The sequence below is a fragment of the Electrophorus electricus genome, chromosome 6 (genome assembly GCF_013358815.1).
Source record: "Electrophorus electricus isolate fEleEle1 chromosome 6, fEleEle1.pri, whole genome shotgun sequence".
Taxonomy (NCBI): Eukaryota; Metazoa; Chordata; class Actinopteri; order Gymnotiformes; family Gymnotidae; genus Electrophorus; species Electrophorus electricus.
The window spans coordinates 23,428,301-23,538,848 of record NC_049540.1 but is presented as its reverse complement, the minus strand read 5'-3'; the positions used below and the strand labels follow the sequence as shown (position 1 = coordinate 23,538,848).

Genomic DNA, 110,548 nt, shown 5'->3' with positions numbered 1-110,548 from the left:
GTAAATAAGCATAATGTATTCTTAACCTGTTTCAAATGATTAATTTTTAAATACAACCTTTGTTGGTTTTAATGCAAGACTACTTGAAAAATATGGAAAGACCCCTGTGTGATGATTTATAAGAACTATTCCATGGACAATGTTGCCCCCTTGTGCGAGATATTGGTGGTAGTCTAAATTAATTAAATTCAAATGTGCTTTAGGCTGGTTCAAGTGTGCATTGGTTCAAATGCACATTAGGCTGGTTTTATGTAATCTGTGAGTATCCATATTTTTCTCCATATTAAAATTCTATCAATATTGACCCTCACTGCATTATATATATATGTGTGTGTGTGTGTGTGTGTGTGTGTGTGTGTGTGTGTATATATATATATATATATATGTGTATATATATATATATATATATATATATATATATATATATATATATATATATATATATATATATATATATATATTCCCAAGCCACTTTATTAGGTACAGCTTGCTAGTACAGGGTTGGAGCATCTTTTTTTCTTTTTGCTTTCAGAACTAACTTAATTAGTCATGGAATAAAATGCCATGAGATTTTGGTCCATATTAACAGGACAGCATCATGCAATTGCTGCAGATTTGTCGGCTGTACCTCATGTTCCAATACCTCCCAAACGTGCTATATTGGATTGAGATCTGGTGACTGTAGAGGCCATTTGAATACAGCAAACTCATTGTCATTTTCAAGTAACTAGTTTGAGATTATTTGGGTTTTGTGACATGGCATGTTGTCCATATCATAAAGCAGTTCTCTGCTGGAATTAGCCATCAGAAGATGTGTACACTGTGGACATAAAGGGATGGACATGGTCAGCAACAATACTCAGGTAGGCTGTGGCATTTAAATTATACTCAGTTGGTATTAAGGGGCCCAAAGTATGCCAAGAAAATATCCCCCATACCATTACACCACCAGCAGTATCCTAAATCATTGATATAAGACAGGATGGATCAATGCTTTCATATTGTTTATGACACATTCTGACCCTACCATCTGAATCTCACAGCAAAAATCAAGACTCATCAGACCAGGCAATGTTCCAACATTCTATTGTCCAATATCGGTGAGCATTTGTGATTTGCAGCCTCAGTTGCCTGTTATTAGCTGACAGGTGTGACAGCTGGTGTGATCTTCTGCTGTTGTTGCCCATCTTCTTCAACGATCATGTTGTACATTCAGAGATGCTCTTCTCTATGCCTCGGTTGTAACAAGGGATTGTAACAACTGAGTAACTGTTACCTTTCTATCAGCTCAAACCAGTCTGGACATTCTCCTCTGACCTCTGGCATCAACAAGGCATTTTTGGCCAGCAAACTGTTGTTCTTATATTTACCCTTTTTCAGACCATTCTCTGCAAACCGTAAAGATGAGTTGCGTGTGAAAATTCCAGTAGATTAGCAAGCTGTTTCTGAAATATTAGCGCCAATATTCAGTCTAGCACCAAAAGCCATGCCCCCCCCCCCAAAGTCACTTAATCATCTTTCTTCCCCATTTGAACTTCAGCAGGTTGTCTTCACATCTACGTGGCTAAATGCATTGAATCGCTGTGATTTAACAGATGGACCTAATAAAGTTACTGGTGAGTGTGTGTACGTACTTAAATATCATGTATATGTCATCTATTTATGACTAGGTTCCCCATTGTTCCTGCCCCTTTTTATTGCTCGCTTTAGAATGTAACTGCCACTCTCTACGCCAGAGTGACATATTCAGAAATGTTACTTTTAGTCATTGTCATTAGACAAAGGAACAAGTGTTAAAAAAAAAAAAAACTTCCAATATATTTGACTTTTATTACACTGACCTTTGAAATGATTTTAAAAAGCACCCCTTTCACACAGTGCAAATAATTCAATTCAACATAAGAGTCTGTTCACTAAAATGTTCCTATACTGATCTAAAAAGAGAGAAACAGAGGAGAGGGAGCCCATAAAAACAGAAGCAGTTACATCATGGATTAAGCCATGCAATTGATTATATTTTTTTATCATTATTAAAAATCTCTTAAGCAGAATATACAGCAAGTGTTCCATTAATGCATATTGAAGCCTTGAAGATGTTCAGTATTTATCACAGTTGAGTGCAGGTTAAGAACAAAGACCACCACAGATTTCACTGAAATCTGAAAAAAAAGATGAACACTTAGCATAGAAAAGCATAGATATTCACTTACATTAGGTACCTGCATTGCATTGAAATGAACTGAGTGATATTCTGACAACCTTTCATTAGATTTTAAAACAAAGAGCAAAAAAACAAAAACAAAAGAAGAATAAGTCACCATGCAAACCCTGTGACTGTCCAAAGATTGAAAGGGTCTAGAGAAAGAAAAATCCACATAAGCACATAAGGGTAAATGTGTACACATGGGGTAACAAGTTCTCAGTTGTCAGTTCTCTCATTTGTGAAATCTCAGCAGTTAAATTGCAAAACAAAGCAAAGTAAGTGAAGATAGCAACACAGAATACTAGTGTTGTAGTCCGAAGATCATTACTGAACAAACAACAAAGACCCAAGTTCTATGCAAAATGAAAAGAAAATGCTGTCCCAAACTTAACTTATTGCTTTGTTAACTAAAGAGCAAAATAATAATAATAACAACATTCAATGATTTTACATCAACACCAAAATACATTATTCAAAACAATCATGAATTGATGACATTCACAAAATGCTCACATATTTATAACAATTTTGGCAAGTAAATATATTCATAAGCTATACATCTTGACAACAAGAAAATGTTTTCTGGTTAATATATGACAGAAGATGTCAAAATTACATATGATGATGACTTGAGTGATTAAATGCACTAAAATTACATTTATATTCCACGTTACCTAAATAGATAGGTTCAGTTCTTATATCACACATCATATTACTTCTGCAAATGTTCTATGTCCTTGAAATACCATTGCTACAGTATATGCACATAAAAAGACCAATTGGCTCTAAATACATTTGATATAAATGCAAGCAGTTCCTGTGGGCTGTGTAAATACCACTTGGCCTAATATACATGAACTAACCGCTCCACCTACTGGTAGATAGGGAGCACTGTCACATGAGTGATACTAAATGTCCTAAATTTGAGTCACTTTAAAACCATGCTGATTATAACCAGTAAACATTACAGTCAGTGTCAGTGGCTTACCAATGCAGAAAAATAGAGTGACTCAAACGTAAGGTGGTGCAGTGGTATCATGCACTCTTACAGTCACCATTATCTTCAGTGATGCTGGTGATCTGAGCTTACTACAAATCTGGTCAGGTGTGCGAGAGGGGGGCTGTTTAGGCATGAATACATGTGTGAGTGTATGATTGGCAAGGTCGGCAGAGATGAGAAAAACAAAAGACGGAAGCTTACGGAAGGTGACATAAGGTGTCACGGTTTAGGGGTCAGATAAGCAGCCACAGGTTGACAGGGTCAAGCTCCAGGGGTCAGAATAGGAGCTACAGGTTAACTAGGTGAAGGTCAGAGGCAGTGAAATGAGGACACAGAGCCATATCGAGATTCTTCAGCTGCTTCAGCACTCGCTTGTGGAACTTGTTGCGCACACGATTAAACTCCATGATATCACATGGATCTTCCTCAACCCAGAACCTGTGGAACTCCTGCATCAGATAACCTACCAAAAAAAAAAAAAGAGCACCTAAATTACACATTACAAATGAAGCCAATATTATAAAAGACATTATGGAATTACAAATGGAAAATGGTACCTAAACTAATTTTAAATTAATCTGGGCATGCATCACAAAAAAAAAAAAGAAACTAAAGCAAAACCCCCAGCACAGTTTCTGTTCAGAGAAACTGTGCAGAGTGAATGTTCACGCGTACAGAAGGTCTGCTGAAAATGCACCAGGCTGGGCATTTCTGGCGCTACGTTGTACAGGTGAGTCTTCAGAGCGCCGCTCACCAGCAGAGAGTAGGCCAGGTCCGTAATGTTGATGCCAACGATGGCGAACGAGTACCTGCATCGAAAACAACCTGGGATCAGTGTCACTTGACATAGTGCAGAATGAAGACCACTATATTCTCTTTACTAGTGCTCTGAGCTGTGTGTTTCAGATGCAGGTAAATATATAACTAAACTGGACACATAGTGAGTGACTACATAAGCACAAGCCACGTTGCTTCCATTTGTCCATTTGTGTGCTGTATTCTGTTTATGAGTGAAGCTGCTGTGTGCATGCAGGTGCATGTGTCTGCTGATCTGTGTTTGTGTGCTTATCTGTGTGTGTGTGTGTGTGTGTGTGTGTGTGTGTGTGTGTGTGTGTGTGTGTGTGTGCAAGCAGGTCTCTTTATGGATGTTTCCTGTAGAGCCTCCATGGTGCACATCAGAGATAATACATGCCGAAAGCCAATGACAGGCTTAGCTGGTAGTGCCCTGTTTTAAATCACCCACACAAAATCCTGGAGTCTGAAGACAGACTACTCTCCAGACAGGCTTCCACCAACCACACAGCCATTAATGGCCACTGTGCAGATGGCAAGATTTCCAGCAAACTAGGACTGTAACACAGGAATGCCTTGTGAGACTGTTATTGCACTAACAGGGAAGGAAATTATGTCCATTTTTTATAGAGCCTCAACACTCACCCAATAGCTTTGTCAAATTTCTTCTTTTCCCACTCAGCTTTGCTCATCTTACTGTGAGCAAACAAAAAGGTTAATGTTTAAATGTAACATACTGCCATATCCTTTGAGAGCTTTTTAAACACTGAACAGAATTCATTTAAATCAATGAATGAAATTATGTGACAGACAGCACAAGAGTGAAGCAGAAAGGAGAAAGCATTCACAGTTACTAACCAACGTTACAATGGTGCATAATGCCTTATGATTAGGGTTTGAGGTGAGATTGAAGATTAAGAGATAAGCGGGGGGAAGAAATACAACAATTAGATTAATACAAAATTATAAAATGGAGCTCTTACTGGGAGAGAAAAGATGGAGTACCTGGCTTCCTCTTTGGAAATGTTCCTGCCCATGACAAATTAATGACAGAAAATAAACAACAAAGAAAAAAGAAAAAGGAATGTGTCGGTGTGTGGTGAGAGAGCATGCTAAATGTGTGAAAGGCATCAGATCTCAGCCACAGACAAACACTGCTGTAAAAACAGTGCAACATGTACAGACAATAGCGGAAACAAAAACAGGTGAGAGACTTGGACACAGATTCTGCCTGAAGGAAAAGGTCATATTTGGACATGTAGCATGCTAAAAGACCTTAATTCAGATTTTGAATATTTTGCTGCATATCTACAAACTGAACAGCTATTTGCTTGGTTGTGGATATAAAATATTTTATGATTTTCATATGAGATTCACTGGCTTTTTTGAACTGTTAAACAGCATCCAAGTAAGTTGAGATAAGACTGTGTTATAAAAAGAACAAGTAATAAACTAAGACCAAAGAAGTACGTGTGTGTGTGTGTGTGTGTAGTAGTAGCTGAAGAAGGCTTTGTTTGTTTGTTTGAGTGGAGAGCATCTGACCTGAGTTTGGTCTGCAGAGAGTCATGGAGCATTTGGAGAGCAGTGGCTTTGTCATGCTCTGAAAAATACCTATCACAAAGAAAAGAGAAACCAATCACAGTCTCTGATTAACCAGCTCTATAAATGTCAAAAATGAAAAAAATAATTAAATCATGGCGCCAAAACAGTTAATTATTACAGCAATATTTCCACATATGTTGACATTTAAAGACATCCTTCATCCAATGTACCTCATTCAACTAATTGCTTTTTCTCCCAACCATTAATTATATAGAATAAAAATAAAATAATTAGCTGTACAGGTTTTTTATTGAAAGGTAATCAGCGGCATCAACCTACAGCCTGACAGTGCCAGTACTGCCTGCTGAGCTACAACTAGCCTACATTTTACAAAAGATCTTGGATTTTCATTTGAGGCTCTTGTGCATTGGTTTCATTAATTATATTAAAACATCGTACGTGGAGGAAATGATGCAAAGAAGAAAAATAACAATTAACTATCAAATCATGATATGCAATGGAGATTATTGGAATAAGTATTGTTATTAAACCTCTTTGAAGTTGCACAAACTGAAATTTTATTTGCCTCATTTTGAGTCAGCCAGTGCTTTAAAAATGAAAAGAACACACTCTGTGATAATTTATCTTTTACACCAAATGGTTTGCCCCTTCTCCAATTATTTCCTTCCCAACAGTCTGATACTTATACTCACAGCAAGTTGTGCAAACCCAGCAAACCCATGCCCCTAAAGTCAGTTTTGGGATCACTGCCTTGGAAACCAATCTCACACCACTGCTTAGAGATGCGCCCAGTAAGGGGAGATTCAGGACGCAGTGCCTTCCATAGCTAGACAAGAGAAAGGAGGAGAACACCCATGCACACTTACACTCAGAACAATCTAGAGCGGGGAAAACTGCATGGGCTTTTGCTCCAATATTCTCTCAATATTTTGTTTTGTCAGGTTTTGTAGTGTAAAGTAAGACGATAACCTGCAAGTGGGAATACCTGCATAAGCATGTCCTCGTGCTCTGGATTCTCACAGTCATACGGCTCCCTCCGCAACTTCTCCACCTCCAGCACCAGGTTCCGATAGCCCACGATCTGGAAAAGGCAAGCCTGGAGCGAGATGCCAAGCCTGGAGAGAACCAAGTTACGTTGGGGAGGTAGGGTGTCAATTCGGGGATGTTATTTCAGACAATGGGAAATCATGCAAGAGCTGATACGAGCTGATACGATTATGGTTATCTGAATGGTTATCTAAAGATGTTCTTGCCATAAATGACTTTTTGCCTCGTGCTCTTTTGTGATCTTACTGTGGATTTGTGTCCGGGTGTATTTTTTTTAGCACCATGATGTCATCTATGGTCTTTTCAACAGCATCTGGATGGACACTGACTGCAGACTGCAGAAGCTATTGAAGAAGAGGTGATCAAGAGAAGAATTTAATATACTGATAAATATTGCAAATCCATGGTGAACAAATGGTTATGATTTGAAAGAAGACCCAATTGTACATAAATTGTATTATTATATTAATGCATGTTCCTTGAAAGTGATACTTTCATAAAATTTAAGCCATCAGAACCCTTCTTCACTCACCTCACTTTTAGAACATTTGAGAGATGATTCTGCAAGAAAGTTTGCCAATGTTAGAATGTTTTACAATCAGCCTTTACATACCTATAGTTACAGTCAGTTTAACATGGAGACTATTGCTATAGTTATTAATTTATTTTCTACCGATCTTTAGGGTCCGGCGAGCACCAGGCTTGTTGTTGTAACAGATCCGTTGCAGCTCACATCGTCCTGTCACCTTCCTCACGACAAACTTCAGGCCTTGCCACAAACACTTACAGTACAGGAACACCAGGAACTGGGTCAACACCCTGGGAGAGTTAGAAAGAGAACTACGAAAATCCCACTCAGAGGAAAAGGGAGAGACTAACAGGTTAAGTCCAGTTGAGTATTCTTTCCTGGAACAGAGGGAAGTCATATTTGAACAAATTAGTGCTCTTTTGAACCCTTTATATTTTCTGAATAGTAACTGAACAACACCATTATCAGCATTGTGTGCTCTGGTAGCACTACCAGGGTTGTTTCAGGATAAGCACAAGATGAAACAAGGATTTTTCTCCTCCTCCTTTCTTCTAGGGAAAGGTTCTCAACACAAAAGAATAAAGAAGTCCATCTGGGACCCAGAGGTAAGTGGGCCATGGGCTGGCCAAACCAATTATGACATTTTGTGATAACTCTCAGAAGTGCCACCAAAAATGGGTCACTGCAATGAAAAGCAATTTGCATTAAGATGCAGCACGCTAGATCATCAATGTATTACATTTCTTAAGGTATTTGTTTATAGTCCATCCATCCACCTATCTATCTGTCTGTCTGAAAATATACCAGTCACTGTTCTAAAAGTCACTATTCTAGACTGAAACCCATTTTGAGTCCAAATGCTGAGGGGAGTTATGATGAGAATCATGGCTCATAGAGCTGCTACACCTCAACATTGGCAGACAACAGTCCTGAATACAATGAAGAAAGAGTGACTGGAGAAAGAGTGATATGATCGTCTTAAAATACTTTGCATTGTTGTAGTTCAAACAGGATTCTGAAGGTGAAGAAGCAGACAGCAGATATTCCACAAACACCTTGAGGGTGGTTGCTTTAGTCTGGCTTTTTATACATGCAATAATTTAAACTTATTGCTTATATTTACCCACTTTCACTGGAAGGCAGGGGAACAAACACTAAGAACTTCACTTTTTTTAAAAAACAATTATGGGTGATTACAGTTTAATGTTGCTGGCATGTTTTATATTAACCTGTGTGCCGATGGATGGATAGATCTTGTAATAAAAATGTATGAAAATGCTTTTGATGAAACCTATGTCTCATGTCTCACCTTAGAAAATGCTTCATCGCGGTTGCTTATTGTCCCAGATTCACTTGCATTCGCTATTGGTCCGTCACCTGTGCAACAGATCAGATCTCTCTAATTCAGTCTATAACGCTATATCGGTTCAAATTTGCCTTGTTATTTAACACCCTGAAAACGCGTCACGAATATACCACAATAAGCAGCCCTGTGAGTGACTGGCTAGCCGGATTAAGATGTTCTCCTTCGCAATCATTGTTTATCGATTCATTCGAGATGTTTTGACATGCCCCTTGTAAATATTTAGTAGCTTACATTATATTTCATTCGTCGTTTATGTTACGTAGCATATGTCATGCAGGACTATCACACTGGTTATGGACTACTCAACAGAATTACTACCGACGACGTTCACTATCGCGCAGTCTCATCAATATCCATTGTTTTTACACAACCAAGACCACATAAAAAAGGGCCTACAAACACCAACTAATTGGGCAAAGAAAATGCAATACAGGAAATACATACGGTTTACGATGTCGCTGCGATTGAAAATCTGCTGCTATTCTCCGTCTCTAGATGGCAGGTACCTGTTCTTCCTCCATGATGTGCAGGTCGATGAGGCAGGGGGAGGGTACTTCACTAGTATCGCAATGCAGCGCTGCTGTGCCGCACGGTGGTCAACAAATGCATTACCATGGTCTTCGAGACCTCTCGCATCCGCACGAGCCTTCTGCGAGGCTTTACTGAAAGAATGGTTCACCTCATGAATTCTTGTCAATTCTCTGCTTGGACAGACGCAGTTATACCTTTGGTCAGAAGCATCACCTGTAAAGAAAAACCTGATGCTTTTCCCGAAATGAGCTCGAAGAAAAATTAAACATCATGCAAGTTACCTATATTACATACCCTGTTTAATGATCATTAATACACCCTGGGCCACCCTGATTAATGGCTTGTAATGGGGCTTTGGTATCCGTTTGCTTTCTGCGGTGACTCATTAAACTTGAATATTACATTTGTCATGGAATGAAGGATATGATCCATATTAAAAATTATACCTAAGAAATGCATCAGCAAAGATCATACAAAATAAAGATGACAATCTAAATACAAAATTTTATTCAATTATCAATCAGCATTTGAAATGTGCTTGCTCTCACATGTATGCAACTGCTTTAAGCAGTGTAATTTAAGATCAGAATAATGAGTCAAGTCTCTTGTTTTTCCTCTGTATTTCTAGTGCATGCTCATGACTAAAGCTCAAATTGACTCAATTCTTGAGGCAAAGCTCAAACAAAGACTATGAAAAAATCTTAGGGTATAAAAATCATTAACAGGTCTGTTACAGTAATAGTCAGGTTGACTAAGAGTTTGAAAAAGTAGTAACTCCTAGTAGCTCTTATATTAATATCAGTTTCAGCACTGCTTTTTTTGTATGTGGTGCCAATCTTCTAAGGCTTAAAAATCAACAGTAACAACTGACCACTGCTGTAATAAAACCATGTGACCAAAAATAAAGTTTTTTTTTTCCAATGGGGGGGGGGGGGGGGGAGACAACAACTTAAAAGAAGTAAACAAGTGACCTTGTAACAGCACGAGCAGCAGTATAAATAAAATCTACATCAACATCTAATGTGCTGCCAAGATAATCACATTATTCTCAGCATAACTTCACTGATACCATTTTACAGTTCTCATCTGTTCCAGTTCAGCACAAACACTCCCAACCAAAACAAATACTATTTATAATTTAAAACACTGCCCTCAAAAATTAGGTACAACTAGCACTTGGCTCTGCAATGCAGAGGGCAAATGTTCTACTCCATGTACTTCAACATACAAAATGCAGTGCATGGTTCTCTGGACACACAGGACACCTGGGCGCACTTCTCCTGTTCTTCAGCATGCTGCCAGTCCAGGGCGGTTCCTCCCTCTCCCTGGCTGACCTCGGCAGAGTCAACGCTCTGATAAGTGCCCTCGCTGGGACCATGCAGGGCTGGCGTGTAGGTCGGCACGACATTAAACATGACAAAGCCGAAGGTGATCACCACAAACGACACAACGTACAGCCCCGAAAACTACAAAGAACCGTAGATGAGTCAGTATCAGCTTAATGAACAAACGTATAGTAAATGCAGTCACTGACATGGTAATAAGGTTAACATTTACAACAGTACTAGCTTCACAGAAAGAAGAACTTACACTGTAGTGGAAGAGAAAGATGCCACAGAACAGGCTAAAGAGATCAGCAGTCAGCAGGGAGAGGTTGACTGCAGTGGCACTGGTCATCTTCACCACCACAGGCATAAAACTGTATAGCCCATACATGCACAGCATGTAGGCAATAAAGAGCAGGCCTGGGGAGAAGTGCTCAGCTGGTTATCAATACCCTCATATGGAAAAAAGCATGCAACATTATGCGCACTCAATTGACACACTCTTGTGCCAGGTGATATAATATACCTGCATTTTTACAAAAAAAAAAAAAAAAAGAGATAGTAAATATGCTTACATATTTTCCAGTCCAAATTGATATTGGCTATAGCTCTGATTTCAAGTACAGCCCTTAAGGAAAACAGGACATGTGGTTAAATAAAACATTACAAATACAATAAACACTCTTCTAAAATACATTACAGTGATGTGACCTACATTTGTACACCGCTGATGAGGGTACCAAATAGACCAATCATGCCTAAGAACTCGACCCTGCTCAAGTTCTTTACTGTGTACTCCTGACACACATTAGACACAGCATACAGAGCAGCACTGATCAGCACCAGACCATCTCCCAGCAAAACATTTATGTCTTCAGGAAAATAGAAAAAAATAAGTTGCAGTTACAGTTCACATCACCCAAATTTCAAGATGTACATCTAAGACATGTAAAAAAAATAATAAAAACAATTATCCTTTGAATTCTGTTTCAAGTCATAAAAAACAAACACAAAGGCACAAAGAAAAGAATGAATGAATGAAGCAGCACAGTGAGGGTATAATGGCTGACTACTCACGTGAGCCTTGGTCTCTTCCAGCAAGCAGATCAGCTCCCACCATTGCCCCAACCCCAAGCAAGCACACAACCACAGCAACAAAATGCAGCAGCTTGTAGCGGGTCTTGAGAAAGAACCATGATAGCACCATCAGCACTGGGATCACAAAGCAGTCCAGCAGCTACAACACACAACAGCAGACCCTCATCAGATCACAAAGGGTGGAGACATGCATTTACAAACTACTGCCAGAGAAACAGAGAAATGAGAAATACCTGAATGCTCGTAAGCGTAGTAAATTGGTATGCCTTCACAACTGTGTAGTTTGCCTCAACATCTGTGAGTGCCATTAGTAAATACTTCCACCACTTTGACTTCAAAATCTGAAAAATACTCCCATCACCTAGGTAAGAGGGAACAGGTTTTAAACATAAAACTACATATTTCTCTAAAAAGCCTGAAAGTGTGTTTATAAAGCATATGTTTTAGAATTTTTAAAAAATGTTATGCCTTTTCATGACTTTGGATTCACCATCAAACATATTCTATGTGCAACTTTAGCATGGTAAAACAGCATTTAGTAAACCTTACATTGCATAAAACTTGTCCCCAATTGACCCAGACTCCTACCTTTTCTGAAAGCCAGTGCTAAGGTATAGGTCAGAAGCAGCAGGGTGTAGTTGAGGAAGCTCTGCAGCATTGGAGTCTCCACCTGCGCCTCTGCGAGATACTGACTCGTCACTGCTGTGCCACATATCAGCATGGACAGAACCTGACCCAATGCAACAGTCTTCAAGAGATGCCTGCAGTAGAGCATTTGTTTCATGCAAAGATCAGAGGAGTTACATGCTGAACCTTTATTGGTTTGCATGTATAAAATAACCAATTTCAAATAAACATCAAGAAAACCAACAATCGATGATGACCTCAAAATATTATCTACAAGCAGTTTAAAGGGCAGAATTGTGTAATTATAAAACAATATACACAAGAGATTTAAATTCAAATAGCTTCTTACAGTGACCACAAAAATTCTTACCATGTGAAGATATTTTTCAGTTTAAGGTTCTGCTGTTCACAAAAGAATGAGTCCCAGCAGCTAGCAGCTCCATACCACTCATGGTAGTGGGCAGCCCCTCCTGTCTCTCCTGCCATTTCTTTCCCAGTGCTTAGAAGTTCACAAAAGGCCACATTAAAAGCCAGGATCTAGAATTTATTGAGTCTGCATCCAAGAATTACACAGGCCAGGACACAGTAATCTCAAAGAATTTTGCTTCATTATTTCACTGGAACTTACAAGTAACCTTTCTCTGAGGAAAATGAGACAAGTCATGCAACAGCTCATGTACTTATTCACTACTTTTTTTTTTTGATGCACATTTTTTCAAATCTTTGCCAGAGAAACAGACGGAGATGTGTATGCTATTTTCTAAGGGCTATATCATGCTGGGTGCAAACCCCCAAACTGCAATGTCAGAGCAGTTTGAAAAACAAAGACACACAGTGTCATTGATATGAAGCACCACTGTGACACAACAACTTGTGATTTTCCTGGGTTACAGTCCAGTTCCATGAAGTGCGTCGCATATAACAAGCAAGTTTTATAAAAATATGCTGATGCTTGTTACAAATTAACATCATCTCCACGTGATTGAAAGCTGAAATGTATGGAGGTAACATTAATGACATTTTAATCCACTGAGGTTTAAACCTCTATCATTGTTGATGCAGTGCTTCCAAATTTCCTTAATAGGTTCGGACACGTATTTTCATATGTTGAACCCGCTGCAGTCAAAATTCTATTTGCACTAATACAATTAATGTAGACAGTTTAATCTGATCAAAAAGTAATTATGTGGTAGTAATTATCCGCAATTCCATAAGGCGCCTAGCAGAGACTTGGCTCTAAAACAGTTCTACATCATATCAGTTTTGCCATTCATCCTTCAGCGCAGACGCCTATGCACAGCTAATCAATGGACCTACCTGGCTGCTACAATTACACCGAACCAAGTAGCCAGACGCACCTCATTTAGATCAGCGGTGGACAACCATCACAATTTGGTTAATTTTCCCGGTCAGATATTTCCCGATCTGTCAACAGGTTCGACCACCACAATGTGCACGTGGTCGGAAATCCGCCAAATAATTTTCTAGTTAGCTAACCATCTCATTTACCTCGTATACCATAATTATATGACTAACCTGACAGTCATATTCATATTATAGTTAGAACTTTATAGACGGCTAATCAATAAACTTGTTCAACTGACTGAAAATAGGGAACTAACTAGCTAGGTTAGCTGAATCAATAAGCTAGTAACCCAATCAACATAGGTTACGTTAGCTAGCTAAACTAGCTAATTCGACAAGCTGAATTCATAGTTAGCGTCAGCTAGCTAACAAATTCAGTGTGCGTCGTGATAGGCTATAACAAAACAGTGACCCAGTTAACTTTAATTGCATTAAGTTATGGAAATAACAAATAATTAGTTCCCTACATGTTCAGTCAGTGCACCTTGCTATTGTGCAATGAGCCACCTGGGTAGAAACGCTTTGAGTTCCGCAAGCGTTGTATTGTATCTCTTGAAATTAATCGTCCTTACTGGTTTGTTTCCCCGTCACTCATTATATAAGGCCCGCCTACATTTTTAAAGGGCCAATAGGATTTAAAACGCTTGACTGCGGGAAATCCTAAATCAATTGTACAGTTTACTGTTTACCAAACTGTATTTATATAGATTGTGTAGACTTTTATATCTTATAGTTCAGTGGTTAAAAAACAGAAATAAAATTTATTTTACTTGGAAAACATTAGCAAATATTAATTGATTCACTTATTCATATATTAATATTATACCTAACTAAAAATAAATAGGTGTTTTATAGGTTAAATGGAACTATATACACGTAACAAACAAACAAATAAATACTTTTGTTAAATTACCATCAAAAATATATGATGTTGATTTGTGACCTGAGGGTTAGTTGTTTATTTTTATTTTGTATCTACAGTAGGGCGCTGAGTTGTATTTAGAAGCCTATTTATTCTTTATTAATCCTTTCTATATACAATTTTTAAAACATCAAGAATTTATTAGACTCGTCATCGCAAATGATCTCATTTGATCCGTTAAATCTTTTTTTCAAACATTTTCAAAGATATGCATGTACAACTAATAAAGCATTAGTACACAACTTTAGTTAGAACAGCAAAATCAAACTGAATAATTAGCACAATAAATAAAATAATAATAATAATAATAATAATAATAATAATAATAATAATAATAATAATAAATACAATAAACAGATCTAATATAGTGGTCATATATAGGTGTCATATTAAATTATAAAAATTATATAAATTGAGCAATTTCAGTGTATGTCTGATCCAATAAATCTGCAAGCGGTGAAACAAAATGCTGCATGGGAGCATCGGGATCTTTGCAAACCACGCGAGATTGAGCAATGGCGAAGTCAAATTTGCGGAAGGTAGGAGGCACTTATATTTAAAGATATATGGTATAACGGAACTAATGGATACATCTGGTAGCGTGACTCTTTTGAGGTTGCATGTATGTTTACGTCTTGCCATTTATTAATTGGCTATAGCTAAACTGTGCACCTTTCACATGAGCAGTGCAATAACAAACTTGACCGCACTTGGTCAAACTGCTGACGTGTTATTACAGTGGATATTTTAAGGGAGAAATGTCCAAAGCTTGAGCCATAATGCGCATGTGAATAACAATGGCAAGCTCAACGAAATAACTAATATTCCTCTTATACATAAAGTGCAAAGCAATGGATTTTATTTTACTTACAACAGAAAAAAAAAATGTCTTCACTGTTATTCCTACTCTTAAATTTTGCAAGTCCATTTTTAAGACTGAATGTGAATAGGATGTAGGTAGATGGGTAGCCTGTGTAGTCAGTGAGACGATAATACATTTTCTGAGTATAATCAAACGTTTCTGTTCAAGAAGAAGACATTCTAGCAACCTCTAGCGGGAAAATTACGAATCGATTACGATTGCTGGCAAAAGAGTTTCGTCTGTTTTAAAATGTTTTCACGTGAGTTGACAAATCCTGGGGTCCCGCAGGGCAGGGCGCCCTACAGGCTGAAAACCCCAGGATGATACAACACCCGTACCCTAAGTGCGAAAGTAACATGATTATGATTATTAGTTCTTGACAGAATATTATATATAATGAGGAACAGAGTACATCCAGACAACAACAAAATACACAGATATATAGTTATAAGTACATTCCAGTAGGTTGATCCATTAAATGATAATGCAGTGAATAGCAGTAGCTAATGACGCCAATAATGGAAACAAAACAGTTAATGGCATGTCACAGAGGAAATGATGTGCTTCTCATTACATGCCATTGTGGGTGCCATTGTGTTAGTTTTTAGTCACTCTATAAGCAGATACTGTTAAACTAGATATTCGTAATACAGTACATGTTATCTTCTGTATAAGAATAAGAGCTCCCTTCAATTTGAGGACAAATGGGATATAAAGTGGCCCATCATGTTTTAATTTCTTTGCGAGGAGTCTGTTATTAAACAGCAATGATTTGACTTCTTTTCCTGTTCACCAAGGCTGAAAATTGGCTTCTCTGTAAAATGTCTATATGAGTGTACATCAATATATCATTGTGACTGGGTTATTTTTTTCCATAGAAGTGATGTTCTTCATCATGACTGGGACTGAAAACTACAGACATTAGAGACAAACAGAAATGAGAAATACCTGAATGCTCGTAAGTGTAGTAAATTGGTATGCCTTCACAACTGTGTAGTTTGCCTCAACATCTGTGAGTGCCATTAGTAAATACTTCCACCACTTTGACTTCAAAATCTGAAAAATACTCCCATCACCTAGGTAAGAGGGAACAGGTTTTAAACATAAAACTACATATTTCTCTAAAAAGCCTGAAAGTGTGTTTATAAAGCATATGTTTTAGAATTTTTAAAAAATGTTATGTCTTTTCATCACTTGCCTTCCCAATGACTTTGGATTCACCATCAAACATGTTCTATGTGCAACTTTAGCATGGTAAAACAGCATATAGTAAACCTTACATTGCATAAAACCTGTCCCCAATTGACCCAGACTCCTACCTTTTCTGAAAGCCAGTGCTAAGGTATAGGTCAGAAGCAGCAGTGTGTAGTTGAGGAAGCTCTGCAGCATTGGAGTCTCCACCTGCTCCTCTGTGAGATACTGACTCGTCACTGCTGTGCCACATATCGGCATGGACAGAACCTGACCCAATGCAACAGTCTTCAAGAGACATCTGCAGTAGAGCATTTGTTTCATGCAAAGATCGGAGGAGTTACATGCTGAACCTTTATTGGTTTGCATGTATAAAAGAACCAATTTCAAATAAACATCAAGAACACCAACAATCGATGATGACCTCATAAAATATTATCTACAAGCAGTTTAAAGGGCAGAATTGTGTAATTATAAAACAGTATACATACATAAGAGATTTCAATTTAAATAGTTTCTTACAGTGCCCACAAAAATTATCTTACCATGTGAAGATATTTTTCAGTTTAAGGTTCTGCTCTTCACAAAAGAATGAGTCCCAGCAGCTAGCAGCTCCATATCACTCTCCTGCCATCTTCTTGCCCATTAGAGATTTTATATATATATATATATATATATATATATATATATATATATATATATATATATATATATATATATATATATATATATATATATATATAATTAGTATGTGGGTAAGCTGTTATTTTTTATAGTAAGCCATAGTTTTTCTGATCCTTTGATTTTGGTAAATTGGATTTCTGTAAGGTTAATATGATTGCTCCTCCTTTAGAGATTGCTCCTACTTCCATGCAGTATGTCTATGGGATGATAAAGACCCATCTTCAGTAGGTTTTAAAAGAAGATAGCCTTGATTTTATCAAGCGAGCACAGGCTATAAGTTGGTTATTTCTTCAAAAGGTTTGCTGGGTAATAGGGCAATCCACAAGAAATTGCTATGTGATCTTCTGGAATAACATGGAAAGGTCATACTGTTCTCACAGCTTTGTAATGTGTTCCAGAGAGTGCTGAGTCATCAGGATGACATAGTCCAGCTTAAAGATTACATTGTGGAGTGGAGGAAGTTCTTCATGCAGTGCCTTTCTGCACGTGGATTACCCTGATGGGTAATCAAGACAGCAATAAGAAGTCCAGTGTAGAAGTAACATTGTTAAGAAAATAGGCCATATGAGGCATATATTCTGTTGTTGTTATTAATTATTGACTTTGAAAATTACTATTACTAACTCCTAGCTGTCAGATAACATTCACTGGGAGGTATTGATTAAGACCTGAATTGTAATGAGACTCCATTTTGCAGTCTGATCCCTTTACATCTTTTGAGTTGCGGCTCATGCTTGATTTGTGGAATGGATCCATATTCTGCAATATAAAGAATCACAGGACAGCAGAAAGGCTGGGTGAGGCCTTCGACTTGTAGCTCATGATCAGTGTGCAAAAGTTGTACAGTGATAAAACCAGCTTCACATCCATCAGAGGCTCACAGAGCTATGATGATGCTTTGGGTGACTCTTGTCTCTTGGTCTCCATCCTACACTAAATGTTTTCAGACATATACCAGCCAACAGCAAAAATACACTACCACTAAGCCTTCACTTCGCATGTGATCTTTGTGAGAATAACTTAATGGGAGATGAACAGTGTGCAGATCACTCTCCAGTATGTTTCGATGTTTTCAATGTTCAGTGTTTTCTGGATTAATAAGACTTCATCATTTTTATGGTTTAAGATCTCTTGTCTTGTCATATTTCTCATATCAGTTGATCTTCATAGTTAATCATGTAATTATTGGGGGGGGGGGGTTGTTATCAAGTTTAATATTTGCCATACTCCATGTGTTTGTGTGTTTGTATCTGTATGTGTGTAACAGGCAGATGCCAAGCTCAGAGAGGCAAAGAAACAAGCCCTTGGGCATTTAAAGGCGAGTTGTCAATGTAACTAAGTCCAGACGGTGAGTAGCGTCCCAAGCTGCCATCTAGTGTAGCGTGTGCATTGCTCCTCACAGCGCTTCACTGCAAAGCCCTGTACTGCACTTGTGATCATTTGTGGTTTTGCCTCTGCTCATTTAATATAGTATAAATATAAATGCTCATTTAATATAAAGTGAATGCACTAGTACTGTTTTTCAAAGAGACCAGCCAGGTTGTGTATGCTGGCATGATGAAATCCAATGAGATAGAGCGAGAGTACAGCAGGAGCACAAGTGCCAAAGGCTACATGAGCTCAGGCTGGCAGAGGAGCATGGTAAGCAGCCATGTCTGTGTCAACCTCCAGCTGTCCATCTGTGTCTCTGTGTCAGATCCTCACTTAGTGCATCTGTCCGTTGCAAATGTGAAGTCTATTATTAACAGTGTAAATGATTTGCACATGTGAGGTGTTCAGAGTGCCACTGTGTGTTGACTATTACATCTGTTCTGATTGTTTCTATCCAAATTCTTTTTGCTTTGGAAGATTTTTGATTAAGTAGAACAAATTTGCATCTTTGAGATTGTGTTCTGGGTTTACTACATGAAGACCATCCCGAGTGTGTGCTTTACAGAGTTGTGCCTTATGTTTTCACTTATGACCAAAGTGTCCAGTGGCATTGGCTCAATGCTGAAGGACCTGGAGGACCACAGCATGATTGCTGTCATGGCAGATAGGCTGGCTTCTGCAGAGAGCTGCACCACTGTGAGTATTGAAGACATCGAGTAAAGACTATCCCTGGCTATTCCTGCTCTTTACAATTGGCCACATAATTCTCTGTGTAAAACTTACAGTAGGTGGTGCTCTAGGATAGGTAACATTTTCTTAATGTATTGTTGGTATGAAATGTTATTTTGCACATTTCATCTGGATTCAGAAGAATATGTGGAGCAGCTCCACATTTTTTGCTAGTAAGTTAGTAAAGAAGCCATCCAAGATGACCCTGGATTTCTTACAGAGAGAATGACAGTTCATTGGCTTTTGGATATATCAATTCACACCTATGAGGTTTTTTCATTTTGTCATTATTTTGTAAATAATTTCTCCTGTACCCATGTAAATCAGTAAATGATGTCACCATATTTAAACTGGCGCTCCCTCTAAAGGTAAGAACACTAAATGCATTCTCCCAGTGTATGTTAAATTAAGCATTTTAGTAGTCCATACAAGTTGTGGTTGGTTGTTTGTTTGTTTTTTTGGTCTCAGGGTGCCACAGAAAACACCTGTAACATGCTTCTCAGGAAGACAATGCTGAGCAAGAAACTCATCTCAGATGACATACAGGATGTGGTAGTAAATCTGTTGGATCTATATAGTTATATTCTACATAAAGGCACTTTTATGTTCTTTAATTGGTGTCATTGGTAGACTCTTTTTTTGTAGCTTTTCTAAATAAACTTATTTTTATTGCTAGTCTCTTGCATTATTAAAATTATTCCATATGGTTCCAGTTATCAGTGGTGTTCAGAACAAAAACATTTTCATGAGGTACCACAAAGCACACTTGACCCTTAAGATGATTCTGGACATCCCTGCTGACAGTAACATAGAGGAGGTCATGGTTGAATCTCTGAGGGTATGAGGCTTAGGGGTGTCAATCATCCACTTTCATATATCTGCTCTAGTTGGTCTGAATCTTTCATCTGTGTTTTCTGTTACATTTGCACAGGAGGTCAGCATGCCTGCTGATTACAATAGCAAGCTGGCTAGGATGCGGTCTTTGAAAAATGTACACAAAAACATTACCTGGTAAGAATTCACCATATAGAGCCCTTTACAGCAAAACTCTTGAACAACCTCACATGTGTTTGAATAATCACCCATGATTTGTCCACACAGAAGCCAATTCAGTCAAAATAATGATCCTGAATGCAGGAGCATGGTCCCAGAGCTCAGAGAAGGTCTTTGTGTCTGTACGAAATGAGCTGGAAGATTTCATCTCAGAAATGGTGGATTTCTCCACAGTGGAAGAACCACTGTGGCAGGAAACTACAAGGGCATCACCTCATCTCCAATGACATAGTGGGTAGCACACTTTAGATGTAGGGAAAAATGCCCTCTGTTAAATAAGACCAACTCAGTCCTTAATCTCGTTCCTCTTTGCATTCGGCAATGTCACAGGTAAAGAATACTTGAGAGGTTACTGAAGCGCACAGAAAATCTCCAGGGTAAAACTCAAGCTAATTGCCCACACATTCATTTCTACTGAGGAGGAAATGATCCCTGCTGTGACTTGTCTTCCAGCTTCAACACGTGCAGTGCTCTGCTGTCTTCTCTTTATCTAGAATTCTTATCTGTCTTTAGCTATTTCAGTTTTCCAATATCTGGGTTTGACATGTCGTTGGCAAAGCCTGGCAGAGTACTTTAGAAATTACTAGATTCAAATTAGCCATGGTGTTAGCCTGGAATCAAGGACCCAGAGAGAGGACCATTTTGGAGAAGCTGAAACTTGCCCCAGAGCTGCCAAACACAGAGTTATGGTGGACACTCTGCCCTGGACCTCACGCTGACCAAAGACATTCAATATGAGTCACTTATTAAGTACATATGTTTTTAGCCATGCATGTGCTTGTTGAGTACATATGTTTATAGCCATGTGTGTGCTTTTGAGTACATATGTTTATGGCCATGTGTGTGCTTTTGAGTACAAATCTTTATGACCGTGTGTGTGCTTTTAAGTACAGATGTCCATGGATATGTATGTGCTTGTTTTTTAGTCCCTTGTAGCCTTTCTTAAGCTGAAGCGTTAGGTAATCCTGAGTCGTGGCTGGGTTCTCCTAAAGACTTTACAGAGGGAACACTTTTTTATGTCAACCAGGAGTTCTTATTAATGTGATGCATAACAGCTTGCCTCACATTTTATTATAATTGATTTTGACATTTTTATTTATTATTAGCTATCTGATTTCTATATTTACTAAGAGTGGACATCAGTAGGTGAATCAACTTCATTCTTCTGCAGTAATGTATTAAGTGCTTACAGTCACCCCATGAACTGACATAAAATATCAATCAGATTCCTATGGACTTTGCAGTTATTTTCTTCAAACAGTAAAAACCGAAAGGTCAAACAAAGAGGGGAGATCAACCTGATTGGCCACCTAAAATTCACTATGAGGAAGGAAAAGAATGATGCCATCATCCAGTACTGGATACTAATCACACAGCAAAAAACATCTGAACACATATATTCCAATGATTTACCCATGACTTTGTTCACGGGAGGTCATTATTCAGATCAAGAAGATGAGGAAGAGGATTACAAATGCCCAATTGCAGAGAGAGCTGGTGGAGATCCTGGAGAATATGTTTCCTCCCCAGATGAAGATGATCAAGGAGCAGAGGGAGTGGCTGATGGAACACAAATACATCAAGTGAAGTAAGACAGACATTAACACATTAATGTACATGGCATAGCTGTGTGCAGGGGGAGGCACGTCCAGCCTGGCGGGATGGTTTTAGACTCTAGATCTGTAAGACTCCATATCTGAACATGATTCAGTGCACATGAAAGTGGCCAATGGTAAATTGACCTGCTTTTTCCTCTGACATGCCAGTTAGAATAACCACTAATACCTACCTTATGCTACAGAGCTATAAGATTATTAAAATAAACATTTGGAGTAAATCTATCATAAAATAAATGAGTTGATATTGACATTGGACTCTCTGGATGTGTTTGTCAAAATGTATGCTAAGCTTTTTGGGTTTGGATAGAAACATTCACTCTATTACTGTTGCCATAATGGGTATGTTACTGTTCTTCCACTTGTCTAAAATTCTACTTCTTGCTCACAGCATTTAATTGATGATACTCTAAATTAAGCTGGTCAGGGTGTAGGGCCATGTGATCACTGTATTTCCCTCAAGAGTTAGCTCAAGCATTCCTCATGATCATGTGAGCGTGTCTCTTAAGATTAATATCTTTCAAATGCACTTGATCAGACCAGCCCACAAGATACTGCTTCTGTCATCCATGGAACTGATTCCTTTTGAAGAGTGATGTAGTTCTTGAGTTAAAGAAATCCAGTACAGGATTGTGATGAAGACTGCACCTAATCTAAAATCCATGTCTTTCAAGGAGTGTACATAGTGTGCTCTGACCACTGGACCAAAGAGCCAGCTTTCTGGTAAAGAAGCCAAGACACATATTTACCTTCTTGAGTGATGGTCTCCATCACACTACCCTCTCCTTCAGGAGACCATGTGTGGTTGCTGACCTCAGCCTTCTCCACAAGGGGTGAGTATGATTTATCATGAGATGTTTTCCCTTCAGCTCGAGGACATCTTTCTGTTCAAGGTTTTGTAGTGGTAGGACAGGGAACTGTGAACTGTGACTTTCAGGATAGGAGCTGTCCAGGGTTCTGCTTGTCTGGTGCTGCAGTACACTTCACACTGAGTCTTTAGCACTGTAGTAACATGTTCAACTTATGTCGTCAAATTGCTCAGCTGGAAATATTTTGATGGAACTCCATTGAATTTGGCAATAATTGTTGAAGTGTACAGTCTGCTATCAGGTTTTAACACCAGTGTGATGTAATTACAAACATCAAGTAAACAAACTTCAACACTTCACAGTAACCAAGCCCACTAAAAGTAATCCATACAGGGGCTGTTTATATTTGGGCCTTTTGACCTTTGTCCAAAGTGAATTTTGGATCATGTGAAGTCATGGGCCTCGAGGGTCATAAAGAATTTTTTACATTTTTTTATTTTTGTACTACTACTGCTACTACTACTACTACTACTACTAGTAGTAGTAGTAGTAGTAGTAGTAGTAGTAGTAGTAATAATAATAATAATAATAATAATATGGTGGAGTGTTAATAGTGCTGACTAATAGTCTATCTGATAATTATATTTTTGAGTAGCACTCCCCCTTTGTGTGTGTGTGTGTGTGTGTGTGTGTGTGTGTGTGTGTGTTGAGCACCTGAGCAAGACCCTTAACCCTCGATTGCTCAAGTTGTATTCAGTCAATATTGTAAGTCGCTTTGGATAAACCGTCAACGAAATGCCATAAATGTATGTATATATATATATATATATATATATATATATATATATATATATATATATGTGTGTGTGGGGTGGGGGGGGGGGGGTGTTAGACCGCGCGCGCGCGAGCGAGTCAATCTCTGCTGCACATGCTCGGATGAAATGGCTCCCCCTGCTCGTAAGCCCCTCCCTGACGCGCTGGAGTGGTTGTCTGCAAGCGAATACAGCGAGCAGTGCGTTGCAGAGAGAGCGTAGGTTGGCACCGCGGGACCGAAAGAACGCCGCTGGATCCTCGTAGGACCAGAGAGAAGACGCCACCGAGGGACTGGAGCTGTGCGCAGGTATAGGCTGGGTGATAAGTCACGTAGCGCAGTCACGGTCACAATGGTTTGAACAGGGCACGATGTTAGACTGCTTTTAAATATTTCGTTTTAAAATATCTCATTAAAATCTGGCATTCTTAGAATAGACCTGCTAGAGACCTGATCCTGTTTACTCTTTATTTATATTTATCATCAAGCATTCTGAGCACCAGTTCCTCAGCAGATAAATTTGCTGAATGCTGAATATGCGCTCGTCTTTTATGCTAAACTTACAGGTGACAAGGATCTTGTAATCCAAATACGATTTATCTAGGAGCTGCGCCTAAGGACATACGGCATTCCTTATTAAATACATAGTCGCGTCACGACACATAACTAAACGGAAATAGTACTGTGTTGAGCTACTAAGAGACTTCCCATAGTAAATTACAAATCAGATGCTTAAAGAGATATTATGGCCAACACTCACGAGCCTCCAGCTTTGTAATAAGTTTGGTCACCGGTTCATTGAATCGCATGGACAAAGCCCTTGCAGCCTATGTATGCAAACTACTGAATTCAGAACAGTACAATATCCCATGTCCAAGGATTTTTAATTGACCCATTAAGGAATCGCTACAATGGTGTGCCCCTGCATATTATTTTTGGTCATTATAAAAAGTAAAGATTACGTGGCAAAATCTGTATTATGTAACAGTTAACATGTTGTCATATGAGTTAAGAAGTAATTAAGAGCCTGCTCTGTATGACCATGCGATCCAATGAATCTATATGAGGCTGAGGAGACTGAGGAACTGGGCATGATCCACGCATGGATGGCAGATGACACTGTACACCATATGCATTCAGGCAGTGGCTGCAGTACCATGGCTGGGATACCCTGAGAGTGTGGGGGAGGGGAGAGGAGCGAAGGGGGTTCTACCAAGCCAGCCAGCCAGTGTATCGCTCTCTCTCTCTTTCTATCACTATCTCTATATCTTTCCTCTAGTGCTCTTGCTCTATGTCTGTTTCTTCTCTCTCTCTCACTCTCCCTCACCCCCCCTCTCTCTCGCTCTCTCTATTTATTCCTCCTGTTTCTCCCTCTCTCAGTATTTTCAGTGTGCTGCTGTTACAATCTTTCTGTCTTGTGGGATGATTATACTTCAAGAGAGAGCTCACAGGATCCATTTGGATGTGGAGAGTAATTTGCCACCTCAACTGCCACTTTATCCCCTTCTTTAAACAGCCATGATCTTAAACTACCATAATTTACCAGTCTTGTAAAATTTCAGGTTGCTTTCTATAAATTGGCAATGCGGGTGTGTCAGTTAAAGAAGTGGGTAGCTGGCATGTTATTTCCATTTGAAAACATATTTATGTCAGTATGGTATTTCCAGTGCGCTAACAGTGTCTGACCAACTTCAGTCATGTATGTGTACATATGAGGCAGTGTGATGAGGCATGCTGCTCACCCTTTTCGGGTTTGGTTGTAAGCCACCTGAGTCTATTCTCCACCCATAAGATTCAGTGTTTCCTACCTGCTGCCTTGATGAGAGAGGGGGAAGAGATAGAAGAGAGAAATACATATAAAAGACAGAGAGAGTATCTGTTTGCATGTATGTGTAGAGTGGTCTCACTGATGTCCCGAGTAAGTCACAAGATGAGGCCCAGCACCATCTGCCATGCTGGCTCCTGAATGCAGTGTTTTCTTTTCTCCAGGTGCTCCAGTCAAGAGTGTAATCGAGTGATCACTGAAATACTGACCCAGTGATGCTCACACAAACCCACCTTAAACAAGCGATTAATAATCTTCTGTCAAAAGGCAGGAGCTTTGAGGCTATAAAAAGTAATGTCACTTTATTTTGTTTAGGAGAATACGTGCATTTAGTTTGAAAAGATGTTTGATAGCAAATAAGACCAAAGGCATTCAAATGTTCATTTATTGTGCAGAATACATTGTCTTGTGCACTCCACTGTGTATGCCTGATAAAATGGCTCATAAGGAGTATTTGCAGCTGCAGCTGACATCCGTCAATGATTTTGTCATTACTGAAAAACAGTAGTTGTAGAGCTGAAGTCATAATTAATCAGAATAGCAGTCCAGAGGTAGAGAGAAATCATTTACTGCAACTCCACCACTCTTGCATCCTCCTTCCCCCAAAGAGCTAGAACTGACAGACTCCCCATACATTTCGCACACCTCCTCCAAAACACGTGGAGGGGAGCATATCTGCAATTCATTAGACCTTTCTGTAATGTATCTCATCCTATATCTCATCCATCTCATCCGATGTGGAACTTTGAACACAGTTTAAACACAGACACACATGCACATATATACATACATACACATACATACATACATACATGTGTGTGTCTTTGTGTATGTGTGATGTCACACTTCATCCTGAGCTATGCTAGGGGAGTGTATGAATTGGGAGCACACCATGGCCAGCACAGGGAGAATCCAGCACCACGTAACACTGGCCGTGTTCGGGTTGTTGGTCAGGAGCACTCGCCACCACACAGACTGTGTGTGCCACAGCCCTCCAGTAAGAGCGTCCTCCTAAGACTAACAAGATTAGAGGGCTGTATTGCTTTATCCTACGAATGTCTCCCTGGCAACTGGAATCTGTTGCTAACCACATATGCCGCTGAAAAAGTCCCTTCTTGTCTCTTTCTTTCTGAAGGTAATGATCGGGTCGATGTGTGCAGGCACTGAAAACTGCACCAATGAAATTTTAGACCGCTGCAGGACCCTGCTGCAGCCAATCTGAAAGTGGCAAGGAGGAAGCACGGGTGTGTGAGGCATTCTCTGTCTGTGTGTGTGTGTGTGTGTGTGTGTGTGTGTGTGTGTGTGTGTGTGTGTGTGTGTGTGTGTGAGCATTTTTTATTTCTTTTTCTTGCAAGCTGGAATTCACCTTTTTTCAAGTAGTGTTTTCTTCCTTGTTATGTGTCAATGGCCTGGTATGCTTTGTAATTTTTGTTTTCATTGACAGGGTGACGACATATTTTCAGTTAGAGTAGTACCAAGGAAATATTTAGAATCCTCACCATACTGACAGCAGGTATATAGATAGGAAGAGAGTGTGTAATGGTGCTATGATTAAAATCATACACAAGCAATTCATCACCTGGTAGTGCCTCAGGGTACACAGTATAAAGAGGTGATAATTCACCCTCAAGTCACTTAAATGTCAAAGGAGAGGTGAAATCTTTATTAGCACGAATATGCATTATTTAATCACAATCATAGCATTGCTTCCATATGTGAAGGTCTCATGATAAGCTCTCATAGGACGAATATCAAGAATCTGTGTTTCTCTGTTGGGAGAAAGTTTGATATATTAATTTTTCCATATATTTTTTGTTATTATTCGAACTGTTAATAGTATCTTATGGTGTGATATGGCATGATATATTTTTATGTCCAATTTTCAAGTGTCCAAATCTGAAAGTAAACCACCAGGTGGGCAGCATCCTCTGTGTTCTGTGAAGGTACAGTTTTTGGGCCAGTGTATCCAGTCATGTCTTTCCTGCTTCTAATTGGGTGACAGCATGTGTCTCTTCACTCCTCTCCCGCAGTGGCATCTTGAAGGATGTTCTCGTCGGCCAAGGCCTTCGAGGGCCAGCAGTACTCCACTCTGAAGAAGCAGTGTCTACAGAGTGGCAGCCTGTTTGAGGACCCACTCTTCCCTGCTGCTGACCACTCACTCTTCTACCAGGGCAACCGCATTGGGCGTGTGCACTGGAAGCGGCCACAGGTAAGTACTCTCTGTCAGGCCCCAGCCACCCACATACATGCAAACCAAGGCTGGCACCCACTGAGCAGCCAGCTTTGCTCAAACGTTTGCCTCCTCAGCTTCAGAGCATGCTGTGCAGGTTAAACCATCTTGGGCAATGTGCAAGGTATGTGGGCCCTGTTAATTTACTCTCCTCTCATGGGGTCTAATAATTTAGGAAGGCAGAAAAGGACAAAGGGGTGCAGAACAAGGAGGAAGGGCTGTCTGTCATTCATCACCAGGGACTGGAAAGCTCTTTGACCAAAACATTTTACATTCCATATTGTTTGCATTATGTACCTTTATACTTACACTTTTATTAATACTTTGCACTGGCCTAGATGTTATTACTCCTGTTAAGATTGCAGGTAAAGTAGTCAGTCTAAATACTAATACCAGGGCAACATACTAGACAATATATAGTATTTTTGTATTTATAATCGTGCAGATAATAAAGAAAAAACACTGCATACTGTACCCAGTGTCAGGCTATGTGTCAGGGTTGTCTAGGTCAATCATTCCTCACTCATTTCACATGCTCATTCTCTTGGAGCATTGACTAGCCACACACACACACACACACACACACACACACACACACACACACACACACACACGGCTGTAAATGCACACTGCAACATCCACATTCACCTCTCAGCAGCCCTGCACACGGGTAACCACTAAAACACTGTCAGACCTGCTACAAACAGTAGTGGCATAAGAAAGAGTGTTTATATGGCAGTGGAAGCAAAGAATGGACTGACTGAATAATCACTCATGGTCTTTTGCTCTATAAATGATTACTATGTCTTTGTAATTATGGCGTGTTTTATGAAGAGTAGGACTACAGAGTTGGATTGGGTTTGCACAATTAAAATTTTGCGTCCTTTTAACACTACTCCACCTTTGTCTCTAGTAATCTCTCTTGCCTGTGTGCCTCACCCATGGGACTCTCTCTCTTTTTCTACTCTCTCTCTGATTGCCCCACCCCACTTAACCCCCCTCTCCCCCTTTGCAGCTTTGAATCAATGAGGGCTGTCTCTGAGGTGTAAAATGAAATGCCTCTGGCAGTATCCTTTCTGGGCGTTTGACTGTAAGATGTGTCCACAAATCAGGCTTAGCACTATTTCAGTGCGTCATGAAAAATCCCCCCCCCCCTTTCCTTACATTTTATTTGTTCTCCTGACCACCACTCCCCACTACACCATATTCCCATCCTGCGGTCTGTGCCTGGCTCGCCTTTGTGGACCCAATTGTGATGGTTAGTAATTGTGGTTTTTCAACCCCCTCTACTCTAAGATGAATGAGACTGAGAGCCAGTGACATGAGCTTGGTTTCTCCAACCCTGTGAACCTGGCATTGGCTACTGAAGGCAATACTGCATAGATCTTTGATTGGTCTAGCAGTCTGTCATTACTCAGAGAAAAGACCTAGCAACAGCTTCTGAAACACACCACTACATCAACTAATACAAATCAGAAAATAGGAAGGGTCTGGAAAGGCGGTTGTGTGTACATTCATCTGTGTGGGTATTTATGTATGTATATGTGAATGTGTGTGTTTCTTGGTGAGTTGAGATGGGGCTTTATTTCCTATGCTTTTGAGTACAAGGTATTTGCTGGCACTCTGTTTTTGTTGAAGAATTTGTAACCACACATACGCATGCACCTTAGTCTTTAAACTGTCTAGATCCAGGACAAGGTTGCCCCTTGAATGCTGTTTTGGGCTGTAATTATAAATGTATGTGTTCCTGAGGTGGTTGTTCCACTGAGCTGGTACATGACCAACTTTGAGTCTGCTCAGAGTCAGTTCCCTCAGCTCCTTCCCAGAACTGCTTCACTTTCCCACACACATGCACAACCTTGGACCTCTTTACCTAAATCTAAAGCCTCAGGTCCTTGACATACACATCAAGTTAAACATTCTGCATTCTGTCAGAATGTCTTTAATATAGCATACAGAGGAACTAAGGCTGAGGCTAGGACTGCCACACTCCTAGCACCAGGCTTAGTTCTTACATTACAGGCACAAAACATTGGAATTATATCAGAAGTGGAGGGCTGCATTTATTGTTGGAGCCTTGGAGAAAGTTCATTGCATTGAAAAGCTCTGTGTGTCTGTCCCACACATTCCACACATTCTCACATTCTCTCTCTCTCTCTCTCTTCTTTCTTTATCTATCACTTTGTCACTCTCCCCCCATTCATACTTATTCCACCCTCAAATGGTATCCGAAATGCAAGTAAACTATTGATCACTAATAGACTGTGAAACCATGTCAAGTTATCTGATCTGCTTTTATTACATTGTGGCTTTCAGATCACATATTAGAAGTCTAAAACAGAAGTACTCATAATTACTCAGGTTTTGCACTATCATACATTAGCTGCAGTCAATAAGTCTGAAATTGTCTGAAATTTGTCCTGGAGATGAACTTGACTAGTGTTTGTCATCGACTGCTGGCAGTGTTTGTTGAGTCATAACACTAAAGAGCTTATTTCTATTCCTATTTCACCATGAAGATGGACTCAACATCTCTGTGCACATACTGACAGAGCAGCACTATCACATCCACACAGGGGTCGGGTAGATGGAAGATCAGTCGTGCAGTGTGAACATATTGTGATATGAATGTGTGAACGGTTATAATAGATGGACCGTGCACAGAAACGTTTCGGTGTCATGTCATCTGGGGTTGTGAAAAAATAAAGAGGTGTGTGTGTGCTTTTTCATGTGCGCATGATATCATCACACTTCATATTTCCATGCTGCAGCAGTGTGTGGTGGAATATGTCCTGCCTGTTGGGTGATATGAGTTGTTGAGAGCAGGTGGGAAGTACACAGTGTAAATCCTCTACACCCCACCTACTGAGATCTGGGAAGCATTTCATATAACAGTGTGTTTGTGTAGCTTTGTGTATGTGTTTCACTTGACTGCGCATGCTTAATTTCTAGACACTCTTTTAAGAACATGAAGTTCACACAAGAAGCATTGTCCTTTTGAAATTTTGTTAGTATAATGTAGTTCTGCTGGTGCATTCTGAAACAGGCTCTGCAGGGAGGTTTGCAGAGGTTCTGCAGGGAATTTGGTGAGGGTAAATCAGCCTGTGAAACACACACACACACACACACACACAGTCACATAGCATCTTTCTACATCTTCACTTTCTTACACTTGTATTCTCTCAGCATCTCTGCTCCTCTGCACCCAGCTTGAGAGCATCCCCACCCAGCCAGGGGGTGCGGTGTGCAGTCTGAGATGGGGAGAGTTTGGGAGGTAGGATCTTACTGGGGCTGATTGTGTCACGCTGCCTCCTTCAAATTCAAAAACACTGAATTGATCTGTGTCTCTGTACGAAACACTCTTAGCAAATACTCACGGCCTTCTGCACATTGTCTCACTCTCTAGATTTTTTCTGTTTTTTCACTTTCTTTTAATGTGATATATAGCTTGTTATGCATGTAAATGGTCTGTATTTGTGTACAAGGGAGGAAGGGGCAAATTAGAAGGCACATAGCTTTAGCAAGGCTAAATGGTCATAAATGCCTATTGGATTTAGCTCTGGACTCTAGCCCCCAGTCACTGTTAATTTTACATTTCCTTTCTCTGCTTGCTCCTCCAGTGGAAAGATTATTATGGTCTCCATCTCACATAGTCATTTTATATTCCTTTCCTTCCTTTATAGTCTTTTTAATCTACAGCAACGATACCTGTCTTGTTTTGTTTTTTTTACCTCTTTCCTATATTCACTTACCTGTGTCCTGTTCACATGTTTGTTCTCTTGCTCCTTCTAAGACCTGTTGCTTTCTCTTTCTCTTTACCAGGAGCTATGTGATGATCCTCATTTGTTTGTGGATGGGATCAGTGCCCATGACCTGCACCAAGGGCAGCTGGGAAACTGCTGGTTCGTGGCAGCATGCTCCAGCCTGGCTTCTCGCGAGTCTCTGTGGCAGAAAGTATGTAGTGTCTGTATGTTTTGGGTGTGGCCCTTTTTTATGACAATGAATTCTTATATGTCAGCAAATGCTGCTTCAGTAAATATTTCCTTTTGCTGGATTTGCATTGTGTGACTACATAAATATGTATTTATTTTGTCCTTGAGAGTCTATTTGGGTGTTAGAGAGTGCATTACTCTGCACTAGGTTTTTCATGCAGAGCTCAGGAGCTCTCTGAGACCTCCATTAGAGATTGTTTGCAGCAAAGGGACTTGGGAGGACCAACCTCTATTAGGACCTGCTAACTGATGCTCGGTTCACTTGTGGCTTCATTACCCAGCCTTCACACTTACTTGCTGATACATGCAACTACCAAACCTTCCTAGAGCAGCTGTCAATCAAGCTTTCTGTTGCCATGGAAGCCAACAAGAATAGAAGGAGTAAATTATGTAGTTCTGTGTATTTTAGTTGTGAGAACTACAGTGTTTGAACTGTGAGAATGTACATTGTGATTTAGTTCGACCTGCCAAGCTGAGAGTTTGTCCTGTCTCAGATAGTAGCAGTCTACTGTTGTTGTTGTTGCTGCTTTACCCTGGCTGTGCTGCATTTCCTCACCCTTACAACTGCATAGGCCCAGATGGGCATTCTCTTGCTCTCTCTCAGGGATTTCCCCACATATTCACTGCTCTCCTCCTCCTGCAGTTTGTTTTCCTGACAGGGCCAGGTATTGATGAATGGAGGATAGTGCGCTTCTGTCCATGACCCTAAATCTCTGCCCTACTGCTTTGAGTTTCCTGCACACACATGAACACACATATACACCCAAACTTGCACTTTGAGACATTAAATCATTTGGGCCATTAAATCATGCACACGGTGTTCTGAACCACACATCCACATCCATTTTAATGAGATAATGTATCTGCAGCATGTAGCCATGGTCAAGCTCATTCAGAGCACGTGTGTGCACCCAGGCCATGGTACAGCTCTCTTTGACCTCCTCACTCAAAAGCCTTTGAGCTATGTGGAAGACACCATGGCTCCCGCAAAACCATGGTCTCCCTCAAAGGCAAACAGAACATCAGGCATATCATGCACTTTGTCCAACTCGGCTGTCCAGACTCCTGGGCCTCAGCACAATGGCCCTGTAACAGTGTGTCTGGGCCATCATCAGCATTCCTCTCTGCTTTCACCATGCTTCTGATGGAGGCTTTTTTGCTGTCATGTCCCTTCTCCTCTTCTTCAGACTGAGCTTGGGTTTCTCGTGGCTCCCTCAGCTGTTGCTCTCGCATGTTGTGTGTGTCTCACCAATGTCTCTCTCTGCCTGTCTCATGCACCTGCCTCTTTGGAGCCTTCAGTGAATACAGAGAATACTGCTGTTCGCTCACACACAACAAAGCAAATTATTTCACAGTAAGGTTTTTTGCTCAAGGCAACCATAGTTCTGTGATGTTTGGAGCTGTAAAGCAGGGACCCTCAGGAAATATGGGACAACTGGATTTGCTACATATGTGTTTGTTCTCCATATGCCTGATGCATAGATGGCGTAACTCTGGAAGGCACAAATAATTCAAGGTGAACAAGCTGAAGGTGTAGTAACATAGCATTTAGAAGAAAGGTTCATAGCATGAAAGGTCTTTGCATCTTTGCAGACAGATCATCACCTGAGGTCATTAACAGAGCATAGCCTGCAGCAGAGGTGATAGGCTTGCTGTTCTCAGAACAATAACCACTAAACTGTTTCAAATCCAATCTCTGTGCTGTCTCGCAGTGCCCCCATAGTGATGAAAGTAGCTCTGCTCCCCTTCATGCCCTCTAAATCGCTCCAGTGCCCCTCCAGCAGAAGTTGTTATCGTTCTGTTAACAGCTGCCTGTCCTCCTGGGATGAGAGCTTCTGTGTTGTAACTACAGCCTCCCAGAAACATGAAGTGCTCATGAGAACAGAGCAGACTGGAAAGCATGATTGGCAAGATGCCTCCCTACAGGAAGCTGGTTGCAGCCCACTTGCCCTTGAGGAACTGCTAAAACTGCTTAATCACATGGCAGGCAATTGTTAAACCACTAATGCTGGTGGAGAGCTTAAAATTGCTGGTTCCAATTTTTTGTAAGGGAAACTGAGACAAAATACTTGTAGTTCAGTTCCCTTGGTTTGGACTAAACAAGAAAATGATTGTTAAATCGTTACATTTTAGTCCTGGTTTGCTTAGCATTCACACTCACAAATTTACAATCCAACCAGAATAACTTTTAAAAAAAAGTGAAATATGATGCACATATGGGCTTAATGCACTTATTGGGGTACCTATTTTTTCCCATATGGAAACACAGCAAGAGGTCATAAAATTAATAAAGGAGTTAAAACAGCACCAGAAATTCCTCGCTGTACATACCAAATAAGGTACACTGCAAAAGAAGACGACGTATGTGTCCAATGCCTGTACTGAAGTGTGATGGAAAACTTTTTTTTTTTGCTTGTTTCCTGTCAAATCTGTTGTCATCACAACCTGTGTTTGGTTCATTTAGATTCCTCTGGTTATTATTGTGTTCATACTTCAAACAAACCACACCAGAATTCATTTAGAAACGGATAAAGACCCACATGCTCAGGCGGTCTTGGTCCGTTTATTTGGTGTGAACCAGAGTTTCAAAGGAAGTGTTCACACTTCACACCAGGGTTCATTTTAATCGATCCAAAGTTACCAAGTCTGAACACACCCTTATTAGACTTCTAGGATTCATACACTAAACAGATATTAAATTCATGGTGATAAATTAGGTTGTTCTTTTGTTCAAGATGGGAGCTATTAGGCTTTATAAGGGGGTATTTATAAACTGTGGTATTTATATGCTATGTATGCCGTCTCTCACCTCCTCCTCCTCATCATAATCATCCCTCTGTCCAGGTTATCCCAGACTGGAGGGAGCAGGAATGGGATCCAGAGAAACCAGACTCTTATGCAGGAATCTTCCACTTCCGCTTCTGGCGCTTTGGGGAATGGGTGGATGTGGTAATCGATGACCGCCTGCCCACTGTGGAGAACCAGCTAGTGTACTGCCACTCAAATGACAGCAACGAGTTTTGGAGTGCCCTGGTGGAGAAGGCTTATGCCAAGTAAGCAACCATATGAAGAAAGTGAATTTTATTCATATCTGTTTGTACTGCATTACATTAGCATGAGGAAGTGAAAACACATCTCAGGAAGCATTATAATAAAGAAGAAATTAAGGAGTTAGTTTTTAAAATAATTTAGGTAAGCACCTCTGCCAAGGAGGGTGAGAAAATTTGTATAAGGCAAATGCATCAATGCACACAGCATTGCTGGAAGGTCATTAAAGTAACCAAATTGTAGCAGCTCAGACACTTTGACTCTGCAGAGTGTACGGCTGCTACGAAGCCCTGGATGGTGGCAACACAGCTGATGCTTTGGTGGACTTCACCGGTGGCGTGTCTGAGCCTGTGGACCTGCTGGAGGGCCAGTTTGCCCAGGATGAAGTAGCCAGGAATCAGCTTTTTGAGAGAGTTCTCAAGGTCCACAACAGGGATGGCCTCATAAGCTGCTCCATCAGGGTGGGAAGAACAAGATTCTACTTAACTTAAAGTAACCTCATCATAAACTAACAGTTCATTCTGTGCTTCAGTATATTTAAGGAATATTGTACTTTTTTTCTGGGTGAGTTCATGAATGTTTTGTGGAGTAACTCTGCTTGTGTGGTCTCAGTGACTGTCTAGTTGCCTATCATGATAACCTGCATTTGTTGCTGTTCTACGTATCCATTAGCTTCTTCCAGAATTTCATTTTCTTGTAGCAATTTGTGAATGGCTGTGTTCCCTGTTTAACAATAAGTGTCTTACATACACAATGACACAATATTACTGTGAACATATTGACATCCAAGAGCATTGTCAGGGCAGTGAAAAATCAATTCAAATAAACACATGAATCATTGGGCTCTTAGAGATGCAAGATAATCTAGAGTACAAAAGAGAGCAAGCCTATTCGCGTCACACAGCTTTGGGGCTTGGGCCCTTTTATTGCTTTTTTGTTTAGGAGGCACAGTTTGCATTTATTTTGAAGAATGCTATTTTTGGAACACAACAAAAACCATTTAACATCCCTGTCCATGCCTCTTCCACACTTTGTCTAATTGCTTTTTTTTTTTAATCATTCTCTCCTCCCTGTATTCTGGAGACACAAAGCCAATCTGAGAACATTTATGTTGACAAATAATGGGTGTCACAGGGAGGTTACAAGTCTTGTCATATACTGAGAGCTCCATTTTCTCTTGAGGCGGTAGTTCAGTCTCGTACGGTGTGATGTACATCAGTTACTTGTTTCATCATTGATGTTTTACTCTGTATTGCTTTTAATAGCACAGACATTTCCACTGTCATTTAATTTACATGTCAAAGGAAATGCCACTGTTCTTCAGACTATATCTTCTATATAGTTTCTATATCTTAATTTTGGCTAGTGAAATAGTAATCTGCTGTTTGTTCATATTGGGTTTTTTGTTTATTTGTTTGCACTTTTGTTTTGTGTTAATTGAAATGGAATTTGTCGATTGTCATGTTGCCCAGGCGACTACAATGGAGGACATGGAGGCTCGGCTGGACTGCGGCTTGGTTAAAGGCCACGCCTACGCCGTGACGGATGTGCGGAAGGTGCGCTTGGGCCACGGCCTGCTGGCTTTCTTCAAATCTGAGAAACTCCACATGATCCGCATGAGAAACCCCTGGGGGGAAAAGGAGTGGAGTGGGCCCTGGAGCGACAGGTGAGAATGCCCCCTACTGGACTGGAGGTCTAGTGTTGACTCTACTTAGCAAACAAAAAACAACTTTGACCAAAAAAAAGACTAAAAATGTTTTTTCTGTGAAGACTTCCACCTTATGGCAGACACTGTGTGAAATTATTAGCCAAGTTGTATTTTTGAGGATTCATTTTATTATTGGAACAACTACAGTGCTCTTGGTTAATCCAAAAAGTTAATAAAGCTGAATATTTAAGAAAGTAAAAGTAATGTTTTGGCTTTCTTAGGAGAATATCTATGTGTGCATAATTTTTGGGCAACTATTAATGTGCAGAATCATTATGCAACTAAATGAAAAACAAATTTTCCCATCTGACTTGTTTATTTTTTATCTGTTAAAGTAAGAATAATAAACTGACTACTCAAAATTTACAAATTATTTCTGACATTAAAAAAAAAAGTGACCAATATAGCCAAACTTCTTTTCAACAGTCACAAGACTTCCATTCATGGAGTCTGTCAGTTTCTTAATCTGCTGATCAACTTTTTGTGCAGCAGCAACCACAGCCTCCAAAACACTGTTTAGAGAGCTGTACTGTTTTTCTTCACCGAAAATCTCCCATTTAAGAAGGGCCCACAAGTTCTCAATAGGGTTTAGGTCAGGTGAGGAAGGGGACCATGTCATTATTCTTTCATTTTTAAGGCCTTTACTGGCTATCCACGTAGTGGAGTACTTCGATGCATGTGATGGAGCGTTGTCCTGCATAAAAGTCATGATCTTCTTGTAAGATGCAGACTTTTTCATGTACCACTGCTTCTAAAAACTGGCAGGAGTTTAGATTTAGGAGTTGATTTTGAGTCCGTCTTCAACCTGAAAAAGGTCCAACTAGCTCATCTTTAATAACACCAACCCATAGCAGTACCCCACCTCCACCTTACTGGTCCAGCCACGGGCCCATCAAGAGTCACTCTCATCTCATAAAACCTTTGAAAAATCTGTATTCATATATTTCTTGGCCCAGTCTTGATGTTTCACCTTATGTGTCTTGTTCAGTGGTTGACGGGTTTCAGCCTTCCTTACCTTGGTCATATCTCTGAGTACTGAACACCTTGTACTTCTGTGCACTGGAGGATAATGGGTTCCTGGTCACGTCACATTTGATTCTTCTCAAATCTTTGGCAGTTAGGTTTTTGCAACCCTGTTGACTACAACAACAAAACCTTTGATGATCATGCCCCAATATCTTAGCAATTATAAGAGTGCTGCAGCCGTCTGAAAGACATTTTACAATTTTTGACTTTTCAGAGTCAGTTAAATCTCTTTTTTTTGTCTATTTTGCCTGAGGAAAAGAATCTGCCTAATAATTAAATAATTGCACACCTTGATATATGGTGTTGGTCTCCTTAGGCCACACACTTACTCATTACACAAATACACATCACCTGATATTCTTCAAATAAGCATTCAAGTCTATACAGCTTGGAGCTGGAAAATATGCATTAAAATGATGATATGGTGAAAATACTCTCTTGCCAATAATTGTGCACACAGTGTACATTAGTGCATTACTTCACTAAATATTAATTCACATTAAAATGTAACATTTATTTATCATTGTCTTTAAATCTATTACTATTCATCTTATCACAGGCACACAAATACTGCTACTTTTACCTCTTATAGCACTGTAGTAGTGAATGTCCATAGAGATTAGAGAAAACCATCTCTGTCCCGTCCCATGAGACAGGTTAAATCTAAATAACACACAGACACTGCTAAAATGTCTATTCTTATCTCTAGCCAGCATGAAATTGAAATATCAAGCCAGGTGGGTGTAAAATTGGAAGTCTCTGGGGTGGAAGGGGGAGGTTCTTGGGTGTTTAGGTGTCCATATTTACATGTTTAAATAACTGGAGTCTTGTTTTATCAGAGCCAACCAAAATTTCCTATACAACAGCAGGCTGTGAAATTGAGATGCAGTTGTAATTGAACAAGAAAAAACTGTTCTTTTTTTCCTTTTTGCATCCAACATCAAAGCTTTAAGCTCTGCCTCTGAATTATTTACCAACCATTCAGACAGATATTACTGAGGGGAAGGCTGTATTTCTTCATATGTTGGCCAGATGTAATATTATTTGAGGATTTGATGAGACGTACTGTGTTGTGCTCCAGAAATCCTCAGAAAACAGAGCCACAGGAGCTGCCTGAAGCAGCATGTGTACTTACTTCAGTCTCTCAGTCTGATGAACAGCACTCTGGTGTGTGTGTGTGTGTGTGTGTGTGTGTGTGTGTGTGTGTGTGTGTGTGTGTGTGTGATGTGTTCTATAGCTCTGAGGAGTGGAAGAAGGTGAGCAAGAGTGAGAGGGAAAGGCTAGGCGTCACAGTTCAAGATGATGGAGAGTTCTGGTGAGATTTTTACATTAAATCTGCCCCTCAGCCTCCAGCCTGGGTCTAAACCCAGTACAATGAAGCATCTATTGAAGTGTCTCTTCTAAACTGCACTCTGGCCAGTATATGGTGAAGCTGATTTTATGGGTTAGTTAACATTGGGTTCAAGTTAAAGTAGCACATTACCAAAGTAGCCACAGAAATGAGCTGTGCATATTTACTTTGGATTCAAATTAAGACCATAAAAATATTGCTCACCAATGATTTCAGCTTCATAGTGTACCATCATATGCATTTGGTGAAAACTATTTGTCAACTCTTAATTTACTAGTATAGTGACTTCATTCCCCATTGACTCTAACTATGCCCTTAGGATGAACTTTGAGGATTTCTCTCACTACTTCACTGACCTGATTCTGTGCCGGCTGATAAACACATCCTACTTAAGCATTCATAAGACCTGGGAGGAGGAGGTGATGAGGGGCTCCTGGATGTACCGGGATGACCCTCTCCGCAATCGCTCCGGAGGCTGCATCAACCACAAGGCCACTTTCCTGCAGAACCCCCAGGTAAGTGTATATGCATGCCTGTGTGTGGGGGGGTGTGTGTATGCATTAGGAATTGAGAGACTTAGAAAGTATTTTTGTTGGTATTATTGTTTTCCTTTTGTAGTATGTGTTTGACGTGAGAAAGGTGGAGGATGAGGTTTTGATCTGCCTGCAGCAGAAAGAGAGAAGGGCAACTCCCAAGGAAGGCAAAGGCGAGAACCTGGCAATTGGATTTGACATCCATCGGGTACTGGAATGTACATTTATCAAATGCGAATACACAGCAAGCATACCTAATTGTTTTGAGACATTAAAATGTCATCAGGATATTTATTATGACATGGTTGAATCTAAAGAGAGCTGTCTAAAACCCTTGAGAAATACTTACATGATTGGTTAATTGTCACAGTTAATACCAACCAATGTGTTCATGTCCTGAGAAAAGCCTCATTAGTTGCAGTGTACCTCCCTTCCACCAGGTGGAGCTAAATAGAAAGTACCGCATGCACTCAGCTCAACAGAAGGTTGCTGGCTCAATCTACATCAATTCTCGGTGCGTCTTCCTGAGGAAAGAGCTAAAAGAGGGCCGTTATGTCATAATTCCCACAACCTTTGACCCTGGCCAGCAGGGTGACTTCTTACTCCGGGTTTTCACTGATGTGCCTTCAGACTGCAAGTAAACCATGCTGCTATTACTTCCTTCACTGTTTTTCCTTCTCATATTAGTTATAACTCCTATAATATCTCTCTGTAATCTTCAATTGTATTCAAATGCTTCAATGAGAGGTTCCACATTCATAAGCGTTTTGTGCCTGAAAGGTCATTAGTGCTCAGGATATTCTGATTCCCTGCTGTCACCACTGTGTCATTTCAGAGAGCTGACTCTGGATGAGCCTCCTCAGACATGCTGGACAGGCATGTGTGGATATCCTCAGCTGGTCACCCAGGTGCATGTGCTGAGTGCTGAAGGACTGCAGGGACAAGACTCTAATGGAGGTAAACCTTTGCTAACAGCGAGCAGCCGTGCAGGTTACGGCCCTATATACCCTCCTTTTTAATGCTTTCAAAGCCTAAGTTCCCCATCCCATCATTCTATTTAGGATGTACTCCTTCTAAATCCATTCAAATAGTTCTCCTTATCTTAAACTTACAGGCAACTCTTCTGGTTACATAGAGAACTGCAGTGCCTGGTTCCCTAAAAAATGTAGTATCAACAGCTGAGATATTGAGTCTTGGCAATGAGGATAAATACCCTCCACCATGGAGACACACAAAACATCGAGTTCCAGGGTGCCACTGCTATTAATCAGCCCAATAACTCAAATGTGACCATTTCTTTGCACAGTACCTGATTTATTCTGGTTTACTGCAGTTTGTCAAACAAATGGCAGTTACTTGTAAATATGTGTCCCTTATATTTCAGAATCAAAATTTCTTTAAAGTACCTCTTTGGAGCAATGTAATTTATTTATATTATTGCATTGTCATCCATCTCCATAAACTAGCTTAATTGTACTATTTGTAATAATAAAATTCCCTTGCATTTTTCTTTTAACTGGATTTCCATACAGTACCATGTTCCTTTTTCTAGATGTCAAAATTGGTTTGTTTAAAAATAGAAAGTATTTTTCCCGTCTCCTATTTTACATGTAGATTCAGCTGTATCTCTGTTATATTGTATAGCTGCAGTGTTGCCTTAGGTGTCAGATATAGCATGAAAGTGTGCACGGTTTGAATGCATGACCGATGTCTTGTTCCAGCCTCAGATCCATATGTGATCATCACCTGTGAAGGAGAGAAGGTTCGATCTCCTGTGCATAAGGACACACGTTGCCCCAACTTTGACGTTAAGGGGGTGTTCTACCGCAAGAAGCCAAAAGAGGGCATTCATGTTGAGGTAAGTGTGCAGCTTTCTTCTTCTGCTCTAATTAGCAGTGCTGATCTCTCTATTTCTCTGTTTTCTCACACATTTCCCTTTAATGCTCCTTGCATCACCTTTCTCTCCTGATTGGCCCATTCATAATGGTAGATCTACAATAAGAACGTGATTGTTGACACCTTCCTGGGTCAGGTGACCCTCTTCAGTGATCCTAATGACCGGCAGGAGCAGCACACAGTTCACCTGAGAGACAAGGCCAGTCGCCAAGACAACGACCTCCCAGGCACGCTGACAGTGCGATTGATCACCTGCACTAATTTAACCAACATCTGACCACTCAGTGACCACGACCTTATCTGTACCCTTTCTTTATCATTCTCCCTTTATCTTTCTAGATCCCTCTTTTCTCTCTGTCTCTGTTTCCTTCATCAGTTTTTTTATCATGTTTTCATTAACCTTCAGTTAAAGAGTTATCCTGCTCTGCCATATGATTTTATAGTGCTCATTTTACCCTGCTCTGATAGTATGCATAAGGGCTATGCATTAATCTTGCGTGAGCAGCTGAGGCTGCCATGGTAACGGGAACGTCTTCGTCACACGATCAGCTGCAGGTTTGCACTGCCAGCTTACCTCAGCAGAAATCCTCTCTCTTCATCTCTCCTCCCCTCCCTCCCTACAGTCAGGCGCCCCCCACCTGTTCAGGTTCACATTAGCAGTTCACGCTCCTCCAAGATGATCAGCCTGAAGAAGAGATCATTTACGGAGATCAAGGACTAACTGGCCTGTGGTGTGCTTCCCCTCTCCCCCAAGCTGTCATTAACAGAAAAAAAAACCCCAATGTAATCAAAAAACACTAAAAAACAAACAAACAAACCTAGTTTTCTCCACACACTGTTGTAAAGAGTGTGGCACCTGGCAGTTGTGTGGACTCCTGCACTGGGCTTTCACTGGATGCTCCTTGGATGCGCAGCAGCATGCTTGAAGTAGCTTAACAACAGGAGTGAGAAGAGGAGGACGTGGGAACATGGAGAGGGCTTCCTGCTCCAGCCAGCCATCTCCGGGGACCAAAGGCCTTCCCAGCCTCTCTGCCATGTCATGTCCATGGTAACGCCACTGCCTGAGGACAAATAAAAAATGACTGTTTAGCTTTTGCATGTGCGTGTGCATGTGTGCGTGTGCATGTGCGCGTGAGTGGGTGGGTGTGTGTGTGTGTGTCTGTATGTATGTATACCTCTTCTTAATAAGTCCCTCAGACATACTTAAAGGACAATTAAGTCATGCATGTGTAAGCAGAGGGTGGATTCCATCAATTCCAGTAGTGCTTTAGAGTGAAGGGTAGTTCTATGGACACATAAGCGCGCACACACACACACGTAAACAGACTCTGCATGTATACCTCACTCTGGCACTGAGGATGGGACTATGTGAGGATATGTGTGTGTTCTATAGCTGGGTTCTCTTCAGCTACTGCCAAACAGAATGTGCCATGATGTGGGTCTTATAAAAACTGTTCTTCCACTCCACTAGGGGGCACTGCACTTGTACATTAGGATTATCTCCCTTGAATCACTTATAGACACTTGCTGGATATTATTACCAGATCTGTGTCATCTCTAATGGCTAGTGTGCTGTTTCACTAGGAATTGCTACAAATCTATTTATACACTACCATTATCAGTTTAAGTGTTGCAACGAGTTCATTTGCTTTGGACTTAATGGGCTTAGCACAGACGAATGAAGCCCATAATATAAATTATTTTAATATAGTTTCATGTGATACAGTTTTTGGTGTTCTCTTATAATGGGTAATTCTGCAAGATGTTTTTGAATGTCAGCTATAGTGTAGAATAGCTGAGCAGTTTATTTATAAAGTCACATGTTTGAACAAGTTCAGCCACTCTTTATTGCATTACCTGAAAGAGGGCATTTTCCTGTCATTTTTTTCTATCATTTAAGATGTTTCACACTGTCTTAAGGTATTTATCTTTCATTTACAGAAAATAATCAAGAGTTACAAGTTTTATAGTCACTGTGTTTACAGTTTTGCTCGTTAAACAAAACAATAGATTAACTCTAAGATTGAATAGTCATCATGACCTCCTGTGAACAGAGAAGTTATCACCTTCCTGAATGAGCACCAAATTTCTCTTTTGGTCTGAAGGTTCATGACCCATGACGGAGAGGGTTTGTGTTTGGGGAGGGGAATGTCACTTTACTGGTTTGAATATGCAGTGCCAAGAATATTAAGTGTTGGATGTCAAAAGCAGAAGAGAGTTCATGTCAAACAGACTCGCCCAAAGTATACTGGGAAACAGGAGACACAGAGCCAGAGACAACGTGACTTCATTCAGGAAAGAGTTTTCCTTTTGCACACCTTTGGTTTTAAATAACCTAGACTGAACAACCTAAGCCAACTAAAGTCACCAATGTTTCAGTCTCTATGTATAATTTACTCAATATTCCCAATTAGGAGATAAAAAGGAAAGTTCTTACAGACTTTGCAGGGATCGTGAGTGTTCTCACCACATCAACATAGTCATTGCCTCTGATGGCAGCCAAGCATGACAGAGTATGTTTTTTTCATAAACAGATTAGTAGAATCAATGAAATACTAGTCAGAAAGAAATTGTTATCCATCCAGTTAATATTGCTTGGGCCTTGTTCAAGAGAACTTTACTGAAAGTATCAAGATGTTACACCTTTGCATGTATCCCAAGGCAGATCCGTGGCTTCAAGCTCTAGTAATGTTTCTTACCAGGGTAATATCCGTCTGACTTTCTTCTTTAATGACCTTCTGTCACTCTTCTGCTTTCTCTTCCACACTGCCAGCTTCATATATTTTGAATGTGTTGACTCAGTTCAAATGCCATGAAGGTTATTAATGTGCCATTCCGATTTGAGCCTTGAATATGTTTTTTTTAATTGTATTCTCTCTTTGTTTTAATTGTATTCTCCATATGTTTTTTCAGTTTATCAAAGCTAACAATCTTCAGTGTTTTAGTGTCAGACATGCCAAAAGTAATCTGGTTGTTGTACCTATTCCAGACTGTGTTTCCCTTCAGCACCGTTTGCTTTATCACATGCTTATTTTGTGCTTGGACATATTGTTCTCCAGTGTTACAGATTAATTGAGACTCACTATAACATTCTGTAAAATTCATTATTGATGTTGCTGCCGTTTCCATATGCAAGTATAAGCTTGTGTTGCATGTAATTTAGGATGATATGTACAATGTCTGCCTGGCTTTGCCCAGGTATGACTATGTGAAAGTGGCAGTAGCCAGTATATTATCAAATACCTGCAGAACATCCAGTTTCAGGGATGTTAATATTACAACAATATTTTTTCATCCCCTGAAGATATCAACATGAATGATTGCAAATATGGAAAAAATATCAGCAGTTTGTAACTCACAAGATACAGAAAAAGATTGTTTTTAGGCATCTTAAATTTCCACCAACACAGTTCTGACATACTGTTCTTGAGTGTTTCTTTCAGCTTCTGATTAGTGGCACTGCTGTATCTGCCTCGTATCTCTGTCTCCTCTCTTTAAGGCGCTAGCTTGCTGGCCTGCATTGCTGCATGTACTGTGTCCAATTGGAAGCGCTATGCTCCATCCAGAAGCGAGCCACCATGATGCAGCACAGCCTTAAGAGCCAGAGAATGCTTGTAGAGAGTGTGACTTATAATTCTTGCTCTTTTTTCCCAGAGAATGAGCTTGTGATACTCTTGTATTTTTCTGCCAATGTTAAACTTGAAATTGACACACAAATAATCCCTTGCATGATGACATTCTGTATACGGTAGCAGATACTGGGAACTTTATAAGAAGTATCTTTTGTCAACATTTTATACCTCTTTGTTTAATCTTTTATATCTATCCATTGTGTCTTGTGTTCAACAAAACTGAATACTGTATGTTTACTGATTGTATGGGTTCAGAAAACTGTATCTTATTTATGTTTAGATGTGTGTTTTGTTTTGGTGTGTTTGTTAAAGTCTCTCCTGGGTTACACTGTGGTTATTTTATATTTTTTCTTGAATTAGGCTATTTATTTTCTCTATTTTGTATTTTTGTCAACTTGTGGCATGACTTTGAAATAAAACATTAAAAATACAATATCTGTTGTGATATTTCCATATGGCATTTGAATAGCAGTAGTTAGTAGTTTGACATACTTGCAATTTACTTAATTATTACATTATGTTCTCTGTTATGGTGACTCTTGTGTTGTACTGTTTGTGGTGATGTCAGACTATTGCCATTTTCCTAAACAAATTGTTCATTGATCGTATCAGCCATGCATTGTTTCTATTTTTAGATATAAAACCTGACCTTTTCAATGCACAATTTGAAAGCACAAAGGGAGTAACAGGAGGGGGTGGGAGGGGTGCCACAGGACAATGATGACTGTGGGCAGTGTGTTCAGCCCTCCCGGCTCAGCTGACCTGCAGACCTTTTTGTCGGCCCTCTCTCTCCTGAGTGAAGGCCACGCGAAGCATGTGCCTCATAAGCCCTGCCCTCGTCTCAGCAGAATCCTGAAGGTGAAGGAGGGAGAGACTGCTGCCTGCCCCAGCCAGCAACTATACAAGCATGGAGAGAGTGTCAGCTAGGAAGCCACAGAAATACACAGCAGAGGACAAAACTGACAGAAGTTAAAGACACGTGTTCTATTTTACAGGCTGGTAAAATCTTTCTCTTTCTTTTTTGTTCTTTTGCACATGTTCCTGAGCCTAGCCAGTGGACTTACCTGAGGGGAGGAAAAAAGAGGAAGAGAGAACAAGATGAAAGAAAAAGGAGTGAATTTCTCTGTCTTTGAGAGGTAAGTAGCCTTTCATACATGGAGCTTAACTGCTCGGGGGAACCACATGCTCTCTTGAGGCTTTTCTCAAAGCCTCTTACAGCTATTTTTGCTCTAGCACACTGCACATCAGAAAGGGACCTTTTGCTTTCTCCATATACAAAGACAGGACTTGTATTTGTTTTTTAGTTTGCTTGACTGACCCACTGGTGTGTGATGGCTGAATGAGAGTGAAAAGTACACAATTGTACAGTACAAATGAACAGTAGTGATTTTACATTGTCAACCCCCCCATCTACCCTCTAGGATTGATCTCGTATGTTACACAAAGTTGTATAGTATTTTAGAACAAGCCCAGATCATACTTTAGATAAGAAAGGTATGCATTTATAAGAAAAAAAAACTGTCTGGAGCATTTTGAAGCTGCAGTTGATTAGTTTAAAGTTTGAAATCCCTCAATGCTTTGCACTCAGCCCCAGCTCAGACAGAATAAAAGAAAGAGTGTTCCATTAGGAGATACATTGCTGCTGTGGTGTAGATTTCATATGAGGAGGCCCTCACATAGCTGGGAGATGCTGAAGTGGAGGATCAAAATGATTGCACTGCCTCCCCAGCTCTTAACACTTTAGTGGCACTTGTTCAAATGTTTATAAAAGAGCTCAGTGGCCCTGAAGTTTTAGTTTGATAAATCAGCTTATATGCGTCAGTCATCTGGTTACAAAACACTGCACAGAAATAAGTAAGTTTTAACATTTGACATATATTTTGAGGTACTACAGGAGGTCTATTTTCAGTCACTGAATGTATGTAATATCTATTATGAAAACTGTACATAATCAGCACCAATTATTTTGCTGTCACTTTTTTTTTTTACATAATTCCTTTATCCCCAAAATGACCTTGTTATTGCAGTTCAAATTTAAGGGCCTTTCTATGAAGGCCCAGAACAGAGAAACATTCATAAGATAACTGAAGTGTTTAGAACAAGCCTTACATTTTTATATCTTTCCCAGCCCAATGCCAGGTTATCCCCTTGATAACCAGCGCTAACCACTAAAACCTTCCGTTATTCTGTTCTGCTATCATTGTTATTTTAACCCATCTTAAAGTACAATAACTTGTAACTTGATTCAATAACTAACCAATTACCACCCTAAAGGTTAAGAAAATGGAGGACTCATAATACAGTTTAGGTAGTCATGCAGTGAGCCTTTGAATTATTCTTCATAAATCAATGGAAAATAGAGAATCAATAGAATATTTTTAATACAGTGCAGCATACAGAAATGGCCTGAACAAGACATACAGTCTTATGCCCAGTCTTATCCCGAGTCTTATCTCCAAACTTATTTCGAGTCTCAGTCCGAGTCTCAGCCTTGCTTGCCCTTTTTGTTTTTAGATTTAAAACAAAGTTATCAAAAAATTACTCAAATTTTAATTTATTTCATATCCCATGTATGATCTCTCTATATTTATATATATATGTATATGTCAACTGAATCTTGTATTAAATTTTTTTTAAATTATTTAGAAAGAAGCATTATACACAATTACTGTTTTTAAGTACCAATAGCATCCATTGTTAGTATTGAAACTTCTACTGTGTGGACAGCATGACACGCCATATGTCTCAGCCTGTGTCCTAGACTGCTGTCTTCCAGGCACAAACTCAGTGAAATCTCTGCTAACATAAGAAACCATATTCAGACCGTGTGCCACCTTTTCCCTATACCATCTTTGGCATTTTCGTACCTGGAAATCACATGATAAAACCTGTAACACAAATGTGTGTGCGGGCCATTTAGCAAATAGAGATATTGTTTAACTGCAATATGAAAAGTACAGTGTGCCCAAGCAGTAGGTTAAGTGTGAGAAATACTGTGCAACCTCCTGAAAGCCTCCCTCTGTCTCCAAGTCTCATCTCCTCTAATCAGTGAACCCTTATTAGGAGAGGTGCGATGATACTGAGTAAGTAGTCATAGTGCATTGTGTGAGTGTTCAGCATATGAAACACTTCATAATTACAACTTCACTATCAAAATTGCTATAGGATGCCATGTGTATTTTTTCAAATATCCTCAATGAGAATCTCTTAATAGGTTGATGTATATCACACATTACTGTAGAAACATTATGTACAGTACATATCCATACAAATTACAGGCTATATTCTTATCCAACACCTAGGATTATATTACTAAATCGTTCAGTCTTCAGGTTTCTCCTGTGAAACCCTAAGATTGCGCATTACAAAATGTCCTATTCTTTGCTAATTATTGACTGGAGGTGATTATATTGCTCCCTTAGGCTGTGTATAGGTAGGTGGAGTAGAAATTTGCAATTATGTCTTCCACTTACTCCACTAGGAGTGGTAAACAAAGAGAAGAGATTGCTTATACAAGCTCCCAACAGTCTCAGACATGTGACTGTGTACAGTCCCACTCCTGCTTGTCCCACTAATGCCTGTCATAGTTAAAGCAGAGCAACGCTTACTTTGGTTTCACCTCTAAGCCAGGGCTGTCTAGGACAGGAAGTGTTCTGTTTATCAAAGTGAATTTAAATATATACTATGCTGCTATGCAAGTAAGACCTGGAACTGCTTCCTTGCTAATCTGCTAAACCCTCAGCACATAGGTTGCAACCTCTTAACAGCCTCCATGATGCACTGCAGTGCCATATCTGTATACCTGAACTGTTCTTCTGACCCAACTACACTGCAAGCCAATTATAGGCTCTGGAAGTTTGTAATAAAGCTGTGTAGCAGAAAATCCTGATTAGCTTCACTCAGAGAAGTGAGAACACTTTTGCATTAACAACCAGGAAGTACTCTCTCTCTCTCTCTCTCTCTCTCTCTCTCTCTCTCTCTCTCTCTCTCTCTCTCTCTCTCTTTCACTGTTAGTGTATTAGGTGAAACCACATCTCATTGTTTTCACACTGCAAAATCTTTTTTTTTCTTCTGACAGTTCGCATGCAATAGCTACTTTGCGGTGCAATGGGATGGCTGATGCTAAGACACAGACTAGCCTATTAGCCTATTAATGTCTTCAATGAGAGAAGTAATTTGTTTCTCTTGCCAGTTCTTAGTTCTGCGGATCTGAAATGCACTGTACATGGTGAATATGATAACAATAGTCCTCTAGGGATTAGAGGTTCTGGTTGGGCGAGACCAGTGTTATTGCTGTATTGTGTTACACAGCTGTTTGGAGGTGAGAAAAAGCAGGCCAGCAATTGTGTTCAGTGCGAAAGCATGTGATGTAAACATCTCCAGTGCATTTAGAGCCAGACATTTGCTGCATATAGCATTTGATCTTCTATCTAAAATGTATTTTGTCATAGATCCTGCTCTCTTATGTAAGATGTTTAGAGAGAGGCACAACTGTTCTTGTATGGATCACTTGAAATTTGCTAGGAAATTGGCTGAATTTCATTGCAGCCATGTCTGAGCCTGTTGGAGGTTGCAGCCCTTTGTTTTAATAAGGGCTGCTGAACTAACAATCTTCTTGTCTAAATCCATTGCCAGGCTTGCATGGATTACCATGCTTTCTTGCTAGGAGTGTTAGAATAGAACATAAGCTGAGGAGATGGAGAGAGGGGGAATATAATAAAATATAATAAAAGGCATTAGGCCATTGGTATAGAATGTTTTATGGGGTCATTGTCTGTCAGATATTAATATATGACCCCCAAAGGAAAAGGTCCACATGTGTATAGTACACATATACCCACTGTCCTACTCGTTGTGTCTATTCATTGTTAGTTGTGATGTCATCTTACTAGTACAGTGTTCATTGTAGGTCATGAGCCACATGCTTGCTCTAATAATACCCTGTGCCTCTAACAAAGCCTTTTTCTTGACAGTTTAGACCCTATATCAAGCCCGTTATATATATTATATATGGCAGCATTTTATATAATTTAATCGCATCTAATTAAAGCAGAAGCTGAGTCATTTTAGGATCTGTTTCATTGAAAGGGATGCTAGGTTTGCTTATTGTTTTACCATCTGTGTGCCAAGATTAATGACATTTTATGCTGTACAAGTTTATTTTACTTATACACTTTTGTCATGTTTTGTCTGCTGAAACAACAGATTACCTTTTAGAAAACTGAAAGACAGGTTTTGTTTATTGTGCTCTTTTCCCGGTTTGTTTTATTCTCATCTGTAGATCAATGCATTTTTGTTGCTCATCTCTCTTTCTGTGGTAATACATATCATAGGCAAATAATGTCACCTACAGATAAATATACTCTTTCAATATTTCTGTTTCAGTTTTGTTCTATCTACATTGCTTTTTCCTAATCATTAATTCTGCACTTCATACAGGATTTTCTAATGGTATCTTCTAATGTCAAGAGGTAACCCAGAACCATGGTAATTTTGCAACAGGTATGCCTCCATTCTGCATTTTACATCTCTTTGTAGATTCACACTCATCTACATGGGGCAAATTGTACCATCTCTCCAACCGAACAATGATGTATGAGTCCCAGAGTGAGAGAATCAAAGAACATTGTTGTCCAGAATTTCCCTCTATATGCTAACTCCTTACTGGTGCATTACCTAATTATAACTGCTCCATTAATAACCCACCAAGTATGTTGGCAAATGTGACTCTTTTTACTGGCTGTCTCAACAGGGGGACTATGTCTGGTTAGACTTCAAGACCTGCCAGGAGTTTGACATTTCAATCGGAGCTGTGGTCAAGCTCTGTGACTCGGGCCAGATCCAGGTCTTGGATGATGAGGGTCAGGTGAGTATTTGATTGCCTCAATAGCAAACACCATGCAGAAGCCAGACCACCTTTCTTTTACCCACTTCATGTTTTTTGCATATTAAAGAAGTCGGAGATGAAGCAGTAGAACTGTGTAAACATGACTGAACTTCTTTTCTGTGCAGGAGCACTGGATCTGTCCCCAGGACGTGACCCACCTCAAGCCCATGCACCCCACATCCATTCATGGCGTAGAGGACATGATTCGCCTAGGAGACCTGAATGAGTCCGGGATCCTCAGGAACCTCTTCATCCGCTACAATGAGAGAGCAATATATGCAAGTTTCCATTTCAATTTACTGAAATATTTTGTTGTTTGAGCCCCTAATATTTGCATAACCGGAGGACAGTACAGGGGACTGAACACTGTACCAGGAAGCTTTTCCAACCAAATTAGCCTTTTGTTTTAGGGTCTCATTTATTCCTGTTCATTCTATGGTATTTTCAGAGTCCATGACATAATCAGTTTCTAAATGCTTATGAATGAGTATTTAATCAACAACATGTTGGTGAATTGGAATGCAGTTTTCTTAGTTCTCCTGCTATAAAAACCTTTTGATTACTTTATTGTTGATGATGTGCAAACACTGCAAAACCCTAGTGTTCAATTAACACCTGCAGTATGAATGACCTCATACTGTGTGTTGCTATATCAACACACTAGGTGGTAATTAAACACTATGTTTTTTTCCTATGTAGTTATATGCCACACACAGTAAAGTATGAGGCATTAAATATTCCCTCTTGAGTCCCATCAGATTTGTTCTGACCTCTTAAATGGAATAGCTTTGTTTAGTCAGTATTTCTGGGGAGTATGCTCAGATCAGATTACTTTCCAAAAATTTGACATTTTCTCTTGGCAAATCATCAAATCCCATCAGCAGTTTTTACGACTAGAATGCAGAATGAAGTGGTGTCTGTCAGAGAGAGGTTGGAGCAGGGAATCAGCTCACAATGACTGACAATATTCATCAAAGGATAAGGGATTAATGATGTGCCTTTTTTTAGTGAAGAAAAAAAAATGCTGTCTTTATTTGTGTGACGTACATTACTAAGTACGGATCACTCAGTAGAAAAATTCTTTAGGTACATTCCCCTCTCTATTTTATGTATCTAATGTGTACTATCCCAAATGATTGGGCTTTATCACTTTACTTTGTTGAATGCATTTAAATGATAAAAAATGATCAAATAAATTGCTCTTTGGACCAACACAACCATATAATAGCCATAATATCTTTAAATCAGCAGTTGTTTGATGTGCATAATTTAAATACGGCAATGCAAATTTCAGTACTAAAAGAATATGTAACGTGAACAAAAAAACCGAACCTTTCCTTCTTTCATTTACCACTTTGGCACTGCAGACGTACACAGGGTCAATCCTGGTGGCAGTGAACCCCTACCAGCTGCTGCCCATTTACACAGCAGACCATATCCGCCTGTACACTAGCAAGAAGATCGGAGAAATGCCTCCACACATCTTCAGTATTGCTGACAACTGTTACTTCAACATGCAGAGGAATAAGAAGGACCAGTGCTGCATCATCAGGTACCAGCTCTCTGGATGCATCTATAGTTACTGATTATATTCGGGTTTGACAACATTAACTACCTGCATCTCATCTTCTGTGTTCAGTCTGTGTGTTTCTGCAATGTGTAGTCCATGTGAGTTATGTGGTAACATGTGTTCCCCAGTGGTGAGTCTGGCGCAGGGAAGACAGAGAGCACCAAACTCATCCTCCAGTTCCTGACTGCAGTCAGTGGGCAGCACTCCTGGATTGAGCAGCAAGTTCTGGAGGCCAACCCTATCCTAGAAGGTCAGTGAGATCTCTCCACACCATTCATTTTAACAGTGGCTTAGAAGACTCTCTTAGCAAGTCTCTCTCTCTCTTAGTCAGTCTGCTTGCATTACTAGGTAGAAAGATCACAGCCACATGATGGAGCTTTATTCAGAGATTTGCACTAGCCTTCCAATATGCACCGATCTCTTTATAATAGACTTCATTCCTGTGGGAAGAGATTCATCTGCATTGCTGAGCAGAATTCAGTAGGCTTCATTTCCCAGAAGAATTGCCGTCTAACCTGCTGGGAGAGTTGCTTCACAAAACTATTTTTTTCATTTTTTTCAAAGCCTAATTTCCAAACTAAACTGAACTTCAGATACAGTTTTTCTTTGAACTAAACCTTATAGTCCTTATAGTCTAACTTCTTGGATTCTAGTGGGAACACATTCTTAACCATATTCAAGTAATCAATAACTCTGGGAATATGTCTTAATAATCTTCAAGCAATTAATAAATCTGTTCCCTCAAGTGATCTATTGAATGAGTTACTGAATATCAGAGTTGTTTTGTGAATACATTCAGTTATAATGAATTCACTCCTGTCCATGCAGCATTTGGAAATGCTAAGACTTTATGCAATGATAACTCCAGCCGGTTTGGGAAATATATTGATATTCACTTCAACAAGAAAGGAGCCATTGAAGGGGCAAAGATGGAACAGTACCTGCTTGAGAAGTCGAGAGTCTGCAGACAAGTAAGAGAATTAGAATCGAGACTATGGCCAATCAGGTCACATTGCATTTCTCTGCATGGTACGCAATACTTTTAACATTCCATAAATATTCATATAAATTCTGACAAGGTGTCCTGTTTATGGCAGTGTTCTGGTCTGTATCATGTTGTAAACTAGGAGATTGATTTGAAGATCAGAAAGGCTGTTTCTTTATAGGCTCCAGATGAGAGAAACTACCACATATTCTACTGCATGCTGGAGGGCATGATTGCAGACCAGAAGACAAAGCTGGAACTAGGCCTGGCCACAGACTACACATATCTGACCATGGTGAGAGACTTAATGAGCCAACATTTCAACTTTAACATATGCTTAATTACTGATATAATTCTAATGATGTAAGACATATTTGTAATAATGTTTTTCTTCTGCACTCCTGACCTCGGGTGTTCTCCAGGGGAACTGTACTGTATGCTATGGGCGGGATGATATGAAGGAATACTCTAGCATCCTATCGGCCATGAAGGTATTGATGTTTACGGACACTGAGAACTGGGAGATTTTTAAACTGCTGGCAGCCATCCTGCACATGGGCAACATGCACTTTGAACGTAAGCAATGAGGGAAAAGAAAAAAAAAATTATGCAACCATAGTGGCTATGTATAGTTGTTGTGCTATGAGTTCTGCATCATCATAATGCACTAACATATGTTATTTCTCTATTCATAGCAAGGACATTTAAAAACCTGGATGCCTGCATGGTGGTGCACTCACCGGCCCTGGCTAAAGCAGCAGCTCTGCTGGAGGTGAGGGCTGTGTGGCGATGAGGGTTTGGTGTGACTGTGTGACTGACAGAGTGTAAGAACCTGGAGATATACTACTGCGTAAGTTGCTCACTGCATCCAAGTTTGGCTGCTTCTATAGCTGTGAGTGACTCGAATATAGTTCAGTCATTTCGCATCTGCTTGTTTCTGTCAATCAGCTGGCACCAGCTTGCAGGGGGGACTTGGCTGATTCTTTTTCGTCTTTTCCCTGATTTCTTTCATTAACCTGGTGGGAGGGTGTTATCAGTGCTGTTAGAGGAGGGAAAGGAGGGGCACTGGAGATAATGGTGCCTCAGACGTTGTTATTGGTGCGCACAAGCAACATGGACACGGTCTTCTCTCTGGCTGCCTGCAGCTCTCTGCTGCTTTTTCTTAGTGCTGCACCTCTAGCTCTCAGCCAGCCTCAGAAAAGTTGTCCTCCAAAGAAAGTGCTGTGCATTGCAGAATGCAGTGGTGCATCTGCCCTCTGGTGGCAAAATGCACAATTTCATGATAACTTATGAGAATACATATCATTTGAGAAGACATATACCACCATCAGCTTAAGTTGTGTCGCTGTAAAATACTTAAATAGAGATCCAACAATGGCACTGAAAGGTACGCTGAAATGGTCAGGGAGATACATATTTCATATTTGTAAATATGCACTTTCATTTCTGTAGGTGGACCCTCACACTGTCATGACGTGTCTGACCACTCGCACCCTCATCACTCGAGGAGAGTGTGTATCTACCCCTCTCAGCATGGATCAGGGGCTGGATGTACGGGATGCTTTTGTGAAGGTGTGAGAGTTTTATACTGCTGTTAACAATATTTAACACTAAACTCATTTTGTCCTTTAGGCAAAATGCTGGTTCCACATACTGTGCTCAGTTTTTGCTTATTTGTTAATAATGAGGACTCTAATGAAATCAGGAATTATAAATGCATGTTACATGATAGCTAATGATATTCTTTTCAGGGAATATATGGAAGGATGTTTGTGTGGATAGTGGACAAAATCAATGCTGCCATCTGCAGGGTCCCATCCATTGAAAATAAAGTTAATTGCAGATCCATAGGTCTGTTAGACATCTTTGGATTTGAGAATTTTACCATAAACAGGTTTGTAATTCTGCCTGAGACTATATATACATAAATTTCATTCATTTATATTTGCATATTCAGAGTTTTTAGCTATGTGATTGATGTTTGAGACTTTATTACTGTCTTCCTCTTTTGCCCAGTTTTGAACAGCTGTGCATCAACTTTGCTAATGAGAACCTGCAGCAGTTCTTCGTACAACATGTCTTCAAGCTGGAGCAGCAGGAGTACAACCTGGAGAACATCAACTGGCAGCACATCACGTTCACTGACAACCAGGATGCCCTGGACATGATCGCCAACAAGCCCATGAACATTATCTCCCTCATTGATGAAGAGAGCAAGTTCCCGAAGGTAACTACACCAGGGATATGGAGCTGAGGGCTGTGTTGCAGGTTAAGGATATGAGTGATGAGCACCTTAAAAGATTTATATGTCTATAGCTAACCTAGAGTTTGTTGTATTTAATCCCAGTTACATGACTCACTCATTGTGACTCAGATGGCTTGCATGGATATATGATTGAATTATGATGAATGAAACCACCTAGCTATTATAAAATGTATGGTCACTGTCAGATGCAATACTTGTTATTTCACTTTTGGAAAAGGGACTATCTAGACTGCCTGGAAGTATGTGAACACCTGCTTTGTATGTAGGGAACTGATGCTACCATGCTGAACAAACTAAACTCTCAGCACAAATTCAACATCAACTACATCCCCCCTAAGCACAGTCATGAGACTCAGTTTGGCATTCAGCACTTTGCTGGCATGGTTCACTACCAAACCAAAGGTATCTTATATAGGAGCACTAATCTGTCTTTTCTGTATTTTAGTAGATTTCCCAAAAATCATAAATACAATTCCTTTTACAACAGACAGGGATTTCACCCCAAATTCTCATTATTGTGTACAATTGAGATAAAACTATTTTTTTCCTTAGTTTGTTCAGTTTATAAATAATTTGCTTCCATTTGTCTTTGTAACAGGATTTCTAGAGAAGAACAGAGACAGCCTCAATAGTGACATCATCCAGTTGGTGCACTCCTCCAGAAATAAGTTCATCAAACTGATCTTTCAAGCTGATGTTGCTATGGTGACACTCTTCTATAATAATAAATCCATATTTATTCTTAATCTATGTGCCCCCATATATTCCACTGAAGAGACATGTCACTCAGATTTAAAGAGCATGTACCACTGTTGGACATGTATGTTTGTGTTGTCCTTAAGAAGATTTACTGCAAATCAATTTTGTGATGTGATCACAAGATTTTGGTCATTTTCACTTTCATTTTCATTTTCACTTTGTCTCAATATGATATTAAACTTTGTTTTCTTTGTGTTAATGGCCACAGGCCCTATGGCTAACACATCTTCCTTTCTCATCCCATGTGATAATGCCAGCCTAATCTCTCTTGGCTGAGATTTTCTCTATTCTGTCTTAGTTTACACCAGTCAGTTTTCTCTGTTCTCTGTCTTCTCTCTTTCTCTCTCTCTTTCTCTGTGGCGATTTGCAGGCCACCACATCCGCTTACAAGGTAATTTGTCTTCATTGTCTGTCCCACTAACTCTCCCGTACTCAGTGTTCACAACCAGTGTCTCTGCCCCATTAACCAGTGTGCTCTCAGCAGTCTCTCCCAAAATGCATTCCTGTGGTTATTTTCTCAGTGGAAACCATCTCTGGTAGAGTAGTAAGTTTCAGCACATAGTAATTTAATAGATCTAACAGTGACATTATATGGGGTAATGAGTTCTGGGAAAATGCTAGCCATCAAAGAAAGAAAAAAGAAAAATCAAGAGAAAGATGCTTGTTTCTGGTGAAGTTAGGCTTTTCTCATTGGGGTTCTGCTGTAATTTGAGGTTCTCTGTGAGAGAGAATGTTGACTTCTGTATGAAGTTCCTGGCTCCTCTGAAGGCTGCGGAGGGAAAAAGTTTTTGGCTTTTTTCTTTTTCTTTCTTTCTTTCTTTTTTTTTTTTTTTTAACTCTCCACCAACATATTTTCTCATTATTAAGATGCAAAGCTCAGTGTGTGTGAGTGTGAGAGGTAGACAGCAGAGAACCTCTTTTGGACCAATGAAAATGTATAAAAAAGACAGGAACTTAAATAAGAGGGGGAGAAAGCATGAAAGGACAAGATATGTCAGAAGGTGTGTAGAACGATGGAAGGACTGGAGGACAAATTGTTGAGGTGAAAATATAAATCCTTCATCTTATTTTGAACATATATGCTATGTCTATTTGTGACTCATATATGTTTGCGTGTGTATGGTAATATGTATATTCATTAGTGACATTTCTCTTGTGAATTTGACACTCATGTTTGAGGGGTGTGTGTGTGTGTGTGTTTGTGTGTGTGTGTGTGTTTGGCTAGGGTGTTGAGACTAGGAAGCGCTCTCTGACCCTGAGCAGTCAGTTTAAGCGTTCTCTGGAGCTGCTCATGAGAACTTTGGGTTCATGTCAGCCATTTTTTGTGCGCTGCATCAAACCCAATGAGTTCAAGAAGCCAATGGTGAGTCTGAGTGCAGGCACCTGTGCCTTTCCTTCTCTTTGGCTGGCTGTGCATGTTTTCAGAGACCGCGGTGTTAAGTCCCTGATTTCTTTCTTCCTCCTGAAGCTGTTTGACAGAGGGCTATGTCTTCGGCAGTTGCAGTATTCTGGAATGATGGAGACCATTCGGATCCGCAGAGCTGGGTATCCTATACGCTACACGTTTGCAGAATTTGTGGACCGTTACAGGGTTCTTATGCCTGGAGTTAAACCAGCCTCTTTACAGGTGGGTCAATAACATAGCAGGAGTAACTTGCACAAGCTGTGCTTCAAAAGCTGTTGCTCAAAACGTAGTTAACATCCCTGCAAGCATAAAGCATAAAGATATTATGCCTTATGTTTGTATGCCATAATGTGTGAAACATTTAAAGTCTATAAGTATTGTCTCAGCTATATTATATGACAAATCCTAAGCATTTTATAGAAGAATCTGCGTGGGGCATGCCAAAGCATAGCAATGTCAGTCCTGGGCCAAAATAATGACTGGCAGATGGGAAAGACGAAGATATTTCTCAAGGTTGGATTTTCCTAACAAATTTAATTGTTTTTCATGCATTAATACATAAGGATTTGTACAGTCATTCCCATCTGGACACTGAAAAGCTTCTTAAAACATTGCTAAGATTGATAAAGCTAGTAGAAAGTCATTGAGGGAGTGAAACAAGAGTGTAACTCTTTCATTGGCCTCTTTGTACTGTAGGATTACCATGACATGCAGCTGGAGATTGAGAGAGACAAGACCATCACAAACAAGGTCATTCTCATTCAGAAAACAGTGCGTGGAAAGAAAATCAGGTAATAGTTAGAGGGACTGGGGATGATGGATGGTGGAGGCATGTACAACACATTTGAAACTGGCTGGTCATTTTTACCTCTAGGGCCAACTTCTTGAAGGTTAGGAGGTCAGCTATTCTGATCCAGACGCAGTGGAGAGCCTATATCTGTAGAAAGAACTACAGAGTGGTATATTTTTTGCCATTAAATTACATTTGCTTTTTGCAGTTGTTTGCATATAAACAACTGCAGCTAAGCGCATGCCTCTTTTTCAGATGTGTGCAGGTTTCTTGCGACTGCAGGCCGTGTTCCGGTCCCACAAGCATTGCTTGGCATACCGGGAGACCAGGGCACGCATCATTCTACTGCAAGGCCAATGCCGTGGCCTCCTGGTGAGGCGGACATTCTTGAATCGCTTAAATGGCATTATCATGATCCAGGCCCATGTCCGTGGGTTGATGGCACGCAGACTCTGCAGGCGTCTCAGACTGGAGGTACAGTTCCAGTCCAGTCCTCTGCAGCAGGATTATTAACCAAAATCAAAATAAAGCTACTTAAAATGTGCATATTGCTAGACATAAAATAAAACTTCAAAATGAAAACTAACTGAAATAATATGTAGTAGTTTTTGGGTTTACTGAACACCTAATGTTCTTGCTTAGTATAAAATTTGGGTACCGTTCCCCTGCTTGCTTTGTTTCTCTCATTCTGCTTGTGAATCATGTGACTGCATGTGAATCTGCGTGCGTGTGTGTATTTGTGCAGAGGGAGCGCCGACTAGAGGCTGAGCAGCAGTGGCTTGCCGAGGAGGAGCGGCTCAGGAGCCAGATGACAGCGCACAGGGCTCGGGCTGAGGCAGAGCGCATGCACCAGGAGCGACTGGCACAACTGGGCCGTGAGTGGGAGGAGAGAGAGCAAGCTGAGCGCACAGAGGCTCGCAGAAAGAAGGAGCTTCTCGAGCAGTTGGAGCTGGCAAAACGGGAGCCTGTTAACCATTCGGACATGGTGGACAAGATGTTTGGATTTCTGGGCAATCCCCGCTCCCTCCCTAACTTAGAGGGCGAGGCACCCACAGGATTTGAGGTTGAGAACGGGACGCAGTTTAATAGATACTTTATACCTTGTGCTGTTGCTGTCTGTGTTTAAGCTATTTTGCTGTGATCTAAAATATATACAGTAAAACAGCAACTATTTAATATTTGTTTGTGTGAAACAGGATCTAGAAAATATTCCCAGTGAGCTTGAAGATGACTCCATCAATGAGGCTCTTCCTCTTCCTGATGAGGAACAAGAGGATCTGTCTGAGTACAAATTTGCAAAGTTTGCTGCCACCTACTTCCAGGGAAACACAACACACACACATGTGCGTCGAACACTGAAACAACCATTGCTTTTCCATGAGGACGAAGATGTCCAGCTGGTGAGAATCTAAAAACTTCCATAACTCCCAGATTTGTAACCTTTTATTTTGTGAAGACACTTAGGTGTGTGACTTATAAAATGTTAAGTTTCTTTCATAATCCAAAAAGTTAGCTTTGACCCAATATATTGAAATATTAGCAACTTGTTGTATATCATGTGTGGTGATTTGCTTGTGTAGGCTGCTCTGGCTGTGTGGGTTACTATACTGAGGTTTATGGGAGACCTACCAGAGCCTAAATATCAGATAAGCATCAGTGATGGGAGTGAGAAGATCCCAGTCATGACCAAGATCTATGAGACACTGGGCAAGAGGACCTACAAGACAGAGCTGCAGGCCCTGCAGGGCAAGGATGAGGTGATGACAGGGCAGACTAAGGAGAATGCATTTGCAAAAGAAGTGGGGTCGATTCCTGCTAAAAGTATTTAATGGGAACTGGGTGCAATTACTTGAATACACCACAAGCCACCATTTAATTTTCCACAGTGGCTGAAAATTGCTTATTTGTTCATTTTTTAGAGTTCCATTCCCGACAGCCAAAAGAGAAACACCATTAGACACAAAATGGTGTCTCTCACACTGAAAAAGAAATCAAAAATCACAGAGGAGGTGAGAACACTCTGTCTAACTTATAGAGCAGTTCCAGGAAATTACTTCATTTTTGAGAAGCTTAAAATTTCTCTAAGAGCTGATTTTACTGGCAAGCACAGAAGCAACCAATAGCCAAGTTTGTTGTTTGCTTCTTTGTTAGGTGACCAAGCGGCTGGCCGATGGTGACTACAGTCTACAGGGGAACAGTATGTTGGAGGATCGGCCTACTTCCAACCTGGATAAACTTCACTTCATCATTGGCAATGGGATTTTACGCACTGCTCTGAGGTCATTGAATAGATTGATCAGTTGTTTTTAGAGATTCTAGAGGTTAGTTCAAAATGTGTGGCTTCTACCGTGTCTCAACCAAAACATTGCAATCTCAATGTTCATATGTTGAACAGAGATGAGATCTACTGTCAGATTTGTAAGCAGCTCAACCAGAATCCGTCCAAGAGTAGCCAAGCTCGTGGCTGGATTCTGCTGTCACTCTGTGTGGGCTGCTTTGCACCATCTGAGAAATTTGCCAAAGTGAGAAACCTTACTTTTTAGACATATTGAACTAAAACAAAATCCTTAAAGCCCCCAGATATGATGACATCTTGTACAGATATGACTCAGTCATCTCAATTACTCTCCTTTCTTGTTTTTTTTCTCAGTATCTGCGGACATTTATTAATTCTGGGCCTCCTGGCTATGCCACTTACTGTGAAGAAAGACTGAGACGCACATTTGTGAACAAGACCAGAACTCAACCTCCCTCATGGCTCGAGCTGCAGGTGTTGCCACTGTTAAGCCCATAATAACCCTCCATGTAGACATCACGCAGGTCTGTTAAACAATTCATTGAAAGATGAATTTAGCTGGATCTTTCTGTCTTCCTTCAGGCCACTAAATCCAAGAAGCCCATCATGTTGCCAGTGACCTTTATGGATGGCACTACGAAGACCCTGCTGGCAGACTCAGCCACCACAGCTAAAGAACTGTGTAATGCTCTGGCAGATAAAATCGGTCTACAGGACCGTTTTGGCTTCTCTCTGTACATCGCTCTATTCGATAAGGCATGTTCTTCCCAATATTAAGGACATCATCTTCCCAGTTAAGATGTCCTTAATATTATGATAACAATTCTATAACATCTACATATTTTAATTATTATGTAAGATGTGTATGTACGAAATGGTAACCTTTCACATAAATGCAAAGTAAGCCAAGGTTACAACATAAACTACCCCTCAGGTATCATCCCTGGGCAGTGGGAACGATCATGTGATGGATGCAGTGTCTCAGTGTGAGAAGTATGCCAAAGAGCAGGGGGCTCAGGAACGTAACGCCCCCTGGAGGCTGTTTTTCAGGAAAGAGCTCTTCACACCCTGGCACAACCCTGCTGATGACAGCGTGGCCACTAACCTCATCTATCAGCAGATTGTCCGTGGGGTCAAGTTTGGAGAGTATTGCTGTGATAGGGTATGAATCTTCGTTTGAGTAAATTGAATTTTGAATGTTATATTTATTGATATATGAAGTCATTATGAATGTCCCTATGTCATAATGATACACGACTGTGTGTGTGTGTGTGTGTGTGTGTGCGCGCGTGTGCGTGTGTGCGCGCATGTGCGTGTGCATATGTGTATGTGTGATAATATCAGGAAGAGGACCTGGCCGAGCTGGCCTCTCAGCAGTATTATGTGGAATATGGGCCGATTATTGTACAGGACCGCCTTCTCAACCTCATCCACTCCTACATCCCAGAGCAGGACATCAGCTCCACCAGAACCATTGACAAGTGGGCCAAGGTCATCTTAGCAACTCACAAAAAGGTATCCCTTAATCAGAACTTATATATGGAAGAGGACAATAAATCACTATTGGGGTAGAGTACATTGTATCCCTTGACTCAGACAATGTCAGAAATGTTTTTATTTGGAACTGAAGTAATTTACCTGCCTTTTAAGCCTTTGCTTATAGGATTAGAGTAATTGTTCACATTTCCCTGTCTTAGAAGTCAGCAATCATGTAATGTTCTTGACAATTCTGTGATCTACAAGTATCACTGTGTTCTCAAGGGCACCTGTGCCATTATGTTTGTGCTGTACCTATTTTGCTGCTCACTGCTATTAAAGTCTTAAATGACCATGACGTCCTGTCTAATGTTTGTGCCAAGGGCAGCCTTCTCATCAAGATTTGTCCCCTCACACTGTCCATGGTGTAATAGGCTGCAGTCAGAACAAAAAGTCTCTGTCATCATGTTGTGGTCTCAGGCTCTCTATCTTTAGGCTCATTTTCTATATCATGGCATTGCCTAGACTTGCTGCAGCCCTAAACATGATTTTTAAACACAGATCATTTTAATCAGACATGACAATGCAAATAACTTATGTTTAAAATTGCATAACAAATCTGCTGTAATATGACCAGGCTGATCTTGTTTTACCAAAAGACAGGAGTATTTAACAGAATGAATATGCACCTCTGCTAAGCAGCAGGTATGATTTCATTGCTATCATTCAAGAAGTATTGGATGCTATAGCACCATTAAACTGGTGGTATACCACTATACTTAACTCCATAGTAAAACTGAAGATTATCCAGAAAATAACCCCCCCCCCCAAAAAAAAACAAAACAAAAAAAACCCAAAAAAACCACACACACACACAGGGATTCGCATTCAGTCTCACATATACACACAGACTCGGAAGTTAAGAAACAAACATTTTAGGCATTAAGTAAGCCTAAAAACTGCTTCCTTCCATCTCAGTTAGTTTTATGTCTAGAAATATACCGATTTTCAGTAGGTTTATTTTTATTTTAGTTAGTAATTCTAATAATAATAATAATTGTGGGCTGGAAGTGTACCTTCAGTCTGAGACGCATGCAAAGTATTGTGATGATTACACACACACACACACACACACACACACACACACACACACAGAGTAGAACAGGAATGAAACTGGAAAGAAAGAGCATGGTGAAGTCTGACTGATGATCACTGGGGCAACATTAATTTTGTGTTTCTGCCATCAAGGATGAAGGCAGAATTACTTACCCTTTTGCTTCCCACAGGCTATAGAGACAGACATGAATATTAATGTTACTGGATATTTATATTATAGATTGTTTAATAGCATGTTATTTCATAAGCTTATTATAATTCACACATATGAACTGGTCTTTTTAGTTTCAAGAAATAAGACACTCATGCTATTGACTCTAACACATATAGGGAATCTACACCCAGAAGAGGTTTGATCAAGAAAGAGTGAAAGGGGATGTGGTGGAATTTGCTCGTTTCAAGTGGCCTTTGCTTTTCTCACGCTTCTTTGAGGCCTTTAAATTCTCAGGTATAGCTACTGTAGCAACTCCCATGTTACTGAATACTGTACTTCTTGCTAAACTCTTCTTAGGCTTTTCCTTATGGTTACAGTCCATGTTGTACATACATAGGGCCCAGTCTGCCGAAGAACGATGTGATCGTGGCAGTGAACTGGACTGGAGTTTACATTATGGATGAACAAGAGCAGGTCCTTCTAGAACTCACTTTTCCTGAGATAACTGCAGTGTCCTGCAGAAGGTCCAGTAATCCAATAAATCTTTTCTCATGACACAAGATATTAGAGTACTAATAACTGAACCATTGTTTAACCAATATATTTTAGAAAAAATCTCTACATACTCTAAATACTCTACAAATTTTACTCAGTAAATGCTTTCAGGCCAGTTTATAAGACAAATATTGCACATTTAAGATCTTTAGAAAAATCTCTAGTATTGCAACTTTTTGTGTATCCATGAAATTGACACTTATAGTTTACTTTCTTGACTTTGACTACTTATATGTATGAGTATGAGGTGAATGAAGACAATTATTTGTTTGTTCCTGCCCACAGAGGTTGCAAGCTCCAGGGCCAGAGTTTTACCCTAGCCACCATTAAAGGAGATGAATACACTTTTACCTCCAACAATGCCAAGGACATTCATGACCTGGCCATCATCTTCTTGGATGGCCTGCGCATGAGATCTAAGTTTGTGGTGGCTCTTGTGGACAGCCTTAACCCTGGTGAGTTGTAGGGGAACACAATATGCTTTACTGAAAACCTGGAGCATATGAGTATGAGTATGTTCAGCCCACCTACAAGATATCCAGAAGAAACCAATGCTTTCTTTTATTTCTTTTTCCTGGGCAAGACCCTTCTGTCTTTTAATGGTTTTGATGTTTTGTCTGGGTGTTTCTGCAGCTGGACATGGCTCATTTTTAAATTTCTCAAAGGGAGATCTAATCCTGCTGGATGAACACACAGGAGAACATGTAATGAACTCTGGCTGGGCCTGTGGAGTCAATGACAGAACCAAGAAGAGAGGAGACTTTCCTGCAGACAGCGTCTACGTGCTGCCCACGGTCACCAGACCACAGTATGATATTGTGGTGAGGCTACTCTTTTGTGTGAGAAATTATTCTTCTACATTTAAATTAAAAGAAAATGATTAAGGTACACTCAAGCCCCAGTGATGTTACATTTCTGCATGTTAATGAGGACAATTAGAAACTCTTAACCCTACTGTTTACCTTAACTTCAGGCCCTGGTAACTGCATCAACAGGCCAGCATAAGGACTCTGTAAGTTTGTTACAGCAGAACCTGACAGAGACTGAAGAGAAAGTAAAGCCTTACACCCTGGAGGAGTTCTCTTATGGTCACTTTAGGTATGTAAACTGTCCTAAATCTTCCACTCTTTCATGATCACTTCCTTCTTCAGTATTCAATCTAGCATATTTACTGTGTTAGCATTCACTGATAGTATGATGGTTGAGGGTAATGGTTATGTCCTGACATGTTTCTCCACATTTCTAATTACCATGAAGGTACCTTTCTGTCACTCTTTTGTTCTTTGTACCCTCTCTGGGTCCAGACCTCATCCTAAGAGTACTCTGAGTCGGGTGATGATTACTAAAGGCAGGGGGAAGGACAAGCTGTGGTGCTGCACCAGAGAGCCTCTCAAACAGCCACTGCTGAAGAAGCTCCTTAACCATGAGGAGCTCTCCCAGAATGCCTGCTCTTCGTTCACAGATATCCTTCACATACTGACCTAGTGTTCTTTACTGTGTTTTTGCATTGGCTGTTGCTGTTTATACCTATGTATTTGATACTTGACTTATCTTCTGCACCCATCATGAAGTACATGGGAGACTACCCATCTAAGAGAGCACGCAGCGTTAATGAACTCACCGATCGGATCTTCGAGGGAGCTCTGAAATCTGAGCCACTGAAGGATGAGATCTTCTGCCAGATCATGAAACAGCTCACTGAGAACCATGTGAAGTAAGTCACTTCTTTTAGTACATTTTCTTATTATTAAACATTGTACCTGCACCTCTATTATGAATCATTATTGTGAAGAAAACATTCACACCTCTTCCCTGATCACTAGCTTATGTAGTATTTGGCTGACCCCATGTGTTATACACATGCAGGTGCAGTGAGGAGAAGGGCTGGGAGCTACTGTGGCTTTGCACTGGCCTTTTTCCACCAAGTAACAACCTCCTGCCTCACGTGCAGAAGTTTCTGCAGTCCAGGAAACACCACCCACTGGCCCCGGACTGCATGCAGAGGCTGCAGAAAGCCTTGCGGTAACACGTTCAATTACGTGCTTGACCATAGATTGTGATAACTCACAACATAGTGAATGTAAAATATGTTCTCTTTGGATCTGTCAGAAATGGTTCAAGGAAGTACCCTCCTCACCTGGTGGAAGTAGAAGCTATCCAGCACAATACCACGCAGATCTTTCACAAAGTATACTTCCCTGATGACACAGATGAGGTGGGGCTCCATCAGTCTGTGGTACTACCATGGTCTTCACAGCATTTACTTCAGCACCCTTTACATTACTCTTCTTGCCCAATTATAAAGTGGCTTATGTTTTGGAATTTATCTACTGCCATTTTGTATGATTAATTTCTATTGGCTCTTCTGTGACCCTAGCTAGAGTAATGGCTCCTTGATGCCTGTGAAGACCTGAGATTGTTAATGCATCAGCTGGCAGGAGCAGTGCTCTATTTGGCTCAAAGATTCTCAATTTAACTCATTTCAGCAGACGAATTAAAGAGTAGTGTGATTCACGAAGGGTAGTGGAAAATAATAAATAAAGTAATGGAAAAATAAATAAAGAAATAAAGGGTAGTGGTGAATGGAGAAATAAATACATAATGAAGACTGAGAGAGAGGTAATGATTGAAGCCAAATATGAAAAGGGATAGTTGTACAGAACTGTATAATATCTATAATGTATTCCTTTCTTCTGGTTGTTTAATCTATCATAGGCTATCTATCTATGACATACTTTATAAAGCACTAAGTAAGCTTCCATGCCTTGATTAGCCATTTTCTCATTTTGAGGAAACTGAGAATAGTCAGCTAAAACACTTTTGTCCAAACCCACAGTACAATATGGTTAAAAACCTGAGATAGACCTCCAGATATATTTCCTCTGACAGCTGTCTGATAACATGCCCATCTAAAGTACATCTTTTTCCAGGCTTTTGAAGTGGAGTCAAGCACAAAGGCCAAAGACTTCTGTCTGAACATCTCTGGCAGAATGCTGCTCAAATCACCTGAGGGCTTCAGCTTGTTTGTCAAGATTTCTGACAAGGTAGAGCAATCCTCCAATTAAACAGCAATTTCTATGGCAGGGATATCAACAGAACTGCCAAAAAGTTCTCTGTTCATGACTTCCTCTTGGCGTAAGTGAACCTCTGGGACTAGTAGAGATGGATGATTTTAATTTGATAAACATTATTGATGGATTTTCAATAATATTGCATGGAACAGACAGAGATTCATAATTTAATAGTCTTATGTTTACTTTTTGAACTACATTTGATGAGAGCGTGACCTATAACTAATTTTATGTGGTAGTTTGCATGTCTAATTTGTCTTTCAATGTTTACATTGGACCTGTACTGTATGTTTTAGTTAGTCTACAACACTTGGGTTTTCTCAGGTCATCAGTGTGCCAGATGGAGATTTCTTTTTTGACTTTGTTAGACATCTTACTGACTGGATCAAAAAAGCCAGACCTCTAATGGATGGTAATGACATTTACATGTACTTATTTATTTGCTACAATCCATATTTTATCAGACACCTTTTTGGTAAAGGAAGGTATAAATAGTAAATATATTGTGTTCTAGGCATACTTCCTTCACTGACATATCATGTGTACTTCATGAAAAAACTGTGGACCAGTACTGTACCAGGCCAAGACCCAATGGCAGACTCCATCTTTCACTACTACCAGGTGGAAAAAAATCAGAATTTTTGTTTATACTCATATATAATATCTGTTTAAACCTTGTTTAATTTATGTACTTTGTGTCTGTAAACTTCACTAAAATAAAATTTAATATAATTCTCCTGGTTCAGGAGCTTCCCAAATACATTCATGGTTACCACCTGTGTAGTCGTGAGGAGGTCTTTCAGCTGGCCGCTCTCATATACCGGATTATGTTTGAAGAGGACAAATCACAGTTCATCACCATCCCCAAGCTGCTAAAAGAGCTTGTCCCTCAAGATATGCTTGGACAGCTTTCAGCTGATGACTGGAAACGAGTAAGGGATACAGAGGGTTGCACACACTGTCAACTCACTGCACTGTAAATATGACCAATGCAGAATGCTCACAGCTCATTCAGAAGAAGAGAGCAGTAGTTGAGAATTGTGCCATGATTGTGTCTTTTCTTGGCAGTCCATCATGGTACATTTCAACAGACATGCAGGGAAAACCCGGGAGGATGCCAAACTCATGTTCCTGAAAATCATTTACAAGTGGCCCACTTTTGGATCAGCCTTTTTTGAAGTCAAAGTTGGTTATACAGTAAAATGTTTAACTACATAAATATTTTTAGACTTTCAAGTAGGATTGTATATGTTTTTTAAAAGATGTATAGATTTTTTAAAATGTCATTGGTACTGTTCCAGTGAGACATTTGTTACTTGTTCTTCTTCATAGCAAGTCACAGATCCCAATTTCCCAGAGATACTGCTGATAGCTATCAACAAACATGGGGTTAGTCTTATCGACCCTAGAACAAAGGTAGGATTGTGTTTATTCAAGGGTTCTGGGATATGTGTTCCTGCCATTTCTTCTAATCACCTCTGCTCTCTGCAGGATATCTTGATAACACACCCCTTCACCAAAATCTCTAACTGGAGTAGTGGGAACACCTATTTCCACATTACAATTGGTAATCTGGTGAGAGGTAGCAAGCTGCTCTGTGAAACATTGCTGGTGAGTCACAAAGGCACCAGAGTCACAGTCCTGTACAGAGTGCACTGGACTATGAGACATGCTGAAAGCATACCTGGAAACCAGTTACACCACAATCATTACAGCAATTCAAAATGTGAGAAACAAATATATGTGTATGTTTTTTGGTTGATAACAGGGCTACAAAATGGATGACCTCCTGACCTCTTACATCAGTCAGATGTTAACTACCATGATGAAACAACGCAGTTCTCATGGAAACAGAAAATAATGCAGAGCATGTCATTTAAGACTTTTTAAATTTTTTTATTATGCACTGCCTTACAAGGACAAACACATTCTGACCAGTGAACAAATTAAGCCTCATGTCTTCAATCTATTATACTGAAAACGTTTATTTATGTGAAATAATGGAACTAGTTTAAAACATTATAGTTATAGTTCATAGTTATTCAAGCATTCTCCCAACTGCAGATAGCCTACTATTTGCATTTTAAGAAAGCTCAGTAATATTAAGTTATAATACAATGATCAAACCATTAAAATGCGCTGCGTAACTGGTTGACATTTTTAAATGACATAGGTGTAATCTGTTAAATGTACTAACTTGATTGTAAATATTCCCAGCATGATTTTAAATGTATAGTTAACTGAGAGTTCTGACCCTATTTTGGCCCTGATTTAGTCTAATCAGTGTCTTTGCAGCACTATCTAATGCATCAGTATAGCCAAATTTGGATTTTTTCGCAATCTGACCTGATTGCGGCCCACAAGGATTCAGTGCATTGTGTAACTGCATACGTCAAATGTTGCACTTGATTCTTGTTTCAACTGCACTCTTGAAATCCAAAAAGGGTACTGGACTATCACTAACCCTAGATTTACAGTATATGCTACATGATGAATGCATATTTGTAGAAAAGGTAATTGCAAGAAAGGGTCAAATCTTTTCCCCAAGGAAACGTTTGATCAAAATTTACATAGCTGAAATATATTTTTGTTTAGATAGAGCAAGAAGTGTGTAAAATTACTACAATCAAGCCACTGCAGTACGGAATCTTTAGACTTTGTTCACTTTATTTATTGCATACACTGTAAGAACATGTGATTAATGATATTAACTTGTACTGTGTAATCTTGCTATTTAAAAAAAAATGAAGCTTGCTGTTGTTTGTAAAGAGATCTATAAAATGTTTGAGAAATCATCCTGTAGGATTAAGACTCTGCACATTAGACTCTGCAGTGGGCTTGTATGAGACAGTAGAAGACTGCACTACTACACTGTAAGCATGCATTGAATTAGGCATGTAACACACTGCATGTAACACACTGCAAAGGATTTTTGTGTGTAGGGGGAAAACACAATATTCTTTAGCTCCTGCTACTGGAAAAGAACATGACTGGACTATGATTGGTACACTATTAGGTTATGTATTGGACTGATAAAATATAAAAAGAGAGGTGTTGAGGTGGATGTTCTGTAAAATCCAATTCGTGCATTACACCGTTACATAATGAAGGACCAATATGAATAAAGAATATTAATAACCAGCATTTAAATACTATACACAAAATTTTAATTTACAGTCTATGCAAAATTTTAATTCTCTACCTAACTTTCTTGTCAATATGAAACGTCTTCTGTTGGCAACAGATGAAACTATTTTGATGCACTTTGTGAGTATGAGAAGAAGCCAGCACACCTGGTACCCCCAGGTATGAAATATTAATAACATGCACATGTGAAACAAGAGCTAGGATATGGCATAAAGTAGCTTCATTAGAAGCTATTTGTGTTTAAAATAGTAAAGTGAGAATTGATAAGTGTTCCGTATGGTTTAAAAGAGGTAGAAAGAGTCTGCATCATAGCACCACTGTTGTGAATGACCTTCAGGTCCAGGACCCCAGCAGGTCATGAAAAGAACATTAATTCAACATTCAGACTTGCCTCTCACTCAGTCCTGCCTTCCTGTGGTGTCTGGGAGTGAAAGGCAGAAAGCCAAAAAATGTGAGAGACTTGCTGGATGGACAACACTGACTATTACATTACCATAAAAGCAGGCCCAGTGATGTTTTTGAGGCTGTTAACATCAATAGAGTTGACAGAGTGGATACCCATGCACCAGGTCAAACTACAGAAAGTGTACATTAATTACATATACATTGCAGCTGATGTTCACAGCAAAGAACTTACTGAAATCATACACAGAGACAACTATTCAAATAAAACTACTTTTGAGAAAAGTACATTGAAAACTGCAGTGCATCTGTGCAAATTTTTGCAAGCAATATGAAGGTGATTCATTATGCACAGGTTGTCACACCAACAGACTTGCAAGCAATGATATGCTAGCTCATTAAGATGCTACATTCCCAGCATCCTGAGTGCTGCAGGGCAAGGAGCAGGATGCAGCAGCTTCTCTCAACGTATACAGACATTTATTAGGAAAGAAAAGGAAGCACAGGTTACAAACAAGAAACAGGGCTCCCACTCAGTGGCTGAAAATGCATTGGCAGCCAACACCCAGTGGAACCAAGAAGCACTGGTGGACGTGATTATGGAGGGACTCCAGGAATAACTCACCTGTAGGGAGGAGGCGAGTACTCTTAACTAAAATCGTCGACCATGCCATCCTTCTTAACAACCTCCTGGAGAAGAAACACCTCTTACTTCAGCATAAGTCTCCTCCACATATGTCTACCCCACCAACACGTGAGACTTTGCCTCAGGCTGAATTCATGCAGCTGGGAGGTACACACTTCTCACTCAAGGAGAGGAGAAGATGTGGACATTTGCACCTGTGCCTTAACTGTGGCAGCACCAACCACAAGCTCTCAAACTGCTGACTTTTTCTTCCTGCTCTGGAAAACAAAATCCCAAAACATAAGGTGATCAGAAGGTTGCCAGTTCAATCCCCACCACCACCAAGTCGCCACTGTTGGGCCCCTGCGCAAGACCTTTAACCCTCAATTACTCAAGTTCATCCAGTCATGTGGGTAAAATAATGTAAATGTAAATCTTAGTGATGTGTGGTACTACACAAAGTTTGTGTACATAGCACCTACAATCTGATTAGGATCAGAGAAGGTGATGAGTGGAAAAACTGCTTTCAGCACCATATCCAGCCACTATGAGTACCTGGTGCCTTCTGTTTTCCAGGCATTCATTAACAAGGTACTCCAGGAGTACTTGGGTAGCTCCGTCATTATTTACCTCTACGGCATCCTGGTCTACTTGCCATCCCTGAAACATGTCCACAATCAAATTCTCTGCACTCTCCAGCGAAGGTTTATTCTGCAAGCTGGAGAAGTGCGAGTTTCATCTGCATGAGGTAAACTACCTTGGCTACCTCACCAAAACAACTGGTCTATGGATTCAGACTAGCAAGGTGGGGGAGGTGACTTAATGGCTCCGTCCTCAGATGCACTGTGACCTGCAGTATTTTAAGGAGTTTTCCAACTTTTATTAGTGGTTCATCAGGGATATTAGTGCCAAGGCCAAGCCCCTAACCAAGGTAAAGCCCAGCGTTACTGTTGCACCCTCATTATCAAGCAGCCATCTGGCGAGCTTGCAACTCTTCTGGTCACAGTGCTGTTTTTTTCCTGCTGTTGTCACTACTAGCACCTTTTGTTCTGGTTTGTTTGTTTGTTTGTTTTCAGTTTTTGGACTAGTCATTAAAAATCAGTACTCTATTACATTCATTCATGTCTCGCTCTGTGCCTGCAACATATCGCACATGCCCACATGGCCCACCAGACACAGAGATGTGAGAATTGCCCCATACACAACCATATGACCATCTGCCTCAGTGATAAAACAAACATACACAGGCAATCTCAAACCATCACACAAAATAACTGAAAATCAGTACAGTGCTGTGGCTTACATATTTCTAACAAGAAAAAGAATGTGACAAAGAAAACAACTCACTGCATTTGAAGAAAATGCTATATTGCTATAAAAGCATTGCCTCTCACCCTCTGACAAAACAAATGCAAAGGTAGCAGCCATGCTAGTAACACTCTCTAGTATGGTGCTATGACATATGGAAAAAACAGAATGAGGAATTACTTGTGTAAATTTAATTATGGAAGTTTTCATATTTAAAGTTACTCACGTGGGTGGTGATAGATTCTATGAAAACTGCTGCTTTACCCAACCCTACAATGGCAAGTTTGTAACAATTACTAGGGCCCCATTAGTAGACATTGGCAGATACACTGATTTCACTGATTTCATGTTTCAAAAAAAGACACCATAATCAAATCAGTGATGTTTAGTTATTAAAGTGCTGCAGTTGTTACAATTAATAATAATAATAATAATAATAAGTTTCCCTTATTATTAAGTAAACGTCATATAAAATATTCATACTATTGCAAACTAATAAAATAGTTTTGGGAGGCCAACTTTTGAACGTTTCTTGCCCCTTGTTGTTTTCATACTTGCAATTTCCCAGTAAAAAGGTGACATGTGCATGTGAGATAAACAGTCCCACCCCCACCCGGTGTTTCAGTGACTTTCGAAACTTCGTCATTAGGATCGTTCGAGATAAGCTGCGCTTCGATGGTCAGCGAGAGTATCCTGCAGGATTGGGGAAGAGCTGCACAGAGAGCCATCTAGCAGGACAGCTGCATAACATACAAGCTGAGAGACTTTGTCGATTAAGTGTGCTTGTGAAATGAAACTTCACATACCAACCTGCTTGTCTAAGGTTAAAATCATAGACTTATATATGAAGGACCAAAATTACATTTATTTATTTATTTATTCTTATGTACTTTCGTCCTCCATGTATATTCTGTCTATGGTTCAAACTGAATGACGTAAAAGACACGCAAACACGTGCTTTAAACAGGCGGCGTCAGTAAGCGTGGGAAGTAGCTTTTTTATTTATTAGCAATCGGTAGTTCTACGTCTAACATTTAGATATTACATTGAATCTCTGACGATAACACTCACGCTTTGTGTTGATAAGTTGTATTTGGATACTTAAAAGAGAATGTAATAAAGTGGTCCATAGGAAGACGCAGAGTTTGCTTGCCGTTAGTAGCAAACAGCTAGCTCTGGTCTCTGGAGCCAGCAGAATAGCTAACGCTAGCTAAGAGCTAGCTAAGATAGATAAATCTATGTCAACGATAGTGGCGAACAGCAACTGTGACCTTCTCAATGTGCGCGGCATCTGGCCTGCTCCGTACGAACTGTCCTGGGGCTATTTCTGCGACTGCAAATACTTCGTATTTAACTAGCTAGTTAGCTAAGTTATATAGGTTAACAATCCTATTGCATGTGATGAAATTAAAGAGTCACTGCATTGCAACTTCCTGTTAAGTGTAGTAATTTAACTGACCTAAAGCTATCGTGGTGCTAGCCTAAGTTAGCTATCACTTGCAAGATGTCATCAACAACTAACGTGTGAGGGTGCTAGCTTTGATTTATTGCTTATCATCTATTACATTTCGATAGCCGTTCGTTGCTAGGTAGCTACTTCTCTTTCCCGTGTGTTAAATTGTACACCTGAACTGAACTGCTACTTCTATAGGTATTTATCATGAAATCGGTGTATCCCTTGCCAGCCCCATGTGGGATAGTTTAGCAATGACTCTATACGAAGTGATTGAAGCCATGAATGATCAAAACAAAGGGTCTTAACAGTTTCGTTAGCTAGGTACACGACAACACGTTCAATTTTGTTTAATCCCTTAGCTGAATATTTTTATCTATAGAATGACATCCCGGACTTTTCTCAGGAATTTTCTCAACTATGGAAATCCGGTTGTGACGATTTTCAGTGGGAGCTATTGTAGTCGCCTTTATTTTCATCAGACCCCCGTATGTAAAGTTGCGTGGCAAGCTGAAACTGGATTCAAACCTTCAAAAGTGGCAGTAGTGACAAAGACCACGAGGTATGAATTTGAGCAACAAAGATATTTATATGCAGAACTGTCAGAAGAGGATCTTAAACAACTGGTAAGTATATTAAAATGGCTTATCTGGAATATATTCATTCACAAGGAACACAAATCCACATTCAGGAAATACAGGATGTCCATTCTAAAAGTTCCCATTGAATGTTTTGTTTTTGTGGTCTTTCATTAATGCTTGGTGTCTTTGCACACACTCTTGTATTATACTTAAGTCATTGAACAGTTTTTTTGTTTTTCTCTTTCATACGTTTTAATTAACTAAACTAAAAGCTTAAAATAAGTAAAACAAACACTTAAAGCTCAATGTTCCAGTCATTTTAGTATCTTGGAAGGTCAGACCTAGACGGAATCCGATAAGCCAACTGGTAATTGTTGAGTGTGTATGTGTTTTCTGGGTGCTGCACCTCTGTTTATTTATTTTGTAAAAGTGTTGTGTACTGACAGCTTGCTTTGAAAGGATCCAGTTACTTTGGGCTTTTGGAGAGACACAACATACACACCCACAATGTTGGACAGATTGTGGACAATCTACAGTAAGTGATGGATGTTGCAACATGTAAAACTGTTCATACTAATGAAAGTGCATATGGTATTGGTTAGATTTTTATGGGTAGCTCAATGTAATTATTTCAATGCTTGTTTCATTTTTCCTAGAAAAGAAGGTATTGAGGTTCGTATTGTTAAAAGAAGGGAGTATGATGAAGACACAGTCAGATGGGCAGATGCCATTGTGTCTGCTGGAGGTTAGTTGTTTTGTGCTAATACCTGAAGGTTCTTCAGAGTAGCATTCTACTGGTTGAAACAGGAATATCAAAGGGCAGAAAGATGCAGGGATGTCATAACACACATAAACATAGACCCTTTAGCTACCATTATGTTTGAATTGAATTCATCTATGAACTGATATGGGTACTTGTTTTCTTTGGACTGTGCAACATTTTAGCCACAAGAAATCCAGTCAGTTTTGTCTGCTCTCTCTTTTGACTTTTTAGGTGATGGTACTATGCTGTTAGTTGCCAGTAAAGTGTTTGATAAAAACAAGCCTGTAATAGCGGTCAATACTGATCCAGAAAGGTAAAAGAAAAACCAGCACATTCACACACATTAAATTAGGATTTTTCTTTTCATAAAATTATGCCGTGTATCTTTTCTTTTTGTAAATAAAGGTCAGAGGGCCATCTCTGCTTGCCTGTGCGCTATACACATACATTTTCTGACGCATTACAAAAACTCAGGAATGGAGAATTCAGGTGCGTCTCTCAATTTACTGAATGGTTTAAGATTGAACTCTATGCTAATACTCTCTCTTACAGTGAGCAGTATTCTGACAGGAACAATCCAGAGATTATGATTTGATGGAAAAATCCAGAGACAAAAATAACCATTGTTTATAACTCTTTTGTCCTGTAGTTGGCAGTGGCGCCAGCGGATCCGCATGCACTTGGAGGGCACCGGGATCAACCCCACTCCAGTTGACCTTCATGAGCAGCAGCTCAGTTTGGAACAACACAGCAAGGCACACCGCACCACCACAGAAGCTCAGCGCAGTAGGGCACTCGCTGCAAACCTTTTCCCTTGTTTTCTTACTGTTTTTCTTTGTACTCATTTATGTCTTCTTCCATTAACTTGGTCTTGGAAAGGTACTATAGATATAAAGTTCATTTACTTATTTCCTATTAGTTTTTTTTTTACTGCACCTTTATTTGTAATGAATTTAATAGCATTTAACTACAAGAATATTTATACAGTTACATCTCTCTTTTTTGTGGTACTCTAATGCTGCGCTCTGAATTGAAACTGATAGAACACCCATTAATCAGTTCAGTAACTTCAGTAAATCATTGTGTGATCTATGAGTATATGAAAGAAAATGAGGTTACCTTAAACGTTGCTATGGTATGTATGTTGTAGGCCAGCTAGATGTCAGTATTGTTTCTAAATGGTGTTCTTCTCTGTTCATAAAAGGATGCCTATAAACATTGTCTAAATCACTCATTACAGAGACAAAAACAAAAAAAAAAATGAGTCACTCAGGTAACATGTTTTGGCAACAGGTACAACACACAATTACACAACACCATGCTTACTTCCTGTCAGAGGACTCAATGAAATCTTCATTGGAGAGTCCCTCTCCTCCAGGTAGGTTAGTCAACCATGCCATATTCCCAACTCTTTACCTGTTTTCATTTGTCATCCATCAATTGGTCTATTAAGCTTATGTCTCGTCAGCCCTTGTCCTCCCCACTTCATCCATCCTTGCCCATCTCCCCTTAATTGTGGATCTCTGTCTGCCACAGGGTGAAGTATAAATCCTTCAAACCCCATCTTACACTCTCGCACCATAGGGCTTCCTACTATGAGATTTCCATTGATGATGGCCCGTGGGAGAAGCAGAAGAGCTCAGGACTCAGTATTTGCACTGGAACTGGATCCAAAGCCTGGTATATAAGACCATCTTCTCGCTGTGCTGATTTTAGTTAATATTTTGTCAAATATGCTGATTTTGTTAAATGTCCTGCTAGCTAATATTTGTTATTCATATTTGCATGCAGGTCTTATAATATTAACAAGCTGGTGGCTCAGGCTGTGGAGGATGTCCTTAGAATAGGTATGAACAGAATGAAAATGAGGGACTAAACGGGTTTCTAGCTGTTGTTACTTGGTCATGTAAAATTTGATTTTCTTCTCCATGTTGTAAGCAGTGGTGTGGGTGGCTGCTTTCACTAAGTAAATTGCATATTTTAATGCATGTTAGAGGAGGGTGCATATAAGACTTTACTTTCCCTTAGCAAAAGTAAGGGAGTTATCCACCATTTCACTGCGAGTTATACTGTGTATGGCTATGTATGTGACAAATAAACCGAACTTGAAGTAGGAAAACAGTAACTAAAACAAAAATGTTGCTATTCAAACTTTGAAATAAGCATCATTCAAATGTCCTTTTTATAGGTAAAGCAAAAACTGGCTTGGATATTCCACTAAACCAGGAAGTTATTGAAAGTGGTGAGTGTAGCTTTTTTTTCTTTTTATTGTTAGAAAATGAATATTTTGTTAGTTCATCATACACTTGAATATTTAGTAGCAAAGCCTTGTGACTTATTCTTTGGGATGTTGTGTAGTGACTGAGGCATACAATGAGTCTCTCATCTTCGGTCCAGAAGAGAACAAAGTTTTCTTCAGCGTCAGGGAGCCAATTGTTAACAGAGTATTTTCCAATAGCCGCCAAAGAGGGTTTGCAAGCAAGTGAGTATTATTGTATACACTGAAATGGTATATCTACACAGTGAACTGATTTTTTTTTCCTGTCTAGTTATTGTGGTGTTTACTTTGAAATCTTATTCAGATCATATCTAAAGGCCCAGGGTCACACTGCACAAATAGTGGTATTGATACTAGAATTTAATTAAATGATTGACCAATAGAAAATATTTTCCATTCCATATCAGAAGCAAAAAAGGGTCAATTTAGATTGTGTAATTTAGACCAAATGCACAAATAACTACAGTAATGTGACACCAGATGCTATCCTTTAATTTTCAGCATTAATAATTTCAAAACATGCTAAATTGCTCTGATTAATCATGTTCATGCATAACAGTGTAAAACCATCTGGCTTATCCAGATCCTGTTTTTGCTGCAATGCATTTGGTCCTTGGCCTGCATCATTATTTATTCCAAAAAGAAATGTGAAATAGGATATATAATCCAGGGGTAACTCCCAGTCCTGGACATATGCAGCTTTGCAAATTTCCAACACTAATGTATGCCTCTAATATTCATGCTACTGAAAGCCATGGTTACTGAATCAAGTGCTAGATTAAGTTTGGATCTGAACATGACAGGAAGGTAGATCTGCAGCAATAGAGCTAGGCACCCTACTTTGTTAAAGGTTTATTAATGCTAATAATGTTCTCCCTGTATTAATCTCCCTGTGTTACTTAAAGGATATGTGTCCGCTCAAGATGCTGGGATGCTTGCATGGTGGTAGATGGAGGAACATCCTTTGAATTTAATGATGGAGCTATAGCAACTATCAGCTTATGCAATGAGGACCTGCTAAGAACTGTTAACCTTGATTGAATGCCTGGTTATTAAACCATCATAAACACTTTTTCTAAGGTATTGGACATGCATTAATGCTTTTTCAAGCCTGGATTAGAGATGAACACTGACGCATGGCCAAAACCATTATGGTCTGTGGATTAATGGTTTATTGTTTGTGAACTGAGGGGGTTTTACAGTTCCAGTAAGAATCTTTATCTTTCATAGCTTGAATACCATCCCTGGAACAATGTACATTTTCAACAGGAAAATGATTCTTGTTGCTTAAAACGATCTTTGTCGTCTTTCTGCTTGAACATTTTCTTAAGGTTGTTGGTTTCATTTTGCATTTGAAACACTACTGTCCCATGGTTATTAAACCACCAGAGCACTCCAACATTTATTAGATATAATGATTCAGTGGGCATGAATACCTGCGGGGGTCACAGGTTATTAAATGTTATTGTATTTTCCAACAAATACCAGGGGGTAGAATGTACCATTGGCAGGTCAGAGCATTATGTCAAGTTGCTTATCTTGGTTAGATGACCTAGTATGGTTTGCTTTTAAAACCCAAGCTATCATAATGCAGCATTGGCCTGTCAGTTTTTATTTATTTCATTAAAATATAAAATGATGGAACCTGTTTAATTTTCTAGGATGTCCAGTGACTACACCTAGTCCCTTAATAGAACAAATTTCAGTAAAGATCATTTTGCTTTCAGTACTGACCCCAATTCAGGCCCAAGAACATGGGGAAGAAAGTGAATAAATAAAAAGCACTATTTATTTGAAATGAACACGCAAGCTTCCATAAAAACATAGTTTATTTCTGTTCTCAATAGTCAATTATTCAGGAGTCTCATAATAGGTCAGAAAACAAAATGCTAACAGTTTTAAATTGTTCTTAGAACTGTTTAAAATTAATCACCCTTTTGCAGATATGCTGACTGTGCCTTAAGGCATCAGTAACAATATATAAACCATCATGAACAGATAAGCAACATTTACATAACAAAATGTTCAACAGGCTGGGTTAACCATCCTCATTTCCAGAATTAGCAATACATTTAAAACAATGCTCTGGGAGTATCCAAGCTAAATATAAAGAATGGATATTACATTGTTTTCAAGATAATGTTACACTACCAAAGTCAGTAATTCAGCTTTAAAGGATCAGGGCCCTTGCTTTGTCCATCCTACATAAGAAAGCATCCAGACAGAACTATCCAAATAGTTATTGTACAGGAGCTGCTCTACTTAAAGGGACCTTCAAACCATTCTTGAACCAAAATTGTCAACTGCTCACTGTAGATACTCATTTGAATTTTTTAGGAACATTAAAGATCTAAAAACAACCTGACAAATGACCCTGTAATATCTACTGTAACCTTGTCTTTCAAACGAAGTTACTGGCACAAATGACATAATGAGTAACCAATTTTAAAACTACTAGACTGATCCTGTAAAACTGATTCCATAAACTTTTTAACAAACCATTATCACTTAGATCCATGTCATTCACTGAATTGTAAGCCTGACCATTTGAAAAGGATTAAAATTAACATATTTCAGTAAGTAATTTGGTCTGTTCATTTCCGTTTTCTCTAAAACATCTATAAACAAACATTTTTTTCAATGCCACTCTTAAAAAAAGAAAAAAGTAAAAAATACTTTCCAGTAGTCTTTTCAGACATACTTAAGGAACATCTTCATATTCATCTCTTAACTCCAATATGATTTCTCTCAGAAATGTCCTAGGACCACAGGTTAAGGTTTATATACCAGCCAGCATGGCATTCCCCACAGTGTACGGTCCTTCCTGGTAGCTGTAGTGGGCCGTGCTATACTAGAGAAAGGCTGCGTGTTGATCTGGATATGCGGCAGCCCTTTACTTAGGATGGGCAAGTAGCTATCCTGTATCAGGCCAAACACCTCCAAGGTCTGCAGCTTTGGAAATTTCTCAAAGTCTCTGTAATAGAAAGAAATAACCTAAACATTTAAAAGTGTTCCTCATTAAACATTTTTTTCTTTCAATTTTGTACAGTACACTAATGTGCATGCTGTCTTACATAAGGGCAGCTGGGTGGATTTGGTAACAGCGGCTCAGGGCTAAATGCCTCAGAGAAAGCAACTGTTGCAGCAATGGGAAGGCATCTGTGGTCACAAGCACACTGTCACTGCAGGAAAGGAAAGTAGCATCAAGACCCAGATGTCCAGACAGGATTCACTCTTCCTCCCATCCTCCATCTTTAATTATTCCTTACCTCAAATCCCAATTTGTTAGATTTGGACATCTTTCCACTAGTTTCTTTACATCTAATGAATTGAGGGGAAAAGAGAACTTTAAACCTCTAGTATTGATCAAATTCAAACTGTACTGCATTTGAATAAAAAATTCTTTTTTTTAAATATTCAGCCTGTGTATGTATATGAAGATTTTTTCTGCCAATTGAGGCAACTGGAGTTGTTTTACCTCTCATCCAAGTAACTTAAATCTCAACTCAACTCAAGTGCCTCAGATGAGTGGTGGAACATCAAGAATATATCATAAAACCAGACACCTTCACTGACTGGTTGGACATTTATGAAGTCAGAAAAATGTGCATCACACACAGAGCCTTAAAATTGACCACCTCACAAGAAGTTAATCATATGATAAGCAGCACAACTGTGATTTTGGGAGCAGGCCACTATCCTTTCTTTGGGCCAGGAACTACCTCAGTAATTCATCTTTTCCACATTGAAAAGCTCAAGTGTTAACAGATTTTCCCCCTCACCATCAACATGACTTCACTTCCCTAAATGTTTACTGTCTGCTCATTAAAGTAATACTTAAATCACAAAACCTTAAAAAGGTTAAAAAGAATATACCTTTAAAAAGGTTCCCAGACAGAAATGTTATTGCAAATTGTCTGAGTTTCAGATTAATATTGGATAAGCATGAGAAGTGCAAATGCATAATTACTTTAGTGACAAATACAGAAGCCAGAGCTGGGATTGAATAATGTACCATTATGTAACCCAGTAACTTGTTCCCTGAATCACCAATTTTCCTTACCTTCCATAGTCAGATTTTGCCTGTAGCCACTGATATTGAGCTGAGTAACACTGGACGGAATATTGTTAGAGATGGCTTGAACATGCTGACTGCTGAAGTCGCACCATGACACGTTCAGCTCTTCAAGCCTGGATCAGTCAGAAGAGAGGAGCAAGAAATGAAAGACTGCAATGATACACAACCTGCATCTGGGCCTTCATCAGCTGCAACAGCATGTTCTGCTCTTGCTGACAGTCTTACAAGATGCTGTGCTGAAGCAGCTCAGTCAGAGAATCAGGGGAGAAGCCAGCACAGCCACACAAATTCAGCCGGACAAGCTCTGCATTCTGAGCCAAAGATCTGCAAGATGAGTCAAGATGTGAAAAGTTAAATTATTTGTCATTCACAAAATAAGATGCCATTATACAGAACTTCCCAAGTCAATTTTAAACTATTTACATACATCAAAATATGCTATAAATAATAATGTCAACACATAGCTTTCAACTGAGTCTCATGAATGATTTTTAGATGAGACCATTTTCTTGATCATCTTAAGATGACGTACTGTAGAATGCTGTCAGAAAGCATCAGCCCCTCAAGACTGAGACTCTGTAGCTGCCTGCAGCGAGACAAGATGTCCTCCAGGACAGAAGTCTGTATGGTGCAGCTGGACAAGTCCATATGCTTAACACGAAGAGGCCTGAAACAGACAATAATTGACTTCATTAAAATAATGCAAAGCAACTAAAATGCATGCAGAGGATACATTTGTGGACAGGCCTGTAACTCACCCTGTGTTCTTAAAGGTGGGTTGACCAATACAGGCATGTGGACAGCGCAGCCTCAAGACTCCAGCTGAGAGTACCTGGCCAAGCTCTGCATCTAGCTGAGCTTTACCCACCAAGTCCACACTGTGCCACAAGGACTCATCCATACTAAAAAGATGCAACACCATACAAATACTTAAGACAATATAAAATTATATGAGAGACAATTCCTAAATGTACATTGAATCCATGAATTTAGAACTAAATATACAAATGTCTTAGATTGAGAAGAACACCTGCTCTTATAAATAGCATAACCAGAAACGTGGAAAAGAAGCACAAAATACAGAGAAATGCACAACAAAAAACAACAGATCAATGGTATGAAACTTACGCCAATCGATGCCAGCGCTTACACACGCGGGTGGTTCTGAGGAGGTCTTGTAGCGAGAGACAAGAAAATATCCCTAGAAGTAACTCATCTGGGAGACTGTCCCAGCACAGGCCAGCTACATGAGAAGCCAAAGGTGAAAAATAAAGCACATTTACTCATTATACCTTGTTCACATTTTATTAGAAGCAATACTTAAGCGTGACGGTTTTATTACATATGGTATAGCTAAATCTCAATTATATAAACATAGCACCAAAAAGAATGTGCTCGCCGTATCTGACCTGATGCATCCCTGTTCTTCCTAGGACGTCTGGCAATGACAAAAGCATTTTCTTTCCCCTTCACACAAGCCCGGGGTTGCTTGCGAGGAGGCGACCAGTGCTGAATGAGCTCGTGTGGGGTGTTCTCGGCGTCGAGTCCCTCATCATAAGGCGGCCTTTTTCTCGGTTTCATATGAGACATGCTTAACAAGGATCCCTCCAAATTCTCACTTAGACATGGAAGTTCTTGAAGAGGTCTGCAAAATCGTTTGAGGAAATATCTAGTAATCATATATGATTAAGAATCGCAGTGTAAATGATAACCTAATTATGACCAAACTAGCCAATAGCTATCCTAGCTAGCTAGTTAACAAGGGTGGGCTGCCATCTAGGCATGTTCGTCAAAATCAAAATGGCTTTAAGTTTCAGGAAACTATGCATCAGAAAATTATATGTACCAAAAGTCGCACAGCTGCTAGCTAACTAGCTATATAACGAAGTACGCGACCTAAACAGTGGGTTTGTAGGTTAGTTAACTTTGGGGAACAGGCAAACTCAGCTAGATGGCTAGCTAGGTTAAAACTTTGAAGGTGTTCTTGATGCCCGCCATAATATCATGAACAGAGGTGTAGCTGCAGCTTAGTTGCCTCTGATCGCGCCATCTCAATTACTGAGCACAAGGCGACCGAAATATGGCATAATAAAGGAACAATAAATGTAATTATCTGGTGAAATATTATCTTTATAATAGTTTTAAAAGATCTCATTTTAGTACACCGGTCCTAAATCCAAGGCGCGCAAGAATTGCTTGGAGGTGTATAACTAACTTTCTAGATGTCCACATTAACCAGCAGTTTAATTTTGCTTGCCATTGTCCAGTTTTTAGTAACTACTAAATATAAAAGTATAGTAGCTAAAAGTTAATCAAACGAGTAATTAAGGGCAACAGCTCGAATAGCTAACACTAGTTACCTAACGAGCTAGCTCGCTAACCAGTTAGCTACCACAGCATAGAGAGACCAAAGTGGAATGCAAGTTATCTGGTTAATTTAAACTAAAGACCAAAACTGTCTTAAGAAGTAAACGTTTCAGACATATGCAAATATACAAATAATTACCTCTCAACTGCCATATTAGTTACACAAAAGGGATTACTAAACGCTCTTCGGACAATAGATAGATAGCTTGACGTTGTGTAGTATAGGTTCCCCGATGTGTACAAGCGGGAGCATTTAAACCTGCAGCTTGACCGCCTGCCTCAGCGTTACACCATTGGTTCAAATTTAGGGAAACGGAAATTATGTAGAACATGCAGTAGCCAACAAAATAAAATACGCGCACACCAATATAATAATAATAATAATTGTAAAATTGTTTCTATTAATGTAGGAAGTAATGAAAAAGTAGTGGTTTAATTAAATAATATAAACAACCAAGGCGCGCTAACATCTTAATCAACAGCCTAATCTGTTAATCAGTTAAGTCGCGGTCACAAACATTCCCAAAATTTAAATTATTTAATTGTACTAAAGTGAGTAAATAATGCACCATAACTACCACAATTGTTTTTAGACGGATTAAATATTTTTCACTTTTGCTACAAATATGCATCGGATGCACGGGTAATGCAGGCATATCACAATGTCAGATAACAAAAACTTGTTAAATTCGTTCCCATTGGTGCTGAGTCAATCCTATTACGTCCCCAGGGGTACAGCGCATGCGTCACCTGAACGTGCGCCCTTACGTGGCTGTTTCAGTGAGCGACGCTGCTTGGGTCCTCAATTTGGTAGCTATATGACGTTTGTGATTTTAGAATACCAGCGTGATGGCGCAAATCCAAATAACGTTATTTTGGACGAACCTTTCAGTAACCGGTTCCTTTACTGAGTAGTAAAACTGGAAATTATCATTTGATCAGCATTTATATCTCTCAACACAGCTGAGGTACGAACAGTCCTAATATTTCTTTGTGTTTGTATAGCTCGCCAGCCAAACATGGTAGCTGATGGATACGCTAAAATAGAGGGAGATGTGATTTGTTGGTGACGTTAGTGTTGCTGCGTCGTTTCAGGGCAGTTCGCTATCTGGAGTCCAAGTGGTAGATAATAGTAATTTATCAGATGTGTTTCTTTGTTTAGGTTAATTTCTTTTTACAGACGTTGTTTACACAATAGGTAAACCAGTTTAGATTAATTAGCCCTGATTTACATTTAAAGAGCTAGCTAGCTAGCAAATGTGTTTTTACAATGACATAAAATAAAATGCAAACACTCTTGCAACGTTTTAGCCTAAGATCCGGGGTAAAATGACTTTATTATTGCTGTCTTGTAGTGAAGAAAAACAAAGGGGTCTTTTGTCAGAAGCTAGTGCTTTGGAATCTTGTGGCAAAAGTTGTAACTAATTACTCCATAGAAATTAATATTCACCACGGTCATGCGTTCTGCGTATGTTGTATGTAAGCGATTTATGGCTTATGCCTTCCCACCTGTTTGATTTAACAGTTTTCATTACTCCTGAAGTCTGCAGTAGGGGAGAATGAGTGGGGCTGCGCTTGGAATAGAGATTGCCGTTGTCTTTTTTCTGGCTCTTTTTCTTCTGCATCGTTATGGAGACTTCAGAAAGCAGCAGCGCATGGTTCTCTTTGGCACACTGTTGGCATGGTATTTGTGCTTTCTCATCGTCTTTATACTCCCACTGGATGTCAGCACGGTTCGTTAAGTTCACTGTACAAAATTGATGCACTCAGAATAATTTTATGAGGTATACAGATTGGATCATGTAAGTTTCATTATATTTTTCAGACAATATACAAACAGTGCATCATTGATCATGAAGAACATGCTCCTTCACCATCTGTGGGGCCAAGGATCTTCAACCAGACGACAGGAAACATGTCCGTTTCACCCACTATAAGGTTTGTCTATATTCTGTTTTATTCACCAGTCTGCTATAGAGAGGGTCTCTGATGGACAAACCAGAATCAGGTTTAAAAAAGGTTGGGGCCAACCTGCTGGGGGGGGGGGGGAAAGCAGGTTGTGTTCTGAAAACATAGACCTAGTAGTATCTTTTTCTGTTGTACTTAAATTTGTATTTTTGTGTCCACCAACTCTTTATCTGCTTGAAGACAGCATATAGATATGAGATGACAGTGTGAGGAAAAATTCATTAAGTAGTTTTTTTTCCCCCATAGCCTTCAAAAGGCGTGTCATATGCCATGGAGCTACATTCCAGATGGGATCATGCCTGTGTTCTGGAGGGTTGTGTATTGGACCTCACAGTGTCTTACATGGTGAGGGCAATACCATTATCCTTACAAATGATCTTGATCCATTAAAATCCAAACATCCTTGCTCTTTCAGGATGTTTGATCTCTTGCATTTATATTTATGCATGCATGCTTGGCACCTGGCGCATGTTTTGGTTGTTTGCATATATGTGTGTCTCCAGGCTTCTTCTACCCTTCATGCAGTCCTATGCCCGCTCCGGAGGCTTCTCCATCACAGGCAAAATAAAGACTGCCCTGATTGAAAATGCTATCTACTATGGCACTTATCTGTTCATATTTGGCTCGCTCCTCATCTATGTGGCTGTGCATCCTCAATGGCACCTCTCCTGGTAAGTGTACTACTGCAATCCTTCTGCCTGTATCTTGAGACAGCACTACTCTAGTTTGTCATGGAACTTTTGTGTCTTTTGTGGTGGCTCATGTCCAGGTATGAGCTGCAGACTATAGGCATCACAGCAGCCAACACATGGGGTCTTTTCCTTCTGGTGCTGCTGATGGGTTATGGCTTGGTGGAAATTCCACGCTCCTACTGGGAAGCTTCTAGCCAGGGACACCTGTTGATCAAGACCTACTTCAAAGCTGCCAAGCTGATGGCTGAGAAAGCAGATGCGGAGGAGAACCTGGAGGATGTCATGGAGGTGGGACAGAGAAAAAGGTTCATTTATTCGTTCATTCATCTACTAAACCTGCTTAATCCTACTTAGGTTCACAGGGCTCTGGAACCTGTGTTGCAACACATGGCACAAGTCGGGAGAGATATAAAAAATGACAAAATTTAAAATTTTGACAGAATTGTCTTACTTTTTTTATATTATAGGAGGTGAGAAAGGCCAATGAATCCATAAAATATAACCACCCTTTCAGGAAATACATTGACACAATCCTTAGAAAGGTAAGGAGAGCATATCAGAGAAATGTGGAGGAAATACTAGATATAATGAACATAGAGCAATGAATTGAATAGTGTGATTGTACTCTCTGTTCAAGTGCCCTATTGAATATCAAGAGAAGATGGGGAGGAATATGGATGACTACGAAGACTTTGATGACAAGCAAAACACTTATCCTAGTGAAAGGAGCCTAGAAAAACTTCACAAGCAGGTGTGGAAAACAAAACTCTTCTAACAAACTTACTGTTAGACACTTATTTGTAGAATTCTATCATTATTATTTGTATCATTTTTATACTTGCATATTTATCCAAATCTGCATTATTCCATTAGGTAATTTATGCTGTACAGAGGAATAATCGTACACGTGTTCAGTGGCAGATTCTCCTCGACCAAGCGTTCCACCTGGAGGATGTCGCTAAAAATGAGACCAGCTTATCACACCAGTTTGTTCATAGTTTTCCAACCACGGAACCTGCGGGCTGGGTCAACCGCTATGTCTACACCCCTACTGTAGGTTAGTGCTCCATATCTACTAAAGAGACACTGATTGCAATTTTCTTGGCCAATTTTGATTTTTAATTTTTCTTTTTTAACATGACTGGCAGATTATGATTTTGGCCAATTCTGATTTTCTTTCTTTCTAAGAATTATAAATGACAGCAAACAGAAACATTTTTGTTCACCTTTTCTTTCAGTGGAAACTTCTTATATCTCAACATAAAATGTGCACTAGGTTATAGGACAAGCCTTTTCCTTTTACAATCCTCCAAGTAAAAATAAAGAGCAATGTTTTTATTTTTCTAAATGAAAACAAGTGCACCAGGTAATAAATGAAAAATCAAGGCACCTTTTATGTTGTCATCAACATATAGGCCTAAAGCAGTCACCGAGCTCCTCCTGTGTGGCTGTGTTTGTGCAGCTGTCACCCTTGTGCGTGCACAAGTGTAAATGTGACCGGCACAGAATTCGTTTTATGGCTGATCATGCTGAAAACCAGACTATTCGAATCACTGGCCAATCGATCAGGGCATCTCTGTGTACACCCCTATTGTAAGATAGTCAAACAATTTACAGAAGTCTCCTGGAGTACTAAGCTGGTGTTAAGGTTCAGAACCAAGTGCCAAGATGTTTCTGTTACACGCAGATGAGTCACACAGCTTGTTCTCTCTGTCTGTTCTTGTGTTCTTTGTATCTTTTTGTCATATACTAGAGTGGTATTGGGAATGCTTGCTGAAGCAATGGTTTTACCGTGTGCTGGCTGTGCTTCTTTCGCTCTTCTCTGTGGCGGTGGTCTGGTCTGAGTGCACCTTCTTCAGCACTCGTCCTGTCCTCTCGCTCTTTGCTGTGTTTATCCAGCTTGCTGAAAGAGATTACAACTATCTGTATATTGAGGTAAGCATATCTGAGCTAAGAGTTTAAGCTCTGTACTGAAATCCTTTATGAGCAGTGCTTAGAGGTTACATCTTAGTAATAATATCACACATTCTAACAAAAAATTATTAATTTCCAGATTATGTGTAGTCCTAACCTGAACCTAAATTACTTGTGAATTTCATGGTTAGTTTATTCTTCAATGAGAGAGCAGTAGTAGCTCAGTGGTCAAGGTACTTGACTTGTAATTGGGCAAGTCCTTTAACCCTCAATTGCTCAAGTTGTACTCAGTCATAATTGTAAGTTGCTTCGGATAAAAGCATCAACTAAATGCCATAAATGTAAATTAGGCTGTATCCAGGAAACCTTAGGGTGTGTTGCTGCTTTTGTTACAAAATTGCTGTTTTTCTTTTTGTCCTCTAGATGGCCTGCTTCATCACAATCTTCTTCCTGTGCACTTGCGTGTACTCCACTGTGTTTCGCATCCGTGTCTTTAACTACTACTACCTGGCCTCACACCACCAAACTGATGCCTATAGCCTTCAGTTCAGTGGCATGTATGTTATCTGAATATAACTGAAAGCACTTCCCTGAGCAGGTTTTAAAACTGCAGTTACTGATGTTGAAAGAGTTCATTTTTTTCCTTTTTAATGGTGTTTTTACATGTAGTTCTTTTGAAAAGAACCAACTCAGTTCTGTTAAAGTGAACCAGAAAGGGAACCATCTGAAACTGACCACTTGTTCACAACCCCAGGTCCTTTGGAACTTAGACCCCTGTCTGTATAACACTTAATTATGGATGGTATATTTAAGATGGCCACTTTTCATGCTGCTGTTATTTAGTTCTGCTAGAATTTCATGATGCAAATAATAAAAAAAACAAAAAAAACAAAAAAAACAGAACTAACCTAAAATACCGAAAAAGTATTTAAAATCTAAAGAAGAGAAAAGCATGTATAAGAATTTGCTACTCAACCACACAGTCCCATATGCAGCCATGTTTGTTTTGAATCATGAAGCTATTGGGTGTGTGGCATGCTTTGAGGTTCACTGTTAAAAAAATAAAACAAAACTCCAAAACAGACCAGGACTGCTTTGTTTTCACAGTGGAAGAATCAAGCAAACCACTACACGAACCAGAAACAAACTACTGAGACCACCTCTGGAGATTGTTTGTTTCATTTTGAGGTCCATTTAGGGGGATCTGACTTCATTTGGCATGTTTGCATATGCAAAAGACATGGACTCAGTCTATCTGAGAAAACACTATAATACTCAGTACTCGGTCTGAGGTGATGCTGAGATTGTTGTAATGCGTTCTCCTGTTCACCAGGCTTTTCTGCCGCTTGACTCCACCCCTATGTCTGAACTTCCTGGGACTGATCCACATGGACTCTGCCATCTCGCACCAGGCGAAGCAGCAGACTGCATACACATCTGTGAGTCTCGCCATGCCCCTACTGTTTATCAGGAATGTGTGCTTCCCTGGGCTTCCTACTACATGTGTTTTAATGTATTCTGTATTGGGTAATTGTAAAACAGTGAAACATACCAAATGTGGAAGACATTGTTCCTTGGGAAATAAGTAAAACTGAAGAACCATTTCTAACAACCAGCTTTAACCATGAAGTTCAATAATTGCTCTCATATTCTTCTCTGATTCTACTCTGTTTCAGATCATGGGTTCCATGAGGGTGCTCTCGTTTATTGCCAATGGCTTCTATATCTATTATCCCATGCTGATAGTCATTCTTTGCATTGCCACATATTTCAGGTATGGTTTTTTTCTACTTTCATCTAAAGAAGCTAAAAAACAATGAGAATATTATAATGAAATTTTACAGATAATATTATTATAGCATAAATAGAAAAGCGCTACATACTGATTATTATGTAGACATTGCTGCAGCTAAGTAATGGCACTCTTCTGATCCTATACCTTCTATCCTAACTCTTAGGTACATTCACACAAGGTAGAAGTGCCCCAGATTCAATTTTATTGTTAGGCTATTCAGAATATCTTTTTAATGTGATCTATATCCAACATTGGTCTGAAAAGATCAAGGTTCTATACTGACCTGCATGCGCAAATGAACAAAGCTTCACATAGTATACTCATCCAAAGATAAACAAAAGATAAACTCAAAATGGAGTCAACCGAATCGGCCACTAAAGTTAAGGTTTATGTCAGGCAGGTTGCAAATTCAGAATCAGTTTAAATATCCTACAAACAAAGAACAACAAGAAATAAACAACAACAGACTAATTTATATGGTAATCTATTCACAGCTATTAATTTCATCACATGAAATGCCACAAGAATATTGTTCTTCTAGTTAGGATTAGATGAGAAAAGTTGTAAAAATGCAGCAGGTTGGATACGTATTAGATTCCATTACCACACATAAAAGTGGCCCAAATCAGAATTGAAAATGGCAGTTTCACTATGGCCTTTGCTGTTTTTACTGCCATCCAAATGACAAATCTGTGTCACACATTGAAGAAAAGATTGGATTCAGGCTACATTTACCTGCTGAGTGAATGTACACTTACATGTATCTGATTTCTTTGGGGGGGGGGGCAGTCTTGGCACCCGTTGTCTGAATCTCCTGGGCTTCCAGCAGTTTATGGGAGATAATGAACTGACCTCAGACCTGATTGATGAGGGCAGGGAGTTACTACGACGTGGTGAGCTTACTGGGGGGTTAGGGGGAAAAACGTTGAGTTGTTATCCACATGTAAAGAAGCCCGTGATCCTATTGCTGCATATTTGCCTTGAATGCAGAGAGAAGAAAACGGCAGCGGATGGAGGATGGGGAGAACAGAAGAAGAGTGAGTTCTAGTCTCTATAACTGCTGTTAAAACTTTGCTTGTAACATTCATATATTCTCCCAGCGCTGAAGTTGATGAAACTGGATTTGATAAAACTGGACCAAGATTAATCTTTATTCTTTGATAAAATAGTGAGTCATTAGTTCTTGGAGACTCCTGCATAGATTAATTGTCTTTTTTTTCTTGTTCTAAAACACCTGATTGAACTTAAAAAGTGATTAAGTTTAACCAGCGAATGGGAAGAACTAGCCATAAAAGCACAGGAAAACCTGCAAGGCTGCAAGGGACTGCCATGAGCCACAGTCATAGAAATGCACATATATAAAAAGGATGTTTATTTTATATATATATATTTTTTTTTTTTTATCTGCATTTGTTGTAAAGTGGTGTCATCGTCGTAATCCAATTGATTACAATGTTTATATACAGTGAAGTTGAATAACTATAGTGTATACAGATACATATTGAAGTTGTGATTATCTGTTTTTCTGTAATGCAGTATTAGGAAATGCACCAGATATGAACTGTGGAATTCTTGGTTGTTCTTGGTAGGAATGGAGAGAACGCTATGGACATCAGAGGGATGAAGGAACATCCAGAAACAGGCCCTGCATCTCTGAGATGAAACAAACCAATTATGCCGAGACACTCAGTGCCAATGCAAACAGACGTATGTCTTCTACTTTAAACCACGTTTGTTACTATTTGTGTGTGCTGATATAGAGGCTTTTAGCATTCTTCCTTTACACTCTTCCACAGAAGCCAAATACTCTCGCAGTGGCAACCACTCAGAGAGGGACAGCGTTGAGCTCCTGCAGGATGCAGAACCCTTGGACTTCAATGCAGAAACTCTCACAGAAGACCCACTGGAAGTAAGCAGGTTAGACAGACAGTCAGTTATGTCAGTATCTTGATCAGATTTTAGTTATTCTCTTTCAGCCCAGTCAACAATAACAATTGTGTATTTCTCAGTTGTTGTAAGTAAAATCTAAAGTAAACATCTGTTCCATGTAGCTACAAGGGCAAGGAAAATCAGCACAAATACAGCCCAGCCTTGGTGTAACTTAATGCCCAGCTGCTGGAACATGCATATGTGTGCTGACATGAATATACATGCTGCAAAGGCAAATGTGCAAGCCTTGCTTACTGTGGCACAGCTGTGTTAAATCACCAGAAGTGTAATCTAGCTTTTAGGATTTCTGTTACAAATAACTCTCAAGTGCTCACTCCTTCTCTGTTTTACAGGCACACAGGAGGGAGGTACCTGTCAATGTCCTCCTCCCAGAGTCGAATCTTTGATGATGTGTGAAAGATAAGATAGGGGAATAGAACAGAAGAAGAGGTGGTACTGATGTTTGTCTTCTTCTGAGTCTAACATTCATGTAAGGAGCACTTCTGGTATTTGTCTGCTGTGAATGTAGAATGTTGCAGGACCTTAAGAAGGCACAACAGGCGCAGGGCGTTTCCATGGCACTCATGTTTTAATGTTGTTGTATCCCTGAATGTAACATAATGTACCTAATCGTTTTGTATGGAACACACACGCACACATATGCATGTGTGTGAGTGTACACACACACACATCTCAAGTGCCACACCACTGTCTGCTTGTTGCATGTGAAAAATGTAATTTTCTCTCTCCTTCACCTTCAGAGTAGCTCTGTGTTTCAGGTATTAAAGGATAGTCAGTTTCTGTATAAAACTGAATGGCCAAAGCATTGACTCATGCTAGGCATGACCCATTTAATAATTAATCTAAAATAAACTTGAGCAACCTTATCTTGATTACATTAATTTATTGCTGAAGCAGAGTGCAGGCCAGTGATTAATATTAAGGATAAAACTATAGCTGTAACTAGTCCCAGTTCATCTTAATTACGAATTTAACCATTTTGTAAAGACAGACACATGCAGGGTTTTGGTGAGAGAGCTTGCTCAGCCACTTTGTAGTGCTTATAGTTAATTTGAGATTATGATTAAGACTTTGAGAATATTGAGAAAGTTATTTAATAGCTTGAAAAAACTGTCTTCTTAGGTAAAGGACTAAATAATGTGTCTATCTGAGACATCACAACATAAAGGAACAGGATGGGGAACATACTGTTGGGTGCTTGGTCTGAAGACAATACATATTTAAGGAAGTGCTGCAGAAGCATGTCTTAATATTTCATCCATGTAAAAAATTGCTTCTTTTATGCTAATTTATATTTGTGGTCTTTATTCAAAAAGTAATTTTTTAACTCTGTAGAACTATAGGATGTTGGTTTGGTGAGAAGGGGTTGTGGGTAGTGTGCAACTCCAAAATTAACTTTGCCAGGTGCAGAAAAAAAAAAAAAAAACTAATCACACACTGTATTACTGCCATTTTCTTTTCAGTTATCCATACAAATTGAGAATTTGTTTGGTTTTTTTTAAATGTCTTTTTTTGGTTTTTTTTGATATGTGAAGTTGATTACATACTGTACCTCAGCTGTTTGGTTGTTCTTGTTTGTAGTACTTGTCAAGATAAGTGGCCTTGTGTTATTTACTATGGTGATGTGTCATCAGAAAAGAAGGAACCTTTTAAGAATTGTGTTAAATGCCATTTTTCCATTCCAGTGCTTTCAGTAATGCAAGAATGCAATTCAGCTTACTATTTGTGTGTGTGAAAAGCAATATTTGACAGTTGTGTAAATGTATGCTATATTAGAGAAACGTTACAGGTGTTTGGTTGGTGAAAGAGTCTGATGAAAAAAGTGACGCCTTCCCTCCCTCTCTCTTTTTATTTTAATGACTAATTAATAGTTTATAACAGATCTGATGCAGATTTGCTGTCTGACAGAATGGCCCATAGTCAGAATTGCAACTTGTCAGCAACACCTTTCTATGCCATAGACATTAAAGGCATCATGAAACCATGTGAATGTCATTTCTAAGAAAATTTCAGAATTCCATCTCTCTCTCTCTCTCTCTCTCTCTGTGTGTGTGTGTGTGTGTGTGTGTGTGTGTGTGTGTGTGTGTGTGTGTGTGTGTGTGTGTGTGTGTGTGTGTGTGTGTGTGTGTGTGTGTGTGTGTGTGTGTGCCTCATTTCATTAGTCACATGTATTATCATGTTCACACTACTGAATCTGTTAAACATCCTACATGAGCAGATTTTTTATTTAATGAAAATGATTTATATGAAAGTTTTCAAATTTAAGACCAATTCATAATACTTAAAGTGTGTATTGCCCTCAATGCATTCACATTTACAAGTTTTTTTCTTATTACATTCCTTAATTAAAGTTGTTCACTGTATATTTCAGATACTATTGTTTTGGGGTTGTTTTTTTTTACATTAAGTAAGGCAATGATAATGTTAATTTTTGATCTAGTGTGAAACTATAATGACACATCCCTCTGATGCTGGATTGCTTAGGATTTATTACATGGTGTTGGTCTTCAGTGTTTTAATAGTGGCACCACGTGGTGTGTGTGTATGTATATCTGTATATATATGTGTGTATATATATATATATATATATATATATATATATATATATATACATACACACACACACACACACACACACACACACACATATATACATATATATATATATATATATATATATATATACACACACACACATATAGTGGCACCATGTGGTGTATATTACGTGTGTGTGTTTGTGTGTGTATGTATATATATATATATATATATATATATATATATATATATATATACACACACACCACGTGGTGCCACTATTAAAACACTGAAGACCAACACCATGTAATAAATCCTAAGCAATCCAGCATCAGAGGGATGTGTCATTATAGTTTCACACTATATACATACATATGATGTTCTGCTGTCTGAGGTACTCAATAAGCACTTTGTCACTTGGGACCATTATCCTGGGGTATTCCTGGATCTTAGTTGTTTCATCGTGGATACTGGCTCTGACGCTCACTAGTCTTCAGTCCTTCTCCTTCCACTTAGTGTACAATCTCAGAGTGCTGGATTTGTAATGAAACCCTCCATGCATTGTAAGGAGTTTCCTTGTCTTGATATTAGTAGGACCACACTTCTCCAATCCGAATGACATTCCGATGTTGTTGCTGTATATCCTGGTGATATGGATTAGTGAATCGATGTCTTGTTCACTTCTGGCATACAGATTGATGTCATCCGTGTATAGGAGGTGACTGGTAGTTTCTTCATTCCGTAACCAGTATCATAGCCACTCTTAGTGATGATTTCATTGAGGGGGTTCAGGCCTATGCAGAACAGCAGCAGGGACAGGGCATCTCTTGGTAAATCCTGCACTTTGATGGTGACCTTTGCTATTGGCATGAAGTTGACCCCTAGGGTTTTCCACAGTCCCATTGAGTTCTTAATGAAGGCTCTTAGAATGCTGTTGATATTAAGCATTCCATGATCCATATGTGGGGTATTGAATCATAGGCTTTCTTGTAGTCAATCCAGGCGGTGCACAGATTGGTTTGTCTGGTCTTACAGCTTTGAGTGAGTGTTTTATCCACAAGCAGCTAGTGCTTAGATCCTCTGGTGTTCATGCCAATATCTTTTTTGGCCCCGCTCATCTATTGAACCATGTGCCTATATATATATATATATATATATATATATATATAAAATTGATATATTTTTTATTTATATATATATATATATATATATATATATATATATATATATATATATATATATATATATATATATATATATATATATAAATAAAAAATATATCAATTTTTTTTATTACAGAAAATGATGAAAAATTAATACTGGGCTGTTCAAAAAATAGCAGTGTCTGCATTTTTCTTCACAAACTCAAATATTTATCTTTAGGATTTAGAATTGCTGTGAATCACTAAACTAATATTTAGTTGTATAACCACTGTTCACTCCGAGAAGTGCTTCACATCTGTGTTCCATGGAGTCAACCAACTTCTGGCACCTGTGAATAGGTATTCCAACCCTGAATAATTTGACAACTTTCCAAAATTCCTCTGTATTTCTTGGTTTTGCCTCAGAAACAGCATTTTTGATGTCCCCCCACAAGTTTTCTATCAGATTAAGGTCGGGGGATTGGGCTGGCCACTACATAACTTTAATTTTGTTGGTCTGGAACCAAGATGCCACTCACTTACTAGTGTGTTTGGGGTTGTTGTCCTGTTGAAACACCCATTTCAAGGGTATTTCCTCTTCAGCATAAGGCAACATGACCTCTTCAAGTATTTTGATGTATGCAAATTGATCCATGATCCCTGGTATGCGATAAATAGGCCCGACACCATAGTAAGAGAAACATCCCCATATCATGATGCCTGCACCACCATGCTTCACTGTCTTCAGAGTGTACTGTGGCTTGAATTCAGTGTTTGGGGATCATCTGACAAACTGTCTGCAGCCCTTGGAACCTAAAAAGAACAATCTTACTTTAATCAGTCCACAGAATGTTTCTCCATTTCTCTTTAGGTCAGTCCATGTGTTCTTTGGCAAATTGTAACCTCTTCAGCACGTCGTTTTTTAAACGTCGTTTTTTAATGGGAGTTTGCGGGGGCTTCTTGCTGATAGATTAGCTTCACACAGGTGTCTTCTAATTGTCACAGTACTCACAGGTAACTTCAGACCATCTTTAATCACCCTGGAGCTGATCATTGGCTGAGTCTTAGCCATTCTGGCTATTCTTTGATCCATTCAGATGGTAGTCTTCTGTTTTTTTCCACGTTTCTCTGGTTTTGCTTTCCATTTTAAAGCATTGGAGATAATTTTAGCTGAGCAGCCTATCATTTTCTGCACTTCTTTATATGTTTTCCCCTCTCCAATCAACATTTTAATCAAAGTATGCTGTTCTTCTGAACACTGTCTGGAACGACCCATTTTTCTCAGGTTTTCAGAGAGAAATGCATGTACAACATGTGTTGGCTTTATCCTTAAATAAGGGCCACCTGATTGACATCTGCTCTAATACCAATTCTGCTCTATCACTAATATCCTTTTATTTTCCTTCACTCATTCTTTATTTATCCTTTTTTCGTCTCTCCATCCTCCCATAGGAAGCCATTGATTTTAGAACTCCTTCAGCTGTAAAGGCAGAACAGCTTATTGAACAACTCAAAAGCTGACCCAAACCACCAAACTGCATATTGATGCCACTTATGCATCTACCCTTTCTTTCCTTTCATTATCTTCCTCCCATTGGAGCACATTGATTTTATAACTCCTTCAGCTGTAACGAAAGAGCTACATTTGCTGTAATTAATTAACTACTGGGCCCTACTGGTAAATAATATGTTGATTTTAATAGTTTTCATGCTCTTACAATGGGCTTTGGCAAGCCAACTTTAAGGTTGTTCACAAATTTTACTATATAGTTTTAAATGTACTTTATTTAGCCAAATATAGCTGTAAAGCAGGATGTTAACAAAAGGCACCTCTATTGATAAATGCTCTGCGGAACAGCAACAGAAACCAAAACTAATGAAACCTACTGACAGTTTATGTTGTCTGCATAAATTGCGTTTAGTCCGTTACGTTTTACGGCGCCCCCTAAGGTCACAAAATTCGTCTGTCACGGATTCAGCGTAACAGCGAAACTAACTTAGCATTTTGTTTCTATGGCAACTGCTACGCTTTGGCAGGGAAAAGCCCACGGAAGTTCAGGTAAGTAGCTACCTAGCTAACCTACATCTCTCCAAATTCTAGCCTATACCTTAACCAGCTTTATGGTAGAGTTAGCTATCTGTCTTTCTTACTTAATTAAAACACATCACATTTACTAATGTTCATAAGTTGATTACTATTATCTTTACTATTTTGCGGTTTGATAGCTAAAAGCTAGCTACCATCCTTGAACCCAGTCGACACTAGAAGATACAGAGACTAATCTAATAATCGACAGTCAATTTCCCCTCAGGTTAACCGGTTACACAGTAAACATTGATAGTTTGTCTATCATTAGGTAGCTAGATCACCTGGCCGAAAATTCTGTTTTTAATCCGATGTGTTTCTTTCGTTGAAAATTTTGGATACTTAAATTACTACAAATAATGTCATTGAGTAGCTAGCTAGCAACCTATGCATAGCCACATATCCGCTTGTTAGCAAACTAACGTTCAGCGTGATTTGTATGTGTTACCTAGTTTGCTCCAAAACTATCTATATTATCTGAACATGCAGGTGATGTGGTGAGCCTGCTAGAGGGAACTACTGGAGGGAACGGCTAGATGAAAGTCAACTTTTGCACCTGCTTGAATTCAGAAATGAGAAATACAAATTTAGCCCTTTGCAGCCAGAAATATATTTTTATAAATGCACATGGGCTTGGGTAGTTTCACGCTTCTGTTTGATGTAGCCTATATATTGTAGTTGATGAAAAGGGACAAATGTATTTACATTAAGTAGAATTTGTTTTGCAACAGTAATGCCATTGACTTGCTTGCCGCTAGGTAACAAAAGAAGAATTTATCAACTACTACAATGGTGTTAGTGCATCCATCGACAGTAAAGCTATGGAAGTGTAGCTTCATGGAAGCTATGAGTCTTACTAAATGTTTAAACATTTTTAAGATATTGATTATTTAGAATTACTATTTAATATTTGTGAATCATGCAGATTATGATTTAAAGTTCTTACATTTTGCCTAACGTTAGCGTGATTTGTATGCGTTAGCTAGCTAGCATTAGCTAGTTCAACTTGCTCAGATGTGTGCTCATGTTATGTCAATTTCGATTTCAGATACTTGCTAAGTTATAATGGCAGGGACATCGCGGCATGACCGGGAGATGGCGATAAATGCCAAAAAGCAGTTGTCAGATTGTTCGGATCTGGTGGAGCGACTTCGGCTGCAGTGTTTGTCCCGAGGATCAGCTGGTATTAAAGGCCTAAGCAGGTAAATTATATTTTATACAGCATGCTGTTTGTTGTTTAGCATCCTATTATGTATCCCGTGTATAGGTAAGCGTGCATGTATCAACAGGAAATGGCAAGTGTGCCCCACATGTTGGAATTTGTATAATTACTTATTTAATGGATTTAATACCTATCTGGCTGTCATTTAAACCATAGATGCTTTTTGTTAGATCCTTTCGGATCATGGATGATGACAATAGCCGCACATTGTGCTTCAAAGAGTTTATGAAGGGTCTGAATGACTATGGTGTGCTTATGGAGAAAGAGGAGGCCTTGGCGCTTTTTCAGATTTTTGACAGGGATGGCAGTGGACAAATCGACTTCGATGAGTTTCTCATCACACTTAGGGTAACTATCCAAGTGGCAGGATCTAGGCTTTTGTCTGTTTGTTTTTTCCTGAGTGAAAGGGGTTTTATGCTTTTAATTACAGCCACCCATGTCAAATGCGAGGAAGGAGGTGATATTGCAGGCATTTAAAAAGCTTGATAAGACTGGTGACGGTGTTATCACCATTGAAGATCTGAGAGGAGTGTATAATGTCAAACATCACCCAAAATATCAGAATGGGGAATGGACTGAGGAGCAAATCTTTCGTAAATTCTTGGATAGCTTTGACTCTCCTGATGACAAGGATGGACAGGTATGGTGTTATTCCAAGAGGCCAGAGATTATCTGTTTACTGTATATCATAAATAGATTACTATTTCTTGTCAACACACTGATGAATTAATATGTTGACAAGAAATAGTAATCTATTTAACACTATGTTTCACATTTGATTAAGTATAGATGGAAATAGAAATTATCCCAATGCAACTTCAAGCTTTAGGTTTCTTTCGCTACTCTAATAACTATATAGAATATTAAGTAAAACTAATAATATACTGTGCACTTCAATAACGAGTACTGTTAATTACACCCTGTTTTATACATCAGGTCACACAACAAGAGTTTTTCAATTACTACGCCGGTGTGAGTGCCTCCATTGACACAGATGTCTACTTTATAGTAATGATGAAAAATGCCTGGAAACTTTAAGTAATATCTTCAAACATTCATTCTAGGGTAAAGAGCTAAGATGGAGCTACCTCATTCTCCTTAAAGCTACTTCATTCTTCAAGTGCTGCAAACGATTTTTTAACAAATCACCGGGATGACAAATTGCTAATGCACCTGCCCTGATTCTATCAAATCAGTTTCTCTTTAGAACAAAATGATCTCTAAATAATTATATGGTACACCATATAATGAATTACTTATTTAGCACTTAGTATTAAAAGCAGTTGTTATGTTAACACTCAGACACCAACACAAATGTACATATTTAGGGTGCTTTCTGCTCTGTGTTGTCCTGTTTGCATCAAGGAATTAAGTAAAAGTCCTGTTTTGAAGATTTGTGTTTGTGGCTTTAGATATCTTCAGAAATTTAGGATAATATAATGCCCTCACTTTAATATAGGGCCAAAAATAACCTATTCATAACAGTATATAAAGGAAATTGTTTGCTTGAATCAGGGCCCAGATCTTGGCGGGAAGTTATATGCAAATCTGAGGGATGCAATTAACATCTGGTTCTGTCATTGTAGTAGTGACAGCACTGAAATATTTTGTAACCCTGTGTAACTTGGGAAACTGCACAACTGTCCTTAATGGCTTTGGAACAACTATCCTATTTCTCTAAATAAACAATAGGCTAACAATACTTGGTAACTTCTTAACAGCACAGTATTTCTCACTAAAGGCAAGCAGAGGCTTTAATGATGTTAGTTTGCTCCAAAACTATCTATATTATCTGAAGATGCAGGTGATGTGGTGAGCCAGCTAGAGGGAACTACTGGAGGGAACGGCTAGATGAAAGTCATCCTTTGCACCTGCTTGAATTCAGAAATGAGAAATACAAATTTAGCCCTTTGCAGCCAGAAATATATATTTATGAATGCACATGGGCTTGGGTAGTTTCACCCCTTCTGTTTCATTCTTCTGTTTGATGTAGCCTATATATTGTAGTTGATGAAAAGGGACAAATGTATTTACATTAAGTAGAATTTGTTTTGCAACAGTAATGTCATCGACTTGCTTGCCTCTAGGTAACAAAAGAAGAATTTATCAACTACTACAGTGGTGTCAGTGCATCCATCGACAGTGATGTGTATTTTATTCTGATGATGAAGACGTCATGGAAGCTATGAGTCTTACTAAATGTTTAAACGTTTTTAAGATATTAATTATTTAGAATTACTATTTAATATTTGTGAATCATGCAGATTATGATTTAAAGTTCTTAAATTTTGTCCTACCTTCCTTACTCCTATGTTAAAAAAGATCTATTAGTGTTTTCATATAGGTAAGTGCTTGTTTGATATTAGCTTTATCAGAAAATCACCACAGACTATATTTTTGAGATGTTTCCCTATATTTAGAATAGAATGGAAAACACTGATTTGAAACACACTTACAGTGGAAGTCTAAATGAAGTTGTTGAATTCCGTCAGTCTTTTCAAATACTTGTATATGTAATAGAAATTCTAAACTATAATCATTGCACTGTAACAAAAAATGTCTTAGAATGAAAAGATGACACAATATCTTACCAAAGTTGTTCTGATGTTATTTCATCTGATTTCATCTTATTTTAACTATGAAACAGTGGAACAACAGAATACACAGCGATTCTGGTTATTAAATCTTTTCTTAGAGTTTTGTAGTATACATTAACAATCAGGCAGATTTTAAACGGTAGGCAGTAGACTAGCACTATTTTACACACACCTTTGAAGAAATCATGAAAATGTAATGAAATAATTAATGAAAGGGCTCTTTCCATAAATGAAATGGAAGTCTGTCGGCAAAGTATGTGTTAACTGACCATTAAGATAGAAATGCTGAAATGTTAATATTCAGAAATGTGTATATATATATATATATATATATATATATATATATATATATATATATATATACATATATAATGTGTGTGTGTGTGTGTCCAGATGTTAATAAAAGCAGTCAGAAAAGTAATTTTTTTATTGTATGTTTTTTATTGTACAACATTTAAAAATATATATTATAAATGCTTTGTGGTAATACACCAATTTAATATATGAGAGATCACACTATGAGATTAATCTGATTAAATGTGATGCTTTTATAAGTGATGCATTTATTCCCATTGCACTTTAATGTCTGAAAATATAAAATGCCTTACAGAGTCGAATGTAAAACAAAGATTTAAGAAAACATACCTGAGACTTGTAAAAAAAAAAAAAAAGGTATTAAGAGCTCTTTCCCAGGGCAACTATGTATGGATACATTCACTTCTATATAGGATACATACCATATACAAGTACAAATATGAGGAAATACTATATGCTGTTCATTATATTCATTGTGCCAGGAAGCCTTGTAATGTTGAGTAAATGCATCAAAGCTAGCAGCAATTATGGTATTACATCATGTCATCAGCAGTAATATCTTAAAAGGTGAGCTCCAGTAGCTGACTTGATAGATCAAGTAGAGCATGGTGCTAGTAACACCTAGATCCTGAGGGCAGTTCCCTAGGGAGGACATGTACTATCATACTGGTGAATATGTAAGTCGGATACGTGTGTCTGCTAAATTATGTAAACATAAGTGTACACAGAACCTCTCAGATGAGCAGCCCCACTCTTCTCTGCATATTTTGTGTTGGTGAAATTAATGCATTACAAACATGATAATTGCAATACTGGGTTAATTAATTAATAGTTACATTACAAAAAAAAATCACAGCCCCTTGGGAAATGCCTGTATTGTGTCAAGATGCATGGCTTATCCAAACACTCACACAACATTCAGTGAGAATATACATGATGTGTCAGGACATAGTTACATAGTTACTCATTATTGTTATTCTGTAATATCTTGATGTTTGTAGAAATGGTTGATTGTGTTGCACATGGCAAATTAAATTATACTGCTTTTGCAAATCCAAGCAGCAGAATAAAGAGATTTTTCAAGCCCAAGTTTTGTTTTGTTTTTTACATTCAAAGAATATTCTTAGCAGCAAGTGATACTGGATGTTTGACACCTCTTATACAGTTGCCTATGCACTGATATTATATTTCGCTTATTGTAGGATGTTGGTCAAACAAGAAATATGTGTTCCATTCCAAACAAAACACCTATAAATTTGTTGGCCTCTGGCCACTGATAGTCATCCACCACATTTGGCCATGTAAAACTTTGAGAATGAGAGCAGACCTCCAGATAAAGATTAAAATGAACAGTATGTTTTCCAACACTAGCCACACTGTGTCTTGTAGAGGCTGGACATGGTGACATAGGTCTCATCCTTATAATCTCTTTGGAGAGCAGCTAGACTCTGGCAGCCAACATGATTTTCTCCTTCATCACTAGACACTGACTGATCCAGCAACTTAATTTTCAGATGGGACATCTCCACCTCAAGCCTTTGATCATCTCCATCCTGTGTCTCACTCAATGATGCAGGCTGAGAAGATTTCAATCCCACAACTCCACTGGTGCAGCATCCTATGATGGCAGTGTGACTCTCGTTGAGCTCAGGAGTAAGGTGCATCTCTTCAGTATAATCCACATGGTTGATATTGACATCATTGAACATTTCTGGGCTAAAACTGACAGGTGGGTGCTGTAACAAAAGTTTTTGTATTTCTTTTTAAGTTGTTTTTTTAGTCTCTCCTTTCTGCATTTCCAGTTAGATTCAAATACTGTATATAGTTATTGTAGGTAAGCCCTAAAATGAATTACCTCCTTTAACCTGTGTATCTGGGCAAGAGTGGCCTTTGGGTGAGGGATGTTTGGAGAAATTAGAGCTTTTATTCTGGAGGCGATAACATGCATATTAGGTTGAACCAAGCTCTTTGTATTTTATGCTTTAAATTTCAGAGAAGAAATGAGACTTACTTACTCTTTGCATCGTAGGCCCACCAAGCCAATGACAACCAGCAGAATGACACTTGTGCAGAGAAGAGTGTAGAGAAGAGTGATAACAAGTGGAGCTTGGTCTTCTAAATGATAAAAAGTTGAATGTACAAAATGGTTGACTGTGATACTCTACACAAACTGATGTGAAAAAGACCTTCCACCTGTGTTCACAGTGAAACTTTTCTCTGGGCTCCAGTTAGTCCATCTGCCATTGAAATATTCGATGGGTTTGGCTCTCGCACATACATAGTATTCTTCATTGTCTCTCAGCAAGTGTCTGCTTATGGTCACTGGCTGGAACAATGTTTTAAACACCTGATAAAAAAGACATATGCAATTATGATACTGAAAAAATAACTTTTGTGGCATTATAAAGCTAATGTGGAGTAAAAAAAATATGACTACATTGTTGAAGGACTTCCCCCTGATTTGCACTTCAAAAGCAGGGTTGATGACATAGTCATGCTTGTATTTAATGTATATAATAGCCTCATCAAACTTGTATGTAGCATTCTGTATTTCAGGAGTTGGAATTTTTACTGCAAGGTAAAAATGACAAAAAGTTGTTGAGATAGAAGTGAAACATTGAAAATGCTGATTCAGTATTGGTAGTGTGATTTCAATTGTGGAGCTCTTCACCACATACCTATTCTCACCAAGTTGATATCTTGTACAAGTACTTCACCTTCTTTAAAGTGGGTCTTCAGTTTATAGGGTGTCAATATCCTCAGATTCTGAAAGTTAATGCTATCAGGGTCCAAGGTGCCATTAAAACAGGTGTTTGAGCTGAAGAAAAAAAAAAGTTGTCTCAAGTATGGCTTTTAACAACAGACTTAAAAAGTCGCTTAACTACCAGGAATGGTATACTACCAAAGTGATGCAAATTCAATGTCGTCAGTGTCTCCAGCAGCCGGGAAACAGGTTAGGTTATTCTGTCCGAAGGTCAGTGTGGATGAGCAGAAAATGGGATCATCTGTTTCAGAGAAATTTGTTAGGAGACCATGTGGACTAACACTCGTGTTCTTATAGAACCCTTTTGGTGGGGGGGGGGGGGGGGGGGGTCTCTCATACTAGGTAGTACTATTGTTTATGCTCTATTTTCAACATTATAAAGACTTTTTAGGAAGCCAATAAGAATAATGCAAAGAACAAAATATACTGTTTAATATCACTATGAAAATGCATAAAATATAAAGGGATTTATGAGTTGATTAGGAATGAGATGAGAAAGAACATTACATTAAAAATCATGTTATTTATAAATATCCATAACATGCCCTTTATTAGCTATAAAAATCTTCTCACACCTTTAAATTTGAAACATTTCAGTACAATAAGAAAGCAGATCTCTTACCATAATCACCACTTTCAGAATGCACAAGAAAGGGACATAGTACTGAGAATATCCAAAAAATATATGACATTTTTTTGGCACGTTAATTTATTACTGACCAAACATTGCACAGTGTACCAATACTTCATTACAGGCAGCAGTGAGAAAGTAAGTATTTACCGTTCAACTCGCTGTATTTATACCACAGTAAAGAGGAAGGAGGGGGAGTGGGGAAGAAGGCAAAGAGCTAGAGAGAGAAAATGTATTACATTTTCCTGGTGATGGGTTTATTAAAAAAAGATCTCCAATGTTTAAAAACACAGCAGTCAAAGCTTTTGATGTCTGTTGAGAGGATTCAGCAGTATGTTTGGAGAAACATAGACAAGTCATCCTGGTTTATCAGCATGAAAAGCAATGAAGAATAGATTTTTAAAATGATGTTTTAAGATTTGTTGACTCACAAAAAATACAAAACAATCCTTGACAGAAAGTATGAAAGACCATCTATATATTTGCAGTTTCATTTTGTTTCACTTTGCATTTGATATATGTCCACTTGATAGAGTACATTCTGAAAAATGTCCTAATTACCAGATAAAGAATGAAAAAATTTATACCACTGTGTTTTACAGTTCAAACCAACAACTAGCTACAATTCTACGACAGTATGTTTTTGATTTATGAAGTTCTGAGTTTCAATACATAAAGTGAAATAGAAAAAAATCTTAACACATACCTACAATCTTGAAAAACAAAAACAAGTGGTAACCTGCTCCAGCCCACTTCCTTTCACCTCTGGTAATTGGGGTTACATCAGAATGAGGCCAGCATGTTAGTTTCCATAGGTCCTACTGTGCACATATATATCAACTTTAAAGGAACTGATATAGTGAGAAGTGAGACAATCAAGTGAGACATTCATAGTTTATTCTGGTAGAGTAACTTTCAGGAAAGGTAATCTTTGAATAGCAGTGCTGGTTGCTTTCTTTAAACTGCATTATTATGCTATTCTCATTATACCAGTAAGAATAGGTGGCATCCCAATTTCCTAATGAAATTCAGTGAATAATGACATTTTAGGTCTGTTTATAAATGCTTGTATTAGGATTATAGATTGCACCTAAAATATACTCAACATTTATTTTAATTAAATTTAATTTAAAGTTATGAGGGCAGATCGAGACTTTGTTTCATCAATTATTTCAAGAAGAAGCTAATAGGGAACTCTAAAAGAAGTTGTTCAGTATCTGCACCGATACTTTAGGCAGGCTTCTGTCGTGGGCCTTACTTCAGGAGGCCTGAGAGTTTGAAGGTGCAGTATTTTCACTGTTCCAAAGATCCTGAGGTCAGTGTTGCCATTCCTGGGATCTGTTAAGCATCCATTTTATCTATAATCACTAATAAATCAATACAACCATAATCACTACAAGCAGAATTATATATATATAATAATCTTTGTTGGATGCATATATCCCAGCTATGGTCTTTCGTCCACACTAGTTATTACACAAATGTATAATGTAGACAAGTGTCACAAGTGTAACACTGATATGCGCCAGTGGCCAACTAAAGGGTATTATATGTGGAAGCGTAAAACTTTAGGACTTCAGTGCTTTACAAAGTGCAGAAAAGAGAGGCTGTGGTTGCTTGGTTGTGTACCTGCACACTTCCTGCATGAGCACAGGATGGTAATTATTGCTGTGCTGACTCTAACAGCAAAGTAACGTTGGCACAAAATCTTGTCATCTTTCTTTCTTTCTTTCTTTTTTCTGTCTGTCTGTCTGTCTGTCTGTCTGTCTGTCTGTCTGTCTGTCTGTCTGTCTGTCTGTCTATCTATATCTATATATATCTATATATATCCATCTATCTATATATATATATATATCTATATCTATCTATCTATCTATCTATCTATATATATATATATATATATATATAGATAGATAGATAGATAGATAGATAGATAGATAGATAGATAGATAGATAGATAGATAGATAGATAGATAGATAGATAATTGTTATATTCACTAAATAAGGACATGGATTCATCTTTCAGTTCAAAGTCACCCTGTAAAATGATGCTGGCATGAATGTGAACAGACAACGGCAAACACTGGCAGAGCCCATCATGGTTGGTAATCTGCTTTTTGGTCTTTCAGTCAACCACAGTTGTAACTGTGGTATGAAGTTGCGTGGCAGCTGTTATAAAATGAACTCATGATCATAACGGTAAGTTCACCTGAGAAAATCCAATGATAAAACCCCGTGGTCTCTCAGAAGAAGGAAAGGCATGAAAGCAACAGCGTTGGTGATATGCCTTGGTTTTTATACATGATCATTATTTTTCAGTCATAAATGCACTTTTTATATGAACCTCTGTAAAGCACTACTATAAATACTTTTCACCTAAAGAACTATACACTGTACATGCTAGACATATACTTAATGGATCTGACTCATTGTATAACTGGTTGGGGAATTGCAGTATGTGCCCGCTATGGGTAACTGTTTATCTCCCACTGGTAGCATGCGTGATGATTTTACTATTATGCATAATCTTGACTAAAAACACTACAACACTATGTCTCAAGAAAGTGAGAAAGGAACTGGAAATACTTGGCAGGGGGGTGAGGGGTGAGGAGCTGGTGAAAGAAGACTGAGAGAGAGGGCAAAGCAGGCTTTGCTAGCTGAAGCGACTCTGGTGCGTGGCGGTGGCCTCGAGTTCGCGAGTGCGGCGTGGGCGGCTACTGCGGTTAGCTGCCTGAAGGCGAGAATATGAGAGTACCGAGGGGAAAGGGGAGGAAGCTCACTCCTCCTGTTTTGTTCCGCCGTGCTTTGTCATCTTTTTTTTTTTCAGAAATGCAGTGACATGTTTTCCTTCTGCCATCGCAGTCGCAATCACAAGTGCACCTCTCAGAGTGGCTGAACTCTTATTGGCTAGATGGTGAGAACTGGCAGGCCAAGAACTGCATCAGTGCTAGAGCCACGGCAGGGTATCATGGAGGCAAGAAGCCTCACGATACAGGATGAGAGTGCACTAAACAAACCCCCTAAAACCACACTCCCATCACAAGAGGCCCCTATCTCACTCACCATCTATGAACAACAGCTTCATTGCTTTATCTTCACATAGCACTCTTCTGTACATACCATTTGAGAGCTCTCGGATGGTTCTCTCTCATCTCTCTGATCTCATTGCAGTCAGCTTCCTTTGTGCTCCTTGCTCTTCTGTGCCATATGCTTTACTGCTCTGCAGATTGAGCTGCTCCCTCTGGGAGAGTACAGATCTGGATGACCAGGCCTTTCCATGACCCCTACTGCTTCCTCAGCTTCAGAACTGGGCACAGAAAAGAAAGCAAGATGGCACTTATGAGACAGAGGTAATAAAATGACAGCTAAAGGGGGATTCATCAGATTAGCCATTGAATTACATTGGTGGAAATGGAGTAAAGGAAGTAAAAGAGACAGGGAAAGGTCAGGATATGCAAACAAGGGTTCTGAAGAAGCTATACTGCAGACATACTCTTGTCTGATGCTGTAGCATTCCACAGGTGTCAGCAAAAAAGTACAACAAAGACATAAAAACCACATGACTAACACACGTGACACTAGAATGAATAGAGTATGGCAGAAAAACACAGGAGCAAGGATTCTTTGCACTGTAGATATTGTAGATTTTGTTTACTCAGTTCTAAAAATGTGTTTGCACAGCTACATGTCTGATGACTTCCTGTTATTTAGATACCACAAACCAAGAGAAACACGAACCAGACGTGCAGTGTGTTTTAGCAATCTGTGACCGTTAGCAGTATTTGTGTATGGGAAAGAGTACAGAAACCAGTTCACAAGACTTCAGTCAACAAAGCCACAAAAAGCAGCAGAGAAAAGGAGGGAACAAAGGGAATGGAGAGACAGAGAAAGAGAGAGAGGGAGAGCGAGGTTAGAGCTGGGGCAGTGCACATATGCATGCAGGTTGGAACAGTATTTATGCTTTTATTACCAAAATATCATGTCCATGCACCTACACTACAGAAACTGGTTCCAGCTAAACTTGTTGACATGTATTTTTGGCAGTATTCAAACATGTTCATTTCACAATATACTTTAGTGCCAGGATTGTTGTGATCTAATGAGTAGACTGCGGTTTAACACTTTTAACATCCAGTTTAATATCCATCTGCCCCAGAAAATGCCTAATGTCAGGGGGCAGAAGTAGCAGGAAAGAAAGAAGAGGAAATGAGTGTGAGAGAGAAGTCTATACCTTTTTGGGGTTAAGGTTAACCCTTTTCAGCAAAAAACCAATGTAGACAGTACTTGCTTGTTTACTAATGCATACAGAGCTTATAGGACCCTGAGGTGAATGTGTTTTCTGACTCATAATTGTACTGGGTAGGTAAATTCTTCATCCATGTGTGGGGTAGGTCAAGTATTTTTGGGCAGGTCTGTTTAACAGATGTACAGGGCAGGTGTTTTAGGCAGGTGTGTAAGACAGGTGTATAAGGCAATTTAAGGGGAGCAGCAGCTGTTCTTGGGCATTCCTAGAAGGTTGACCTGAATTTTGTTATTTTTAAATAAGAGAAATACTTATTGGGACAGGAGGGTTTTACACAAAATCTTTTTAGTTATATAGTTTTTATATAAAGCACAATAGTATAATATAAACTGTTATTTATAGATTTAAAACTGATATATAGGCCAGCTCATCCAGGAATTACATTTTCATACCAGTGTTGAGATACACAAATACAATGTGATACTGTAAGGGTTGGTAGCAGGCCGAGGCCCCCTCCGGCCACCAGAGGGAGGCCTCGAGTCAACCATGCTCAGGCTTAACACCCAACAGCTGGGCTAGAGGTTATATAAGCCCACTGACCCAGCCATTCAGTGCTGGGTCTTTGCT

General features: G+C 39.2%; 10 protein-coding genes across 25 annotated transcripts; 6 read left to right on the top strand and 4 right to left on the bottom strand.

Moving 5' to 3' along the window:
• Positions 1-1,810: 1,810 nt before the first annotated feature.
• Positions 1,811-9,043, bottom strand: elmod1 (ELMO/CED-12 domain containing 1). Its single transcript, XM_027005061.2, has 11 exons — positions 8,945-9,043; positions 8,444-8,511; positions 7,279-7,424; positions 7,138-7,166; positions 6,852-6,949; positions 6,544-6,673; positions 6,251-6,384; positions 5,538-5,606; positions 4,641-4,691; positions 3,879-4,012; positions 1,811-3,666 (listed from the first exon to the last, which is right to left on the bottom strand). The coding sequence occupies exons 2-11, from the start codon at positions 8,458-8,460 to the stop codon at positions 3,491-3,493; spliced, it is 984 nt and encodes a 327-aa protein (XP_026860862.1). The 5' UTR covers positions 8,461-8,511; positions 8,945-9,043; the 3' UTR covers positions 1,811-3,490.
• Positions 9,044-9,142: 99 nt separating this feature from the next.
• Positions 9,143-13,967, bottom strand: slc35f2 (solute carrier family 35 member F2). Of its 2 annotated transcripts, none has more exons than XM_035527229.1 (9): positions 13,399-13,967; positions 12,452-12,580; positions 12,043-12,215; positions 11,688-11,815; positions 11,434-11,593; positions 11,072-11,228; positions 10,932-10,984; positions 10,622-10,776; positions 9,143-10,497 (listed from the first exon to the last, which is right to left on the bottom strand). In XM_035527229.1, the coding sequence occupies exons 2-9, from the start codon at positions 12,565-12,567 to the stop codon at positions 10,237-10,239; spliced, it is 1,203 nt and encodes a 400-aa protein (XP_035383122.1). In that variant the 5' UTR covers positions 12,568-12,580; positions 13,399-13,967; the 3' UTR covers positions 9,143-10,236. The 2 variants fall into 2 exon arrangements, with proteins under 2 accessions (XP_035383122.1, XP_026860850.2); XM_027005049.2 differs by having other exon boundaries at positions 13,440-13,967.
• A 903-nt stretch (positions 13,968-14,870) lies between these two features.
• Positions 14,871-21,884, top strand: cul5b (cullin 5b). The gene is given in 16 exon segments (XM_035527230.1): positions 14,871-14,907; positions 16,109-16,188; positions 18,373-18,453; positions 18,634-18,746; positions 19,075-19,172; positions 19,674-19,754; positions 19,882-20,043; positions 20,137-20,207; positions 20,209-20,216; positions 20,310-20,434; positions 20,436-20,493; positions 20,818-20,959; positions 21,184-21,236; positions 21,239-21,299; positions 21,520-21,629; positions 21,685-21,884. Coding segments are annotated over 12 exon segments (1,149 nt in total). The 5' UTR covers positions 14,871-14,907; positions 16,109-16,188; positions 18,373-18,453; positions 18,634-18,746; positions 19,075-19,094.
• Positions 21,885-23,660: 1,776 nt separating this feature from the next.
• On the top strand, positions 23,661-45,135 carry capn5b (calpain 5b). Of its 3 annotated transcripts, XM_027006805.2 has the most exons (14): positions 23,661-23,803; positions 26,455-26,563; positions 27,350-27,528; positions 31,372-31,503; positions 34,386-34,594; positions 34,858-35,050; positions 36,062-36,255; positions 38,561-38,638; positions 38,994-39,189; positions 39,293-39,415; positions 39,648-39,844; positions 40,043-40,164; positions 40,929-41,065; positions 41,198-45,135. In XM_027006805.2, exons 3-14 carry the CDS (start codon positions 27,364-27,366, stop codon positions 41,378-41,380), a joined length of 1,929 nt encoding a protein of 642 aa, XP_026862606.1. In that variant the 5' UTR covers positions 23,661-23,803; positions 26,455-26,563; positions 27,350-27,363; the 3' UTR covers positions 41,381-45,135. The 3 variants fall into 3 exon arrangements, with proteins under 3 accessions (XP_026862606.1, XP_026862597.1, XP_026862615.1); XM_027006796.2 differs by lacking the exon at positions 26,455-26,563; XM_027006814.2 differs by lacking the exons at positions 26,455-26,563; positions 31,372-31,503.
• A 458-nt stretch (positions 45,136-45,593) lies between these two features.
• On the top strand, positions 45,594-69,860 carry myo7ab (myosin VIIAb). The gene is made up of 48 exons (XM_027005002.2): positions 45,594-45,871; positions 50,175-50,237; positions 50,488-50,601; positions 50,748-50,900; positions 51,990-52,174; positions 52,321-52,442; positions 53,021-53,163; positions 53,359-53,472; positions 53,600-53,753; positions 53,873-53,949; positions 54,630-54,749; positions 54,929-55,071; positions 55,194-55,404; positions 55,710-55,845; positions 56,042-56,148; positions 57,428-57,565; positions 57,671-57,829; positions 58,028-58,120; positions 58,304-58,398; positions 58,482-58,566; positions 58,653-58,871; positions 59,143-59,460; positions 59,594-59,797; positions 59,978-60,154; positions 60,317-60,406; positions 60,549-60,676; positions 60,793-60,919; positions 61,048-61,167; positions 61,276-61,449; positions 61,628-61,855; positions 62,038-62,208; positions 63,616-63,733; positions 63,837-63,963; positions 64,280-64,449; positions 64,628-64,815; positions 64,968-65,092; positions 65,299-65,456; positions 65,555-65,708; positions 65,861-66,016; positions 66,104-66,209; positions 66,925-67,038; positions 67,390-67,477; positions 67,580-67,686; positions 67,812-67,997; positions 68,134-68,250; positions 68,398-68,481; positions 68,557-68,676; positions 68,834-69,860. The coding sequence occupies exons 2-48, from the start codon at positions 50,220-50,222 to the stop codon at positions 68,924-68,926; spliced, it is 6,534 nt and encodes a 2,177-aa protein (XP_026860803.2). The 5' UTR covers positions 45,594-45,871; positions 50,175-50,219; the 3' UTR covers positions 68,927-69,860.
• Positions 69,861-73,498: 3,638 nt separating this feature from the next.
• nadk2 (NAD kinase 2, mitochondrial) lies at positions 73,499-80,202 on the top strand. 7 transcript variants are annotated; one of them, XM_027004907.2, is made up of 12 exons: positions 73,499-74,626; positions 75,028-75,116; positions 75,238-75,326; positions 75,576-75,657; positions 75,750-75,833; positions 75,994-76,130; positions 76,638-76,722; positions 76,929-77,024; positions 77,136-77,191; positions 77,533-77,586; positions 77,703-77,826; positions 78,528-80,202. In XM_027004907.2, exons 1-12 carry the CDS (start codon positions 74,384-74,386, stop codon positions 78,661-78,663), a joined length of 1,275 nt encoding a protein of 424 aa, XP_026860708.1. In that variant the 5' UTR covers positions 73,499-74,383; the 3' UTR covers positions 78,664-80,202. The 7 variants fall into 7 exon arrangements, with proteins under 7 accessions (XP_026860708.1, XP_026860700.2, XP_026860690.1 ...); XM_027004899.2 differs by having other exon boundaries at positions 76,881-77,024; XM_027004889.2 differs by having other exon boundaries at positions 75,994-76,223.
• skp2 (S-phase kinase-associated protein 2, E3 ubiquitin protein ligase) lies at positions 79,434-84,307 on the bottom strand. Its single transcript, XM_027004953.2, has 10 exons — positions 84,207-84,307; positions 83,110-83,345; positions 82,829-82,943; positions 82,459-82,602; positions 82,233-82,367; positions 81,926-82,024; positions 81,686-81,813; positions 80,892-80,943; positions 80,697-80,804; positions 79,434-80,596 (listed from the first exon to the last, which is right to left on the bottom strand). Exons 1-10 carry the CDS (start codon positions 84,218-84,220, stop codon positions 80,395-80,397), a joined length of 1,233 nt encoding a protein of 410 aa, XP_026860754.2. The 5' UTR covers positions 84,221-84,307; the 3' UTR covers positions 79,434-80,394.
• A 540-nt stretch (positions 84,308-84,847) lies between these two features.
• Positions 84,848-94,370, top strand: lmbrd2b (LMBR1 domain containing 2b). 3 transcript variants are annotated; one of them, XM_027006755.2, is made up of 18 exons: positions 84,848-85,035; positions 85,593-85,800; positions 85,893-86,005; positions 86,282-86,380; positions 86,539-86,706; positions 86,805-87,015; positions 87,195-87,269; positions 87,365-87,478; positions 87,601-87,784; positions 88,481-88,662; positions 89,065-89,198; positions 89,975-90,080; positions 90,318-90,415; positions 91,226-91,329; positions 91,427-91,473; positions 92,026-92,143; positions 92,233-92,345; positions 92,719-94,370. In XM_027006755.2, the coding sequence occupies exons 2-18, from the start codon at positions 85,627-85,629 to the stop codon at positions 92,770-92,772; spliced, it is 2,094 nt and encodes a 697-aa protein (XP_026862556.2). In that variant the 5' UTR covers positions 84,848-85,035; positions 85,593-85,626; the 3' UTR covers positions 92,773-94,370. The 3 variants fall into 3 exon arrangements, with proteins under 3 accessions (XP_026862556.2, XP_026862550.2, XP_026862565.2); XM_027006749.2 differs by having other exon boundaries at positions 92,233-92,353; XM_027006764.2 differs by lacking the exon at positions 85,593-85,800 and having other exon boundaries at positions 92,233-92,353.
• Positions 94,371-98,154: 3,784 nt separating this feature from the next.
• Positions 98,155-102,270, top strand: capslb (calcyphosine-like b). Of its 3 annotated transcripts, XM_027005535.1 has the most exons (6): positions 98,155-98,187; positions 99,198-99,351; positions 99,542-99,719; positions 99,802-100,011; positions 100,308-100,436; positions 101,459-101,535. In XM_027005535.1, exons 2-5 carry the CDS (start codon positions 99,215-99,217, stop codon positions 100,407-100,409), a joined length of 627 nt encoding a protein of 208 aa, XP_026861336.1. In that variant the 5' UTR covers positions 98,155-98,187; positions 99,198-99,214; the 3' UTR covers positions 100,410-100,436; positions 101,459-101,535. The 3 variants fall into 3 exon arrangements, with proteins under 3 accessions (XP_026861336.1, XP_026861320.1, XP_026861329.1); XM_027005519.2 differs by lacking the exon at positions 100,308-100,436 and having other exon boundaries at positions 101,459-102,270; XM_027005528.2 differs by lacking the exons at positions 98,155-98,187; positions 100,308-100,436 and having other exon boundaries at positions 99,272-99,351; positions 99,528-99,719; positions 101,459-102,270.
• A 228-nt stretch (positions 102,271-102,498) lies between these two features.
• Positions 102,499-105,827, bottom strand: il7r (interleukin 7 receptor). Of its 3 annotated transcripts, XM_027003390.2 has the most exons (8): positions 105,670-105,826; positions 105,186-105,288; positions 104,962-105,101; positions 104,721-104,854; positions 104,477-104,630; positions 104,299-104,398; positions 104,139-104,211; positions 102,499-104,019 (listed from the first exon to the last, which is right to left on the bottom strand). In XM_027003390.2, exons 1-8 carry the CDS (start codon positions 105,737-105,739, stop codon positions 103,651-103,653), a joined length of 1,143 nt encoding a protein of 380 aa, XP_026859191.2. In that variant the 5' UTR covers positions 105,740-105,826; the 3' UTR covers positions 102,499-103,650. The 3 variants fall into 3 exon arrangements, with proteins under 3 accessions (XP_026859191.2, XP_026859183.2, XP_026859174.2); XM_027003382.2 differs by having other exon boundaries at positions 104,299-104,395; positions 104,477-104,854; positions 105,670-105,827; XM_027003373.2 differs by having other exon boundaries at positions 104,477-104,854.
• Positions 105,828-110,548: the final 4,721 nt, after the last annotated feature.

What these genes read in the sequence shown, in the direction of transcription:
- elmod1 (XM_027005061.2), bottom strand. An exon ending in ACGAGGACATGCTTATGCAG is followed by an intron (nt 6,385 to 6,543) that starts GTATTCCCACTT and finishes TCTCTTGTCTAG; the next exon opens with CTATGGAAGGCACTGCGTCC. An exon ending in GCATTTTCAGCAGACCTTCT is followed by an intron (nt 3,667 to 3,878) that starts GTACGCGTGAAC and finishes TTTTTTTGGTAG; the next exon opens with GTTATCTGATGCAGGAGTTC.
- slc35f2 (XM_027005049.2), bottom strand. An exon ending in CTACGCTTACGAGCATTCAG is followed by an intron (nt 11,594 to 11,687) that starts GTATTTCTCATT and finishes TGTGTGTTGTAG; the next exon opens with CTGCTGGACTGCTTTGTGAT. An exon ending in TGGAAGAGACCAAGGCTCAC is followed by an intron (nt 11,229 to 11,433) that starts GTGAGTAGTCAG and finishes ATTTTCCTGAAG; the next exon opens with ACATAAATGTTTTGCTGGGA.
- capn5b (XM_027006796.2), top strand. Translation starts at nt 27,364, where the DNA reads ATGTTCTCGTCGGCCAAGGCCTTCGAGGGCCAGCAGTACTCCACTCTG. An exon ending in GCGAGTCTCTGTGGCAGAAA is followed by an intron (nt 31,504 to 34,385) that starts GTATGTAGTGTC and finishes CCCTCTGTCCAG; the next exon opens with GTTATCCCAGACTGGAGGGA. An exon ending in GATGTGCCTTCAGACTGCAA is followed by an intron (nt 39,845 to 40,042) that starts GTAAACCATGCT and finishes GTGTCATTTCAG; the next exon opens with AGAGCTGACTCTGGATGAGC.
- myo7ab (XM_027005002.2), top strand. An exon ending in CCTCATGGCTCGAGCTGCAG is followed by an intron (nt 61,168 to 61,275) that starts GTGTTGCCACTG and finishes GTCTTCCTTCAG; the next exon opens with GCCACTAAATCCAAGAAGCC. An exon ending in TTGTCAAGATTTCTGACAAG is followed by an intron (nt 67,039 to 67,389) that starts GTAGAGCAATCC and finishes GGGTTTTCTCAG; the next exon opens with GTCATCAGTGTGCCAGATGG.
- nadk2 (XM_027004881.2), top strand. Translation starts at nt 74,384, where the DNA reads ATGACATCCCGGACTTTTCTCAGGAATTTTCTCAACTATGGAAATCCG. An exon ending in CAGATTGTGGACAATCTACA is followed by an intron (nt 75,117 to 75,237) that starts GTAAGTGATGGA and finishes CATTTTTCCTAG; the next exon opens with AAAAGAAGGTATTGAGGTTC. An exon ending in CAAAGAGGGTTTGCAAGCAA is followed by an intron (nt 77,827 to 78,527) that starts GTGAGTATTATT and finishes TGTTACTTAAAG; the next exon opens with GATATGTGTCCGCTCAAGAT.
- skp2 (XM_027004953.2), bottom strand. An exon ending in CTTTCTGACAGCATTCTACA is followed by an intron (nt 82,025 to 82,232) that starts GTACGTCATCTT and finishes CTCATCTTGCAG; the next exon opens with ATCTTTGGCTCAGAATGCAG. An exon ending in ATCCACCCAGCTGCCCTTAT is followed by an intron (nt 80,597 to 80,696) that starts GTAAGACAGCAT and finishes TTTCTATTACAG; the next exon opens with AGACTTTGAGAAATTTCCAA.
- lmbrd2b (XM_027006749.2), top strand. Translation starts at nt 85,627, where the DNA reads ATGAGTGGGGCTGCGCTTGGAATAGAGATTGCCGTTGTCTTTTTTCTG. An exon ending in TCCGTTTCACCCACTATAAG is followed by an intron (nt 86,006 to 86,281) that starts GTTTGTCTATAT and finishes TTTCCCCCATAG; the next exon opens with CCTTCAAAAGGCGTGTCATA. An exon ending in CCTCAATGGCACCTCTCCTG is followed by an intron (nt 86,707 to 86,804) that starts GTAAGTGTACTA and finishes GCTCATGTCCAG; the next exon opens with GTATGAGCTGCAGACTATAG.
- capslb (XM_027005519.2), top strand. Translation starts at nt 99,215, where the DNA reads ATGGCAGGGACATCGCGGCATGACCGGGAGATGGCGATAAATGCCAAA. An exon ending in GGTATTAAAGGCCTAAGCAG is followed by an intron (nt 99,352 to 99,541) that starts GTAAATTATATT and finishes GCTTTTTGTTAG; the next exon opens with ATCCTTTCGGATCATGGATG. An exon ending in AGTTTCTCATCACACTTAGG is followed by an intron (nt 99,720 to 99,801) that starts GTAACTATCCAA and finishes TTTTAATTACAG; the next exon opens with CCACCCATGTCAAATGCGAG.
- il7r (XM_027003373.2), bottom strand. Translation starts at nt 105,739, where the DNA reads ATGTCATATATTTTTTGGATATTCTCAGTACTATGTCCCTTTCTTGTG. An exon ending in TTCTGAAAGTGGTGATTATG is followed by an intron (nt 105,289 to 105,669) that starts GTAAGAGATCTG and finishes TCTCTGAAACAG; the next exon opens with ATGATCCCATTTTCTGCTCA. An exon ending in GTGGGCCTACGATGCAAAGA is followed by an intron (nt 104,212 to 104,298) that starts GTAAGTAAGTCT and finishes TATCGCCTCCAG; the next exon opens with AATAAAAGCTCTAATTTCTC.